This window comes from Uloborus diversus, chromosome 1, assembly GCF_026930045.1.
Source record: "Uloborus diversus isolate 005 chromosome 1, Udiv.v.3.1, whole genome shotgun sequence".
Lineage (NCBI taxonomy): Eukaryota > Metazoa > Arthropoda > Arachnida > Araneae > Uloboridae > Uloborus > Uloborus diversus.
This window is the reverse complement of record NC_072731.1, coordinates 175,796,921-175,941,099: the sequence shown is the minus strand read 5'-3', so window position 1 is coordinate 175,941,099 and position 144,179 is coordinate 175,796,921. Positions and strand designations below refer to the sequence as shown.

The following is a 144,179-nucleotide window of genomic DNA, read 5'->3' as shown; positions in this document are numbered from 1 at the left end:
AGATGATTTTCACGCTATCATATTCTCCCCAAAAGCACAGCTAAATTATAAAAAGGAAAATTCTATAAAAATTAGAGCACATGCGGTAGTGTTCAATCATTACAATTTCACCTTTAGTTTAAATAATAATTTTTTTAAGCATATGAATTATGCCCTTGTTAAGGGTAATGGAAGGACAAGAAGTTCAAAACAATTAAACTTGGTAAATTTTAACTTAAAAAGTTTTATTCAGCTAATACAGAAGTCTGAAACAATGATGTCTAACGACTGAGCCAACTGTAACAATTCTGAATTCTTTAAATACTCAATAATTTTATCATCTTCCATGGAACATTTATCTTCTTTCTCAGCAAATACGAAGATCATTCCCAAATTATTACGTACTCTCAAACAATATACTTCTATTCCTTCATTTTCGATATGAAGTACCTGTGCAACTCTTTGTTAACTTCTTTCCCTTACATCTAACTAGCAAAACTTGTCCAAACGTTAATGAATCCTTAGGCATATTATTATGATTTGGTGTTTTTGATTCAGCAGTATCTTGTCATCATTTTTAACATTATTTATTGACTTTCAAAGTCAATCTGTTGACTTTGAAGTGAAATCTCCTTCAATTTGTTGATGTGCTTACAATATTCAATAACATAACTTGTTACAGGATTCAAATAGCGCATATTTTGTGTGTCAGGATGAGAATGGATATTTTTGGGTCCTTTTTTCTAAATCTTTTTGAAAGTTGATCTATGAATTTACTGATCTCTTTCGCCGTACGTTTAATGGTTAAATCAATGCTCTCAACACTCCTTTCCCGTGACTTGTGGTAACAAATCTGAAAGTAGCTTCGATATTGTATTGTTCCAATATAAATTTTAAGTTTTTAAGCAAACGTTTCTGCTTGAATTGGCTTGTCGTATCACAAACATGTCATATCAAAATGATTTCCACATGCTTAGGAATTTTTAAGTGTAGTTTTCATGACAGAGAGAGAGATTTTCATTACATACAATAAAGAAATAAAATCACGAAACAGTTTTAAAAAATTTAAATAAAGTTAAATTTTTAAAAGAAACCACACAAAATTTTTGTACAAATATTACTTATATATGTTTTAAATGTGACTACTAACTTTAAATTATAGTTTGTTTTGTACTAGCATTTTAAAATTTTACTCTGTACCAGCTTATAGTTAAATGTCTTTCCGTTACCGTATTTTTTTTGTCCTTCCGTTACCGTATTTTTTGTCCTTCCGTTACCATTAAAAATCATATAAATTAAATCTGTATTGAAATTCTACTAACGCCTCCTTGACAAGGGAGATAATTCTGCTTTGCATAAGAAAACATTAGTTTCTATACACAATAGTTTCTTTGTGAACTAACTGAGATGTAGTATTTTGGTAACGGAAGGACATCAAATAGTCACCTTATTAGTAGACCTATTTCATGGTTGAAAAAAAAAAAGAATTTTAAATTACTTACCAAAACGTTTAACTAGATATTCAAAAGATAAAAGTTAACCTAAATTTTATATGCTGATAACAAGTTTATTAAAGTGGCAGTATGTAGCAAAAAAGAGATTTTTTGCTCTGTAAAAACACAAAGAGAAAACTTGATTTTGCACTTCATTTTCTAAAAGTCATCAAACTATTTGGACAAAACAAGTTAAGATTCAAGAAACTCATGTATTTCTGAAGAGAATGGTACGAGGGGGGACCCAAAAATAACCGGATTTTTGTTGTAAAATATTTATATATCAGTTTATTCACAAAATTTCTTTTGTCTCCTTTAAATTGTTCACCCTTAGATGCAATACACTTGTTAATTCTTTTTTTCCACTGTTAGAAGCTTTCCTGGAACTCTCTAACTTTGACCATGTCCAGTGCCCGTTGCGAAGTAGTTTTTACAGCCTCTACATCATCAAAACGCTTCATTTTCAGATTTTTTTTCATCGTCGGGAACAGAAAAAGATCACAAGGGGCTAGGTCTGGCTAATACGAGGGTCGAAGAACGACTGGCCACCACTGAGAGGCCAATTATCGGTTAACAGTAAAGGTTGTGTGTACGGGAGCCTTATCATTGCGAAGGAACCCATCCTTCTGATCGCTCTAGCGAGCTCCAACTCACTCTTGTTTCTTCTAAATTTTCGTCAATCGTAAAGCGACCACTCTTGTTGATTTTTTGGCAGATTTTTTCAACGTTTTCATCATTTCGAGACGTTGAAGGGCGCTGAGAGTATGAGCATGATCTTCAACATTCATACTACCGCATTTAAGCACCCAAACCACTCGAAAACTTAAGTACGGCTCATTAGCATCGGTCTTGAAAGCTTGTTGAAACATTTGGTAAGCTAATACTTTGCCGACTTTTCAAGCAGGAGAAGCAAAGGTTTAGTTTGTTCTTTTAAATCTACCATGTAACGAGTTTGCAGGCGGAAAGAAGCAGCGCCTGAGAAAACCAACCCTACGATCAGACAGTATCAATTAAACTGACGCCACTTGCACAGCTGGTTTGTGAAGGTCTCTACTTGAGCCATCTAGCTGGAGAACACTCTACTACATCTAGGATTGGCATCGCACCATTAGTCCGGTTTCTTTTGGGTCTCCCCTCGTATATGGCAAAAGTGACAAAATATTAATTTTTAAAATTCAAGTGTCATGTCCGCTTTTTCTTGGAATTCACCAGTTCTATTACATTTAACAAATCTTACAAAATTGTTTTTAAATGGATGCTTAAAATGCAATATTGGTGAAATTTTATTACAATACGGAGAACAGTCATCTTTTCTTTAGTTTCGGTTGTTGAATTTAGATTAGAGCAAATGGTCTTAAATTTCCACCCACTTCAAAAACTAAGTGGTGCGTTCCATGCACTTAAGAACACCTCCTTTACTTCTCTCACACCAACAGCTATTCCTGGAAAACTGAGCCCATTCCATTCTTACATGAACAATTCTATTAATTTCCTACAAATTTCCCAAAATTTCTTAGAAGGAGATGCAACTGGGTCGATTTCTTCGGGACCACCAACAACTTCCAGTTTCTCTTCATTTTCCACAGTAAAAGCCATGACAGTGTGAGTGACTTGATGAATTGAGGCTATAAATCACTCTTTATCCGTTGAAGATAGTTCCCAATTTTTTCTTGTGTTTTCACGTTTTTATAAGTCTTGGCCAACGTAGGCCGTAATTCTGAGGGTAGAAGAGATGTATGAGAAGTAATGGTAGGAGTAATGAAACTTTTTAAAATAAAAACCTTATAGAAATGAGAAGTACAACTGTATTACTGCATAAGGTATCAAATGACGTTTATAAATGGTATATAAGAAACTCTTAGCAGATGTAGAACTGTTTCTACATGTAAGCGTTTAAGGGGTTATTAAGATACTTGTTAGTACAAAGTGAGCAAAACCACTAATTATGCTCCCTGAGGCTGATTATAGAGCTATTCAACAGCTTGGTACAGTGCGACGCAAAAGTTTAGACAATGAGCAAATTCACACAGATTTCGAAATCTATTTATTCAGTTTTCCTAAGACTACTTTAGTCTATGGTGCTATGCGTACTATATAATATTTATAGCAATGAAATGTTGACTTGTGCATTTTACAAGTTTTTACATTGTAACAAAAAATTAACATTGTCTCAAAAGTTTAGACACAAACGAAATAAAAATTAAATAAAACAGTTTTAAAACCTGCTTGTGCATCTATTCTTCTTTATTAGTTCATAAATACGAGTTTCCATCGAAGAAATTAAACCTTGCATGGTTTGGGGCTCAATTTCGTACCATACTTCCTCAATAGATCTCTTAAGTTCCGATACAGAAGTGTATTGTCTACCATTGCTGTAAACTTTGCGACACATGATGCCCCAAAGATTCTCTATAGGATTGAGGCCTGGGCTACACGCTGGTCAATTGAGAACTTTTATATTATTTGAATTTAACCAAGATTTTGTGTTTCCTGCAGTATGAATCGAAGCATTGTCTTGCTGAAATTCCCACTGAGGGCCCCCTATAAGCTCAGCAAATGGTAGGAGATTATCCTCTAGTGTCTTAGTGTAATGCTCTGATGTTTGGCGACCACTGGTAAAGGTCAAAGACACTTGTCCATTGTAGTAAAACGCTGCCCAAACCATCACAGAGCCACCACTTTGTCGGAGACTAAAAAAAATCTGGGTTCCTTCCGTAAGTCATGCCAGTACGATGTCCAGCCATCTGGACCATCCAGATTCCACTTTTTTTCGTCGCTAAATGTTACTGGTATCCATTTCGATCCATATGACATGTGATTTCGAGCCCACAACATTCGTTGTGATTTATGATGTGGCTTTAGATCTGGTTTCTTTTTTATTTTGCAGTGAACCATTGTCCCTTGTTTCCAAAATTCGTCTACGAATCGTATCCTTTGATACCGAAAGCCCCAAGGAGCTTTGAACTTCACGAACAGTCATTTTTTGGGTACTTGCGAGTCTTTGGATCTGACGATCATCCCGTTTATTCGTCACACACGGCCTCCCAGATCTGTGTTTTGCTTTATAATTGCAGTGACTTGATAAAACTCGATAAATAGATTTCTTTGATCTATTAATAATAGCCGAAATTTCAGGAACAAGCTTACCTTCAGTTTTCAACTGCCAAATCTTAGTTATCTCATCCGCTTTAATCTGCTCAGTTCGCGGCATCTCGACTACCAAGTGTTACCGTTGGCAAACCTTAAGTACAAGAGGTCTGTGATGTCATCTCTTTTAAATTTGCATATACGAAAAAAAAAAAAAACACAGAAACTCGTAATAGTGTCTAAACTTTTGCAACAAGCAAATTTCTATTTTTATCCAAAATGGTATTGTTAAAGCATATCATACAATTGTATTTTGGTTATAATATTTCAAAAGAGTTTTGCAATATGTTTGCAGACTTTTGTATTTCTATTATCGCAATTCTAAATTCTACAGCTGAAGAACGTCATTGTCTAAACTTTTGCATCGCAGTGTATACATCACTGCGTGCTTGATGCTGTTGCTGTTCCCTATGGAAACTTAAAATAAAAATTTAAAATTTGCTTCCTGAAGTTTGTCACAGTACGTTGCATTTTTCTCGCATTTTAGGTCAAAGAAGGAGTCTAAGGTCAAAATAGCCCCTTAAAAGGAAAGATACAGAAAATAACATACTATATGAAAACTTACTTCTACATACTTTACTTTGAAACTCCTTTTCATTTCGTAACTGTAACTGAAAGCAAACGCAAAAGTATCTTTAAAAGCAAGTTTTGTTAACAACAAAATATTTTTTTAAAGTCTTATGCGATATGTAACTTTTTGAAGAATTTATTTTTGTGCAAGCTAGCATTTATCGCCAGAAATGAATATATTGCGCTAATTTTTCCAATACTGCGTTTTAAAATTCGGCTGACACATTTGCTGACACGTGGTATGTTGCTTAAAACAGTAAATTATGTTTGCTATTTTACCCCATTATCGTTTAAAACTGTATAAATATTGATGAAGAATCTTTTTTTTTTTTGTTTTGAGAAACACTCATGATAGCATCACATTAGTAATAAATGAGAATGTCTTAATAAATCAGTAAAACTTTATTTTGCAATCATCTGACGTTCAAATTACTTCGAAAAATTGTGGTTCGAATCATTTATGAGTTGGATTGTTGCGTGCAGGCATGTCACCTCTAAGTTTTTTGGGGAGAGGGGGAAGCAAAGGGCTCATACACTATTCATAATATAGGAAAAATAACAAAATACACGCAAAAAAAAGTATATTTGCATTATATTTCTAAAAGGTAGGAGAGGAGGAATTGATCCCCCTCCCACATCCAAATCCCCCGATTGCGTGCGCAGAAAGTATATGTACCATGAATATTAAAATTAGACTGCAGTTAAATCCATAAATTAATAGTGCATAAATTATAACAACGAAGAGAGTAGGCAGCAACATAAGGCGGAAAATTTTTATGGAGAGCAAATATTACTTTTTAACCCTATTTAACAAAATATCAGAAACTTTTTTTCAATAACAACTTTTTTTTCGTTAAATTATAGTAATCTTAATACGTCTCATGAAAATAAATTTTTTTCTGCAATACATTTTTAAATAGTTGAAGAAATATTATATGAAAAAAAACGTGCCAAGAGGATTTCGGAGACTTGAGTTGAGTTTTCGAAGCCAAAGAAGGTCTTTTCTTTTGAAGGGGGGGGGGGGGATTTTCAAGTTTCTCTGCCGATGGCTAGGAGCTAAATTCGGCCCTGTATTTTTATTTTACGAAATTTATTTATGTATGTATTTATTTTTTTGTTGAGAAGTATGCTTTAAAACAGCGGTTCCCTACCTTTTCCCCCTTGCGAACCCCTTCCAAACTCCGAAAGAAGTTGGCGAACCCTTTGGTTACTAGGTAATAAGTAACAAGCAAAAAAAAATAAAGGAAGAAAGAAACGCGCGCACACAACTACACATAGACAATAAAATTTGTGGGATTTCCTTTAGTTTGATGCTGTTGCAAAGTTTATAACAAGAATGAAAACATAATTGCAAATACAGAATTAGTCTGACAATCGTTTACATGGAAAGGTTAATATCCGGTTTATAGGCGGAAATGGACGCATCTATTACTTTATAGGGATGTTAGTTGGTTTGTTTCAGATGTGCACTTTTGCCTCTTTATTATTTAGCCTTAGTTTTGTGAAAATGACAATTTTCTCACAGCAACATTTTTTAAATCTAAAGTATATTCGATGTATATTCTCACAGCAAATATTAATTGATTTATCTATTCACAACAAAGTTTTGAGCTTACCATTTTGCTTTTACGTTTCTGAACGAAATGAAAACATTTTATTTTCTTTTTGTTGTTTCCATAGTAACTAGTTTTGTTTCCTCTTATTTTTTTTGAGAATGAAATAAATGAATAAGGCACTGGTGACATCATAAAACGCGTGCATCAAAATCCCATCGTTATTTTTCCTTCTCCCCTGCTAGATTCATTCACATGGAATCGTCTTTACTTGGCAGATTGCCGAATTACATACAATCCGTGGTCAAACAGTAAATATTGCTTCGAACTAAAATGATCGCTAAAAAATGAATGCAAAACAAATTCACCAAAATATAAACACAGTGATTATTCTGTGTTGAGCTTCAGTCAACTTTGAAAAAAATATGAAAATGGCTAAGAGTATCGAATGTGCGAGAGATAAATGAATATAAAAGGAGCAAAATTTGCTTAAAACTGCTTTGAGCATGAAACTTCATCAGAAACAGACATGTTAATTAAACTCCGCCATTGGAATATTTTTGTCGCGAACCCCCTTGCAAACCTCTCGCGAACCCTCACGAGTTCGCGAACCACTGGTAGGGGACAGCTGCCTTAAAAGAATGAATATTTCAGTAACAGATGCCAATTTATACTTCCGCAAATTAAAGTATTAGTCCTTGAATTACCTTTATATAATAAAATGACTACTCTGTCTTACATGCAATGCTTGAACTTTTATTATTTGAAGTAACAGTTTCATTCAATTTAAAAGCGAAATGAAGTAAAAGCTATTTTAGAGTTATTGTGAGAAGCAAAAGTAAAACAGCAGAAAACATAGATAAATTAACCGCAATGAGAATGACATTCGTCAATTTAATTTTTAAATAACTAGGGGGCTCCGCCCCCTGCTATCTGACGCTCACCAAGCTCCGAAGATTGCTTTGCTACCTTATTGGATTCGCAAAGATTTAAATAATCAATTAGAAAGAAACAGATTAAAAATGCATTATGAGTTCCCTTTGAACAAAAAGCACCCCTTCCCCGGGTTTCAAAATACATAACTTGTATCAACTTGCAGAGCCGTAAGGGCTAATGGGCTCCTGATCATTGCAAAACTGCAATTTTGTACGTTTCAAAAGTCGTTTTCATATTCATCGTCCCTAATAATATATTTTGCTCTTAAGCTCGTGGCTTGAATTGAGTTGAGCCTAAGATTTTCTGTTAAAATTGAAACCCTTAAAATTTTTGAATAAGAAAGAAGAAACAAACAATGTAAAAGACGTAACTATATCAACGGCAAATGAAACATCAATAATTTGAATGGAGATGAGATTTTTCGAACTTGATTAAAATGGCTTGTAACTTTTTTTCCTTTGGGGATAGAAGCTTTTTTTTTTTCGACCATATGTCGAGTTAGATCTGGAGTAAAAAAAGCCTCTCTTTCCAGTGGTGCAAAAAAAAAAAAAAAAGTGTGGTACAATTCCTTCACTTTTTACTGATAGATTTAATGAAGAAAGTAATGCCTAAATTTCACCTAGGCCAAAAAAAAAAAAAAAAAAAAACGAGCTAAAAACGCAAATAGCTCCCGCTGAAATTTAGTTAGAGCATTGAAACAAATTGCGTAGAGCGCGGAAAATTCTACCCTTTCTAACGATATATAATATTAATATGTGAAAGTAATTTTCACCCCTTTAATAGGCATTTTACACTAACTAATTTGAAAATTAAAAAATAAAACCCCAGGTGCAAACCACTAGGGCTCGAAGTAATTTTGTACAAAATTTCAAGACTGTAGATGCTATATGGTCTCCTGTACGCAGGCCAGCCACAGACTTCCTTTCAGAATTTCTTTGACCTTACTTTTTTTTAATATAAAGAGATAATTCAGTAAGTTACCGCCCTATAGCCAGGGCTAAGGCAGAGATACGTGAAATACACCGCCAGCTCAGTCAATTTCCAGCCGAGGACTGCAGTTTCGTGCTTATTAGCACTCATCAGCCCGGCATAACTGCAGTCCTCGGCTGGAAATGACTGAGCTGGCGGTGTTTTTCACGTATCTCTGCCTCAGCCCTGGCTATAGGGCGGTAACTTACAGAATATACCTGCCTTGCCTTAAAAATTCGAGTTGAACCGAACCTTTGCTTCGGTCACTCGTCTGGTCTGTGCTAATTCTGTATTAGCTACCAGTTTATTTGGCACTCTTGGCTTCTTTAGGTTTTCCATCTCCAGCTCAGTCACTTTCCTAGGCCGGGCTGTTGAGTGCTAATAAGCACGAAACTGCAGTCCTCGGCTGGAAATGACTGAGCTGGCGGTGTATTTCACGTATAAAGAGATAATGTTTCTTTTTTTTTTTTCTTAATTTTCTTTTGCTGCAAAATGTCACTTATTTATAATTACGAATAGTTTCTTCTTTTATTTATTTCTCTTTTCTTTAAGCGTCAAGTTTTTATAATAGAAATTCTTATAAAAATTACAGTTCAAAATACTATTTCTACTAAGAAAATGTATGTATACATCAAGTTTTTAATACAGAGGAAAGCAAACTTTCCTTTTCTTCTGTTTACAAAGGAGTAAAAGAAAGTCAGATTAGAGAAAAAAATTTGTTTTAAAATTCGACGGACTTTAAACTATTTTTAGTCAATTCTTATTTTTGTTTTCCTCGCCAGACAGGTAGAAATTTTTTATCCAAAACACATTTTCATAATTCTGAAAGCAATACCAATGTTGATCAAAATTAGAAAAAAAAAAAAAAAATTAAAGTTTAGGAGGATTTAATAGCGCCCATTCATTAATGGCTTATGTTGGAATGTATTGAATGGTTTTTATGCTCAAATTCTATTGACAGTACCAATGCCTGGAGGGGGTTCGAGTCCCTCCTCTTCCCTTACAGGCACCTATGACATTAGTCACTCTTCCTTGTTTTGGGCTTTTTCCCTCGAAAATAGTTCGAGGAATGTGAGCCCTGACGTAGAAAGGATGGGAAGGTCTATTCCCTCATTTGCAAGGATGTCCACTAGTTTATTGCGGTAAACATCTACATGAGGTACGGCTGAGGGCGTGATGGTTTGGCGCTGGCCTTCTACGCCTGCGGACCCAGGTTCTGACCTGGCTGGCCAGTCGGTGGATTTTCGAGATGCAGAAAATCTTCAGCGCACATGTCGTATGATTATGCGGCATGTAAAAGATTCCTTGGGTATTCGTTTGGCTTAGAATATACCCTCGGCTAAATTATTTTCCTAGTGCAATTTCGCATCAAATGAGAGCCCAGGTGACTCCATCTGGTGGAAACTGGGCGTCAAAAACACTACTGTGTCATGCGTCAGCGCCTTAATGGTGACACACGAAAGACTGATGCATTGCTGGGGAGCGCACTAGGTCTGGTTATGGCCCAGACGCCTCTTGAGGTGGGTCTCTTATACATCTTCAATGGACAGAAAAAACATCTACATGAGACGGGATCCATTGAAAATGTACCTCCCGTTGAAAGGAGATGAGCTTTTTGTAAGATAGATAAACTGTAAAATAAGATATAACTAAGTTTCATCGCACAAAATTACAGGTTTCTGCATGCAGATTACTACACACTGTGTATGCTGTAATCTGCATATTTGTGAGATATAACTGAGTTACATCTTATTTTACTTTTCAAGCACAAAGATATTTATTCAATTCTTATGGTTTTGTTCTCCATGCAGGTCTAGTTCTTGAGATGTAGGCATGATTTTGAAGCATGATTATGCAAGATTACGATGCTCAAAACGAATCCCAGAAAAAAAACCAATGAATTGTGGAGGATTGTCTCACCCCCTATACTGACTCAACATTGCATAACCCCACTTCCTTTTTCTCCGACCGTTATGTCATAAAAAGCGTGAAAATGCGGTTGATATCCGAAATCATAGCAGACATTTTGCTTCAAAATCAATTGATACTTATCGATCAGGGACTGAAAATGTGTATTGTACATGGATGATAGCAATAGAAATTACACCAGTGATTTAAAATTAAAAAAAAAAAGAAAAATTTGAATTTTGTCATTTTGAATTCAAATTATGTTTTTCGCAATCACGAGTGTGTGTGTGTGTGTGTGTGTGTGTGTGTATGTAGGCGTGAGTGTTTGTGTGTGGGGGGTATGTGTGTTTGTGTGTAGGGGTATGTGTATGTGTGTGTAGGCATATGTGCTTGTGTCTGTGTGCAGACATGAATGTGTGGGTAGTTGTGTGTATGTGTGTGTATGTGTTTGAGTGTGTAGGTGTATGTGTGGGTAGTTGTGTTTATGTGTTTGTGTGTGTGTGTGTGTAGTTGTGTACGTATGCGCGTGTGTGTAGGATATGGATGCAGCCTGGAGACAGTTTTCGCTATAGGCGCAACATGGTAAGGAGCCGGTCGACGGTGATGCTGCAGAGGGTGCTGGTGGGAAAATAAAATCTTATTAATTCAAAAACTGTCAAGTGAGAACAATAAGCAATCGTGAATGCTCAAAAAATGGTAAAATTTATTTGCTTGAAATAATTCTCGGTTTTTACTGCTCATATTTTCATATTTTTTATGATAAGGATTACAATCCTCGCGTATGGTAGATTATAGGATTCGACCGATGCATCGGCCTGGCCGATGCATCGGCGCCGATGGTTCAACAATTTAGCCATCGGCATCGGCATCGGCGGCCGATGCTAAATTGCAGGAAACATCGGCCCATCGGCCTTAAAATACATCGAAAAGCCGATGGAATTGGCCGATGTTTTTGAAAAAAAAAGGACTTTTGCTGTTTTACTTTTTAATACAAAGTAAAGAGAGTTATTGTTTTCATATAAAATTGTTTACTTCAATTTCAGTATGAATTTCTATTTTAGTCACCCCTGAAAGAGTTTTTAATACTGCATTCAGATTACCAAACAAGTTAATTATTGCGTTGTTTCTTGCAGCTGGATGTACGTATATATCTCTCATAAGTCATAACTCTAAGATGGTAAGCTGTAGAAGGTAAAGTTTTCGCATGTGGGGTGTGCGTACGTTCCAGTTGTGCACTTCCTTTTTTGTTTTCGATCGGGTGTTCTGAAAAGCCGGTTTACTTACTTTTAATAGCTATTAATTACTTATTTCAATGCAAAACTAATCTAGCGTCTCAGACTGACAATCATTTGGTGATATATTGCCGAATTGGAGATTATGGAAACAAATATGAGATGGTGAAACCGGTTTTTGTGTCATTTTGGTAGATTCCTGTTGAACCGACGATAAATATTTAATTTTTCAATACTTGTAATATGAATCACAGTAATGCATGTTTTCTGTATCGCTTCAGCAAAGTTACAAGTTTGGGGCCCGTCGAAATACGTTTTGGGGCCCTATTTCTCTATCACGGAAGTTGTAAAACATTTATCATAAGCATTTTTGTAACTCCTACGGTGCCCCTATACTTATGGGACCTCTCGTGCAATTGCAACATTTGCTACATTTTAAATCCGCCACTGCACGTCAAAACAAAATCGGGTGCAAGTTTTAAAAGTTTTTTTCTGCTCCATGTTTATGATTATTTTGAACTCTATTTTTTACGACTATTTTTTGAATTTCCGAGAACACTTGCGTGCCTCTCCTTCCACTCCCTCAATTTCTGAAATTAAACTCTAGTTATAATTCTGAGCTCTTTAAATTAACACCATTCATAAAATTAGAGATTTTTTTCAAACTTAATTTATTGTTTAGAAATAATCTGGAGCATTAATGTAAAAAATTGATTAAAGACGTTTTGAATGGTGACATAATTCGAAAATCAAAGGGATTTTTGAATTTTTCCTTCAGAAGTGCTGAAGTAGATTCAGAAACTCTTCCGAGGCGTTGGTGGTAGCGATTCTGTACTAAAAAAATGAAGCCGAAGTTGGGGCCGAAGTGTGAGTTACTCCAAAATCAGAGGGTGACCCCTCCCCCCTTAACCCTCCCTCGTCGTTTTGAGCATTTCTTAAATATTTATAGCGATTATTTGTTTTGGTCAAGAAATGTCATTTTGCGTATTTGTCATACTTGTTTCACCTATATTTCGTAATGCGCCATCTTTTTTGCATCATTAATAGTGATCGATTATTTTTTTCTGTTGTAAGTAAATATTTTTTTTTTTTTTTTTTTTTGTATTTATATAAAATCAATGAATAAGTTATTTTCGTTTTTATAGAAACGTTTCAAGGATTTTCTATTATGCAATTTTTAAATTTCAGAAAATTAATCTTAAATTTAAAAATTTAATTTGAACTTGTTTGTAAAGATTCATAGAAGATTAAACAATCGAATTGTTTAATATTATGTGTGCAAACATCAGATCAAGCAGTATATTTATTCAGTTATTAACTTGGTGTTAATATTGAGTTTGTTTATTATAGCTGCGTTTTAAGAACCTCGCTCTTTTTATGACTATTTCTTTTTTCAGCAAAATGTATGTCACTGTTATATTTTTTATGAAAAATGCAAACTTTTCTTTTCATAAATTTTAAATAGGTACAAAAATATTCCTATTATGATTTAATATTGTAATTTACCTGTTACCTTTTTTGGTTAATTTGATGACCAAAAAATGTCTACGTGCAATCTTTTCACTTTAATTGCGTAATTTGTTGACGGTTTCATAGCTTTATTCTTTTTTTTTTTTAATGATTAAACAACATAATTCAATGTTTTTTAACTATTTTTAGTGTACCTAATTCCATACATTATTACAATATTACTGAAATCTTAGTTATATGTTCAATTAAAAAAAAAGAAAAAGAAAAGAAAAAAACAAATCAGTTGGTTATTAAACAGTCTTTTTGTTTTTTTTCCTTTTTTTCTTTCTTTTTTTTTCGCTGTTGTTCTTGCTCTTTCATCATACAGCAGTCAAAAAAGGAGAAGCATAACTACACCCTATACATATTGTACGTAGTACGATCCAAAAGTTCGGGGAAAAGCTGTATAGAACCTTACCCAGAATAGTTCACATTACCGAAGCACATCCAACTTCAAAAGATCACCTTGAGGGACTATGTACTTCGTCCAGTGTTCATATAACTTTTGGAAACACACCTGGAAGTCATTTTTCGCTACCTTCTGTGACGCAGCTTTATCTTCTCCTGACGGAAGAAAACGGCGTCCATGCAAATGTTTTTTTGCTGGGAACAGGTAGAAGTCACACGGAGCTAAGTCGGACGAAACGTTGTGCTATTTGTTTGTCATATCAGAGTATTGACCAATCGAACCGTGCATAGTCAACATGAAAGTCGCTTCTTCCCCACGATGAAGTTAAAAGCAGCAGCGCAAGAGGCCTTACAGGAGGTTGCGTAAAATGTCTTCCAGGAGTGATTCGAAAAGCTATACGAACGTTGGCAGAAGTGCATAGTCGTCCAAGGTGACTATTTTGTAGATAGATGTGCTTCGGTAATGTGAACTATTCAGGGTAAGGCTGTATACAATTTGTCCTGAACTTTCAGATCATACTACGTACGTATGTGTTTTCAACTTACTATTTCATAACGTTTTTGAGTGACGCAAGTTTACGCGCATGAAGACATCACAAGAGAATTTGCGATAATTAACTGAGGAGGTGTTCAAAATGGATATATCTATATGTTCTCAAATACATATACATGTAAAAATGTGCCGGAAAAACTTGTGAACTTTAAACTGGGTGATCGTAAAATAGAAGTTTAGGTTGAAATCTGATTTTTTTTTTTGTTCGTAGAAAGAAAGTAAAATGAAATGAATCAGCGATCCTTTAAATCCCTGATAAACTTATCCATTTATTTCTGTTTGATTTTTTTTTTTTTTTTGCCATCGGCCGACGGCATCGGCCATCGGCAATCGGCCATTTGGAGGAAAATAATCGGCCATCGGCCATCGGCTGTCTTTGAACAATCGGCCAACAATCGGCATCGGCCCATCGGCCAAAAAATGCCATCGGTCGAGCCCTAGTAGATTATTTCCATATAATATAGAGCACACACCAACAATATAGAATAGGTTACAGCGCAAGTAAGACAATTCCATACGGATCGAATGCAGGAGTCATCTCAAGTATGCAATCAGCGAATCGCTCAGACCGCACAGTCACTGATGTCCCACGTTGCTCATTCGTGAAAAACATTTCTTTCGAAAATTTCGATGAATGTCTTCTTGAAGCAAGGATCCCAAGTCATGTGAAATATTTGAAAGTAAAGTATTGAAAGAAATCTACTTGTTTCATTTAAGACGTGTCCCCCATTCGTCAAAGTTGAACCATGTGACTTGAAATCTTTGCCTTGCCTCCGGATTTCCTACGCCAATGATTTGAACCCTTTCCCTCCAGTCACTAATTGCTGAAAGATCTCTTCACATCTCAAGTATATGTTTTGTTTACTTCCACTCGTCGCCAAGCACGAAATTGATCGCGCCAAACCGAATACAGAGATCTATCGTTAAAAAAATTTAATTTACACAATTTAAACATTTGCCTTGTCTTAAAGTGTTGTTTTTCAATAACGTTGTGATTGGAATCATCGATTTAACAGAAAAAATAACTATAAAAGACCCAAATAAAGTGTCAGGATGGAATTTTAGCACACCGGGGAACACATGTTCTTGATATAATTACGCGATAGTTAAAGAAATAGGAATGGACTCACTCAAGTAAAGCTACACACGTATAATTTGAACATTGTAGAACAGTAATATGAGCATTAAAATCCTGGACTCACCTTCAATTTTTCAGATTCTGGGTTTTTCCACAGCACTGTCATACGCTCCATGTTAATCCTACGGGACAAGAAGAAACATTGCCTCAAGCGGTCTTCGACCAATAGGAAGATGATACCGCGTTGTCGCAACTCTGAAAACTACGTTTTCCAATAGGGACTCGAGCGCAAAACAAGCTCCCTCTGCAACTAGAGCACTTAAGTTTGGTGACCTGAGTGGGGCGTTTCTTGTGCTCGGTATCGGAGCAGCAACAGCTACAATTACATTGTTGTTGGGAATAATGGTGTTCAGATCCTTCGGAAGAAAAAATAAAGTACAGACTAATAATCAATAAATGCAATTGTCAGAAATTGGAACTGAAAAGCAGTCATGTCTGTATCATAAATATTCACAAAACAAATAACACATTCTACGCTTTTATTTGCATAAAATAGAATAAAAACAGCTTATATGATTTCTATTTTAACAAACTGTGTCTATTTCATTTATTTCCAGTGTCACGTTTTTAGGAAAATATATATGTTGCCGTTAAAGTATGAAATCCGTTATTTTATAGAATACCTAGTTATTTCATGGAATAACTGATCGTGTCCGTTAAAACTCTCTTGTATTTCATGGTTTAACTACTTAGTTCATAGAATAACGATCCCGTTAAAGTGTAAAATAGTCTATATCATATATCTTGCACGACAAATACATTTACCTTCCACCCCCTACTGCATTTATGAATTATATGAGGCCATAGGGAGAGAACTTGTGAAGCTTGTTGGCACCAGTTCTTGTTTAGAAATACAGTGAAACACCGTTTATACGTTTTTCTTGTATACGTTTTTCTACAAATATACGTTTTTTTAAAGTGGACCCTTCAAAATCAAATTCACATTAACCTATATCTATTATACGTTTTTTCATTTGTACGCTTTTTTTCATACAGTCTCTTCAAAAACGTATAAACGGTGCTTCACTGTAATGCTCTTTGTAATTCCAAGTGTCATTTTAGTAATCCTTGTTGTAACAAATGATTTTATGATACGTTTCCATAAACACCATTTTTACGCTGCATAAATTAGATAAATTGCTTCTTTTTCATTTTAATTGTCCATCATTAGTTTATTTACAGAATACCTAGCTATTTCCTTTTAGATAAATTGTTTATTTTACACTTTAACTGTCTCTCATTAGTTAATTTATAGAATACCTTGTTATTTCATAGAATAACTATAGTTAAAGTGTTAAATTAATACTATATTCCACACTTTAACAGAAACGATCAGTTATTTCATGGAATAGCTAGGCATTCTATAAAATACATGCATTATATACTTATACGGTAACATATATACTGCTAGACCGGTTTCTGATACATTACAATGTCTTTTGGAACAAAAGTTTTTTGAAACTTTGCTTTGAATTGCTCGATTCAAAATATGTTGACCTTTTAAAATGCAAGTAAAACGAAAATGAACCACATCGAGTCTATTCGTTCAACAAACCTCATCGATGTTTCATTCCGTTTTTAGGTTGCAGAAAACTTTCAGGTATGAATGGAATTTTTAACAAATTACATCACACGACATTTATTGAACCTTGACGACTTTGAGTTTTGCTGTACCCAAGGCCGCATAGAGCTACGGTGGGCTCCTTGTCAGTTTGGTCACCTAGGCCCCCTCCATCCCTAAAACCTGCCAAACTCATACTAGTTTGATTCCGAGCCGAGCTCCCTCAAGGGACGAGCCCCTAGTTTCCAACTGGGCTGACATGGCCTCTCGTCGGCCCTGGCCGTACCCAAGAGAGGATTGGTTCTCAATCAGTTTCATACCTATTAACTATCAACTATCAAAGGGATTTCTGGATCTCAAACTATGAAGGACTGCGCGCCAGACGCCTTGCCTCAGAAGACAACACAATAAATGGTGGTGCCATCTATGGACAGATCATGAATTTAGAACCAGGCCAGAAGCCGAATAACTTTCTGGTCTTTCTTTCATACCTGCGGTCAAAAATCTACGAGAGGAGTCTGGAGCTTAGCCATTGTCTGTAAGGATCAGGCAGGTTGTGATTGTTGGGATTTTTAATTTTCTTTATTTTCACATATGTTGTTTCTTATCATGAATGTAATGTAAATCCGAAATTTGAGCCATGTCTGACTCACCGTTTTTGAGAAAACATTTTTTTTTTGTTTAGGGGGCGTGGCACATTTTTGCTGGTTTTTCAAATTTGCAGATTTTAATGTGCTTGTTGCTTGAAGCGCCCTTATAATGACATGGATTTTTTAATTCTATATTACTATATGGTCTTGTTAGATACTGTTACAGCTTTCAAATTGGTGACACTACGAGGGCGACGCCCACAAACTCCGTTTAAAAATGACCGAAAATGAATTTTTTTCTATAATCAAGGCCAATTTTCTCAAAGCACCTTCATGATGACACCAACATTTTTAGATCCTTTTCTAGCCACACTTACATACATCAAAAATATGTATCAAAATCGTTGTCATTGTAAGGGTGCCAGAAGATATTGGAACTTTTATTCGATAAATTTCACAAAAACACAAATATTTAAAATCTAACTACAACTGTCGCCCTCATAGCAGAGATCTGATACTAAATTTGGTTGATAACCAAGATGTTTGTCTAACATTTGCACAAAAAAAAATCGGTGTCACTCCTATTATTTTTGGAAATATAATCGTTCGAAGTTAGTAGGTTATGGCGTTTTTTTTATATTTATTTATTTAATCTCTTCACTCCTAGATTGTTTTTTGAACATATTTATTTTTAATTTAATACAAAAATGTGTATCTTTTAACATAAATAGCTTTGGGCAGTAAGAGCGTCTTTTTCTTCAATAGAAAATGCCCGTTTTGATATAGGTACAGGCGGATGTATTGTGCATAACATGTCTAGATTATCATACCAATACTCATCTTGTTTTTTTCGGCCAAACAAATCTATTTATTCCAATTGTTCTTGACATGCATTTGACCTCAACTTGCAAATGGATTTTATACGAAAGATGTATAGAGAGAAGCTCTTACAAGCATCTTATATAAATGCTTCAAATTTTCAACTAATATATACCCCTGCATTGCCAAAAGTTCAATTTAATGAAATTGGATGGGCCCTATCTTTACGAGTTCAGTTCAAGTTCACTTCAAAGCAGAAGGAGTATTTATAAGAACAATTTACGATTGGTGAAAATACTGGAAAATAACAACATCCCTGTTAAGTTGCACACTAGATGAGAAATGCAGTTCGTAACGGGGAAAAAACTGTTCGTTGCTTCAGAGTATTGTACTATGAAACAAATCCTATCCCTTTTTTTTCGACGGAAGAAACAAAAAAGCGAATTCATTCTCAATACATCAAATGAGAATATTGAAGAAAGCGAACATTCAGAATCTGAAACTGAATTTGAGGATAACGTAGACCAAAACGAAGAAAACATTAAGAATCAAATCAAACGAATTTCAGAAAGAAGGTCATCGCTTATTGAAAACTGCTAATTTTGTAGCACTAAAGTATGGGAAAACATGGTATCCCAGAAAAATAGTAGAAGTTGACCATTTGCAAGTTGAGGTCAAATGCATTTCAAGAACAATTGGAATAAATAAATTTGTTTGACCGGAAAAACAAGACGAGTATTGGTATAATAGTCTAGACATGTTATGCACAATAGATCCACCTGGTACCTATATCAAAATGGGCATTTTCTATTCAAGAAAAAGACCCTCTTGCTGCCCAAAGCTGTTTATGTTATAAGGTACACTTCTTTGCATTAAATCTATCTATCTCTATCTTCTATACATATAATAAAATAAGATGTTTGTGTGTGTGTGTGTGTGTGTGTGCGCATCCCGGGAAAACGGTAAGGCCTAGAAAGATGAAATTTGGTATACTGGTGCAGTTTTTGATGAAGATGTGCACCTCGGGCTTAGATTTTTGATATTTTAATTAGAAAAAAAGTTACTTAATGTTTTATGTTATTTTTAGCACTTTTTAGTACTTTTAACCTCAGAGATCCCGAACCAATCGCGCCAGACAGATATTTTTTGTACTATAGTGTAGGAAATTTAATTTTAAATATGATGAATGAAAACATTTTGAAGATAGAGCAATTTTTGTATTTTTTATGAATTTTTGAAAAACCTTTATTTTACATTTTTTCTGGGTTTAGTTTTTTTCGAAACCCATCCTGCGAAAAGTATTGAACCCTCAATTCTAAAATTTTAGTTGGTAATGGTTAAAACATTCCTCCCCCTTCAGAAGAAAAAAGTTTTTAAAAATACGAAATAGTTTTTTTTTTTTTACAATTTTTTAAATGCAGATCGCAACGCGAGCTCTTCGCTTGCCGGCTGAGTTCCGAACTTACCTCATCACGTGATTCAACTGAAATCGTTTTACTTTTTTTTTTTAGTTTTTTATCTTTTTCCAAGCGCTACTTTTTGCACACTACGGGGAACTAGAGCCTTTTCTTTTTGCGGGCTATTTTAATTAAAAAAATAAAGCCCGCGATTTTTTGCATGATCTTTGTTTCTGTTACGGATTGGCGGTTAGGTAAAGTAGATACAGAGATAGAGATTGAGTGGACAAAAAATGTTTTTGTTCGAATTAATACTTATAAAAAAATAAAAAAGATTGTTAATTACTGTTATAGGTAGATATGCATAGATCGTATATATATAGATAGATAGACAAACATTGAGGTCGATATAGTAGATGGATTGCAAGAAAGAGACATGCCCGTCATTTAAAAAACTTCAACGGGGTGTCAATGCCCCTCCCCCACACACCATGACATTGAAAAAACAATGCTTTCACATAAAAGTGGGAGTGCTTTTTGTTATTTTTCGACAAAATTTGCATTAAGAGTACGCCGTTTGTGTCTCCCCTCCCCTAGAAAATATTTTATTCAAACTACTAATGATATAGATAAATGTAGATTTATTGATACCGCTACGAAATTTATTTAAGCAGCCGCCGAAGGCTGCATCATTGGCGTAAAAAGGCGAATGATAATATTGATACATAAAGAAAAACATTGATTAAGACCGTCGCTAAATTGTCTAAGCAGCCGCCGAAGGCGGCAACCCTGGCACAAAAAGACGAATGGCGTAAAAAGGTGGACCAGCTGGTCGTTGAAGGCGGCTAGTTAAAAATAAATATGTTCAAAAAAAAATCTGGGTGTGAAAATATTAAATAAATAAATAAAAAAACGCCATAACGTACTAACTTGGAACGATTATATTTCCAAAAATAATAGGAGTGACACCGATTTTTTGTGCAAATGTTAGACAAACATGTTGGTTATCAACCTAATGTAGTATCAGATATCTGCTATGAGGGCGACAGTTGTAATTAGATTCTAAATATTTGTGTTTTTGTGAAATTTATGGAATAAAAGTTCAAATATCTTCCGGCGCCCTTATAGTGACACCGATTTTGATACATATTTTTGATATATGTAAGTGTGGCTAAAAAAGGATCTAAAAATGTTGGTGTCATCATGAAGGCGCTTTGAGAAAATTGGCCTCGAATATAGAAAAAAATTCATTTTCGGTCATTTTTAAACGGAGTTTGTGGACGTCGCCTTCGTAGTGTCAAAGATTTGACAGCTGTAACAGTATCTAACAAGACCATATAGTAATATAGAATTAAAAAATCCATGTCATTATAAGGGCGCTTCAAGCAACAAGCACATTAAAATCTGCAAATTTGAAAAACTGGCAAAAATGTGCCACGCCCCCTAAACAAAAAGAATTGTTTTCTCAAAAACGGTGAGCCAGACAAAGCTCAAATTTCGGATTTACATTACATTTATGATAAGGAACAACACATGTGAAAATAAAAAAAATTAAAAATGTCAACAATCACAAATGCTTTAAACTGCCTGATTCTTACAGACAATGGCTCTTAACTTGTGATTTGTATTATAAATGCTTTATGCTGCAGAAATTTTTAATTTAAATGAATGTGACTTAATATTAAAACCCATTTTAACTTATGTTTTAATGTTAAGGTTTTTATTTTTCCTGATCATTTCTTAGACAAAAATTGACTAATGTATCGTTTTTCATGTTCCTTCAAGCAATAAAAATACATGTTAAATCTTCACTTTATGCAACGTAAGTATTACAGTGTCAAATTTTTGTTTTTTGAAAGGAGATGCAGAGGAAATAAAATGCTTATAAATTATAGGACTTTCAGTGCTTGCTGGCAGTTTTTTTTAATAACATTTTGATTTATGGAAACGTTTTGTTATGATATTCTGCCAAATGCTTATTTGTTAAAATTTGTTAAAAAAATGTCTGTTCGATTATGAAATTAATGTGACCACATGAATTTGCCAAAGCGTTTGAGGTGGATATGAAGTACAACACTTGCTTGACACACAGTACAGTTTTTATCGATTTTTTTAGGTTGAGCGAGCCAATTTAAAATGTACTATTTTATTAAAAATTTAATGAATTGTAGGTAGTTTTGTTTATTTTGGTATTTTACTCTTTTCTATTCTACAAGCATGCCAGTCGCTGTGTTCCATCATAAACAGAAAACTGAGGTGTTCTAAGTTCGGTTCAAGTAGTGTGTTGGTACATTTTATTATGTTCTAATTAGGGTTTACTAATTTTTAGGTTGCCTTGTTATTTCCTTTACCTGCTATTTCTTTATCACCTGAAGAATCAAGTGCATGCTATCACCCCACTTCAGGTTCGTAAAAATTTCTATTTTTATTGAGAAAATGATTTTTAAATAATTATGCCATGATTGATACATAGTTAAGTTTTAACAAGTTTTGAATTACCTTTGAGGTAAGGACTGTTATCATGGGTTTTTGCGATTGTAAAAGTCCTCCCAGCCACAAAGCTCTTGTTTGTCAGAAATTAGGTACATTTAAAGTTTTGCGGGTTGAAATATCAATACTTTTACAATAAAATGCTAAATCAAAGATTTTTTAAGTGAAACTTTTTATGCAAGTGCTTTGAAGTTATATCCAACCTTTTTGTGTGATGAAAAGTGGTGGGGATAAGCAATGTCGGTTAGAAGGAAAATAGTGGCTTGCTTGCCTTCAGATATTGGAGGAAAGTGAGACCTTGCGCTCTTCTCGCTTTCTTTCTCATTTTGTATGGTTGCATGTACTACGTTTAGGCAGCGCGGAGATCAATATGTACATTTGTAATTACTTACTTTAGTTATCGTAAACAGATCATTTCTCTTCTTAAGAAGGAAGAAGATGATCATTATCAGTGAACACGTGTATATAATTTTATGTAAGAAGATGAATAAGAAATACAATCTATTCAAAAGTGTTTGATGAACAATTAACATGTTTCGCGTCTGTCGTGTGTCATTATGACACAACTCGTTTTTTGGAATCAAACCTTAGAAGAATTCTACTCTTCTAGATCAGCAGAAAAATAAAATACATAAAGCTCTCACCCCACATCAATTTCGTAAAAATTTCGATATTTGGTGGGAAAATAATTTTTAAATAATCCTATCTCGATTAATGTGGAGTTAAGTTTTAACTAGTGTGGCATTTTAAAATAAAGGCTGTCATAATGGGTTTTTGAGATTATCCGTAAAGATCAGGGTTCGAAAATATCCGATATTTTGATATATATTGGATATTTTGATATTTATCCGATGTTTTCAATCAATGCAAAATAAAGTTTTTAGTAACTGCTTCCTTAAATTAGAGTTATTTATTTCTCTTCTATTATTATAATGCATTCACTTTAAAAGTAATGTTTCTTTCATTATTTATATTCATTTATTACATGTTCGTGATTTAGCCTCACCCACTCAAAAGGTAATTCAATTGCATTTGAGTTCATTTCAACCACTCATAAAAATAAATGTATAAATAAATATTCAGTTTATCAGAGATTATCTTAATTTGTTGAAGGCTTTAGAAAATCAATACTTTTGTCAGGAAATAGAACATTGAAATAAAGAGGAATTCAAATGCTCTAAAACAGTGGTGCCCAACATAGGGCTTTCAAAACTGATTCATGTGGCCAGCTGAAACATCTGGTATAGATAAATGAATTTATTGAAAAATGTGGCTTTATTTTAAAGAATCTAAATTTAAGCATCAGTATATTGCATTCTTTATATTTTTACTTCACTTAAATTTATATGTTAAAGCCAAACAAGAACAGTTTATAATTAGTTTCTACAGTATGCACTCACATTTTTTCAATCACAAGCACAAGTAAGGACTTTGATAAGGTAGTAGCATTCACGTAAAAGTTTAAGACAGGAGTTTAATTTTTTTTTCTCCTCAATCTTGACTAAAACCATTAAAAAAAAATAATTTATAGTTTTCTGAAAATTACTCAGGACTACTGAAATAACACTTTCTGGAAAAAAATTTGTTCAATATAATTGTGCCATGTGATTTCGTTATAGGATTTGTAGGACCATAGGAGCTATTTGTTGATCAGGAAATAAAATAAAAAATATTAATATTATTAAAATAATTGGGACTGGAACAACATGCCCCACTGTCCAACATACCCCACCTACCCCTACAGTTTTGCTGTGGATATTCCTAAGTGAAATGCAGAAAAAACAAGCAAGTTTTCTCACGGTTCCTATAAAATTTGGAATCACGAACGTTCATTACTTATTTTAGTCATCATCTATACATATTGTAACGGATTCGGTGTGGCTTCCAACTTTCTTGAAAGGATGACACAGTTCTTGATTAAAAAAATACAGGAAATTTATTTACACTATGTACAGGAAAGAGCGTCAACAACTGCTAAATTATTCATCAGCAATTAAACAATTATCACACAACACCGTAAACTCAACGTTTACACACGTATTACTTCCAAATACGAAAACAACACAGCGAAATGCCTCGCTATAAACAGAGCTAATACACACTCTCAGTACAAATTCTCAATCGAAACTAAACTTTTTATCCATCGCTAACGGCTTATATACACACCGAAAAGAAATCTCTCAAATATTCCACACGCTTCTGGAAAATAGTAGACCGTTATCAAATTTTTATCAATGAACAAAAAGGAAATAGGGGGGTCGTATACTTTAGCCATATGAAAAGGGGTTGTATATTCATTACGGGAAACTATTTACAGGTTACGTTACTACAATAATTACTATTTACAGGATTTGTAACATTGCCCCCTTCCTAAGGACTGCACGTCCCGGGCAGTACAATCCCCAGAAAGGGTGCCAAACTTCTATCACAAGTTCACAATTACACACATTAAATAATAACCAATAGTGCAAAGGAAACACAATAATAGCAAGAAATATTACTAAACATTAAAAGCAAAAATTATCTACAACTTTTATGATATCAACTATGGTTGTTTACGTAATACTCATGAACTATGGCCATAGTATCGGGCTAACCGATCATAATGTACAACCCTAGGTTTTGCATTAGGCGATTTTTGGATCCTCACTACGACGTCATTCAGTCGGTTAAGGACTTTGCAGGGTCCATCCCAATGCGACTGCAATTTGGGTGACAGACCTTTCCGTCGGATGGGATTCCATAACCAAACCTTGTCGCCTTCGTTGAATTCATGTCCAGTAGACATTGTGTCGTATCGGGTCTTCATCTTCTCCGCCGCGATGTTGATTCGCTCTCGTGCGAAGTTATGAACGTCTTCCAACCGGGCCTGGAGATCTTGGATGTACTCCTCAGGCGATGCAGGCGCATCCGGAGGACGACCGAAGACAAGATCACAAGGTAGCCTTAGCTCTCGTCCGAAGAGCATCTGAGATGGGGCATATCCGGTAGTCTCGTGGACAGCACTGCGGTAGGCTAGCAGGAACAAAGGTAGCTTCTTGTCCCAATCCTGTTGATTTCTGGATACCATAAGCGAGAGATTATTCAGGATTGTGCGGTTAAATCTCTCCACCATGCCGTCCGATTGTGGGTGTAGTGGTGTTGTCCTAGTTTTCTCAATTCCGAAAATTTGACATAGGCCCTTAAACACAGCAGAGATGAAATTCCTCCCTTGATCGGAATGAATCTGCAAAGGTGTTCCATATCTCGAGATCCAGTGTTGGACTAGAGTCTCTGCTACGGTGGTAGCTTCTTGATCTGGAATGGGATACGCTTCGAGCCATTTGGTGAAGTAGTCGATGGAAACAAGAATGTATTTGTTCCCATCAGCAGTTCTTGGTAGAGGACCCAGGATGTCGATCCCAATTCGTTCGAAAGGAGCTCCGACGTTGTACAGATGTAGCTTCCCTCTGCTTCTCTTCTTCGGTCCTTTACGAGCAGCACAGGCGTCACAAGAATGGCACCACTTCTCCACGTCATCCTTCGCCTTGCTCCAGAAGAAGCGCTCCCGAACTTTATTGAGGGTTTTCAACACACCAAAATGTCCTCCAGTCGCACTACTATGTATTTCTTTCAGAACATCTGAAATCTTTGATCGAGGAAGTAGTAACTGCCACCTAGATGTTTTGCCGTCGTCAGATTCCCATTTTCAGTGTAGCACGCCGTTCCGTAAATGGAGCGAGTTCCATAAAGCCCAGTATCTTTTTGTTGCAGGACTGAAGATGGAAACGTCATGCGAGCTAGGTCGCCGACTGTCACTTTCCATGAACTCCAAAATTGGTTTTATGTCGGGGTCTTCAAGTTGATCTTTTCGAACTTGGTCGTGACTCCATGGATCAGGTTCTGATGATATTGGAGTCACTGTCACCTGATAGGCGGTAGGGCTAGTCGTTCCACACTGTTTCTCGATTCGGGAACAATAATTGCAGTTCTCAGGACAGGGTCTCCTTGATAAAGCGTCCGCATTACCGTGAGACAACCCTTTTCGGTGCTTGATCTCCTGTCATATTCCTGGAGCCGCTGTATCCACCTGGCTATCTGGCCTTCTGGATTCTTGAAGTTCAAAACCCAAGTTAACAAGGCATGATCTGTCCGAAGCAGAAATTTTGGGCCGTAAAGATAATGATGGAAGTGTTCTACAGCTTTCACTATGGCCAGTAACTCCTTTCTGGTGACGCAGTAATTTCGCTCCGACTTTGATAAGCATTTGCTCCAGTAAGCGATGACATGTTCATTGCCGTCAATTTCTTGGGATAAAACAGCTCCGATGCCTTCGCGGCTCGCATCAGTGTCAATGATGAAGGATTTTCCAGGCTGAGGATATGAGAGAATCGGCGTTGATGTTAAAGCCTCCTTCAGTCGTAGAAATGCATCTTCGCATTCTTTGGACCATTCAAACTTTTGCTTGCTTTCCGTCAGCTTATGCAAAGATCGTGCAATGTTGGAAAAACCCTTCACAAACTTCCTGTAGTACGTACAGAGCCCCAGGAAACTTCGCAGCTCATGGATGTTTTCGGGACGACTCCAACTCTTGACCGCAGATACCATTTCTGGATCGGTTTGTACACCCTCAGAAGAGATGATGTGACCAAGGTAGTTCACTTCCCGGCGGAACAAATAACATTTGGACGGGCTTAACTTCAGATTGGCATCCTTAAGCTTTTGCAGCACTTTCCTAAGATTAGCCAGATGTTCATCGAAGCTGCGTCCCACGATGATGATATCGTCTAAGTAGACCAGACAGGATTCGTAGGAAAGTCCTCTTAACACTGTCTCCATAAGACGCTCGAACGTAGCTGGTGCATTGCAGAGGCCGAAGGGCATCACTTTAAACTGCCATAAGCCTTGTCCAGTTGTAAACGCTGTCTTCTCTCGGTCATCAGGGTGTATCTCAACCTGCCAGTAGCCGCTCTTCAAGTCCAGGGTCGAAAACCACTTGTGTCCGGAAAGAGTGTCCAAGGTGTCGTCTATCCGTGGAAGAGGGTAACTGTCTTTCTTGGTGATTTCATTCAGCCGTCGGTAATCGACACAAAATCTGGTGGAGCCATCTTTCTTTTGGACCAAGACGATGGGAGAGGCCCAAGGACTGGACGAGGGTTCGATGACATCATTCTCCTGCATCTCTTTCCGGAGGGTCTCAACCTCTTCCTTCTTGGCGAACGGTAGTCGTCTTGGATGCTGTTTAATAGGGGAGTGTTCTCCAGTGTAAATCCTATGCTGCGTTAAATTCGTACGGCCAACATCCTCCGATGTAGATGAAAACAGATGCTTGAAGTCGTCCACCAATTGTTCCGCAGCAGTTCTTTGATCTTTCGATAATGGCGCACTCCCAATTAACTTCGATGTCAAGGACCTAGAAGACACAGTCTCGGGGAAATTGATTCTTCTAATGATGCAGTTTACTGGAGTACAAGTTGCCAACACTTCACCTTTTCGGATATTCCTTGGCCTTTCACTCACGTTGGCAACTCTCACAGGAATTACATACTTAGAAAGGTCCACAAGCGTCGATGCTACCAGCACTCCTTTTAGGTTATTGTTTAGGTTAGGGTATTCAATGAGGCCGAATCTAAAGCTGTTGTTTTCTTCAATGGAGCCAGGTATCAATGATTCTGACCTTGAGGGAATCGATAAATCTGCTTGAGCTATTATTTGATGAGCGGACTTTACATCACTTTCTGCGGGGAAAACGGCTATGTCTTCTCTCGTCGAGTACAGCTCATTAGTCTTGAAGTCGAGGTTGAAGTCATACTTCTTTAAAAAGTCCAATCCGAGAATGAAGGGTTCCGTGATATCAGCAACGAATGCCGTATGATGGTAAGTGGCATTTCCAAACACAATTTCTAAGTTTACTTTACCTTCAATCTCGATCTTGTCACCTGTCACAGTTTGGAGGGTAACACAGGGCGGCGTCCATAGAATGTTGAGTCCAAATTGACGAGCCACATCTGTTCTAATGATTGTAACATTGGCTCCAGTGTCAATAATCAGTTCGCAGGGAAACCCGTTTACATATGTGTAAACAAACAGTCCATTACTGCCGCCACTCGTCGATGAAATCTGGAAAACTTTAAGATGGGGCTCATTCCAATTTGGCGACCTCCGCCCCGCGAGATTGCCATGGCTTAGTTTTCCTGGACCTGAGAGGGAGAGGTGCTCCTCCCTCTGGTTTCTTGGCTAGCTTCACAGTTTCTTCGTAAGTGACCCTCGCCGCCGCATTTCCAGCACTTAAGTGGTTGTCGATTTTGGTCCTTGGGAGCCGAAATCCTTTTGAGGGTTCCTGCAATTTCTTTCATTTGCTTTTCTAGTTCATCAAAACGTGACGAAACCGGATCAAGCTCATCAGTTTTCACGCCGCGGATTGAATGGCGATCCTTGCGGGTTGCTTGCTGAGCGGCCTCCACCTTCATCGCATACACAACAGCAGAATTCAGGTCTTTGACATCCGCCATCCGTAGCGCTTTCTGGATTTCCGGATCTCGAACCCCGTCGATGTAGTAATTGAGTGCCAGGTTGTCTCGCACATCCGCAGGGCAGTCGCAAAAAGCAAGATGAGACAGTCTCTCGATGTCCGCCGCAAGCTCTTGCAGGGTTTCCCCGGTTTTCAGGAAACGGGACTTCAACTGGAGTCGGCCGAAATCTTTCTGGCACTTCTCACCGAAGCGAAGCTCCAACGCAGATGTGAGGGCGGCGAAATCCAGGCGCTGGCCGTCCGGAAGGGTCTGAAGAATGTCCGCTGCGTCACCTCTCAGGGATGCTGCAAGATGGCAGGCCTTGGTAGCAGAGTCCCATCCGTTCGCTTCCGCCACTATCATGAATTGAGTTTTGTAAACCTGCCACGAAGTTTTCCCATCATATGTGGCAAGTTTAATGGACGGTCGAGCAACCGATGTGGGAGCGCCAAACTGTACAGAGCAGCTTTCCGCGGTCGCCAATCTCCTTTCCAGGTCTTTAAAGATGTCTTCTTTAAGTTGATGAAATTTTCTATCTTCTTCTGCCAATTTATTTTCTACAGCATTGCATCGGCCTTCAACGGTACTCAATTTTTCTTCAAATTTCTCTTCGATTTTATTTTCCACTGCGATGAATCGGCCTTCAACTGCTTCAAACTTTCCTTCAATAGCATCAACTCGATGCTCTATCTCATTAAATTTATTTTCCATCACAGTCTTTACCGAAGTAAGGTCGTTTTTAATTTCCTCTTGGTTAGAAGCTAAATCATTTTTCAGCACCATTAAATCACTTTTCAATTGTTCTTGATTAGCCGCAATGTCATTTTTTAATTGTTCTTGATTAGCCGCCATATCATTTTTTAATTGCTCTTGATTTGCAGCAAAACTTGCAGTCAAATCACTTTTTAATTGTTCTTGATTAGCCACCATATAATTTTTTAATTGTTCTTGATTAGCCGCCATATCATTTTTTAGTCCAAATTCAAAAAGTTTTTATGAAAAAAATGTCCAAAGTCACACTTACTCCAAGAAAGTCCAGAAGAAGCCCCGCGTTGGGCGCCAAATTGTAACGGATTCGGTGCGGCTTCCAACTTTCTTGAAAGGATGACACAGTTCTTGATTAAAAAAATACAGGAAATTTATTTACACTATGTACAGGAAAGAGCGTCAGCAACTGCTAAATTAATCATCAGCAATTAAGCAATTATCACACAACACCGTAAACTCAACGTTTACACACGTATTTACTTCCAAATACGAAAACAATACAGCGTCGGGTACAGCTAGTAAACTGATGCTTTCTCTTCTTAAGAGCAAAGATGATGCACAGTAAAAAATATGTACATAATTTATATACATAAATGAATGAAAAACACAATCTATGCTAGTCAAAAAATATTGATGAATTAAAATATTCCCCTGTAATATGTGTTTTGCTTTTTCATGTGTTTTTAAAACACCCTGTTATTTGAAATTAAACTTTACAACACACTTAATGCAAAGTAGTTGACTACAGCTCCATTTCAATTAAAGTGTGTTTATTTATGTTCCATTTATAATTTTATGAACTACTTTAAAAAACATTCCTGCCAATTCAAAACATCAGCCGTATTGATGATTTAGCACATTTAAAGAGTTTTACTTCTGCTTTTAAATTTATTTGCCCTTAATGTTTTTTTAAGTTTCTTCCAGATATTCTGCAACTTGAAGAAAGCTCAACTACTTGTTGAATTGTAGCCCTGATACAGATGTTCTAGAAAACTCATGACAATATTGTACTGTTCGCTTAAAAAATTGTATAATAAAATGATCTCCAATATTAAGTTTACAAGGATGTCCAGAAATCATTTTCCAAGTTTTCTTAGCTTGACAGCTTTATCAAAACTAATTTTAATGAAGTTGTTTAAAAAAATAATAAATTTCCATATATAATATGCCATTCATGTTTGTTTTGTTGAAAACTTCAGGAAATTTGTTGCCGAAATTGTCTTTGGACTTTCAACAATGACACACAAACCAGCGAAAATTTTGTATTTAAATGCTAAATAGTGTAATTCAATGAAATTTTGATCTTCTTCATACAGACAATGCTGTATTTCTGATTTGTTATGCTTATTATCAAATTTATTATCATTCATTTGTATAATAATATTGAAATGTAAAGAGGCTAAACTAACAATACTTTTGCAACAGAAATTGAGAAATAGTAGCTGGAATTCTGTTTTGATTCTCTAAATTTATAGTTTTGAATTTGTTTTGTAAAACAAGTGCTTTCTTTTTATAAGTTATGCTTGTTTGTCATGTAAAAATATTGTTTTCAAGATTTATAATAATTTATTTGGTATTTAAGGCAAGGCTAAAAAAGGGTCATCAACAGCGGTTTGATACTGCTACATTATTAAAAGTTAGTAAGATTTTAGTTGTTCCTGATAAAGGGCACCTTTATTGTAGTTATTAGGCATTAATATAACCAGAATTTCAGTTACTGAAATTATTAGAAATTTTTATTTTACATGCATGCCATGGGCGATAAGGTCACTTTCAAAAAATCATAAAACATTTTATGGGAAAAAATACGGGATGCGGTGTCTACCCACTTGTTAAGCATTATATGGGGTTCAAATGAGCCAATTTTTAGATTTTTAAAAAATGGGTTTTTTGAGTAAAATCACTTCAAAAATCGCTAATTTTTGAAAATTTTCAAAATTTCAAATTTTATTTCCGAGGCTGTATGCATCTAAGGATTATAATAAAATATATTATGAAACTATCATATAAGGGCTTAAGACTGCCATCTCCGTTTAGTAAAAAAAACTTTTTTTTCATGGAGAAAAAAAATCATGAAATCGGTAAAAATGCAGTTTTTTCGGGACAAAAATGATTTTTTTCTTTATCAAAAAACCTAACTAAACTTTCAAAAACGATGTCTAGAGGATATATGGGTCCTTATTTATTTTTAGAAAAAAGAATTATTCAAATAGGTTAAATACTTTTGAAATAATGTCCATTTGAAATGGAGTGTTTTGCCGTTTTTTTTCCAAAATGGCGGATTTTGTGCCGAATTTTAATAGGCTGTAACTGAAGAAAAAAATTTTTTCTTGCAAAATCCTTTTGGGATATTTCATATGTCCCTTAGTTGTAACTACTGTATTTTTTTCAAAAAAATCGGTGATGGTCATATGACACTTTTCATACCTGCCTGCCTGATTTGAAATGGAATGACTCTCTAGTGTTACTCTTTCAAACTTTCCTTTACATATACATGGGTGCCACACCCCTAACAGCACCCCCCCCCCCCAGGTGGCCATCCCAGGCATATCCCTTCGGAATTTTTACGCTAATGCTAAACTTTGTTCCATTTAAATCGGAAAATTGTATTTTTTCCCTTTATAGAAAAAAAAAGTAATGCTTTTGATATCAATATAAGAAATATTTCTAAGTTCAAAAATATTTATAAAGCTTAATTTAATGTAGCAAAAACAAGCAGTTTTTTATGTTCGTTATTTGTTGCTAATTTATTTATTTTCATTTTCTTAATCAGTTTTTATACCTTTCATTTTAAATCAATTAAAACTAAAATAATTTTCATTGTCTCGGAATCTTTTGATTAAATTAAAATTAATAGTATTAAAGAGAATAAGGTTTAAGAAAAAATCTGCTTTTAATTCTGCTAACACAGGGCCATTTTGTCTTTTTTTAATGTTTGAATCTAAATCGAGCGTTTCATTTTTTGACAGCATGCATTTTCGAATAAGCGTGCTTATATCCTTCGGTACAGTGGCTAGAAGGGATAGTGTGCCGTTCGCCATTGTTCTGCGACGTTTTTTCTGTACCCGAAACCAAGCCTACCACTAGATGGCCCTCCATCCAACAGCGAGGTAAACTTCAATGGTTTTAACAGTGGCTAGAAGGGATAGTGTGCCGTTCGCTATTGTTCTTTTTTTTTTTTGGTACTCGAAACCAAGCCTATCTAGTTTTATGATATTATGATGTTAGCCTATTAGGTGATAGAAATGTCAAGGAATTATCGACAAAGGCAGTAACATATCAAGGGGTTGACATGGGTGGCTCTCGCCAGGGGCATAGCAGCCCGAAGGGGGGGGGGGGATTTCGACTAATATTTAAAAAAGAAAAAAAAAAGTTTTTTTTTTTTTCTGAAATTTTAAAAAATTGATTATACAAGTAGAAAAATACTTTTACAAAAAAAAAAAAAAAAAACCTTGCAAGAAAAGAGCTAGAGGGAAAAATGAAACAATCCTTAATACTAATAAAATAGTAATAATAATAAGAGAATTTTACCCCTGTCGTGAAATTCTATTCCAATTCATTATGCACACAATTTGTCTGGAAGCGGTGGTGGAGGGAGTTCTATGCTGAATGATTCCTTTTTTTTTTCGGGGAGGGGCGATATTTGGCGCTACTTTTATTTAGCCTGTATTTGAATGGTCGTGTTTTTTAGTCAATTTCAGAGTAGCCATGCTTTTTTTTTTTTTTTTTGCTTTAATAACTATAAAAGCATTTTTAAAATGCTTTGATTATTATTTTTTTAAATTAATGTTTTTTCTTTTCTTTAGTAAATGTGTAAATTATGTTTATTGTACATTCTCCTAGTGGTTTGAAGCAAACTCTATTAAAAGTTAAAGGTGTTTAGAAAATAATAATAGATACATTGCTGTAAACCGAACGAACAATGTTTATTCGCATTTGGCTCAAGAACGTACATTACTTATATTTATTAACGCGTTGAAAATGTTATTAGTTTTATTAAATTTATGTGAAATGATGTGGGGAGAACTAAAATTTTTTTCCGAATGCAATCCCAAGTATACCAAATGATAAAATTCGAGCATGCACACATATACATAACATCTACTGCGAATGAACATTGAGTATCATTAAAAACTATTTATAAAAAAGGAAATAAAAATATTATAGTTGCAATAGTGTCTCCTGATTTGTCGAAGTCCCCCCCCCCTCCCTCCCCCCTCCAAAAAAAAAAAAAACGTTTTTGGGTAAGACGTGACCTCCGGTGACTTTCCATCGGGGCTACCCTGGGGGGAAGGGCACAATTTCTTAAGTTCGTCAGGGGCTCCAGACTCCGTAGGTACGCTATTAGACAAAAGCACTGTTTTGTGCCAGCTTGTAATACAGGGTACAAAAAGAATGGAACTAAACTTTCATTTTTTCGTATTCCGTCTGATGAGAGCGAAAGAAAACTCTGGGAAAAGTTTATTCCCAGAGCAGACAAATCTCTCATGAAATGTGCGTAGTCTGTGAATTACACTTCTCTGATACTTTAATCGAACGGAATTTTCGGCATGTGATAAATGGAGAAAAAGTATTAAACGGGAAAGACCCATTTTAGTTCCCGGTACGGTCCCTTCAAAATTTCAAAACTTGGCGAAATATCTATCGTTCGAAGTAAAAAAGAGACCACCTCCTAAAAATCGCCCATTCTCGCATGTAAGGAAGAAAAAAAATTATCTGCAGATGAAAAATTTTGTCAGCCAACCTTTCTTAATCCTGACTGTTCTAACATCAAATTATCAGACTTTTGAACTGAAATAAAATTCAGGAATAATGATCACTGTAAGGTGCCGCCCTCAAACTCGCCCTCTGTTGAAATTAGAGAGATATTCAAAAATTGAGAGATTTTTTTAAAAACCCTTTTATTTAATTTAACAGGGGTGAAAAAATCGCGAGAAAATCCCGCATCGAAATATTTTTCGAGTGAGATTTCCTATAAAATTGCGCGATTCTTACGCGCTATCCAGGGCAAACTAAGCCCTGGCCTAAGGCCCACCAAATGGTTGAAGTTGTTTCAACCGATGGCCAAATTAGTAAGGTTTGCAAACATGAGGATTCCAAAAAAAAGCTGCGGCCTAGCCCCCTCCCCATAATCGGGCCTTGGCTCTATCGGGAACCCTGCATCTTAACGACAGCAATCTATTTATTGCTCCAAATTTTTCTATAGAAAAGATGATCGAATGATTAAAAAAAAATTAAATAAGAATATTTTCCGCATCTCCTTCTTTTAGTGCTGAAAAAATAAAAAAATGCGAAAAATAAGGGAGTAAATGAATCTTTACTTTCGCTCCGATATACTCACAGCTACCTCGCTATCGATATTAGCGCCACCTCTTGGATGGCTTAGTTTCGTATTCAGTTTTTTCGCGCCGAACGGCACACTAGGTATTCTAGTCACTGTACCTTCGGAACCCATTTCAGCCACTCTTCCCGCTCCCGCTTGTGACTATTTTTTAAAGGAAGCTCAAAAGCGAACAAGGAGCCAATCTTGCAGCTCGACGGCAACCCTATCTTTCCCATGAAACCGGCTGCGCTTTCCGAGCGTAGCTATTGTCGCAACTCTGAAAACTACGTTTTCATATAGGGACTCTATCTTGCGCAAACGTCGTAATCCGCAAGCGATTCCAATAGTTCACGCCTTTCTAAGCGACCTTCGTTGTACCAGAGTAGCCTGGAAAGATATTTTGCGTTAATGGTGATGCAAATGGTCGGAAGAGACCTGACGCATGCGCAAAATCGAGTAAGGTTTCACGTTAAAATATCGGACAGTATGTTATTTGTTTTGTGGATATTTATGATACAGATATGACTGCTTTTTAGTTCGAATTTCTGACAATTGCATTTATTGATTATTAGTATGTATTTTATTTTTTCTTCCGAAAGATCTGAACACCATTATTTCTAGCAACAATGTGATAGTAGCTGTTGCTGCTCCGACACCGAGCACAAGAAACGCCCCACTCAGGTCACCGAACTTAAGTGCTCTAGTTGCAGAGGGAGCTTGTCTTGCGCAAACGTCGTAATCCGCAAGCGATTCCAATAGTTCACGCCTTTCTAAGCGACCTTCGTTGTACCAAAGTAACCTGGAAAGATATTTTGCGTTAATGGTGATGCAAATGACAGAAATAGAATGGTACTTATAATAAAATTAATAATGTGTAATGGGGTTTGCTTAGTCAAAAGTACTACTTTTAGTCACAGAAATTGATAGAATATGCAGAAAAAATAACATGGACCCAGAAAATACTTTCATTTTCCCAACAGTTATTTTTGAATTAATTTTTTAAAATGTCCGATATTTCAAACAAGGCGTGGTCTTAATGACGTCACAAATGATGTCCTTTGGCGCATTTTTCCACTGCGCTTCCACGTTATGATAATCGAGCAGCGAATTAAAAATTGCCTCTACGCTTGCTATCAACCATATTGTTGCCAGTAAACGTGAGTAAAGATGCGAATTAAATATTGTGCTCTTCTGAATGGCAACAGTGAATGGCATTTCATCATTTGTGATGTCATCGGCAGAAGCGTTAAACAATGAAAGAGCAACGATTAAAATAATTTTTTTTAAATATTAAACTTAGTCAAATTATTTAAAAAATGGTCAGGTCCTGTGTTTTTAAGCATTCTCTTTCAGAAAAAAATACTTTTAAAATTTTGGAAACGACCCCATTATGGATAATTATTGAAATTAGTTTTCAAATTTATAACATTAGGAAGTATAACGTCAGATTGGTTTAATTATCACGTAAGAGTGGCTTTTAATTTCTTCTACACCCATTACATAAAAGAAAGTATTGGATTTGTGAAAATTTTCGAATTTTGACGGATTTACACAATTAGAGGTGTGCTGGGTCCATTTCATCATTTTTTGAATATGTCTGTTTGTCTGTATGTATGTGACCGCCGGTTTTTTTTTTTTTTTTTTTGATTCCGCTCTATAGCAAAACCTACTGCATGAAATCAAAAGAAATTAAATACGCTTACATACCCCAATGTGAATTGGTGCCCATTAGTTTTTGGCGCCAATTCTTCCAAGATGGTGGAAGAATCGAACGCTTTCTCCGTTATGCATGCTTGCTATATCTTAGGAAGGAACGGGTGAAATACAACGAAATTTGGTTCATATATTGACCCTAAAGAGCACAAGTGCTGATTAAATTTTTAGCTAATAGCTCAATAGGGGATTGAGCAATCGAATGTTGTTTTCTCGTTAATTGTTTAGTGCTGATAACAAAACTGGAATCCAAGGTTCTTGTTGGGCTTTCTGGTAATTTAGGAAGTTGGTACTTGAATGTGGGGAAAATTATTCGAAAACTCTGGGAGCGGAATTCTATGTTTTCTTATGTTATTTTCCTGACAATATAGTAGAGGTAATCAATAGGGAAGTTTTCGATATTTCAATTTTATTTTTATATGATAGAGTAACATGTATGAACATCATAGGTGAAAAAAATTTTGCGATACGATAAGAAGTTTTTTTTTTAAATTAATTTTTAAAGGTCAAGTACTTGTGACGTCAAATGGCATAGGAAGTGACGTCATGCGCTCTTCCGGTAGGGGAGAAGCCGAAGGTCACGCATGCGACTTCGAAGACGAAACGTAAAAGGCTTATCTCCTCGCATTTAACTCCTCGTGTTTCTGGAACATTAAACCTCTCATCCTCTCGGAAATATTCGAATATCATCATTGATGTTACATGAGGAAGATTATTTAGATTGTGCTTTAACGAATCCGGTCTCCATAGTGTGTTCAAAAGGATTATTGAATTTCTAAAAAATAAAAATATCAGCGCGCTCAAAATGTTCCTAGCGAAAACAAGGGATCTTCGGCCGAAGGCTGCCCATTCGCGCCCTGTGACGTAGGCTCGTGACGTTTCAGAAGCGCGCACTTTTGCTGGTGGATTTTGGAAAAATCATTAAAAATCAACCACGGTGTTTTAAAATTCGGCGATGGTGAATTTTTTAGTTTTGAGGGTCAATTAACAATATCCAATAGCCAAAATATGAACATTTAATAGGTTGCAACTTCCCTATTGTAGTAAAAAGGAAGGAAAAAATCTTTTTATTACGTAGGGGAATGTGGGCAAAGTGCAATGGTCAAACATTTACTTTCTTTTAAACACAATCTATCTGATAAAATTTTACTATGTAGTAACACATGTAATCTGTTCAGATTCCAGTCAGGAAAAAATTTATCTCTGAAGAACAACGCATCCTCATATATATATATAATAGCCAATGATCGAGTAACCCGCGTGTTTCAACAATGAAACTTGCGTCATGGCATGATAATTTGATAATATGTTTTGGTAATTTTTAACATGCAGGGAAATTATTGTGACAAGGCTGAACTCGATCCGGTCACTTAACTGTTTTACTGGTAAGACTGTGTCATTTCAGGGGATTGAAGAAACGAAAAAGTGGTCTACCAGGGAGTAAAAGGAAGAAGACGAATCTCCATGTTAGCAGTTTGGCAACAAAATTCCACTTCCGCCAGAGGCCGCTAGAGTATCATCTCTCGCACTACTTATATCTTTTCGCTCGTAGCGAAGCATTGTAAACAAGTGTGTTTTAAAAACTATCACCTGTATATTTGGAAGTATTAAACTACTTTCGCCATGAAAGCTGTTCAAAGAAGCATAGAATACTTTACTCCACCCTAGGTTTTTGGCATATTTTGCATTCGATGTGTTTAATTTGTATTTCTGCTACGACTTTAGCGAGCATTCATTCTTGTTATGTGTTGTGCAATTTTGTGTTCTATTTTGTATATTGTTTTTGATATGGCTGTTCTGCTCATTTGCCATGAAACTAAAAATGATTTTAGCTGGCTTTTGAAAACATTTTCTCCCAATAAAACCCGTAAATTACGATCCGGTTTTCATAATTTTTCTGAGTACTATGCATTTAATTTTAACAGTAAGCGAGAAGACTTGATTTTAAAGTTATTCATTTAAAAAAATAGAAAGAGAGTAGCAATGAACAACTAAAGTTTTGGAATTTAAATCACTAATTTTGTTTCCTTCTAGTTATATTTCCATGTCCTTTTTCTTCTTATTTATTAAATTTCACATATGCTTAACTTGAATAATAGAAACTCCACTGTAGTAGAAAAACTCAATAACGCACTCATGTAGAGAATTCAATTGAAATTAAGATTGAACTGTTTAACTTATAATTTTCATCAAAATATTTATGTTTTGCTTTTTTTTTCCTTCAAATTTCACTTAAATCCAGAGCAGAGCAACAATTTCAAACTAAACGTAATACATAAAGTTTTATGTAAGCTTATATCACACGAAATTTATGTATGGGAGGAGGAGAAAGAAAGTAACTATGGTAAGTGAAAACGAAACACAATGTGATAAATATAAGCTATAAACTAGATCAACGCTTGTAATAAATAGCACTTTCTTGTAACATTATTTGTAATTGTTCACTAATAACTAACGATAAACAATTTTTTTTTCTCAATATACAGAGTGTTAATATTTTTTCTAATCGTTTTTAAAGATAAATCCAACGAAATAAAAAGAAAAAAAATGTTATTTCAGCAAAAGTAATTAATTAAACAAAAACGAAACTAAATATTGGTGCACATAATACAGTGAACTATATTAAGTTATATGAGCTAATATCGCACGAAATTTGTGTGTGTGGGGGGTGGTGCAGGATAAAGAAACTCGGTGTAACAGAACCAAATATTGGAATAAAAGAACCAAGTAATTATGGTAAGTGAAAACGAAACTTAGCTTGATAAATATAAGCAATAAACTAGATTAACGCTTGAATTAAATAGCACTTTCTTGTAAGATTCTTTTTTAATTGTTCACAATTAACTAACGAAAAAGCAGTTTTTTTTCAATGTTCAAAGTATTAATTATTTTTTTTCTTATCGTTTTTAAAGATTAATCCACCAGAAAAAAAAGGGGGGGAAAAACGGCTTTTTCAGCAGAAGTAAACAAAAAAAAGAAACTAAATATTATTGCACATATTACTGTGAAATATTTAATTTTAAATGAGCTTATATCATGCAAAATTTATGGGGGAGGGGGGAGAGGGTTGATCGAAGTTGCTGCATAAATTAATTGGAGTAAAAGAACTAAGGAGAAAGAAGATCGAGGACACACAGAATTAATGTCTAAATTCTAGAACAAATATAAGAAAGAAAGTAATTTTAGGTCCATCGTGCTGACCGCGCGATATTATTGAGTTCCAACAAATTTTTCGTATCAATGGCCCCAAACTAGCTAACTGCCGGCATCCACCCAGTCGAATACTCGGGGTCGGTTAAATCAGGCGAGCGAACTGCGAGAGATGGACCACTAGCGCCACCATTGGCGATGGAATAATCCGGTCACTTTTTCGCCCCGCTGCCAAAGGAGATGAGGCTCCTTCTTTTAGCCTCCCTGTGGTCTACAATGAACGCTACCTACTGGAGTTTAGGGTTAAGCCACTGGAGTTAGGGTTAAAGTTTCAAACATCAAAATGTCACCAAACAGGCAATGGCTGCGTTTAAATTTAGAAGAGTAGAAGCAACTTTCACCCGTCAGACCTTGACGGGAGATTTTCTAGTACAGTGAAACTTGTGTAAGTTGACCACTTGCGGTGCAGTACTTTGGTGGTCAACTTATAAAGGGTAATACTGATGTTTTTTTTTTTTTTTTTTTTTTTTTTTGCATCATGTATTCATTTTTTGACAAATTCACACTTACTCTTTCTGTTCAACTCATTTTCATTGTTTAACATTACTTTGAAACAATAATTAAAAATGTTATTCAAATATTTTTGTTTTTACTAAATTAGACACTGTAGTTTTAAAAATTCCATATGAGTCAGCTAATTTTTTCTTGCTTTCCCACTTTTCAATTAATTTTAATATTTCATATTTTTTATCAACCTCAAGTTCAACTAACTTTCTTTTTGAAGCTATTTTATGTAAAACTTATAACACAAAGAGCAACAAGCTGGACTCTCCTAGTTCATTCACAGAGTAAAAAAGGCTATCTCAAATAGAACAAAAGAAAAACAGCTTTAAACACTATGTCATGCTTGAAAACGTTCGACCGGGAAATGAGGAGCAATATAACTTTTTTGTGGAGCTGCGGAATTAAGCTAATTTTGCGGAGCAGTTGGCAACCCTGCATCAAAGCATTAAAATTATTCATGGAAGGCTATAAAAAAATAAATAAAAATAAAATAAAATAATTTGCTTCATTAAATTTTAAAAAATGAACCAAGTGGTCAACTTACAAAGGGTTTTGCACAATTTTCCAAACCAAATTTGGTGTACATTAGTGGTCAAGATAGACAGGTGGTCAAGATAGAGAGGTGGTCAAGTTACAGAGGTTTTCCTTCATTATATAAGATAGAACTCATTCTGTTCCCGATAAAAGCGGTCAACATAGGCAGGTGGTCAACTTACAAAGGTGGTCAACTTTACAGGTTTTACTGTATAATAATAAAAGCATTTTTCAAAACTTGTTACTCATATTGTAATACTATTTTGTTGTAAGTCAAAAATTGTTTTTGTTTTTATGAAATAATTTAGTTCTTACTATTAACATTTAAAATATTAATGGAGACTTACAATATTCGGTGCAGATTTTTTTTTTTAAATTTAATGTTAAGCTTATTTTTTATTTTAAATAATTTGCACAATTAGTCAAGTGCATGCGGGGAAAATTGAAATTGTTCATTTCGTTTATTTATTTAATCATTTATTAAACAAAGCACTTACTCGTTTATCAATTTATGCATTTCCTCATTTAATAAATCACTTATTTATTGACTCATTCACTATTTTATTCATTCATTTATTTTTAAAATACATTAATTAATTTACTTACTTATTGTTTGATTATCCATATTCATTTATTCATTCATTCTTTTATTCATTCATTCGTTTGATCAAAGATGATTTTCAAAATCAAATAATATTTCATTAGAAAAATATTTTATTTTTCATTTTGCTGCACGAGAAAAAAGTTAAAAATTTTCACTTTAGAAGAAAAATTTTTTTTGCCAATAATATAAAACATTATTTGAATGCAAGGTTTTATTACAAAGTACACTGTTCTTTCTTTAGATAAACACTTAGAGCCTCATTTTGAAAAAGATAAGTAATCTGTACGATTTCACTTTGCCTCACATTCTTCCTTTTTTTTTTCTTCTGTATTTTATCTATCTTCAGGGTTACACCTTTTTCATTTTAAATATGTATCACTCACCAGAACAATATAGTCGCAAATCTCAGAAATTTGGTAAAGCAAATAATTTTTGACTCAAAATATGAATTTAATGCACTTCACTGCATTGCTTGCACAAAGTTAGCTCACAAAATTGTTGTGTGGTGACGCATAAACGATATAATCAAGGCTTACACATCATTAAAGTTTCGTACTTAAGAAGATATATTATAATTTTCGGTCTAGCTCATTTCAATCTAGACAGGAGAGTTACCTTCATAGTCTCGGGATCAAACACGTGTTAAAATTCAGAATAAAGAAAGCTAAAGGCACATTTTAGTACAAAAAATTTTTTGGATACAGTGTAAAAGCGTGAGGTGTTGTCTATTGACATTTTTGCTTGGACAACAAATGGAAGAAACTCAAGACAACTGATAAGAAGCCCCCCACGCTTTTTTGTATTACACTAAAATTAAGTGATTGGTCAACTACTATCATTCAAAGATTATTTTTCACTTTTTAGTTCATCTTGCTACGAAAGCGTGTTTTTTTTAAACTATTATTTTATTTTTCTGTTTTATAGTCTTATGTTGGAGAATTATCAGACGACAAAATTTTTTATAAAACGACTGCGAGGTAATATCTTAAAGTTAAGACAAGGGCACCCCGATGGGAAGCTACTGTGAATCATCGATGTATGTTTTCGGAAATCATATTTATATTACTTTGAAAATTTGAGATGCATTTGAATAAAAGATTTGTTCAACAATGGTCCAATCAGCAATGAATTTCCAATTGAAGGCTCACCTAAATTTTGGCGTGAAATTAGTTAAAAACAATTATATTTCATGTTCTAATTACCTTAGAACATTGGAACAAATTTTGTCTAATGCAGAAAAATTAAAGGTTTTTGTAGATATTTTTAAATAATTTTTGCAAGCATTTTTTAATGTATTTTTTAAAAATTTTCCTTTCTCACATTGTTGGATTTGTGCCAAAATATTGATTAAAATTGGAGGAAACTAACAATTAAAAGAGTTAATTAATTAATTTGATTACAGAATATTGCATTGTCATCGGGTCTGAGGTTGCGTGCCAAATTTCAAAAGAATCCGATCGCAGGAATTGGGCGAAATTTGAGCTGCAAGATTCCGTTACACGATACATACATACATGCATACATACACACACACATACATACATACATACATACATACATACATACATACATACATACATACATACATACATACATACAGGTGAAGCTAATAAAAGCGTGTTAAAAAGTTCTGCCCCGAGATGGAGCCTACCAAAGATGACGCCCTGCTCGCAATTTCTCACTTGGATTTTCGACAAAATGTTTAGACTGCTTCATAATTGGCATGGGACAAGATAGTTTACTGCTGTCTCCATTTTTTATAAGACTATATTTTTTTTAAACGATATTGTCCAAAGAAAATCCCCAGTTTCCTCTAAAGTCTAACAGGGCCCAGTTCGTGTTGGACCCTTTTTGAACGGTTTTTGTTAATTAAAGTGTAGATATCCATAAAAAATATGAAAAATCAACGTTTCAGGACACCGATGTCTTGTGGTAGACGATTTCAAAACTCCGCAAATGTGCGCCGTCGCTTTTGGGGAGATGGAGATTCGGAGCCGATAACTAACGCATTTTCTATCACAAATTAATCTCTCAAATTAATATTTTTTCAATTTCCGAATTGTAAGAAGGAGTTTTGACAACAGTCATAGTTTTGGTACATGCGATGTCAGCGATAAGAGCAGAAGGTTTCTCACCAAATGGACATTGGACATAACCACTCGTTATCAATTCCATGGGATAATTGGTTTGTAAACACAAAACACTGCATTGATAAATATTGCCCTATGTCAAACGTCTTACGGAATGAATGTCTGATAACGATACAACAATTTATTTTTGGATTATCAAAAAGAAAAAGAAAAAAAAAATCTGTTATTGACCTTTTCCCACTAACAATAACCTCATTTATCTCCAATCTTAGCCTTTTCCAGACTCAAATTTCAGAAATTGTTCGCTAAATTACAAAAGAAACACAATCTCGGGAACTTTTAATCGCCATTTCTTTTTTTCAAAGAAGCACAAAAATAATCCATTTAGGAGCTCACTCTTATCAATGACCCTGACGTAAGAAGAGACCTTATGAATAAACTTCTCAAAAGAACTAAGAAAGGCTTCTTTATGCCCTGTCGTATTTCTTAGGCCCAGTTCCTCGAAAACAGGAAGCAGTAACTAATATAACTGATTTTGTTGAATGTCAGTGACAAAGGCCATGAGAAAGATCAGCTCGAAGAGCAAGACAGACGAGAAGACAGGATGTTAATTTTTTTATGCAATTATCGTGGAGGCGGAAATAATATATTCTCTGTTCATTAAAGACGGAGAAAAAATTCCATTTGGTCCTTATAAGGTTATCATTGAAGCTGATAAGAGAATGTCGTTCTACTGGCGAATAGAAGGTTGATTAATTCTTGCCGGTATTTTCCAAGAACTTAGGCTGACACTGCAATTTTCGGTCTCAAATATCGCACTCAAAAGCCATCTTATATAACCGCAGAACAGTGCACATTATACGAGGTGGATCCAAATGCCATAAACAAAATATGCGATCTTTGTAAATATGTCTCTGAGACACTATATTTATTGTCTTGAATTTCTAGGTTAAAAATTTATTGCTTCTACGGAACTTTATTTAGTCCAAAGGACACAAATTAAAAACTCTCAATACTATTTAGATCCCTTTACAATTACTCACAATAATTTTCACTGAAAGATAGTACTATGCTGTCTGAATCAAATTTGCAACTACAGTAAACCCCCACTATGCTGCCTGAATCAAATTTGCAACTACAGTAAACCCCCACTATGCTGCCTGAATCAAATTTGCAACTACAGTAAACTACCACTATGCTGTCTAAATCAAATTTGCAGCTACAGTAAACTTCCACTATGCCGTCTGAATCAAATTTGCAACTACAGTAAACTCCCACTATGCTGTCTGAATCAAATTTGCAACTACAGTAAACACCCGACTATCCGCGGGGCGGATTATCCGCGATAACAATCAGAAGCATGTATTTTCGAAGCAAAAGCAAATGCCGATGGCTTTTTTTTTTTCTTTTTGTCGAAAAATTGCAAATTTATACTCAGTTGTTTTTGTTTTATTTATGCTTTTTTTTTGTGCTTTCTTCGTCGAACGTACACTTGTTCTATATCTATATTGATGTTAAGTAATTACATGCATACATAAAATACAAAACATTTTTACTGTACCGCAAATATTTTCAGTATTTGAAGAAAGTATTATATGTATCAATACAGCTAAGTTCTTGGGGAAGGAAAATGTTTACCTTATTTTTATCTCACTTTAGTTTCTTTGCGGTTTATCTGCAATGTTTATCATCCTCGGCACTCGTGCAACTCAACTTCGCTGATATTTGGGAGTTTACTGTAACTAATTTACTTCCTAAGCTGACAGAGCTCATCTAACTGAATAAGCAAGGATCTTGACAATTAACCATCTTCATGTTGATTGGACTATGCAAAATAAAATGTTGTCCTCGCCCTTCCCCCCCCCCCCTTGGGGAGAGGACAAGATCAAGAGGGGAAAATTACCCCCTCCCACCTGACTTGGAGAAATCATTGAATTTTTATTTGTGAGGGAGTGGTTTTTGATGTTCTTTTAAATATAATTTGCATTGAGTAAATACTAGGGTGGAGCGAAAAAAACTTTTTTTTTTTTTTGAGAGTTGCTATAGTGCGGAAAAGTTGCGATTGTTGAAGACTCAAAATACATAAAAAAAATTTTGATATTGGATAATATCTTTCGAATCGCGCAACGAGTCTGAAAATTTGCAAAAATGGAAAATTTTATGGACTTTTTAAAAATTTTGTGTCAATGTTTTTTTTTAATGTTCTAAAACGGAAAAGTTACGATTGGTGACGCCTTGAGAAATTAAAAAGAAATGATGAAATCGAATAATACCTTCTAATTCAGGAATAAACCTAAAAAATCGGGAAAATTGAGAATTTCAGTTTTTCTTTGAGATTTAAAAAAATGGTCTATTTTTTTTTTCTTTCTTCCTTCTAATTCAGGAATAAGCCTAAAAAATCCGGAAAATTGAGAATTTCAGGGTTTTTTTTATGAGATTAAAAAAAATGGTCTATTATTTTTCTTTTTTCCCCCCAGTAATATGGAGAAAACCCTTTTAAAAAGTACTATATTCCACAAAAACATTAATTTATTACTTGATTTTGAAGGCCTTCTATCCATGCTGAAGTCCTATTCTTTACAGTAATTTCCATTTTTAGATAATAGAAGATTATAAAATATTCAGCAAAATTTCTACTATCCAGTATACAAGTGTTATTTTTTAAGTGTTACTTGTTGAACCTAATTTATAATCAAATTTTTTTGGAAACATGAGTATAAATTCATCTGGATTTTTCACAACCTCTGAGACGTTCTCCTATTGGTCCAGAAAATGAACTTGAACCGTTTTGTTGAACCACCATTCAAATGCCGAAAAAGTTTCGAAAATACAATTTGATGAAATGGAATAAACAAATAGCCCATTGCAATGGTCGTCCCACATAAATTTCGAATTAAAGAATCGCGCCAATTTTCACCTAGTAGAAATTTTAGTACCATCATAACCTATGATGTGTAAGTAGTCTAGTGAAATTCGTGTTCATTTAGATATGAAGCACTGCAATTCGCTATGTCTTTGGAGAAGACACGTGGCTTCGCTTAAAGTTTGCAAATTAAAATCAAGAGATGGTTAACATAAGAGCAAGATTGAAATCCAGGTCAATTATGTCGAAGTTTTCCAAAAAAACGGATTAATTAGGTTCAACAAGTAACACTTAAAAAAAAAAGACTTGTATGCTGGATAGTAGAGATTTTGCTGAATATTTCATAATCTTCTATTATCTAAAAATGGCTAATTACTGTAAAGAATGGGTCTTCTGCATGGTTAGAAGTTACCTTCAAAATCAAGAAATAAATTAATTTTTTTGTGGAATATAGTACTTTTTAAAAGAGTTTTTTCTATATTACTGGGAAAAAAAACAAAAAGAAAAAAAAAGCACCATTTATTTAAATCTCAAAGAAAGGCTGAAATTCTCAATTTTCCCGATTTTTAAAACTTGTTCCTGAATTAGAAGGTATTATTCGATTTCAACATTTCTTTTTAATTTCTCAAGGTGTCACCAATCGCAACTTTTCCGTCTTAGAACATTCAAAAAAACATTAAAACAAAAATTTTTAAAAATTCGTAAAAAAAACATAAAATTTTCAATTTTTCCGAATTTTTAGGCTCCTTGCGCGATCCGAAATATATTATCTGATACCATTTTTTTTTGTTTTTGTTTTTTTAAGTCGTCTTCACCAATCGCAACTTTTTCGCATTATACCAACTCGCAAAAAAAAAAAAAAAAAAAAAAAAAAAAAAATCGTTTTTTTTTTTTCGCTCCCCCCTTTGCCTCCCCCTCCCCAGAAAAGTTTGAAATGACGGGCTGGCTGCTCTCGTTGAAGTAAATCTAAGAATAGTAGATTTAGCGAGTAAAGACGGGAAAAAAAAAGCATTTGTAAAATGATGTGAAAATAAGAATGGATATACAGGGTGGTTATAAAATAACGTGAAGTGTTCAGAGCCCTCTAACAAGTGAAGCATTGCCAAATTTCATGGACGTACATATCAGACCATGAGATTCCAATTTTTACAATAAAAAAAAAAAAATAGTACCAAAAGTCACCACCAGGAGGAACTTTGGCGCAGCAAAAGCGTATTACTTGCGAGTACTGAAGAATTAAATACCAAAAAATGTCAATTAAAAGCACACATCACTTCAATTTGTAACAAGGGAAGAATTTTACTAAAAGTCGCCAGGAAGAAATTTCGGTGCGGCAGAAAGGATTTCTTTCTGAATAATATTCATGTAAGATACATGACACTACCCCATGCACTATCCCATGTTGGGCTTCAGGTATAGTGCCTAGAAAGAGTAGTGTGTCGATCGACGAAGAAAAAGTGAGGTCAGATTTGAGGAAAATCCAGATGGCGCTGCGCTCGAGGAGTACGTTATGCTCCTCATGCCCTTCCTTATGCCCTTTCTAGGCACTATACTTTAGGTACCGAGTGTATGGCGGCAACATTTCTTTAACAGCAGTTTTAATAGTCATGCATTTCCTACGGTAAGGAGACCGTTGTCACCCAATCTTTAACCTTGTGATTTTTAACCATGGGGATTTCGTAACGGAGTTGTGTATCTGCGACACATTCCCGATACCTCAAATTTCAAAACTAGAAAAGTGTTACAGGTAGGCGGAATTAATCCCCCCTCCCCCGGAGGTGTGGAAAATATTGTGCATTGTATGCAGTACCTGAAAATCTCGATGTTGGTCATATTGAACCTCACTTGTTGGTAAAAATCATATTTTGTGAATAAAATTGATGCATATATTTTATCAGTTAGCATTTAATCCTTCAATAGTCACAGTAATACACCTTTTCAAAGCTACAGTTTCCAAAGGTGGCGATTTTTGGTACTAATTTTTTTTTTTTTTTTTAATCAGAAATCGAAATCCCATGGTCTACTGTGAATGCCCGTGAAATTTGACAATGTTTCGCCCACTATTCACTCGCTAGAGAGCTCTGAACACCTCACGGTATTTTATAACCACCCTGTATTTTAAATATTTTACACAATCATTAAAAGTGACCCGAAAACCATTTTCATGATGAACATTGACATAAGAGAGGGATAGATATTAGTTTGATCACGTTTTTTGTTTTTTGCTTCGTGTTATTTGTGCTTATTAATTGCATTTTCACCTTCAGACCGTTTTATATTACGAATCGTTTTACTTAATTTACTCATAGTGGATGGGAAAGGCATCCTTCAACTTTAATTGAAGCATTTTTTCCCTTGAGGGTGATGTTAAAATATCATGTCAAGAACCCTGGTTTTCAGTTAAATGGGTTCCATCAAAAAATTAGTTAGTCGCAAATTTGATTCACTGCTTTAAAAAATAAATAATGTGAATAATCTAGTCAAATGATGTGACACTATAGTAAGCTATAGTGTCAGTAATGTGATAGTATAGCTGCAAAATTATCTAGAATTAAACTTTCTAAACGATTTTGCTGCAAAAAATTTCTTTTGAACCTCGAATGTTATGTTTTGAAATCAATAATGCTGATCATCTTTGGTGGAACTTTCCAAATAATTTTGCAGCATAATTTCTCCTGAATACGAATGTAGGCTGTTTTATTAAAAAACGAATAATGCGAATCACCTTTGGTCAAAATTTTTAACTGATTTAGCAGCAAAATTTCTCCTGAATGCGAATGCTATGGTTTGAAATTACTAATGCTAGTCACCTTTGGTCGAACTTTCCAAATGATTTAGCTGCAAAATTTCACCTGAATGTGAATGATGTGTTTTCAAATTAATAATGCTGATCAACTTTGGTCGAACCTTCCAAATGATTTAGCAGTATAGTTTCTCCTGAATGCGAATGATAATCAACTTTGATCGAGCCTCCCGAATGATTTGGCTACATAATTTCACTTAAACTCGAATGTAAGCTCTTTTTTTTAGCTTACTCTCCCAGTAAAAGTCAGATAAAGAAGAAAAAAAGTATGAAAGAAGGCTTAGTGCATCTTAAGAATATCTCAAAAAACAAAAAAAACAAAAAAAGTCAAAAATAAATAAAATAATTAAATAAATATCCAAATATTAAAAAAATTGGAAAGTAGGGTATTGAGATGGGGATAATGTCTGTCTCTCTGTCTGTCTGCCCCCCTTCCCAGCCCCCTAATAACTTTTGAGTGAATAGTCCGCTTTGATCTTTTTTTCAAAGATCTCAGAGAGATCTTAGCGATCTCAGCTCATTGCCATATTTCACTTTTTGATTTGAACTATTTTTCGTTCAATTTTGAACAGTTCAAAAAACTTAACATTAGCGCCTACGGAGAAATTCAAGGCAATCCCGAACTTAGAGGCGAATTTGCTTCAAAGAAACTTTGTAGGAAAAAGGTTTTGAAGAAGAACATGTATAGAAAATATCTTTTTGATTTGAACGATTTTCCGTTCAATTTTGAGCAATTCAAATCCTTTCACATTAGTGCCTACGGCGAAACTAAAAGTCAATGTAGATCCCGAACTCAAAGGCGGATTTACTTCAAAAAACTTTTGTTGGAAATAGCTCTTGAAGATTAATAACTCCCGACTCCGACACCTAGAATTTTAGGGCAGTCGACTCCGAATCCGACTCCTTTACGGTTAGTTATGTTCAAAATAATTCAATTTAAGCTCATCTTGAGAATATTGATCAAATATTAGAAAGTCGATATTGGTATACGGGAAAGTAGGCTCGTTTAGTTTTAGACGGAACTTCTTCTTTTTAAATTATATTGTGAATCACCTTTGATCAAACTTTCTAAGTGATAACAGCAAAATTTCTCCTGATTACGAATTCGATGTTTTGTCTTTACTAATAATAAAGCTGAAAGTCTCTCTGTCCGGAGGATGTCTGTAGGATGTCTGAATGTCTGGGTCTCTGTGACGAGCATAGCGCCTAGACCGTTCGGCCGATTTTCATGAAATTTGGCACAAAGTTAGTTTGTAGCATGGGGGTGTGCACCTCGAAGCGGTTTTTCGGAAATTCGATGTGGTTATTTTTCTATTCCAATTTTAAGAACAAAATTATCATAAGATGGATTATTAATTGGAAATTACGGAATTACGAAATTACGAAATGGAAATTGCGAAATTATCATAACGTTGAACCGTAACATGGGCACAAGTCAGTTGGCGAGATACGATATTATCATAACGTAGAATCGTAACACGGGTACAAGCCAATTGGCGAGAAAATTCGCCTTACATTATTTGTAAATATACAGGCGAACCAAAAGACCTTTTAATTTTTCTATTACGGGCAAAGCCTTGTGGGTACCACTAGTAATTAATAATGCTTATCACCTCTGGTCAAACTTTCTAAAAGTCTCAGCAGCAAAATTCCTCCTGAATGCGAACGCTATGTAGGCCGTGCAGAAATCCGTCGGCGTGACCCGAAGAGCGCATTTCCCGGTCTCTTTGAACCTCTGTCCCACGATGGACTTCATGAAGAGCGTTTCTGCCACGAAGACGCATTTCCCATCCTCCACTTCATCCAGCCAGGGGGGATAGGTTTCGGTCGGCGGTGGCTTCAGATTTTTTTTTGCTCGGTGCCACAGCGACTCGTATTCGGTACCAATCAGTTTCTGAAGAGGAAGAAATATTTGTAAAGCTTCAGTGGAAAATGAATTCCCTGCGTGAATGAATGCAATCGAAAATTCACTCATAATAAATTGACATTTTGAGGGAAATAAGAAAACCAGCAATAACAAAAATTAAATATTTGGCGGCACCTTCTGGCTATCGATTCTGAAACTTGCATAAAAAAACATAAAATAAGCAATTTTAAGATGTGAAGCATTCTTGATGTTGAAACTGAATCTAAGGAAGTTTGCGGAGGAAAAGTAGTTGAGTAACCTGCAAGCGTGAAGTGTGGGCTACAGATCGCAAGTAGCCTACTACTCAAGTCTGGCTACAGATGACCTTGTTCAACGAGTCGACAAAGCGGTTAAGGAAAATTGAAGATTCACGATATGTGAATTATCGATGCAATTTCCAGAAGTTCCGAGATCGTCCCTATATTCTATATTTATAGAACGGTTGCGTTACAGAAAACTTCGTGCTCACTGGGTCCCAAAAACACCGTCAAAAATCACTTTCAATCATTGGTTCAGTCAAACGTTCTATGAGGAGATATAGAAAAGTTTGTGCACAGGTACGACAAATACCTAAATCGTCAAGGTGATTATGTGGAGAAATAAATATGCATTGTACCTTACTTTCGATAGTTTTTTTTTTTTTTTTTTGTATATTCACCCGTTTTTTTATAGCCAAACGGAGCTTGAAAAAAAAAAAAAAACCTTCGTATTTTGAAACAAACCTTTAAGCAGTCCGCTGGGTAGGACTTCCGCAAAGTGCATAATTCGACATCTGTGTCCTTGAAGAGCTGCATCATGTTGTCTATTCGGGGCTTCATTCTGTTCGATGCAAAAGTGGACGTGATGGCCCCTTGGTAAGTGTACATCAAAACGAGGACAGGTCCTAGCATCCAGACTGCGATCAGAAATCTGAAACTGGCGGCGGTTAACACATTTCGCAGAACCCATCCGTTCGTGCTTCCGATGTCTGAAGGATTTGGAAGACTTATTAGTTTATTCAATTTTTTTTCTGTGCATTGGATAAGCATTTTATAAATTACTCAAATGCTTAGAGCATGTTACACCTTTAAAAACAAAATTTTTTAAAAAAAATTACGGTTTTTTACATAATTAATCACAGAAAATGTTCCAATACATATATATAAAAAAAATGAATGTACAGATTTTTAGAGATGAATATTGTAATTGCTTAGCAAAAACCTTTTTTTAAATAAGCGCAAAAGCAAAAAAGCCTTAGAGATTTTAAAAAGTTGAAATTTCACCTTAATTTTTTGAATTTTTTTTTAAAAATGTGGGCAATATTTTAAGATTTTGAAAATAAATTATTGGTTGCAAAATGAGTGTGTATGTTATGGTTTCAAAGAAAAACACAATATTCATAAATTTAAAAAAAAAATGTTCAAAAGGTACTGTGACCCCTTAAATCATGAAAAAAATCGATTGAATATTTAGGTGATTATTTGAAACTACTAAAAAAATATTTACGCTTCAAGTGTCTGTACGGTGAAATGCGAAGGATGCGTTCCCAGACTCCTCGCGTAAGTCGAAAGTTAAAAGTGTAAAATACACTGTAAAAGAACTTATTTTCGGGAGACTTTAATTTTCGCGAGCGAAAATTTCAACTTCATAAAATATTTTTTCCCAACAGATTTTTCATGTTCATTTAAAATTCGCGACATTTTCAGCTCGCAAGATCAGCGAAATCTTAATTTTCGCAAAAATTACTGCTTGTGAAAATAAGTGCATTTGCAGTACACGACGTTTTAAAACGCTCACGCAATTTTTTAGACATTTATAAATGTCCCTCACAGAGCTTTAAGTCTTGTATTTATTAAACACTAGCGCTACACCTTTTAATATTCCACTGCGAGAACCACAGTAGAATATTAAAAGATCACTTGGTTCGATTGCAAACAATTTTATATACTTTTAGTAATACCCCCCCCCCCACCCCTCTCCCAATGAATTATTTTAGAATATTTTGTGGTCATCAAATGTGAGTCTAAAACACTGATTTTTAAATGTTAAGAAACGCCTAAAAGTATTTTTTTTCTGAAAGGGCATGCTTAAAAACATAGGATCTGACCATTTTTTAAATAGTTTGTTTAAGTTTAATATTTTTAAAAAATTACTTTAATCAGCGCGCTTCAATGTTTATGCTTCTGTCCTATGACATCACAAATGATGAAATGCCATTCTGTGTTGCCATTCACAGTGCAAAATATTTAATTTGCATCTTTACTCACGTGTATTGGCAACAATATTGTTGATAGCAAGCGTTTTGCGCAATTTTAATTCGCTTTTTGATTATCATAACGTGGAATCGCGGTAGAGTGCATCACGTTTGACGTCATCAAGACCACACCTTGTTTCAAAAATCGGACACATTAAAAAAATTAATTAAAAAAATGACTGTTGGGGAAAATGAAAGTATTTTCTGCGTCCATGATTTTTTTTTTTTTTTTTTTTTTTTTGCTTATTCTATCAATTTCAGTGACAAAAAGTACTACTTTTGACTGAAGGAAACAACCTCATTGAATATTCTGAATTGAAAGAAAATTTAAATTCACCGAATGAAGTTTGATTTTTTTTGCTGGAATAAAAAAAGTGAACAAAATTTAAAGTGAACGAAGAATTTAAATGTGTATTATTAACAAAACATTTTCACATGCATTTGATCAAATATTTTGGTTCGCTTACCTTTTCCAAGCAATGTACCATAAAACAGCCAAAAGAACTTAAAGAATGCTGCTACTCTCTTTGTTTTCTGTTTTGAATGCAACGCATAAATTGCGAAGGCTGTGCACGTAGCTATCATTATGGCAAAAATTGTCCACAACCAAACCTGAAAGTTAAAAGAAAATATTTTTAATGTTATAAAAAGCTGAAGCAATACATCACCACTGACTTCGCTACGGGGGGCAGAAGAGGTGGTTCGCCCCTGGTGTTATCCGTCTGGGGGGGGGGAGGTGACACCCAAAGTGGAATTGCAAGTTTTTGAAAAATGTAAAGCTAAAATGCATTTTTACGACAACAAATTTGAACATTCAGCCAGTGTGTGTGTGGGGGGGGGGGCACGGATCCCGTCTCCCCCACTCCATATCAAGGAGCGAATGTTATACTCAGGATTAGGTTCATATTGTCAATACTTAGACCTAATGACTTTCTCCTACACCAAAAAAACTGAAACCCAGTGTTTGAGATAAGTTTTTGAAATAACTAAAGGGTCATCACTTTTATACACCCCCTTATGGTTTTGACTTCGATTCGGCCCCGTACATATGCGTCTCGGGCAAGTTATATACAAAAGCGTTCATAATTTTTATGTGACTTTTGTACATTAAACCACATGAAATAATTTCGTTATACACAAATGTAGTTGTTTCTGAAAACTTTTAAAACATTTCTGAGAACATTAAAAACTTTTATTTAGTTTTTTATTTTATTTTATTTATTTATTATCTTTTTCTTGAATTCGTAGGAGGAGTTGGGGGGGGGGGGGGGGGTTGACACCACAAATTACCACCCCGGGTGTCACTCATGCTAGTTACACCACTAACATCACTTAAATATATTTATGAAATGGGGTCACATGATACTGCATCTAATATAAGTAATAACTAACTCGATTTGACTAGTGGTTCTCAATTTTTTTATCACTGACGACCAATTGGCACCCTTCCGAATCCTAATCGAACCACAAACGCCAAGAATAATATTTTCCTTTCAGTTATATTTGTTGAAATGTAGTCCGGTCAATTTAGACAATGGAAATAACAAAAATTCCGGGAAATCTACATTTTTGTAGAGACCTTGGGTTTAGCATTACAAATAAAGTGCCAAAAGTTCCCATCGATCCCATGTGCGCTAAAAAAGTTATTCGGGGTCAAAGGTCAAAATTTTAGGTTTTTTGGATTTTTCTCAAAAACGGTAAGTTTTATCGAAAAGTACCGCAGACCAAAATTGCAGATCTCAAAATTCTCTATAAAAATGGTCCTTGTGATTTTTTTTCCCAAGACCAAACCTTCCCAGATATTGCGTACTCTCAAAAGACAGCCAGTCATTTACAGAATCCCCTCTATTCGCGTGGCCTTGAATAACATCTGGCTATTCTAGTCCGTGTGGCATCGTTCACGTACCCAGAGGTGCCCAACCCACTAAGAGCAAAGGCGCACCCACCTCATTTTCGCAGAAATCCCCCCAAAAGCATGCCTCCCCCCCAAATGAAAAATACCCCTCAAAACAATCCCCCTAAAAATTTCGATGGCGCAGTCTGGACCATGACCCCTCCTGGGGCGGGGCACCCCTGACGTACCTGCTTCTTTTAGAGTTAAACGTGCAGTTCGAGTAAATAAACGTATTTATCACAAGCGTCTACTGTTTGTGCTGATCAATATTTAAGAAAAATGTCACAATTTCGCTTTATTTGCAATAAACTTTTGACTGAAGGTGAAACTGTTGTGCTGGGCAGTTGTGGAATGCCAACTTTAATCGATGCAAGTCTCGGGAGAAGTTATAAGAATGCTGATTATTTAAGAAGTCAAAAGTCCGTTACAATTCGCGTGGATTGCAGAAAATCATACACCCGGAAAAGTTCAATTTCTGCAGCAACGTGAGGATAAAGAGGCTATAGTACTTCAAAAGTAAGTCCTCCTCGTACTGTAGCGCGATTAAGTGAATTTGAATCCAGCTTTTGTTTTTAAAAACACTGCTTATTTTGTGGCTGTAAAGCGGATGAGGAGGCTGAGAAGAAGAAAACGCAGAATAATGAAAGAAAAATTCATAAAGCAGCGAATAAATCATACTCATAATTAAAACGTGCAAGAGCAGCTTTTGACACACCTCAGAACGATCTTTAGCTAATTTTAAAAGGGATTCTTTGAATGTAAGTGTGGAAACTTTATAAATTTTTCTGCGATAATTCTGCGTTTTGCTCTTCTCAGCCTCTTTACCCTCTTCCTCGCCACAAAATAAGCAGTGTTTTTTACAACAAAAGCTGGATTCAGATTCACTTAATGCAAGAGGATTTAGATCCGCTCTTGTTCGAGGTGGTTCATGCTCATTGGGGTGTATTGACTTCAAGTTTAAAAAAATCAAAATCTGATAAACGCTAAGTAATAGTCACCCGGAAAAGTTGCCTTTTGTAGAGATATTTGGTTCAACAAAAGGATTTCGACCGCAAAAAATATCTTGAGGTGTCGCTCGCGCCTCGAAGTTGACCATAACTGCATAAAAACTGGAAAAAGTTATAATTTCATCAAATATCAAAACTGGAGAAATTCGATGTTTAAGAGCATGCTTTTTGTGTAGATTACACATTGCATAAGATCATTTTAGTAATAAACTGTATTTTAAAGTTCCACACATGCGTTGAGTCTTGAATTTGACCAATATAGTCAGAATTGAATAACATCGTGTTGCTCCGTACTTATAGAAAAAAATATTAGAAGTTATGATTTGTAAAAGTTTGCTTTCATATTAATTAATTCTTACATAGATACGAAAAAAAATTAGTAATGAAAGCAGTTCTTATCTAGTAAAAAAATGTTTAATTCTCCACTTAGCAGATAACTTTGGCTCAAAATGTCAAATTTACCTATGATAGAGAACAAAGGTTAAGTATAAAAATTTTAAAATAATGTGGCTTGCAACAGCCCACATCAGTCACCCTTTGAAACAAAAGACGTTGCTAAAGAAATTTTAATGGGTTTTGAGCCCTCAAACTGTAACCACATTGATTACAATAAAACATAAGTTTGGCATGCGAGTTGAACTATTTTACTTCTCATAATTTTCAGTCTTGATTGAAATTGTGGCTTGATGGTATTGTGGCTTAATATTTCTAGATTCTAATCTGACTCGAATAAAATCATCCCTTTTGGTTTGGCAGCAAACTGTATCTGACATTTATTTTTCTTATTTTACCTATCGTCTCACTGCATTAGTATGACATGTGAGGTTTTGAGTACCTGACACTTCTTTTTCTTATTTTACCTATCGTCTCGCTGCTTTAGTATGACAAGAAGTTTTGAAAACCATACTACTCAGTAGGTACGCCACCAAGCAATTTCTTTCGAAGTTTTATCGGAAGTCCCCTTTTTGAAAGCGGGAGCTGCCGAGTTTTACCAGTTCTGCTTATCGATGAGCTCATAGCAGTCTCTCTGCTTCAAAATTGAAATCTGGAATTATACATGTTCATTGTCCATCTTCGAACTGATCGTCGTAATTCGTCTTGAAACAAGTTCTCTGATGGTCATCCGCAATGCCTAGTGTTATATTTTTTAGATTCTCAAAGTAACCAGTTTGCATAACAAGAGCTGATGATCCAAACATAGTACGATGGCAAGTTCAAAAAATTCGATTGTATAGCAAAAATTTACAATTTCAGATTTCAACTTGAGTTCTTTAATAAGCAGAAGTGGGAAAACTCGGATCATCTCCTTAAAAAAAGGAATATCAGATAAAACTTTAAAAGAAATGGTGCTTGAGGGCGTAACTACTGAATTATATGATTTCCCATACCCCACGTTATACTAAAGCAGTGAGACGATGCGTAAAATTAGACAAAGAAGCGTCAAACACAGTTTGTTGTCTAACCAAGAGAGATGGAATACTTAGAGTCAGATTAGAATCCAGAAATCTTACTCACAATGTATCACTAAGGCCAAACATTTTCAGGAGTCAAGATAATAATGCGACTCGCCTATCCAAACTTTGTTTTATTGTATGAAGTTTGAGAGCTCAAAAAACATTTAAAAGGGGTTGTTTTAAGGAGTATTTTTCTCAGTTTTTGGAGGGGGACTCTTGCTTCTTAGGGGGGGGGCTCCGCGATATTGAGGGGTGCGCCCATGCCCTTAGTAGGTCCGGCCCCTTTGGGTACGTGAACGATGTCACACGGACTAGAATAGCCAGATGTTATTCAAGGCCATGCAAGTAGAGGGGATTCTGTAAATGACTGGCTGTCTTTTTTTTTTTTTTTTTTTTGGGGGGGGGGGGGGGGGTTCTGGGAAGGTTTGGTCTTGGAGAAAAAAATCATAAGGACAATTTTTATGGAGAATTTTAAGATCTATAACTTTGGTCTGTGGTACTTTTCGATAAAACTTACCGTTTTTGAGAAAAATCCAAAAAACCTAAAATTTTGACCTTTGACCCCGAATAACTTTTTTAGCGCACATGGGATCGATGGGGACTTTTGGCACCTTATTTGTAATAGTAAGCCCAAGGTCCCTACAAAAATTTAGCTTTCCCGGAATTTTTTGTTATTTGATCACTATTTTTATGTCTAAATTGACCGGGCTAAAAATATATTTTGTTTTTTGAGGGACTGTAGATTTAGTAAAGGAAGGAGTTCCAAAACCTAAATCCTGATTAAAACCAGACCCATGTTTTTAGAAGTGCAAAGAATCTTTCCTCAACCACACAGAATAAAAGGAAGTGATACATTAATCTTTAAGCTTGTGCTAAAATAAATGCATTAAAGAGTAAAGAATAAATATAATTTTATCAAATTATCCAGTTATCGAAGTATGAGGTCTTAAAGCCTACTAAATTTTTTAAAAAAAGTCGCCAAATTTAGCGAGTTTCGATGAGTAATGGAAGACATCTTTCAAACGTTTCTCAGATGGATGTCCTGCCATATGTGGAAGGTGAACTCTCATGGTACCTTCCATTTTTCGACAAGTCTTTAAATTTGCTACTTTTTTAAAAAATTTTGGCAGAATTTCAGACGATAACCGGTGTACATAAGAGCCCATATGGGTGGTGGGGGAGGGGGGCCCAAGCCCCACATAGAAACTAGAACTTCCTTGCTTTTAGTACTTTTTTCTTTGCAAAAATGCAAACATATTTATTCTCTAGTCATTAATGAATAAGTTATTAAAAATGTCAAATTTTAAAAACTGTAATCTGTACTGAAATCGGTTTCTATGCAGAAAATATCCTGCTAAACCATGGGGAAAATATCTGAGGCCCCCTTCTCCATAAAATTTTGCATATGGGCCTCCATGCGGGTGGACAGGGCAAATATTTTTTTACACGGAAGAAAAATGTAACAACCACGTGTTACATATGCAAAAATACATGATTATTATTTCATGTATAAAATATATGCAAAATGCATATACATGAAGCATCAAATAGGTTGATGTTTCACCGAACAGTTTACTATTTCGTAGACCAATCTCTATTATAAACTAAAATTGATCAAAATCTGACATCAATTGTAATTGTTCAAAAGAGCAGAAATAATGTTCAACATTGTAAACATCGCGTTGAATTGATGTCAAATTGTGCAAGAACGAACCTGCAAAGAATATATTTTGAATATAACCAAAGGATCTTTGGAGGCGGGTACGAGACCCGACACTATGCCCTGCTCTGAGAATAAAAAAGCCTGGCTGAAGTCAACAACCGATGCCCTCTGAGTGGTGATGAAATAGGGTCCGGATATATCCGTTTCCTGCAAAAGAAAGAAAAAAGTTCTGAAATAGAGAAAAAAAAATAGCAACAAAAGTAATTTTTAAGAATTTAACTATCGACGGGACCTCTGGCCCTCAAACTATTTTTCGATTTCGATTCCGAGTCACAACTGACTACAACTGTATTTGTGTCGAAGACTGCATACTAAGTGCCTTGCCTCCATTATTTTTTATACCGATAGATGGCAGTACCATCACCGGATCGAACAGTTAATGAGAATTTAGAACTAGACCAGGCGCTAATAGCTACCTGGTGCTAACACTCCCAGAGGTATCTTGTCACTTGGAGGACATTGAGACTACGAGCATATTTAGCGTCGCCCAGTCCCCTTTAATGACGACGGTGGGTCTTCGACCATCGAGGTTCGAACTCAGGACCCTCCGACACTCTACCGATCGGGCTACCACGGCCCTCCCTCAAACTATGAAAGACTGCTGGCCAGGCTCCTTGCCTTCAGAAAACAACACAATAGATGGTGGTGCCATCTATGAACGGTTCGAGAATTTAAAACCAGGCCAGGAGCCGAATAACTTTCTGGTCTGGCACCCGCAGAGGTATCGTTTCACTTGGAGGACATTGTGACACGAGCATATTTAACGTCGCACAGTCACCATTAATGACGACGGTGGATCTTCGACTAGCGAGGATCGCAACCCGAGACCCTCCGGCCCCAAGTCCAATGCCTTACCGATCAGGCCACCACGGCCCTTTAAGAATTTCTAGTCATGTAGAATAGTGGTGCCCAACTCTCGTGGCCCGCGAAGATGATACATGTGGCCCGTTGTTATGTTCAATGAAAACTATGTTCTGGAGAATGTTCAGTGAAAACTATGTTCTGGAGACTTCCAAAACAACAGGTCATCTAAATTTGGTTTTGAGAATTATTGTTACGAATTTGGAGCCAAATGGTCAGAAAGTAGTGTCTGAAAGACATAATGAGAACTTCGTACTGATCAAATTAGTGTTTTGTATAGATAATAACAATTCTTTGTATGTAATTTCCCGTTTTTTCACACGTTTTCGCGAAGGGAATAAAAATGAAATATTTAATTTCAACATGTGTGCTGGCCATCGAAATTCCTCTTAAAATGAGGTGCAGCCCGCGGATTAAAAAAAAAAGTTAAGTAATACTGATGTAGATTTTAAAAGTATAGTCATTTAAAGAGTCAAAACAAAAGGGGAAAAAAATTTCACCTTCAGAAATAGTCTGCAGACTTCTTCAAGAATCTGCGACGGGCGTCATGAACAGTTATCCTCAGAAACACGAGCTCATTTCTTACCACAGTAACAAAATTCCGTAAATTTTCCAACAAATTCAACATCTAACAAAATCTGTAAGAAGTAGATGCAACTGGGTCAGCGTTTTCTAAACCTCCACCAACTTTTTTAATTCCTCTTCATCTTCTTCTTTACTAATAATAAAGCTGAAAGTCTCTCTGTCCAGAGGATGTCTGGATGTCTGTAGGATGTCTGTGACGCGCATAGCGCCTAGACCGTTCGGCCGATTTTCATGAAATTTGGCACAAAGTTAGTATGTAGCGTGGGGTGTGCACCTCGAAGCGATTTTTCGAAAATTCGATGTGGTTCTTTTTCTATTCCAATTTTAAGAAAAAAAATATCATACGATGGACGAGTAAATTACGAAATTATCATAACGTGGAACCGTAACATGGGCACAAGCATATTGGCGAGATACGAAATTATCATAACATGGAACCGTAAGATGGGTACAAGTCAACTGGAGAGAAAACTCACCATACATTATTTGTAAATATACAGGCGAACCAAAAGACCTTTTGATTTTTCAACTACGGGCAAAGCCGTGCGGGTATCACTAGTTACTAATAATTGAGCTGAAAGTCTCTCTGTCCGGAGGATGTCTGTAGGATGTCTGTGACGCGCATAGCGTCTAGACCGTTCGGCCGATTTTCATGAAATTTGGTACAAAGTTAGTTGTAGCATGGGGGTGCACACCTCGAAGCGATTTTTTGAAAATTCGATTTTGTTCTTTTTCTATTTTAATTTTAAGAACATTTTCCTGAGCAAAATTATCATCTGATAGACGAGTAAATTACGAAATTATCACGACGTGGAATGGGAAAGCGAATGAACATAGCCAATTGGCGAGAAATTCGTCATCTATTATTTGTAAATATATAGGTGAACGAATGACCTTTTAATTTTCAACTGCGGGCGAAGCCGTGCGGGTACCACTAATTACTAATAATAAAGCTGAAAGTCTGGATCTCTGTCCGTCAGGATCTCTGTGACGCGCATAGCGCCTAGACCGTTCGGCCGATTTTCATGAAATTTGGCACAAAATTTGTTTGTAGCACGGGGGTGTGCACCTCGAAGCGATTTTTCGAAAATTCGATTTTGTTCTTTTACTATTCCAATTTTAAGAACATTTTCTTGAGTAAAATTATCATAAGATAGCTGAGTAAACTACCAAGTTATCATAACGTGGAACCGTAACATGGGAAAGTCAATTGGCGAGAAAATTCACCATACATTATTTGTAAATATACAGGCGAACCAAAAGACCTTTTAATTTTCTACTACCAGCAAAGCCGTGCGGGTAACACAAGTTTATAATAAAAGCTATGTAACTGAGCCCTGAGGAATTGAGTCTATAATCGTTCTCTTAACCCGTTGCTGAGAATTCCTGGTTTTTTTCGTGTGATTTTCCTGTTTGGAGTTTTACTTTCAGCTTTTCTTCTTTTTTTCAAATCTCTTTGACGGATATTTCAAGTTTTTATACTGGGCCAAAGTAGGTCGCAATTTTTAGGCTTGGAGATATGTTTTTATTGTAAAACTTTTAAATAAAAAAACTTAAGATAAATGAGAAGTACAACTATATGCTATTACATAAAATATCGAACAGTGTTCATAAATAGGTACTTAACAAATTCTTAGCTGTTATGGAACTGCTTCTACAGGTAAAATTCTGAGAGGTTATAAAGACACGTGTTAGCACAAGGAACACAAAATCAGTAGTGTTGCTCCTTGTGGAGAACTATCAAACTGCTTGGTATACATTACTGAGTCCTTGAGGCTGCTCTCTAATCGGATTTGTCGAAATAAGATTCAAAATTGCTTTCAGAATGTTTACATTGTATCTTTTTTTGAACAATCACGATTGCTTATTGTTCTCATTTGACTGTTTTTGAGGTCCGGTTCCTTTTTCAGCTTGGACCAGGGGCCTCTGCAGCACCACCGCCCATCGTCCTCTGCAGGCGCGGCTCCGAGCACTGCCTCCTGGAATCCGTTTCTCCTGGTCGGTGGCATCCATGTCATACACACACGCACGCTCATACACACACGCACGCTCATACACACACGCACGCTCATACACACACGCACGCTCATACACACACGCACGCTCATACACACACGCACGTTCATACATACACGCACGCTCATACATACACGCACGTTCATACACACACGCACGTTCATACACACACGACGCTCATACACACACACACACTCATACACAAGTCTTTACGCACGTCTACAAGCATACACACAGGTCTACGCACACACGCAAGCTTACACGTGCACGCACGCGCGACTACACACAGACACACACACACAACTATACACATGTTACCACCCAGGAGGAGGTGCAGGTTTGGGGGGACAGGAACCGTTTCTAGGAACAATAGGGGGGAACAATAGGTTGAACAGGGTCCTGTCGCAACTCGTGATTGCGAAAAACATAATTTGAATTCAGATTTTCAGAGTTCAAGTTTTTTTTTTTTTTTTTTTTCAACTTGGACCAAAGAAGGACCCTAGAGCCAAAGTAGCTCGCGTTTACGGTACCCGAGTGTAATGGACTTTGCATTTTAAAATAATGTTTTAGGCATCAAAGTGTATAAAAACAAAATTGGATTTTATTGTTCCTTTTACTAAGCAATAATTTATTTGCTTCAAGGGTTCGTTATAAGCGATAAATTACTTTAGCAAGCATTGATCCAATCATTCCCGACCACGTTTCGTTTGGTCCTACTGAGCCAAATACCAGATCAGGTTGCATCTTCAATTCGTACCTATAAAAACATTAATCAAGTGTAAAACTAAAAAAAAAAATCATAATCATGAGAAATAGTTATGAATCATGTGTAACAGACAAATGTATGAATGAAACACATTCATGCCTGGATTTACGTACAAGCTATGCAAGCAATAGCTTAGGGCCCCCGCTTTGTTAGGGGCCCGCAACTCTCGGAAATTAGCATGACTCGTTCCAAAACACAGAAAAGTACTTGAAAAATTAAATTTCATTTTCTTGTGCTTGAAAACCTTGAAAAATTGGAAAAGTGTGGCAATAAACCATAAATGGGAGGGGGTAAGGAGAAGGAATGCCAATGCATGCCAAATTCAGCTCCTTGCTACATCCTGCACCAAAAATGTAAAAACCATGGTTCTCTCGTTTCTGAAACATATTACAAATTATTGCGACTCATATGTTTCGTATCTTGCTATTTATATAATTTCGAAAGTAGTATTTTTGAAATTCTTTTGTTATTGCTTGCTTTTAGCTTACTTCTTCTGCATATTGTCAATCTCTTTAGCACGGGGGAAAAAAAAACACTGACGCTATTCCTTTTTGTTTTCTACCCCACTTGTAATTGAAGCAAAGTTATTGTCATGAGAAATCTAAAGTTTATTTTTTTTTAAATTTAAAATAGCTTTTCATACAAAGTTAGAATTGGACTGTAAAAATTTACAATCAAGTACTAAAATATCAGAGACTGGAAAGTACAAATGATGTGCTTTAAATAATTTTAATTGTTCTAGAGTCCTTGAAAATAATTTGATAAGTCTTTGAAAATCCTAGGCAAAGTGGGCTCCAATATTATTTCTCATCAAGTGCATGCCATTATGAATTGTTCAAATGGGCATTATGTTACTCTTTTGTTACATATTTTCTAAAACTGTACACCATTTTTTAAAGCATTTTTTAATATCGATCATTTTATATTCAATTCATTGTTGTATTTGTCAATGGTCTTGAGGGGTGATTAAAAACTAATTGTACCGAAAGCCAATGTGAGCAAGTAACGATGCATTCTCTTTTCTCTTCCAGCGCTCTTTCTCTCTGTCAACTGCTGTGATTGATTTGTCGAATCAAAAACAATTTTTACTATGAGTTATCTAAATTTTCGATAAAACTTTAAAAAAGTTTTGTTTGGCTATTTCTGTCCTGATATTTTTGTAGTTCCAACTACATCTTTTACGACTTCAAAATGCAGAATTTTATATCTTTTTCTCAATTTTCGGGCCCCCGACAATTGGGAATAGTCTATACTCCATTTAAAGGGAAGTCCTGGATCACTCTCTTGATACCATTTCCTCTCTAATGGTCAATCGAAACAAGACATCGGGGAAAACATATTAAAACACGATCAACAAAGTAAAAATATTGCTGTATGTATCAGAGGAAAGAGATAAACCTAGTAAAGGGGAAAAAAATGCCTCTTAAACTACCGAGGGAAACGTTGTTCAAACTACAAAAGGGGCCCCATACCTGAAATAGCTTAGGGCCCCGTTAAGTCTAAATCCGGCCCGTGAATACATTACACATTTGAATAAGAAATGAAACATAATGTCTGAAGCATTCACGAGCTCCATATAATATTTTGTAAATGAGTGGGGGGAGGGGGGCTTTTTAATTGTATTTTGATATGCATCGCCAAACTGACACTGGATTCAGTTTCGCACTTTAGATGCAATTTTAAAAGACAGATTTTTTAAAGAAGCACTTTCTGGCAATTTTTGGTAGTAACATTCTGGAAAGAGTTGGTGTTTGCTTCCCTCCCCACCCCGAAAAAAAGTGGAAGTCCTAAAAACGCATTTGGGGTTATCCCGTGAATTTTTTTTTTATAATTAAGTTTTCAAAACGCATTTTTTCCATACCAGCGTAGATCCTCTTAACTACGAGTACTAACAAAACAAAATACAAAACTAAAACTATATCAACTCATAAAACAAAATGCAAAGATAAAACTTTATGGATCACTAATACAATGCCTCTGCGAATTCTGCAATAATACACTTACTTAAAATTCATCGATCGTTCCATTGTCTCATAAACATCTCTCGCTATGCCGTCCAGGTAGGTTACGTTGTTTTGGTCTTTACGCAGGATGGAGTACGGATTCCACTGGAAAAATAATGAATAAAATGTAAAAAGAAATGTAAGAAAATGTTTCCTGTAAACAAATGGTACGTAATTGAAACTTAATTTAAATGGTAGCATGACAATAACTAATAATTTAAGGAATATCCTATATGTTGAATTATTTTCTCCTAAATAAGTGTTAACTGGACAGTTTCTATCCATGGTGCTCCTCGAAATGAAAATGGTAAAGAAGTTGCTGGACAACAAGCAAATTTAGAATCCCCAGAAAAGAATAGAAAGAAATCTGCAACCGCTTTCAAACAGAACTTAAAATCTGTCAAAAAAAAAAAAAAAAAAAAAAAAAAAAACACTAATTTACCCACTGATTTTAAACTTTCACCCCAATGCTGGAAATCCACTCCATGCTAAGCATATACACAGAGAGCTCTGACATACTTTTCTATTGGTTTATTGTATTTTTTCGTTGTTATTATTTGAACACATTTTAGAGTTTATTTAAAAGCTTAAAGTTTATACTCTGGCAACACTTTACTTTAAAAAAAAATATTTTAAATGTGATAGACGTCAGTGTCAGTGTCCGTTAAAATTTCAAATCACTAGCATCTTCTTGTGAGCGTTATATTCTAAAAAAGTAACGATTTTATATAATACTAGAGGACCTGACAGACGTTGTTCTGTTCAAACTTTGTAAATTGAAAAGTTAAAAAATTTCAATAAACTATCAAGAGTTTGAACCGTTTTGTTGAAAAAAAAAAATAAGTAAAAGGAAAATGTTTTATCTGCTTGGTGTCAGAATGCGTATATTTATAACAACTTGATTTATCTCAGTGCCCACTGAGCAGTTTATAACCTATTTTTTCTCCTTTACTTGATGGTTTGTTTCTTCAGTCATACTCAAAGGCTAAAAAGCGTCCTCAGCTATTAAGTGTAAAAAACTAACTAGGGTAACGACCCCAGTAATTGGCACTTTAAGGGTTCGTCCTTAAACTTACCTCTATTTTCATTACTTGGAAAAATAAAATTCACTAGCAAATAGTTTTGTATCAAAGAATGCACATCTCTGCATCAATTTAGTTCACCGAAAGCAAAAATATTTGAATAGATAGTTTTATAAAAATATATGTATAAAAAGTTACCAAAATCACCAGTAATTGGCACCTGATACCCCAATGTATGACACCTTTTGATCCAGTAATTGGCACATGTTAATAGAACTGGGAAATCACTTCGTTTTTCACTTTTAGATTACATTCAAAGTTCATCATCATAAGAAACATAATTAATGTTAATTTAAAGTAGGTAATTTCATATAAATTAATGTTCAATCACACATCTTGACGTTAAAAACGTATTTCAGATAAATAAAAATTTGGAACATTACATGGAAAAATATCGAGATTATTGCTGTTTCATCAGATGGCATGCAGTTTTGGTTTTACGAATTTAGCTGTTTTCACATAAAAAGTAACATTAACATTAACCCAATGATTAAAAGGGACCATAAAAAATGGAACTGTTCTCTACAGTCGCAATATCTGACTGTGATGGCCAAACATATTTATTTTTTATTGTTTCTTTTAAAAATTTAACGGTATATTCTGGAGGATTCCAATCAATGGTAGAACCCATATAATATTGTTGCTGCAAAAGTATCAGAAATCAAACTAGTGACACATTTCAGAACACATTAGGAACTATAAGCACATATGCCAATTACTGGGGACTAGCAAAACTGATGCACCACTAAATGGCATACATCATTTCTTCAAAAACCCAAAAAGAGACAAAAATTTACTTCTACCCACTCAAAGTTACATCTTTCAACTAAACAAAACTTTTGCCAACCAAAATTTAAAATATATTTTAAGTCAGATTTTAATGGATTTATGTGCATGCTTCCCTTAAGCTAAAGAAGAAGCTTTTGCAACAAAAATGACTGATTTGACACAAGCCACAATTGTTTCTTTTTCCTATGCACTGCTAGCATTTAGTAACATGAATTGAAGTTATAATCTGAAACAGTCTCTAGTCAGAATGCGCATATTTATTACAACTTGATTTATCTAATGCCCACTGAGCAGTTGTTTTGTTAACTATTTTTTCTCCCGTACTTGATGCTTTGTCCTTCAGCCATGCTCAAAGGATAAAAAGCATCCTCAGATGTTAAGTGTAAATATCTAACTACCCATCTAGAACAAACAGGAAATCCCGCTGCAACATCCCCCACATGAAAAAGAATAAAGCAATCGAAAGGATATCGTTTAGAAAAATGATAAAGGTAAAAACAGTTGTCTGAATAAGCGAAAATCACTCACCCCCCCCCCTCCTGATGTAAAATAAACACATTCTTTAACTAAAATGACTAAAATCTCTTTAAAAACGAAAAACAATTCTTTGCAATTTGAAATATTTCGCCAATCAAACAAAAATTACAATAAATTACATTAACAGTAGCTTTAAAATGTAAACAAATGATCACGCAACACTTCTTGTTCATAGCCAAAGTCGCCAAGCCACCACGTTACTGTAATCCAGCCGATCAGTGAGCGAAGCCAACTCCGACGGATTAGCGGTCCGATTTTTTGAACGAAAACTTTTAAAATTTCATATATTGCCTAATTTGTTCTTTCCACCAAAGATATAGATCTTCCACTGCACTGATCTTTTATTTACCCTGTTGTAATTTATCTCGACGAAAATGAAATTTACTTCGTCTTTAAATTCCATCATCTTTTCCTTTAATAATGTACTGATTAGTTTGATAATCATTAAAGTATTCTTGACATTGGTGCCAAAACTCAGGATGGATTTGAGCCGATAAACAAATGTTGCTAGGTACGGTACTTTCTGATCATTTGATTTGGAATAGTCGGTCACATAGTTTAACTACAGCGACAGAACACACGTTTTGCGTGAACCTTCCAGTACGTTACTTTAAAACGTATCACGGGACCTAAAATCGTACTCGACGTTAAATCCCGGTTATCACAAATTTGTCTTTTCAACTGCGCTTGCGCGCGGACTTAGCTGATTTCAAAACTCTTGCTAAATTAATTAAACATTTTAAATTTGCTAATAAATATGAGATGGCAAAAGATAAAAATTAGAAATCACAAAGTTTTTTCTGATTTTGTTTTTAGGCCTCGGTAAAGATTGAATTTTGAGTCTTAATTATTAATGGATTCGGTGTCTGAATCGTCTGTCCTTTTTCAGGACCAAATTTTTAACCTCAGAAGAGCGTACTAGAATTTCAGCATCACTTCTAATACAAAACCGAACCCTCAACCTAAATAAAAATGTATAATACTAAGTTGTTTACGCCTAACGTAAAATATCCGCAAAAGACGGATTTCTATACTAAGATTCCAATCATTTTTGAAGTACACAACGTGTTTTACATTTATGTTAAATAAATATTTCCAAACTAATAAATATTGAAGTGTCATTTTTCTCTTAAGATTATCAGTCATTCATATCCGTAGTTTCATATAATATATCACGAAGTCGCTGTGAAAATATTATAATCGCATTCATTAATTTGGTGGGACTCTCGCTCAGCTTAAATATAAACAAGCGACACGAAATCTTAAAACAGAAAGTCCGCGCGCAAGCGCAGTTGAAATGGCAAATTTGTGATAACCGGGATTTAACGTCAAGTTAAAATCGTTGCTTTCAAGATAGAAACGAAGGCTTCACTCTCTCTTTCTACGTTTTATCTACAGTGCTGGTAAAAAAATTGCATCACCCTCGCGTTTTCACAACAATGGGATTATGTGAGAAGTTTTGGTCTATCGATTAACGATGAATGTATGTGAAACTCTGCAAGACTTATGAAATAAACATTTAACAGCAGGAATCCGATAATTGTTTACGTAGATCGGGGCTGTTTCCGGGCCAAGGCAAACTGCCGACCCCATGCTCATTTTTCCATTTTTGAAACTTTAGAGAGAAAAAAAATTGCTTAACCCCATGGTCAATTTAAGTCCAATGGCAGGATAAAGGTTTTTAAATTGTTACTTACCGGTTTTGCCCTATGGTACGGAGCAGAATCATCCTGGAAAATGACGTTTGGAACTGAAGTAAAGTGATCCCGGATAGTAGGAAGCAATTTCTCCTCCAAAATGCCAATATACAACTGAGCGTTTACTGTTCCGTGCACAAAGTGAAGCCCACCAACTCCTTGATCAGAAATACATCCCCAAATCGTCTGGGATACGGGATGCTTGACTGTGTGTTGAATGCAGTCGAGATGAAATTCCTCTCCTTTGCGGCGCGGGTGATGCAATTTTTTTTTACCACTACTATATTCTCAATTGAAGCATCACAGTAGAGAATTTCATTACAAAAAGCAGAGCTGGCTTTCATATTGTCCTTTGGCAGCGGGTTAGATATTTATTTCAGTTCTCGCTCAATAATCTTATATAATTAAAAACTGAGCGTATGTATCTATGTATGTACCTATGTATTTATGTAGTCATTTATGTATCTATGTCCGAGTTACTTCTCCCGAAAGCCAGTGAACTGACCTTCGAACCAGGTATCGATGGATTCGTAATCTTCCCGTCTTCATGTTTGGCTGTTTAACGTAATCCTTAGATAATAATTAGCAGAGATATAAATTAAAAACTATTAATTATGACACTTAGATTTCGACGTAAAATCCCTATTTTTCGAAGGCTTTCCTCCATTCAAATTATTATTCAGCGCTTCATCTCAACTTTCCGCAACAAATGCTTTTATTAAAATTTATAGTGGGTGAAGAAAATCATTGACATGAAAGATCTGTTGCCATGTTTTTTTTTTTTTTTCGAATATGAACAAGTGATGTTCTTGCTTTTGTTTTAAAGGCTTTTCCTGTAATCGGGGGATTTAAAATGTTTACTTTTTGGTTATTTCTCCGTAATCTGCTGCAAAATTTTACTGATTTTTTTTTCTTTTTTGATTCAAGCCTGAGTGTTGAACTTGCGTCACTTGACGTAACTTTTATTTTCGAGGTGGACCGTGCAAAGCCGGGCGACGCAGCTAGTAGGTTAAAATAAATATTAATAATTTGGGAGACATAACCGTCTAATGTTTAAATTAATTAATTTAAAAAAAACGTTTCCAATTCGATCCATCGCGATCGCATTTTATATAAACCATGCTTGGATCAACTTAATTACACAGAAAAAATTTGATCGAAATCGGTCCAGCCGTTTAAAAGCTTTATAACTACAAGCATCCGCACAGAAGAAATATATATATTAAGACTAGTGATGTTCCGGATATCCGTATCCGTATCCGCGGATATCCGAGGAAAAATAAAGATCTGTATCCGTATCCGTTACTTTTTTTACGGATCTTAAACGGATCTTTTCTTTTCTAAAAATTTTTAAATATTTGAATAAAAGATTATTAAATTCCGTTTCAATCAGTTTTATTCCCTATTTGAATTATAAGGTATCATTTCCGAGGTCAATTTATACCCCCGTCGTAAAAAGGAAGGGATGATAAGTTTTAAAAATGTGTATGTGTGTGTCTATTTGTGGCATCGTAGCTCCTAAACAGATAAAACGATTTTGATAGTTCTTTTTTTTCGTTCAAAAGCTGACTTGGTCAAAAGTGTGCTTAGATTAGCCTCGTTTTTGTAGAACTTTAATTACCGGAGAGCCGGATATATTAATGAAATGCCGACTTAACGTTTTTCACAATTATTTTAGTAAAAACTTACTCGAACGTTAAAAATATTGGAGCTAATTGAAAGAGCAAAGTTTTCTGCGTTTTATATTTATTTGGAATTTCCAAGTTATATTCAGTAGGAGCTACAATATTTGTTAAATAAATTCTAAATGCAATTCTAAGCCTTTATACGCTCAATGATTTAAAATTTCTATCTGCTGTCAGTTCATATTTGTTAACAATGTGTGTTCTGACCCGCGAAATTCATCTTCATATGAGGTCGGCCCTCGGGGACATGTTTTTTTTTTTTTTTAAATTTAATATTGGTTTTGTTATGTATTTGGGGGTTTGTGATATTCTTCATTTTGGTCTTTCTCGGCATTCTTCAAAAAAAAAAAAAAAGTGATACTCAATTCTCTATTTACTGATTGTAAAGGTGTTCCCGGCTCTGTTATTTCGTCGGTGGGGCTAAGTTGGTTGGAATGGGTCAGCGCTGCATTTATGCTGAAATAAAATGCGAAAAAATATTTCTTCTTTGTATCCTACATCTAACGAGCAAACTAAAAATAAGTTTTCACATTCTATCTAAGCATTATAGCTAAGCTGTGACCCATTCCTTCCAACTCTCCCTGAATTTTAAAGGAGATTTCTTTAAAGAGTAAATCAAAGTCTTGATTATATTTTCGCCGTAGATGACATTTTTTGAAGAAACAGTGCCATTATCCTGACGTAAGGCCCCTATAACGAGGGAGCCGACGCATCCACCATTTTGGATCAAAGTGACCGTCTGTTCTTGAGTCATTGCCATAGGGTGAGTTATTAAAAGACGCAAGAAAGAATGTTAAGATCATAAAAATAAGTGAAAGTGCCTCAGTGTGCTGTGATAATAGTTCAAAGAAAGGATTTTGTTTCTTTAAATTTCAAAATTAATAGATAAAAAATCAATTTTATTGACGATTTGCTGGAAATCCGAAGCTAAAACTCGGCAGTGCGAAAGCAGTAAACATTGTTATGTAAATTCTCGGTACTATTTTTTTTTGCTATGGAGTAATTTAGTTTGAAGAAATATGCTTTTTTTTTTATACAACTGTTACATTTTTAAACCAGTTGATAAATTAATTGCTAAGATCCAAAAATGTAATGCTGTCAAAAATAGGTCTAATTCACTTTATCGGAACTTCAAATATATAGTATTAGCACATAAAAATAAATAGTTATATTAATACTACTAAGAGCATTAATAGTGTAAAGTAATACTAGTTTCATAATTAATTAGCAAGTTAATTAATCATGCAAATAACCGAATAATAATAATATATGTAATATTTCACCAATTGAAATGTTTTCGATTTCTTAATGTTTTGTTGGTTTGTTTATTTTTTCAAAATATGACACTCATTGTTCTAATGTCAATTTGGGACAAAAACAAATGCATTACGCTAACATAAAATGAAGCTGAAAGGAAGCGAAAGCACATCTAGTGTGGTAATATTTCTCCGACTTTTGATCCAAAATGGCGGACAGTTCGGCCTGGTATATGTAGGGGCTCTTCCCTGACGGGAATACCTTCCCGAGCAAACTTTACACTTAGGTAGTTGACGTGGGTAAAAAAAAAAAAAAAAAAAAGAGGTCCGTATCCGTATCCGCGGATCTAATTTTTAAACGATCCGGCACATCACTAATTAAGACTAGGTAACTCAAGTAGCTATATCATGCATTGAAGACATGTAACCGCCGCACCCAAGCCGTGATAGCAGCAATAAGTCGAGTTACTAAGGATTAAATAATATTTTTTTTGAGCCTATTTATAGATTTTTTGCCTATTTATTTTTTCATATAACATGAAGGTACTTTATGTTTAATGTGTTGAATTCATATTTTTAATAAACTTTAAAATGTTTTTAAATAATAAAACTATGTAAGAATGAAAAACAAAGAAGCAACAGAAAAGTTCGTTTGAGTATAATGATTTGACCACCCTCTGTAGCTAATTGGATGTAAACGTTTTACTGTATTTTGAAAAGAATTGAAATGAATTTGTATTTATGCAGAACGTGTAATATATTGGACTTACCGGCCCATATCTTATTCGAAACACCGTCATTATGGGAAGGTTAAGAACTCGAATAAATCCGCAATAAGATGTTACGAAGCACAACTCAGCAGCATCATCTTCTGTTTTGAAAAATGTTTGTTTGAAAACAATTTTACGATATTTACCTCTCATTTTACTATGAGTTCGAAAATTTAATTCAAGTTCCATGTACGACATAATGTCATTCCAAGAATCTTTATTTGTTTAGAGCAGACAAATATTGATAAAACCGTTTAAAGTAATCTATGGAGGATGTTCCATGTCTACTGTTTATTCAAGGATGTCAAGTCACGCAAGTACAATTGATAATCCAGCCCCATTTTTGACTGTTGGAAATCTTTTTAGCTTGTGCAGTGCTGGTATTTATTCCATTAGAACACGTGTATTTGCTTAGAACTGGAAGTCAGCAACATAATCTTTTATTTGTCTTGTTGGCTTTGCTGTATACTGCAATTTCAAAAAAGAAAAATAATAATGTTATACTACTTTAAATTCGAATTCTTGTTGTAGCTTTCTGTATTTCCATAGTTTTATATGTAAATAAAATCGATTAGATTTATCCAAACAATGTGTGTGTGTTTTTTCTTTCTTTTTTGTATGGATTCTCTGAGAAAAATGCTCTTGACAAACGCGCTAGAAAAAATACAAAAATACTTTGTTCAGTTTTGCTTGAACTCAAAGTTTCTGCGGAAAATTTGTTTTTTGGAGATTTGCTCTTCCAGGGAAACTATATGGTAGTGTAATAATGAAAAATAATTAAATGTTGCAATCAAAAGAGCTTAGCGAAATATGTGTTTCTAGTAGACGCATAAATTGTTTGCTCCTGTGTCCCTATTATTGAAATCTTAGGTCTTTAATACTGCCGAAATTTTGGGAATAGTCGCCAAATTTAGCATGTTTGGTGAGTAATGGAAGACATCTTTTACACGCTTTGAAGGAGGATGTTCTGCCACATGCAGATGGCAAAATTGTGAGGCACTTTCACTCTCTCGCCAAGTCTTGTAATTCTGCCAATTTTCTCAAAACTTTGGCAGACTTTGAGACTTTGGGGAGTGAAGACCAGGTGAAGACCAATCTATCACGTGACCTCAGGTCACGTGATAGATTTTAATACCAAGCATTGGAAGAAATAAGGTTCCTTTCGCTAGTCTCACGCAAAAACGTGTCAACCATTCGTCGTTGTTATGTCACGTGACTTGGAGTTTTTGGCCTCAGCTTTAGCTAAGCCTATTATTAGACTTGCTCCCTCCATTTAATAATTCCTGCTCTAACTTTATATCTGGATAAAAAGGGCAAAAAAAAAGTTACGCCCAAAAATGTTTCGGTACGCTCTTAAGATGGCTACCTACTTCAATTTCTTTTTTCTCATTTTTACACGTAATTGTATTCACGTGGTTCCCTGGTTAAGAGCTGATTAGAAGCAATTCAACAATAGATTTTTAGTGCAGGTGTCATTAGGAGTGAACAACAACATTTTATGAGCTGAAAGAATGAACTCAATCTTATATACAGCCTGAGTAAAAACTTTAAGGCCAGTATAATTTTCTTTGAAAAAAGGAAAATGAAATTAAAGGGATTTTAATATTATTGTATTATTAATTATTAATATTCATTGGTAAGAAATAACGCAACAGACAGCATTTGTAAAGCATGAAATAACCAGAATAGCAGTGGTTTATTCAAAGTTAGCATTTCAGCTTGAGTAAAAACTTTAAGGCCACTAGTATTTTTAAAAAACTGCAAGTACTTATACTGTAATATATAAATGTCACCTCAGTTAACAATATTGTGGAAACCCTTCAACTTGCAGTTTTGTGATTAATTTCTTCAAAGTTGTTGTCCTACTTGTGACGATATCGTAAGGTAAACAGTTAACTGTTCAAGAAAGAGGGCAGATTGAAGCTTTTTCTTCAACAAGGAATATGTAGGCGTACTATTGCGAAAAAATAGGAAGAACGAAGACTGAAGTCAACATTTTTGTTTGATTTAAACACAATTAGGGTAAAAAGAAAACCCGGGAAAACTTAAAGCTTTGTCCTCTTCGCGTCACGGAAGAAGAGTTTGGAAATTATTACACTACCTGAAAAGTACTCAACCAGTAAACGTATTGATACGATAGGTTTAAATGTTCGTCAAAAACGATATATAACACAATTAGAAGGTGTGGAAATTTTATTAATGCTGCAAAATTGCTTAAACCTCATTTATTGAAGATGCACAATGAAGAGCGTTTCAACTTTAGCTTGGAAATCATGACCTGGGATAACCAATGAATACAAATATTTTTTTCTAACGAAAAGAAGTGGAGTTTGGATGGAACATACGGACGGAAGTACTATTGGCATGATTTACGAAAAGAAAAAGAAATATTCTACAAGTGCCAATTAATGGAGGCTCTGTCAGAACTTGAGAGTGCTTTGCTTACAATGGTGTGTGCTCAGTTGCGTTTGTTTCAGGTAAAATGAACTCACAAGCATATCAAAATGTCCTCCCAAGTCATCTTTTACCAAATGCTGAATTTGTTGCTGGAAAAAATTGAAAATATCAGTAAAACAATTCATCTATTCATCCGAGTAACAGTGCAAAAAATAGGCTCCAAGTAAACAATGTTGAAACTTTGAAATGACCAAATAAGTCTCCAGATATTAACCCAATAGAGAACTTATTGGGTGACTTAGCAAGAAGAGTTTATGCAAAGGAGAGACATTTTACCTCATCAATAGAGCTGAAATCTACCATCGAAGATGAATAGCAAAAAATAAATCCCGAATTTTAACAAAATCTAGTTTTATTCATGAAAACAAGAATATTTGAAGTAATTTGAAGGAATAGCTCATACACAAGCTTATAAATATTTGAAATTTTGTCCTCATATGCTTTTTTCTGTGTTGGCCTTAAAGATTTTAATCAGGTTCAAATATTGATCTGTAATATTTTCTGATAATGAAACACTTACAATTAATTTTTTTTTTTGCCTTTTTACTTGTATTTTAGGTTAATAATTATCACTCATGTGACTTTTTGATCCTAAGATTAAGGTGTGTCCAATTTCTCAAAAAAGTGTTCTGGACTTTAAGTTTTTACTTAGACTGTAATTAAAAACAGCGTATGTATCTATGCATGTAGCTATGTATCTATGTATATACCTATGTATCTATGTATGTAGCTATGTATCTATTTATATACCTATGTATCTATGTATGTAGCTATGTATCTATGTATATACCTATGTATCTATGTATGTAGCTATGTATCTATGTATATACCTATGTATCTATGTATATACCTATGTATCTATGTATGTACCTATGTATCTATGTATATACCTATGTATCTATGTATGTACCTATGTATCTATGTATGTAACTATGTATCTATGTAATCATTTATGTATCTATGTCCAAGTTTCTTCTGCCGAACGACAGTTAAATGACCATCGAACCAGGTATCGATGGATTCGTAATCTTCCCGTCTTTATGTTTGGCCATTTAACATAATCCTCCGATAATAACTAGTTGAGATATCAATTAAAAACTATTAATTATGACACTTAGATTTCGACATAAAATCCCTATTTTTCGAAGGCATTCCATCATTCAAATTATTATTCAGTGCTTCATCTCAACTTTCCGCAACAATGCTTTTATTAAAATTTATAGCGTGAAGAAAATCGTTGAGACGAGAGATCTGTTGCCATTTGTTGTCTCGAATACGAGCAAATAAAATTATAGGTTTTGTTTTAAAGGCTTCTCCTATAATCGGGGGATTTAAAATGTTTACTTTTTGGTTATTTTCCCGAAATCTGCCGCAAAATTTTACTGATTTTTTTTTCTTTTCATGCCTGATTGTTGAACACGCGTCACTTGACATAACTTTTATTTTCGAGATGGACCGTGCAAAACCGGGCGAGGTTTAGCATAAGAAAGTGCAATATTCTTTTTACTCTGTGCTTGCTTAAATTATCTTCTATATAAACATCTATTGCAGATTATATTCAGAAACAAAAAAGAAACTGCGATTGTAAGAACGAAAATAATGTTCATGAAAAGTTTGAAAATTTGTAAGTTTTAGACTGAAAGCTATTATTTTTAAAACTTCCCCTTTAATCTTATTTTGCTTTGGAACATGTGAATACACAAAAATGAATTTATCGAGCTATCCTTTAAATCTATAGCAAACAACTTTCCCCAGTTATGATAAAATTCTTCCGCGTACACGCACTTGGTAAAACTTATCTTAATTAGAGTTCATTTCAAAGTGTTGAAATTGTGTTTTGGAGAAAGAGCCTTGAAATTCTTTTCTTACGTATTAGAGCTAAAAAATGTTTGATTTGAACTAAAAATATAACTAAATATTTACATATGAGGTAGTGAGAAGCAAAGGGATGCAAGTGGCAAAATTAAAATTTGGAGATAACCAGTACAAACGGTAGGTGAACCCCTCCTCTGTCTTGGAGCAAGAGATAGTACTAGTAGCCCTGGTAGGTGCTGCTGTACAGCATGAAAAACGAGCTGATGTGTGCCTCACATGACTTCCTTTTACTCCAATTTAATGTCATTTTCCTTTTATTGGTAATTTTAATGTGATTCAATAGTTCACTCCCTAAATACCACCAACAGTGGCCAAATTGAAACCAGATTTTTAAAAAAAAAAATCGCCAAATTTGTCGCCAAGTTGGTGACAAAACTTGTCGACCAAAAGACTGGCGATACATCGCCAAGTGTCCGCCATATTATAACAGCACTTGAGTTTACATCGAAATTAACAATGATTCCCCCCCCCCCAAAAAGGGGCAAAAGACCTCTTTAGAAACACCCGAATACAACCAAAAGGGGAGGTGCACAACTAGACTCCACTAGGAGTCTACGTACCAAATTTTAACTTTCTAAGACGTACCGTTCTTGAGTTACGCGACATACTTACGCACATACGCACATACATACATACGTACATACAGACGTCACGAGAAAACTCGTTGTAACTAACTCGGGAATCGTCAAAATGGATATTTCGCGTGTATATACGTTCTTAGGCACTTATTCACGTGTGATCGAGTCGAAAAAAACTCGACATTCATTCGGGAGTGAGCAAAATGGAAATTAAGATCGATTTTTGAGTGAAATTTTTTTCGCGAGTACAATACCTCCTTTTTTGTAAAAGGAAGTAAAAAATTCAATAAAAACCTACCTAGGACGCTTTTACTCAAAACTTGAAAATGTCCACTTGCACCCCTTTGCTTCTCAGTGCTACATATGAGTTAAGTGGAGTGAATTCAAAACATACTGCTAATTTTGCATTAATTAGTAATGTTTTAACAGTTACTGTGAATTATAATTTCTGAGACGTATTCGCAAATTAAATTCATTTTATGGAATAAAAGCAACACATAACTTTTAGTGGACTTAATTACTGCACGCAAGAGCATATAATATTAAGCTGCCTTATTTTAAAGTAATTTAGACTTTTATTAAGATGTTTTTCATTTGTTGAACTTATTTTGGTTATATATTATTCATGGTGTTCCGTTTTAACATGCAAAAAACCTCTATTTTCGCAACTGTTAGTCCAAGATGCATCTTCTAATTCCAAAAATGTTCAAAATCAGATGCAGGGTTAAGATATTGAAAGTTTGAATATCTGTATATAAAAATGGATGTATGTTTGTGGGTGTGTGGAATGTGGATATGTGTGTATGTTCCTTATACAAATCCACAGTTTTCGTCGGATTTCTTCCAAATTTGGCACAAAGGTAAATTGTTGCTCAGGAATTCATATAGGCGGGTTTTTGGAATTTTAAAAACACTCAAAGTTATGAAATGTATGTCAACAATAAAGTTATGTCAACTGTATAGTTATGAATTACGTCTACATGAAAAGCCCGTAAAAAATTGCCCTAGATGAAGTTTCTTCAAAGTTTAACTGTAATCGTTATATTTGTAAACCTTGGTTCAAAGCAATTTGCTTGCGCATTTTGCTAATAAGTTTTCAAGTAATAATACCGTAATAATAAACGAAATTTTGATCTGTATTTTCTGCATAACCAGCACAGAAAATACCAAAATGAGATAGGTATTAAAAATGCATTCAATTATCGAAGTACAATCTTCAACAGTTTTCGCATTAGAATACTAAACTTATATTAAAACGACATCCTTGCACCGGAAATTTAATTTAATATTGTATTATCCTTAAACAAATCAATATATATATATATATATATATATATATATATAATTTATACTATTCCATGATTTACCTAATTCGGTTCATCTAAATTTCACCGAAATCGCTCCAGGTTATCAAAGAAAAAGGGGTGAAAGTACTAATAGGGCTAATGGATTGCAAAATAATCATTTTTGTGCATAGTAGTGAAGATTGAATTTATCTTTCAATGGGGAGGGGGATAGTCATGGGGTTCATTACATGTACATAAACTACCATACTAGGATTGCTAATGTGCGGTGAAATGAAAGACTGTGAACCTTTAGACCCGAAACCACACGGAAATGTAATACGGCGGAATTAAAAGTTTTGGAAGGGTAACAGTTTAATATTTGAAAAAAATGCAAAGCAATATTAATTTAAATTTAAACTTTTAAAATACATAAACTGTCTCCATTTTTATGTAAACAAATTTCTTAATCGTTTAAAATTTTATGTTACTTTAACGCTCGAAGCAATAGTACACCTGATGGAGCATCTTCGCTGACTAGCAATAATTTTAAACCAGTTAGCGGGTATGATGCAACTTTTGACACTAAGAGATTGCTGCTGAAATGAGCATGATGAAATACTACACCACATTATAAAGTTTTTTCTTTTTAGTCTTCATCGTGAAATTAGTTGAGCAAAGCTCCATTTCCAATTCCAAGACTCTCAGTTCGATAACTTTTATTGTTAACAATCGAAAAATATTAGTGTTTGTAACTACTACTAAGTAATTCAACCGTCATTGAAAAAATGGTGTAAGATAAAAATGGATACGTATCAGTGTTATAGAAGCAACTCTGTTCACAGTGGAGGGATAAGGTGAAACGATTTGTATCTCACGTATAACCACTAATCGCAATACATCAATCTTTAAACTTCAAGAAATTAAAATCTCCAGTAAGACTTAAGTTCTGTATCACGATCAATAAGTCAGAAGGGCAGGCGATCAAATACTTAAAATACATGTGAAAATTACCTATTTCCCATATAGATAGCTTTATGTTGCATGCTTAAGGTTGGGTTCACTCAAAAAAGTATTTCATTTTGCTGCTGGAACGGGGACTAAGAATTGTATTTAGGAGCAAGATTTGAGTTAAATTTAAATTAAAATTTTTTGAACAATTTAACTTTATAGTGTTTGGATTACGTTTCTAAACGTGGAAATACATTTCCTTCGTTTTGAAGATGCGGATATGGGGAACAGAATGGGCAACAAGCTTTTGTAAAATATAAACAAAAAATTGTCTAATATATAGTTGTAAGTAGAAACAAGACGGTTTTTTTCTTTCTTTTAATTTCATGACCTGCAAATAATTTTTAAAAAAATACGCAGATAGTGACCAACATGTGTACGCTATTTCTTTATAGGGCAGTTCAATTGACGGGTTTTATATAGTTCGTTTCATAAGTTCGTGTTTACGTACTCCATTTTTAATGCTTAATGTAACTTAAAATAATAACTGTAACTATATCTATGGCAACTATTATTCAGTGGAACCATTCCTACCCCTCATTACGACTGTGCCTATGTAAATTAAAATTTCGATATTCTCAAAGGAATACTTTAGAGCAGCAAACTTAAATAAGTGCTCTTACTACCTGCATCAGTTTGAGTTATCATGTTCATGTACAACATTTACGGCAAGAGTGTGAGGTTTTAAAAATTGGAAATAAAATTTTAATCAAGACAAATTTTGAATCGTTGCAAGACACCAATATTAATGTCTAACTCTCATTTTCGCCTACGAAAATAGAAATTTGACATAAATATAAGAAAATAAAATGTAGTTGACGTACGTCTTTTTATGCAACTTACACTTATCCAATTTTACTACATGGCATGCTACTAAATCTACACGGAAAGGGCAAACAGACACATTTTGTGAAATTATTTATACTAAGTGACAGTTTTCTACGGAATGTGCTTGCATACCTGAACACTTACAAAAACTTATAAAATGAGTCTACCTAACACGTGAAACCGTGAAGGTAAAAACACCACCAGAAAATCCGTGAAACGGAACGTTAACCAATATTAATAACAATGACCGGATTCCTTATTTTCTGTACAGTGGACTATCTGTTTATCTTTTGGGCTATTGAGGATGATTTTTATATCTGAAAATATTGTAACGGTGTCATATTTTGCATATATTTATAACTGATAAAAGCCATTGAATTTTACTCACGACTCTTTCTATTAAGACATTCCATGATTTTTTTTCACCAGAATAAAATGTATGTGAAGAGTACTACAACATGCTTTAATGTCTTGAAGTATACAAAACCTTCAAACACAGCACAACGGTTTTCGTATTCGAAGCACCACGTAAAAGGTTGTCCCACAAGATATGCAAGACAATCATTTGTCTCTGCATTAAGACAATGGATGTACCGCCCGTCTGTTTCAACCGCAGACAACGTGGCAGTGGACACGACAGAACCAAAGAACATTGTTGATATAACCCTGATAACATGCCTCATGATTTTTCGTTTTTACTTGATGCCGTTTTTTCTGCAAAGGCTCAACATTCTGTGCTATTTACTGTCTTGAAAATTTGAGCCTAGAGTGGTGTGAATGCAGGTTTTTACTGTCATTTAGATAGAATTCCTCCATTTAATTATCTAAAAGATATGTTGCACTGAGAAGCACCCGGACAGCGCCGGGTATTAAGCTAGTCAAAAATAAAAATGAGTCACAAATAACAAAATTCAACTTTTCATACGGGCACTAGGTCCCCTAACTTATGTTAAAGGATATAATCTCCATTGAAAAATAATTCCAACACAAAAAGTTTGACATAAGTACGACTAATATCCACCGAGATATGAAACGCAGAGCTTTGTGACTTACACCATTTTACACAGCCCGTCAATAACACCTTTTGGGGGGGAAATACAGCAGTTAACAAGGGTTTAAAGTTATCTGTGTGCATCGAGTGTGGTTTTTCAAATTGATTGAGATTTTGTAGCGTGTTTTTGCTCATCGTGGCATATTGTTAGCATTTATTTCTGAATAGCAATGAAAAATATAAATGCTTTAGTTTTTACTTCGACAACCAGTCATTCTTCTGAAAGGGCTATAAGTTCCAATCTCATCTTCTATATAGTCCCTTTAATTTTTAAACTCAAATATCTCCTAGAGCACAAATGTTAAATTTTTTGTGTTAGTAATATCTTTCGATGGAGATTCTTTCCCTAAATATGAGTTAGGGGACCTAGAGCCCGTATAAAAAGCTAAATTTTGCATTTTTGACTCATTTTTATTTCCGCTTTAAACTTTCAAAATCTTAACTCTGAATCAGATTTTGAACATTTTTGCAATTGGAAGTATGCATGTAGGACTAACGCTTGCGAAAATAGAGGTTTTGCAGGTTAAAGCGGAACACCCTGTATACATAAATGGCTACTTTATATGGATGTCCGGGGTAAGCTTCAAAACTAAGTCTCATTTAAAACTGAGTGCTACATGTTTTAAATAAGTAATTTATTATTCTGACGCTTAAAAAAACGAGCTGATGTGTGCATCACATGACTTCCTTTTACTCCAATTTAATATCATTTTCTCATTATTGGCAGTTTTAATGTGATTCAATAGTTTACTCTCTAAATATCACCAACAGTGGCTAAATTAAAACCCGATTTAAAAATTTAAAACAAAATCGCCAAATTTGTCGCCTAGTTGGCGAAAACACTTGGCGACTAAAAGACTGGCGCCAAGTGTCGCCAAATTGTAACACCACTAGAGTTTACATCGAAATTAACAATGATTTCCCCCCGAAAAAGGGGCAAAAGATCCTCTTTGGAGCATCCGAATGCAACCAAAAAGGGAGGTGCACAACTAACCCCACTAGTAGTCTTAGTACCGAATTTCAACTTTCTAGGACATACCGGTTTTGAGTTATGCGAGATACATACACACATACACACATACGCACATACATACGTACATACGGACGTCAGGAGAAAATTCGTTGAAATTAACTCGGGGGTCGTCAAAATGTATGTTTCGGGTGTCTGTACGTTTCTAGGCATATATTCACGTGTGATCAAAAACTCAACATTCATTCGGGGGTGAGAAAAATGGAAATTAAGGCCGATTTTTGAGTGAAATTTTTTTCGCGAATACAATACTTCCTTTTTTGTAAAAGGAAGTAATAACACATTTCACAATTTTTTTTTTAACAATCTATTCATTCAGGGGTCTACTGGAGAGTTACATTTCAAGCATATTCAAGCATCAAATTTGTTGCAGCATCTTAGGTTTGCAAACAATTCTAGAACGAATATTACAACAGAAGACACAATCCCAGTTATTAGAACGACGAATGCAGCGAACAAATCGTTCAGTTCTAGGGCTTTAGTGGCGGAGACGGAGGTCTGCGTGCAGATGTCGTAGTAGAGAGTGGACGAGAGAAACCGACGATGTGTGAGGGACCCTTCGTTGTACCATCGTAATCTACAAAACAAAGCAGAAAAGAAATACTTATGAACAAGTAGCTCAAATTGATGATAAGTCAATAAACAACTTAATTTTTACATGCAGTAGGGTAACGGCACCAGTACTGTTTGACCACGGATTGTATGTAATTCGGCAATCTTCCAAGTAAAGACTATTCCATCTGAATGAATCTGGCAGGGAAGATGGGAAAATAGCGATGGGATATTGATACACGCGTTTTATAATGTCACTAGTGCCTTATTCATTTATTGCATTCTCAAAAATAAAATGAGGGGAAACAAAAATAGTTTCCATGGAAACAGCAAAAAGAAAATTAAACATTTTCATTTCGTTCAGGAACGTAAAAGCAAAATGGTAAGCTCAAAACTTTGTTGTGAATAAATAAATCAATTAATTTTTGTCGTGAGAATATCGATCGAATATACTGTAGATTTAAAAAAAGCTGCTGTGAGTAAATTTTTATTTTTACTAAACTAAGGCTAAATAATAGAGAGGCAAAAGTGCACATCTGAAACAAACCAACTAACATCCCTATAAACTAATAGATACGTCCATTTCCGCCTATAAACCGGATATTAGCCTTTCCATGTATAGACCGGGATCTGAAGGGGGTTGAGCATGCATGGAAAGGCTGACGCAATATTATTTCTGATTATTGTTACAGGCACGATGGTGATTATGAAACCACATGTCGTCGCCCCCCTGGGTGGTCGACAACCCCGGGGGAGGGGGGAAAGCAGTGGGGGGAGTCGTTTGCTAAAACACTCATAACTCGCGAACTATTTGAGATAAAACACTGAAAAAAGTGGCAATCGACGCAACAAAACAAGGGCTTCATAAAAGCTAAATATGATTATGGACCTATCTTTGTTGGTTTCTGAGTAAAATTCCATTTTTCGCAAACAAGCAAAATTTTTGAATAAAATGCGCAAAACAAACTTTTTTGACCAAAATAAATTCCAAATCGAAATTGTTTGATTATTTTTTCAAATGAAGTCCAAAATATCATTATTCAGTTTGTTAAAATCATTTAAGTACCGTTAACGCGTTGAAAAACAAAGTGACAGTAGCAAGCTCGAACACGATTTGCATTATAGTTCAGGATCTGAAGGGGTATTTTGAGCATGCATGGAAGACCTGACGAAAAATTATTTCTGATTAATGTCACAGGCACTATAGTGATTATGAAACCACGTGTCTTCGCCCCTCCGGATGGTCGACAACCCCGGGGGAGGGGGGAAGGCAGTGGGGGAGCCGTTTGCTAAAACACTCCTAACTCGAGAACTATTTGAAACAAAACACTGAAAAAAGTGGCAATCGACGCAACAAAACAAGGGCTTCATAAAAGCTAAATATGACTATGATCATATCTTTGTTAATTTCTGAGTAAAATTCTATTTTTCGCAAACAAGCAAAAAATTTGAAAAAAATACGCATTTTTTTTTTTAATTATCAAAATTATTTTACTGTTTAAGGAACCAATAAAATCTGAAATATCATTATCTAGTTTGTTTAAAATTACTTAAATATTATCAAAGCGTTGAAAAGTGAAATAAAAGCAAGCTCAAAAAGCATTTGAGGTAATTCACAAAAGGAAAAAAAAAAAACAAGTTTGGGGAATGTACCTTGAAGACTCGACATAAACCAAAGTAAATTTTGTGGCTCTCCTGTTTTGGCGGTTTTATTTCGTAACATTAACAAAACAATGTCCCAGTTAAGTAATTACTTAATTACTTAACCTTTAACGCATTATAACTGCTTAGTATGGGTCACAATGGGACTTTTTTAAAAATTAAAACATGCAAGTTTGCAAGTACGAAGTAATTACGGAAAGGATAAATGATCAGGATAACCCTTTAGCAGATTTTACACCTGAGTTATGAAACATAGTGAGCGAGGCTATTGCCACATAGGCAGCATCAAAATTTCAGTGGAACGTTAAAGAAAATGTGAATAATCTCTTGTCCAGAGAAGTCCTGCAATGGCAATGTCTTCAACAGCGACTGCAAAACAGCAAAAGAAAACCAAAAAAACATTTAACCTGGGCAACGTTAGCTCAAAAGTGATGTTAGTACATCTAAAAATCATTCCCATACAATAAGCCCAATGCTAGGTTAGATTCATCAGAATGGTTCACTGAAGCAAAGCGCGAGGTCCGATTTCGTGAATGTAATTGAAAATGATACTTCTTGCAGCAAAACTTTGGAAGAAGCACCCTATTTTAAGAACAAAGTTCAAGTTATCGATGGAATGAATGACTCTGGTTCATAATGTCCCAAATACTACTTTCAAATGTAGCAAAGATTTTGCAGGTCTCCAAATAAAAAAACTAGTATGTTGTGGCCATCACGAAACTTTCTTCTATATTTTTCCTTTTTCTGATCCCTCCCCATGCTTGACGAGGAAGCAATATTCCCAACAAAAACAAAATTACACATGCAAAAATTTGACGACCGTCCCAATTCGCAACTCCAACGAACTGTAGGGGGCACTGAAGTCACTGTCTAATGGCGGAATTGAAAACTAAAACAAACGCACATGGTAACGAAGAAAATGCTAAAAGTGTTGTGATTTTTGTTCGCACGTATGACTTTTTCGCTTTATTCTTTTTAAATTAATTTTCAAAGTCTTGTGGATATTCTGGCCCACGTAGAAAGAAATGAGAATTCAAGAAGCATTACTAAACGTCAAAGATTAATGCAAACTACGTAGTTCGTAGTTCTAAGCAGCTATTTCCATGATGTTGAATTCGATATTTATCAATATCGATATTTATCAATATTGTGGCCTGACAAGAACAACAATTAATGCTAGAAAATTCAATATGACATTACAAATTATTATCGAAAGAAGATGATACTTCTTTGCCTTGCTTGGCTAGCGCTTATTTTTTTTTCCATTTGTAGCTGAGTTATTTCTCTCGAATTCCCGAATCGGTTCATTTAAAAATTTTCTGTTTCGATTTTTCTAATTTCTGAGTTACGATTTAATTGTGTCATGTTATGCAAATCATCAACAAAATTCTCACGGATATATGGTGGTAGTTTTCTTTTCAGTTGATTGACCATTATTTCTTTTCAGTTGATTGACCATTATTTCTTTTCACTTATCGAATTCTGTAATCTTACTAGCATTTTATTCCACTCATGATAAAAATTAAAAATGGTTTAACTAAAAACGCGAAATCTCGCCAAGGCTACTTTGCTCGCACAATACCAAAATTATAACCCTAAACAAATTTGGCGAAACCTTTCAGCTGAGAATAAAAGGAATAAAGTAAATTCTTTCTAGGTTAAACATTTTTCATTTTGTTCTACGATAATAAATCCAAGAAAATATTTTGCTTACTGTCCATTCCAACTAAATGCTGCTGTAAAATATGATTAGTTAAATTAATTTAAGATTAAAAAAAAACTCATATACTTACAAATTCATACAAAACAATAAAAAATTTTACCTGGTATAACGTTATCCAATTTTGTTAATCCAGAGTTTTCTTGTTTACGCGTCCACCATTTAATACTTTTTTGAAAGAAATAAGGAAAACTAACATTATTTTGAGAAGCTCGAGAATACTCTTAGGGGACGAATTAATTTCTGTAGCTGAAAGCAAACTAAGACACATCGATTGCGTTAATAAATACTCAGAACAAACTGCCTGTGTTTACGTCAACAGACACACATGGAACTAAAACGTGGCAATGTTTTAGTTCCATCGGCAGTTTTGTAAATCACCGCAAGGTAGCGTATTCGAGCGCTGGAGTTCCGAATGTCTGAATTATTGTAAAAACAAAACAAAGAGCGAAAATTGAAAGTTACTTTAAAAGCCTTACTTGAATTAATTACAAATATTTTATTTATTAACAAACATAAGATGGCAACAGTTAAAAATTTTAAATCATTGAGATAATATTTCCGATCATTTCCATACAATTAAAATCACGAGAAATACGCAGACGACAATCTATTACGATTTATCTTTCTTATTGTTGCATTAATAAAGCTATTTTTATTCAAAAAAAAATCAACACCTCTTGGAGCGATTGGCGTCAAAATTGAACCAAAGCCTGTTTACGTATGGATTCACATATATTCCAAATTTCAACCAGAACGTAGCATTACTTCTTGAGATAGGGTACTCACAATGGAAAAAAATAACGGGCGATTGTGCTACCCCCTTTTTAGCTGTTGACACCAAAATAAAATCAGCTCTTATACCCACTAAGGGCTACTTGCCGATAAATTTTTCTTTCATTCCGTTCATTATTTCTTGAGATACAGCAGTCACAATTGACGACAAAAAAAACGTTCTATAGCTCAACTCCCGTTTGAGTTATTGACACCAAAATTGAATCAGCACCTGTTCCTGTTAATGGCAACATATGGACCAAATTTTGTTTGATTCCGCCAGTTACTTCCTGAGGAATAGCAAGCACGCGTAACTCAAAAAACGTCCCATTGCTCCACCCCCCTTGGAGGAATTCGCGCCAAAAACCAATGGGCACAAGTTCACATACGGGCACATATGTGTACCAAATTTCGTTCGATTTCATGCGGTAGTTTTTGCTGTAGAGCGGCCACAAAAAACTGGTCACACACAGACGTGACACACATACATACACACACACACACATACATACATACACACACACAGACAGACAGACATTTTCCAAAAATAGTCGAAATGAACTCAGCACACCTCAAAACGTTCGAATCCGTCAAAATTCGAAATTCGAAAATTTGCACGAATCCAATACTTTCTTCTATATATTAGATATAGAAGAAAGTAATAATAAAATTTTCTCTCCAATTGTCAAACTACACGAGTGGACCTTAAACACGATCGGTACATCTCACTGTCGTTTTCATAACTTGAAAACCAGAAGTTCCGGAAAGTACATTACAATAATTTCTTGTCATTTCCATCATAAATAAATATAATATCAGCTCTTTACCATGCTCCTGCAATTCTTTCCAACATGTACTAAGAAGTATTGTTCAATACTGTACTATTGAATCAATTCCAATGTACCTTAGCAGTGCCTTTATATGTAACCAAGTTTGGATTTCACTTGAATGAAAATAAATCAATAAAGCCCCACACCTTATGATGCAACCAGTGTTACCAAATAGTTTAATTCCACCCTGCGCAGGCAAAAGCTATAAATAATCTTGTAATTGTTTTATTAATAATTCATCTTGCTGTAAATACTGTGCTTTTAAGACTAAAGCAAAAACCCATAAACTACAAAATACTCTTAAGAGAACGATTCAATAGAACAATTACAAGTCAACAAAAAATAGTATGATCCAGCTTTAAGAATTTCTGATATATTAATGCTTTATGTATGCATATTGATATTCTACAATTATTTTTTAATACGCATTATTTTACTAATTTTATTTAATTAGTTTTTTTAGAAATTAAGTGTATAATTTTATATTTATATTCGTTTTCATAAAAGCTCAAGCTTCTCATTTTTTATATTTATTTAGTACATATTATTTTTGTATCATTGTTCTTTGTTGAGTAAATTATAAAAAGCAATATCCTCAAAACAATACCCGCAATATTCTTTTGTGCAAATTGAAAACACAAATTAATAGAAATAAATTAAAATTATATTTGAATTGAAACTACTCTGGGCCTGGTTCCCTAGTTCCTCTCAAATTTAAAGCAGTATATAACAAAATTAAAGCCATAGTTAAATACTTTGCAATTAGAATAAATTTGTAAATTGAAGAATGAATAGTTCGTCATAAGGATAATAAGGCTATTTTTTTCTCCTTAGCATACTGCCGTTTTATTCAATGCGCTAACTTAGGCAAGTGCTTGCATTTTCTATTTCGATTTTAACGCTCACGCTGGTAATAATTAAGCAGTTTTAAACAAAGTGAATAATGAAATTTCAGGTTTTATTGATTCCCGAAACGGTTAAATAATTTTAAAAAAGAACTTATCTTTGAAAAAAAAGCTTTTTGTATTTTAGTCAAAATTTTTGTATGGCTGCTAAAAAAGGAATTTTAATTAAAAACCAACAAAGATAAGACCATAAACATATTTAGGTTTTTCAAGCCCTTGTTCTGTTGCATCTTTTGCCACTTTTTAGCCTACTTTCCCAGTAAAAGTCAGAAAAAGAAGAAAAAAGCATGAAAGAAGGCTTAATGCATCTTAAAAATATCGTGAAAAACAAAAAAAAGTCAAAAATAAATAAAATAATTAAATGAATATTGAAAAATTAAAAATTGGAAAGTAGGGTATTGAGATGAGGAAAAATGTCTGTCGGTCTGTCTGTCTGTCTGTCTGTCGGTCTGTCTGTCTGTCGGTCTGTCTGTCGGTCTGTCTGTCGGTCTGTCTGTCTGTCCCCCCCTAATAACTTTTGAATGAATAGTCCGATTCGAACAGACTTTTTTTTGTTCGAAAGATCTCGGCGAGGACACCTCATTCCCATATTTCACTTTTTGATTTGAACTATTTTTTGTTCAATTTTGAACAGTTCAAAAAAACTTAACATTAGCGCCTACGGGGAAATTCAAAGCAATTCCGAACTGTGAGGCGAATTTGCTTCAAACAAACTTTGTAGGAAAAAGCTTTTGATAAAAAACTTGTATATAAGATATCTTTTTGATTTGAACAATTTTCCGTTCAATTTTGAACAGTTCAAATCCCTTAACATTAGCGCCTACGGGGAAACTGAAAGTCAATGTGGATTCCGTACTTGAAGGCGGATTTACTTCAAACAAACTTTGTTGGAAATAGCTCTTGACGACCAACTCCCGACTCCGACTCCGAGAATTTAGGGGGACCTGACACTGACTCTGACTCCTGTTCCCGACAATTAATCGGACTCCGACTCCCCGACTTCGACTCTGACTTCGTAGCTTTGGCAAACATTTATACACGGAGGACAAATGACTGACTCCGATTCTTGGATATTTGACTCCGACTCTTTTATCCCAAAATGAGATTGACTCCGACTCCGACTCCGCTGCTGTGGTTTTAACTGTGAAATAATTATTGTTGATATGATTTGTTTTTATTTTCACGCTAAAGTTTTAATTTAGGTATTTAGTTTTCGGTGAATAAACTCGTAAAATATGCGCAGACGATTTTTTTTTTTTTTGACAATGAAAATTATTTCTTTAAGTTGACATTTTATTGTTTTTTTTTTTTTATTTTGGTAAGTGCATTAATTCGTTTAAAAAATTATTTTCGGCAACAGGGGAAAAAGAAACGATTTTTTTTATATGATGTATTTATTTTAATGAACTTATTATTATTTTTTTCGTTTTGAAAGCTGTTAAAAAAATTTTTTTAATGGAAAGAAGTGTATTAGCTGCTTTGTTTAAAAGGTGCTGCTATTTTATTTGTTCGTTTTTTTGAAGAAAAGTAAGGAATATTTTATTCCTAGAAATCAGCTTAAAATATTAAAAAATATATGTTTGAAAAAATTTGCGATTTTAGCTATTTTTGAGAATATTGATCAGGTACTAGAAAGTAGTATGGGTATACGGGAAAGTAGGCTCGTCTAGTTCTAGACGGAACTTCTTGTTTCAATGTTTTATTTCAAATAGTTCGCGAGTTATGAGTGTTTTAGCAAACGGCTCCCCCCACTGCTTCCCCCTCACCCGGGGTTGTCGACCATCCAGGGGGGCGAAGACATGTGGTTTCATATTCACTATACTGCCTGTGACATTAATCAGAAATAATTTTGCGTCAAGTCTTCCATGCATGCTCAAAATACCCCTTTAGATCCTGAACTATAATGCAAATCGTGTTCGAGCTTGCTACTGTCATTTTGTTTCTCAACGCGTTAACAGTACTTAAGTGATTTTAACAAACTGAATAATAATATTTTGGACATTATTTGAAAAAAAAACGTCAAACAATTTTGATTTGGAATTTATTTTGATCAAAAAAAGTTTGTTTTGCGCATTTTATTCAAAAATTTTGCTTGTTTGCGAAAAATGGAATTTTACTCAGGAAACCAACAAAGATAGGTCCATAATTATATTTAGCTTTTATGAAGCACTTGTTTTGTTGCGTCGATTGCCACTTTTTTCAGTGTTTTATCTCAAATAGTTCGCGAGTTATGAGTGTTTTAGAAAACGGTTCCCCCACTGCTTTCCCCCCTCCCCCGGGGTTGTCGACCACCCAGGGGGGCGACGACATGTGGTTTCATAATCACCATCGTGCCTGTAACAGTAATCAGAAATAATATTGCGTCAGCCTTTCCATGCATGCTCAACCCCCTTCAAATCCTGGACTAGTAATCGATGGTCAAACAGTAACAGACCCATGCTTAAGATATCGTTTTTAGGTTAACTCAATTTTCTAAGTTTTTTAATGTATTTTGACTTTTGCAACTACAGGGTGTCCAGAAAAGGACTCCCTGGTTTAAAAATTAAATATCTCGAAAACAAAGGACGATATTTGAATAAAATAAACGGTATATTTATTGTGTGAAACCCATAAAAATCATATACAGGAACTCGGAAATTAGTTTAAAAAATTGTCAACATGTGGCGCTGCACGCTGTTGTTGCAATATAAGTCTCCATAAATAGTGCTGCGAAGAGGTTGGACGATAACTTCTAATGTATATGAAGCATATCTGAGAGGCTAAGCCGCTGCTGAAACAACTAACCTTTTTCACAGCAGACTTCTATTATAAGGCACTATACTTCTATTGCAATTACAGCGTGAAGCGCCACCTGTTGACAAATTTTTTAAACTAACTTACAAGTTCCTGTATATGATTTTTATGGCTTTCACAATAAACATACCGTTTATTTTATTCCAATATCGTCCATTGTTTTCGAGATATTTAATTTTGAAACCAGGGAGTCCTTTGCTGGACACCCTGTATTTTACTCTCATGCAACTACATCTCATCTAACGTTCGGCTGCTTCTGGACCCTCTGAACGAGTTAATTCCATTTTTATTGCTCAATTTTTAAAAAAGAACCGACCCCCAGTAACAGATACCGAAAACTCTGATGATACCCAGTAACAGATAGGATGAGTAAAGGATGAGTAATGGACAGAATTCCGCTTTTCTCTTCAAAATGCGCAGTAGTTCTTTATTTTTGGATCTAAAAACTTATTAAATTTAAATGAACATGAAACCCCGGCAGACCTCATGGTGGCTGTTCATAATTTTCCACCACTGCCTTGTAAACACCAACTGACTCATAAAGTTCATTTTGATGAACACTAGATGGTTGTACCGTATTCATGGGCAACAACAGCATCAGTTTTACCCGTCTAAAATTCTTATTATTTGAATCCAAACTTACGATTGCCTGTTACTGGACAATTTTCTGTTACTGGTGCCGTTACCCGAGAACCTAGGGGGCCAAGCTCGGATTCCCCCCCCCAATTCTTGGGTTTTCAATGGAGACTTAGGGCTCTTAGGATTTTGTTCGAAATTCTCGGGTTTTGGGTTCATGAATGGGGCCCGATCAAGCCCAACTGATGCCCGGGTCCTAATAAAACCTGGGACCCCTCCCATGAAAAAATTTGCACATTTTCAAAGTAATTGTTTCAAAAAAAAGGGGAGGGTAGAAAGAAATTTACTCTATTTTGATGCCCCCCAAAAAATGGGTGCCCAGGTCCACGGACCTGCAGGACCGTGCGTAATTCAGGTCCTGTTTATGAAAAAGATTTATTATGTTATATCGATAAAACATTAATTAAACCAGGACTGCCGGAGCTTGGGTGTTTCTTCCAAGATCTTGGGTTTTCAATAGAGTCCTTGGGCTCTGGGGATTTGTTTGAAATTTCTTGGCTTGTGAATTTATTCATGAAAAAGGTACATTATGTTATAGTGGTAAAACATTTCTTAAATATTTTACAGATACAACAAATTATTTTCACTAAAATATAGTTTTTTTGCTTAGTCATTCGAATGCTCATGCTTATAAATTTTGAAAAAAGAGCTTGACCTGTTAAAGCTTGACCACGAAGAGGTGGCGGGTGACTAGACAGCTGAAACGGAATACTTCATAGGTTAGTAGGTATGATATGCGAGATTTTTTTTTTCTAGCGGACAAATTAATAATACCCCTCTAAATAATCGTCTGATTTTAGGCTACCATGACTGGAACATTAAGCTGAACCTTCTTGCATAAAAATATGACACGCTCGAGTGTTTCAATGCGACCTTTTTTTTTTTTTTTTTTGCATTTTCAAACATTTGCTGCGAGCCTGCGTCATTTCCAAAACGTCAGTATTTTGAGTGGCGGCATTTTTAAGGTTTAAATAACATCCCCTCTAAATATCTGACGCGCTCGAAAAAAAAATTTTACTTTCTCTTTTTTTTTTCCAATTTTTTATCCCTCCAGATAGTTACCCCCACCGCGCAAATCAATAGATTAACATACTTTCGGTTCAAAGGCAAGTAGAAGCATCAAAACTATCAATATCTGCCCCACTCGGGTATGTCCACGTTCCAATGATTTTATTTTTCCCCCCGCCTCCCTCTGCAACACCACAGTCGATCGGCGCCTCACGATGCTACTCCTCTAGTGAAAACCGTCTCCAAGTTGCGTCTATATCCCACACACACGCGCATACATACACACCGACACAGACACAAACACACACACATGCATACATACACATCGACACAGACACAAACACGCACACACGCATACATACACACCGACACAGACACAAGCATACATACATCTACACATACATACACACCGACACACACTCATGCCTGCACACAGACACAAACACACACACACACGTACATACGTACCTATACACACATACACACCTATGCACACATGTGTATACATACCCACACACTCATGCCTGCACACAGACGCAAACACAAACGCCTATACACATACACACGCACACTCGTGATTGCGAAAAACATAATTTGAATTCCAAATGTCAAAATTAAAATTAATTTTTATTTTTTATTTATTTATTAATTTTTATTTTTTTTTTACATTTATGAATATCATTAGAGACTTTCCCCACCACTAAAGAGGAACATTATGTAACATTTTTTTCTACTTATGACCTATACTACAAAATCTAATGGGTCTTCATGACGTTCGAGTAAATTTAGCATTATGGGCTCCCCTACCATAAAGACTTAGCGATAATTTAAAAGTACCACATGGTTTCACCATCAACATGCAGTAGGATATCCTTCTACAAAGCAGTTGAAAGAAGTCTTCCCACACTCATCGAAACTTCCTAAATTTGGTGACATTTCTTAAAATTTCGAAAGACCTTAAGACCTCATATTTTGATAACGAGGACGTGAGGACAAATAATTTATGTATCCAGAAACATGTTTTACGATAATCTTTTCATTGCTACTAATTTAAAAAAAAAATAATTTGAATGTTGACCTCTTGAATTCAAATTATGTTTTTCGCAATCACGAGTCTGTGTGTGTGTATGTAGGCATGTGTGTTTATGTGTGTGGGGGGTATGTGTGTTTGTGTGTAAGGGGGTATGTGTATATGTGTGTAGGCATGTGTGTTTGTGTCTGTGTGCAGGTATGAGTGTGTGGGTAGTTGTGTGTATGAGTGTTTGTGTGTGGTGGGGAATGTGTATGTGTGTGTAGGAATATGTGTTTGTGTCTGTGTGCAGGCATGAGTGTGATGAGTGTGTGGGTAGTTGTGTGTGTATGTGTAGGTGTCTGTGTGTATGCGCGTGTGCGTATGTATGTGTTTGAGTGTGTGTATGTGTTTGTGTGTGCATGTGTAGGTGTATGTATTTGTGTGTGTAGCATATGGATGCAACCTGGAGACGGTTTTCGCTAGAGGAGCAGCAGTCGACGGTGATGCTGCAGAGGGAAGCGGAGGGAAATTAAAATCGTAGGAATTCAAAACAGTCAAATGAGAACAATAATGCTGGTGGGAAAATAAAATGATAGCACACCAAAACAGTCAAGTGAGAACAATAACCAATCGTGATTGCTCAAAAAAAAATTTTTTTTTATTGCTTTCTTACTGCATAGTTTCCTAGTTAGATACAAAAGCTAGCAAAAAAAAAAAAAGAAGAAGAAAATCAAGTGTCATATTCTTGTTCTTCAACCCCAAACTGGTTGAAATAGACTATTTTTGTTCATGATAGAGACAACTTTACTGTCCCCCTCTGGCAAATTGAGTTCCGCTGCCCAACCGAGTAAACGATTCCATTTGTTGAAATAGGGGTGATGAAAAACGGCTTAATGACTTGCGGATTTAGTTGGCAGTGTTATTACCCATTTGGCGAACAATATAATTCAGGAAAGAAGTAGCAAGCTGTACAGGATTTTCTCGCCAATAAAAGGGTTACAATGGTCGTCCAACTTTGCGCCTAACAATTCCTCTTCTTACTGATTGCTCTCCCTTGAAAGAAATGGACTTGCTCAAAGCTATTTCTCAACTTCCCAGAGATGGACAGCAGTTTCGTTGTAGACCAGTGCGACAGATAAATAACAATCTTTACAGAACAGAAAATGGAAACCCATACCTCTTGTTAAATGCTTTCAGCATTTTCTCTGGAAATTGTTTATTGAACCCAAAGGCAATGTAAGCGGGACAGAAATCAATAGGAACGACACGAACATTACATTTTCCGGTATTTTTGAAACGTTGTCCGACAAGGAACTTCATGAAGAAAGGTTCGGCGATCCATATTCCGTTTTCCTCGGCAGTTTCCTCCAACCAAGGAAGCACTTTGTCGTTGGTGGGAATTTGTAAGTTTTGTTCCACTCTTCGCCACAGTGCGTCGTACTCGGTTCCACTCAAATGCTGAAAGTAGATATTAGAGTTACTGATTTTTTTATTAAGCACTTTTATTATACTTGGTCTGATTGTGAGGGGAAAATCTGAGGCCTGTCTTTGCTTATACCTCAGCGACTAGACCACTTAGAGACTTCGGGATTTCACTAAATGATTTGCTTAATCTCAAGGTACAAACTTAACGCTGAAAAATTCAATTCTAAAGTAAAATTATTATGTCGGTTAGGATAGAAAACAGCAGATTTCATGTAATTTCCCCATTAAATGTTTAAACATAAAACCCATTGTTACAAGTTTTGTACTTCTACATGCAATACTTTTCTATAAACACAACTCACTAAGACAATCACAACTTTATTGAACTCCTTGTTGCATCATCATTAATCATATATTTTTATCCAGATGTTGCCATATACAATAATCCTGATAGTTAAAGATACAGTTAAGACACTACCTAACAGCCTTACAACAGCAATATTAATAGTAATCATAATAAAAATTTTGAGTCAAGGCTTCTCTGGAGCAAGCATGAAACTTACCGACTATCATTGCTTTCTTAGGATTTTAATCCTCATCTATGCCAATAATCAAAAACGGCGATAAGTAAAGACACATATTAGGATCTTTATCACGAGAATTATTATTTCTGAAATACATCTACCCTAAAAAGAATAAAATAACAGATTTTTTTAAAAAATAACTAAGCACTTTTTATAATGCACTCTAAAGGACAAAAAAACTTTTGTGGGTGAGAAAGGACATTATTTAAGTATTCCTGTAGTTTTCAGTTATTCCAAGAAAGTGACTCCATAAACGAAGAAAAGTGCGGCTCAAGTCATTTCAAACCAAATTTTCCTAGAAAAATAAGCATGTTTCAACACTCAATTTTATGACAGATAGTTAGATAATGATAAAAAATTCTCTACCTGACTTGAACCGCACTTTCCTGAAAAGTGCTTAGTTATTTTTTAAAAAAAAGTCTGTTATTTTCCTTTTAAGTAAGATTTCGGGCACCAATGTACCATAAAGTAGACACTACAGTTACAGTAAATACAGTTACAGTTATAAAGTTAAAACATAAAGTTAAAATACGAGCTAAATCTTAACAAATGCGCACATACACAGTGTGATCTGAAAATAACCGAACTTTTTAGCGATGTAATATATTTCAAAGCTAATATTGTGATGGAGGACTATCCGTAGGATTGCGTTGTGTAGATGTTAGCTCTTGCCATCACAGGTAAATTATCAGTTACGCTAAAGCTAAATCTGGCGAATAATCAATTTATTTTGTCACTAAATACAGTACACAGATTCTGGGAGGAGAGGGAGTGTGGACTTACCCAAAACTCAACGGAGGAATAACATCGACATCATTCTGCTGGAACTCCATGCTATGAGAGCAGCCGGTCACCAACGCACAAGACGCACTACTGCGAGACCTCCTGGCTCACACCCTCGACTCTCTCTCTAGGGGTCTGCGTAGGGGGCAAACCCCTAATCAGTTTGGTGTGCTTCCTTAGCTGCTGGCGCCATCTATCGAGGTTCTCCTAAAACTTACTTCAATTACGGATTTCTCCGCCACACTCCTCCCCCCTTTCAAAAATAACCACTCAACATGAAACTGGTTACACATAATACAAAATAGTTCAAAATGCTGTAAGTACATTTCAAGCGAAGTTTCTGGAATATATCATGCAATAATATGTTAACAAATAATTATTAAAATACAAATGACTAAAGTTCAAAATCTGTGGATGAGAAAGTCATTTTTTTTCTTTCATAAAATGTCATCATCATGTGTTTTGAGGGAACATCAGCACTATTATAGTAAGGAAACCCACATAATGCCTATCTTATGTGAAAGTTCAACGTGGACACAGTAGCACAGAGTGAATTTGTCTGAAGTCCGCTCAAAGATCTCAGTATTTTCACTCGTTTTGAAGAACCAAGGAAATGTAACCTTTGTACCAGTCTTTTCATAGAATCCAGAATTGCAACTAGAGTCCGTCGGATGTAATAAGGCACAAGAGGTTTTGCAGATACTTCTGCAATGATGTTGGTGTCACTTTCTACGGCAGCACTCGCTATAATGAACTATATTTAGGTCGAAATAGCTTCTGTATCAGAGAGCTGGGCAGATGGAAGTCACAAAAAAAAATTCTTTTCGACGAGATTCATAGTTCAAAATTTGCAGTGGTGGGAAGTTTGCTTCTAAATCCAAGAGACTCACAACTCAACTTTGAAGACGTAGGTGACCTTCTCACTATTTTCTGCAAGTGAGAATTTCCTTTTTTTTTTTTTTTTTTTTGAATCTCTGACTTTTGCCACGGTAAGTCCACTACTCTCCAGTACATTTTTTTTTTCTAAAAATATCTAACATTGTAGCAAAAAAAAAAGCTAACATTGTAAACCATATGCAATTGGATGCTATTGTGAGAGTATTCGATTTTTTTTTTTTTTAGGAAAACTACTAATTTTGCGATTAATAAAAAAAAACAATGAAAAACATCTGTTGACTTTTTTTTTTTTTTGAAGGAAGATTTAATTAAACAAGTTAAGGAAAACCTGCCACGCGGAGGCGAAAACTGAACCCTTGGTCCTGGTGATCAATTCCTACCTACGATGAACAGATTATTGACAAAAATTGACCAAGACAACACCAAGTGGCCAGCTCGATGAAATCAAAATCCCTATCTGTCAATCCCTCACATGTTTACAATTCTGCCATACTTAAAATCAATGAGCATGTACATGTGCGAGGAAAAAAAACGTAATAATTAAAAAAAAAAAAATGGATGAATGAATGAATGATAAACGTATCAACGAAAGGGCAAAATTTCTACCTCGGTCTTAGGTTATACCTTTGCGAATGATTTTCTAATACGTTTCTATCATGGGAATCACTTAACAAATTACTTGGCTGAACATCGCATGGTTTCTCTACCTGTGTGCCCTGAATAATGTTTTCATCTCCTGTCAAGTGTAAATAGCTAAACCTCTGAGTGTAAGGAATTAATCTATTGACATGGACCCTTAACACTTTTCTTGTATTCTCAACATGTCTAACCTTATAGTTAACATTTGTGTATCTCTCAATAACTCTGTATGGTCCCTCATATTTGGGTCTCAACTTAGCAGAAATATTTTTCTTTAAATTAGGGTTCTTTACAAAACAAAGCGACCCTACCTGATAATTGTAACATTCCTCTTTTCGACCTAGTCTGCTTCTATCAATATTTTTCTTCTCTTGCTCGTTCAAATTATGTAATACTTTTGGAAAAATTTTATCCAATGACTCAATTAGGTGTGTTATATACTCTGACTGTGTGTCAAATTTTGGTGCGTTCCCCAGTGTATATGGGAGCCGAACATCCCTGCCATGTTCAAGAAAGAAGGGCGAGACCTGAGTGACATGAACCGCGGAATTCATAGCTAACATAGTCTGAGGTAACTGAGTGTCCCATTCTTCACTGTCAGAAGACAAGGCTGCAAGGATATTTGCAAGGCTCTGGTTTGTCCTCTCGATTTTTCCAGTGACGTGAGCGGAATACGCAGAGATGTGTCTTTTCTCAATACCCTGAGTCTTACAAAAATCTGAGAATTCAGAACAATAAAAATATTTTGCGTTATCGGCTATAAGAACACGCGGGCAACCTCTATGAACTATGTAGTTTTCGAAAAATGTTTGCGAGATTGTGTGCGCTCTCAAATTTGATAGGGGAGCAAGGTGTATGTATTTAGAGAATGCGTCAATCATAGAAAGCACATACATATTACCTGCCCGAGTGGTCTTTAATGGACCGAAAACATCGATGTGACATTTCTCTCCGGGTGACTCACTCTGATCTACCTGTTGTAACGGGGCAGAAGGTATTTTAAACGCGTTTCTCCTAGACAAACATGTAGTGCATGATCTTACGAAATTTTTTGTATCTCTGTACATGAAGGGCCAAAAGAAATTCTCAGTTAACCTGTTGTAAGTCTTAAAAAATTTCAAATGACCTCCCACTTGAGAATGAACAGACTCGAGAACTTTGGCTTTGAGCGAGTGAGGTACACAGATTTGGTGTTTTGGATCCTTCCTTGGTGATCTATTGTTGCGTGGTGAGACGTGAATTAGTACATTGTCCTCATTAAATATATAATTGGGATATCTATCACTCTCATTCTTTTCTGGTGCATGGATAATTTTGATTAATTTTGGATCTTCCTTTTGCATTTGTATTAGCTCGGTGTTATTTGGGAAAACGATGGTTACTGCGTTCACACATCTTGATAGGTGATCCGCGACCGCGTTAAATTTGGCTTTCACGTATTCTATGGAATAATTAAACTCCTCTAATGCTAATTTCCACCTGAGAATTTTAGAGGAAGGATTTTTGTTTGAGAGAAATCCTTCCAGTGGCTTATGATCGGAAAACACTTTGAACCTCCTGCCAATTAGAAATGCCCGAAAGAAAGACAAAGCACAATAAATAGCAAAAAACTCTAAAACAGTTGCACTATACTTCGATTGTGATGGGTTTAACTTTTTGGAGTAGAAATATAATGGTTTTACTTCCCCATTTTGATACTTTTGTTCAAGAACTGCCCCAGTACCCAAAGCAGAAGCGTCTGTGGTGATTTGCAACTGTGCATTTGGGTCTGGCAAAGCTAGCACGGGAGGGCTTAATATTGCTTGCTTAATATCCTCAAAAGCATCTTGAGCCGCTTTATCCCAAACAAAGGGAGTATCTTTTCTAAGTAAATTAGTAAGAGGTAAAGCCCTTTTTGCGAAATTCTTAATATATCTACGGTAAAAATTACAACATCCCAAAAATGACTTTACTGACCTCTGATCCTTAGGTGGTAAAAACTCATTTATAGTAACAGTTTTGTCTTTATCTATGTGCAAACCCTCGGGAGTTACAATAAATCCCAAAAATTTACAAGATTTAGTGAAAAACTGACATTTTGCTGGATTAAATTTTAGTCTAATTTTCTCAAATCGATGAAGAACTTCCTCAAGGAGTTTTAAGTGATCTTCCTGAGTTTTTGAATACAAGAGAATATCATCTATGTAGACTAGTGCTCCTTTGTGTAGTAAATCTCCTAATATATTTGTGGCAATTTGTTGGAACGCTTTCGGAGCATTTCGGAGGCCAAAACAAACGCGATTAAACTCATACTTACTTCCGTCAGGAGTAGAAAAAGCTGTTTTGTGCCTATCTCTCCGGTCAATTGGAATTTGATTGAATGCAGTTTTTAAATCAAGAGAACTAAAATAATTAGATCCTGAAATTTCGTGCAAAATGTCGTCTAAAGTAGGAATTTCGAAGTCATGCGTTTCAGTAATTTCATTTAACTTTCTGAAATCAAGAACCATTCTCCATTTATTTGTTTGCCTAACAAAAAGAGCTGGGGCGTTATACGAAGATTTTGATTTTGAAATTATGCCAGCTGATTCCAAATCTTGAATTTGTCTCCTAAATTCTTCCCTTAAATTGAATGGAATTTTGTAAATGGGACATTTGATGGGGGTGATTATGATGTAGCTGAATCTTATAAAGTTCTGTTCGTGCTTCCTCTAACTCCATTGTCGTCCTAGCAAAAGCAGATTCATGATCTTTTAAAATACTGAAAATTTTTGATTTTAAATTTGCACTCAGTCCGCTCATGTTGAAATCTTTTTCCGTCAATGGTTCAGGTAAATCCCTTGAAACTGGGATGTCTGAGGGGAGCTCCTCAAAATTGCTTACATAGCAAATGTTAGTGTGTTTATTTAGAAAAATGCCTGAATCAGTGGTGTTATTAACTCTGATTGCCGCTTGTTTATTACTATGGTCAATCTTAATTTTATCACTGTCAAACGAGACACCTTTTAACTTGGAATTCTTCTTAATACTAGCACTAACGCAATTGTCTGTACAGATGGGCACTTCAACGTAAATAACTGAGCTCGAATGTGGCGGAATTAAAATTTTCTTATTAAGTTTTAATTTAATTTCCTCTCCCAAATCAATTATATTAACAACTGTGCTTCTTGATGTAATTGGTATCTTTGTGTTCATGATTTGCAAAGTGTTATCGCATAAGTTTAAATTTGCCGTTCTATATTGTAAAAAATCAAACCCTAGGATTCCTTGATAATTTTGATTAAAGTCATGCTTAGTTATGTAAAAAATTTGCTCTAAAGGTAAATTTTGAACTTTCAAAACAATTTTAAAACAACCCTGGATTTCTAAATTCCCCCCATTAACAGTTTTGGCTGAAATATTATATTTGATCTCTTGCAAATCTTTTTTCTCTAATTTTTCAAAAATACTGGGTCCGAGTAAAGAAATTGAGGCACCCGTGTCCAAAAGACAATTGCATTTTACACCGTTAATTTCGACATCAATCGTCGGCAAACTGTAATTAGGGTATGGGTTTGAGGAGGGAGAAGGGCAGACCCTGTAACTGCTAAAATTAATTAATGCCTTCTCCCCCTGAAGTTTAAATTTTGATTATTTCTCCCGCGATAATTATTACGATCTCGTGAATTGGATCTGTTCCTTGTTTGCCTTTGTTGTCTCATATCTCTATCTTTGACATAACACTCAGATAGCTTGTGATTTGCGCCTCCACAATAGTGACATCTGAAGTTAAACTGGCCTCGTCCCCTATTGTGGGTAAACGAACCCCTACCTGTATGTGCGTTGGTTCTATAGGAATTCCCCCTAAATGAATTACTATTCCCTTGCTCCTGCACATTAACCGCGTTCGTTTGAGCTCTTAGTGTTTGCACTTCGGTGCTTAATTTTGCTAATTGACTGGTCAATTCACTGACAATTTCGTTTTGTACTCTGTGTACATCACTAATTTCTGTTTGTTTTACTGAGGCCTCGTGAATTTTATTGTTTTCCTCCTCTTGTGAAGCGATTGATATTGCTTCATCTAACGTTTGCGGGTTCTTACTCAACACAAATCGCTGAATGTCTGCTTTCAATCCCGCTAGAAACCTTGCTAAAAGCAAATTCTGGCTTACTTCTGGCATTAGTACCATATTCCCTGCACTATAAACCTGGGCTCCAACTTTCCTAATTCTTAGACCGAAATCAAATGCGCTTTCTGTTGGCTTTTGGGAGCATGTTGCCAAATCATGTAATGCGCCTGTAATTGAAATTTCCCTTTCAAACCGTTCTATTAGCAAATTCGCAACCGTGTTGAAATCATTTTCTCCCGCGACTGTCGAAATAAACAATTCAGCTGCCCCGGTGAGTTTAAGTTTCAGAATGGACAATTTCTCTTCGTCCGACCAATCGCTTAACTGTCCTACTTCATTTATTTTGCTCAAAAATTTCTTTACGTTAATAGTGTCGTCCCCGGAAAACTTTGGAACTAAATCTATTAATGCCATATTGGCTGTATTGTTTTGAACAATTATGTTCTGTGCTGCTCTGCCCCTACGATACATTATGACATTTAACCTAACACACAATTAATTATTAGTAAGCTTCAGTAAAATTGAGAAATTAAATAAAAATTCACACATCACTTAGCAAAGATTTTTCGTTACCCCAAAATGCACTTTATATGAAACATTTTGCGATTGCTTTACACAATATAAATGCATTATAAAAATAATAAATAAGTGAAAACAACCAAAAGCATGATCAATTGATAGGAAAAAAAACACTTAAATAAATAACTGCAGCGCAGAGTCAATTCAATGATCATTCAAAAACAATGCATGAAGCGAAAATTTTCAAACTCTTCTGAATCGTAATTTTATTTAAATATCTCAAAAATAATTGCATATTAAAGTAAGCGTTCACAAAATTATTACAAATCTAAATTCAAATAAAGCATATTTTGAAAACTCTCACAGATGCATCCAGATCGCGTTAGGCTTAGAACCGGCATGGTCAACGTTCGATACCAGCATAGAATCTTCTAAACTAACTATTTTTTTTTTTTTTTTTTCAAAAAAACGTAGCGAACAACCACGGCGATTACTTTTCAAAATATTTTAGATTAAACGCCAGGAAAAAATGGTCACTGCACCAATGTGATGGAGGACTATCCGTAGGATTGCGTTGTGTAGATGTTAGCTCCTGCCATCACAGGTAAATTATCAGTTACGCTAAAGCTAAATCCGGCGAATAATCAATTTATTTTGTCACTAAATACAGTACACAGATTCTGGGAGGAGAGGGAGTGTGGACTTACCCAAAACTCAACGGAGGAATAACATCGACATCATTCTGCTGGAACTCCATGCTATGAGAGCAGCCGGTCACCAACGCGCAAGACGCACTACTGCGAGACCTCCTGGCTCACACCCTCGACTCTCTCTCTAGGGGTCTGCGTAGGGGGCAAACCCCTAATCAGTTTGGTGTGCTTCCTTAGCTGCTGGCGCCATCTATCGAGGTTCTCCTAAAACTTACTTCAATTACGGATTTCTCCGCCACAATATTTGTGCAAAATATGATCCCTTTGAGTCACTGCAATGTGCAATGTTTTGAACGGTCAACCAGATTTATCCATGAACTTTTTAAATTCCGTATTTGGAAATGTTCTTTTAACATCTGTGTCACGGCTGCTTGAATGGCTAGACCTAAAGCCCTGAATCGTAGAATAAGTAACGACACGTCTACCATCTTGGGGCCAAACGATGTTTTCTCCTCTTGTCTTCTATGGTGAAGTAGCGTGCTTTGCTTCTTGACTGTGGTTTCGTATTAACTCCATATTGGGTCGTGGTAGCCCGATCGGTAGAGTGTCGGATTCGGGGGCGGAGGGTCCTGAGTTCGAACCTCGATGGTCGAAGATCCACCGTCGTCATTAAAGGGGACTGGGCGACGTTAAATATGCTCGTGGTCTCAATGTCCTCCAAGTAAAACGATACCTCTGGGGGTGCTAGCACCAGGTAGCTATTAGCTCCTGGACTAGTTCCAAATTCTCATTAACTGTTCGATCCGGTGATGGTGCTGCCATCTATCGGTATAAAAAATAATGGAGGCAAGGCACTTAGTATGCAGTCTTCGACATAAATACAGTTGTAGTCAGTTGTGACTCGGAATCGAAGTAAATCGAAACTCCATTTTATTCCACAACCAAGTAGCACCACAATCAAAAAGCAAAACACGTTACTTCATTGTAGCGGACAGAGGAAGAGCGCGGCATTTTGCCCCAAGATGGCGGACGTGTCGCTACATAAGCTACGATTTAGAGCTTTAGCCGAACCGGCTCATCATCGTTAAAAACTCCTTTCATTGCAGTTTTCAGTTTCATGAAGGAAAAAAAAACCGTGATAGATTAGGCAAATACGGAATGTGAGAACACAAATTTATTTTCTGTTCACGAAACTGAAAACTGTTCTTACGTTGATTTTCCAGCCATTCAAGCAACTCGCTTTTTTTTTTTTTTAACTTGGCAGATTTTATGACTTTATATCTCGACTAGCATTCCCGTACCCGGCATTGCTCGGGTAATGGAATTAGTAGGGGATAACAGTGCTTGGTGCACCTAGTTACGAAAATCCCCTATATTAATTACTTATTACCTATAATTTTTTCTTTGTGGGAGGGTCCCGGGGCTCCTGGACTCCTTATATATATATGCCCTTGTCCTTAACCGATTCTTTAACTGTCATTAACGATCCTTTTAAAGTATTGATTTTCTTTGCAAACGCAGGCCATCCACATTTTATTGTTATACCTATGTTTAAGCAAGAACTTCTTTGTTTACAACATTTTTTTTTCGGGTGCTAAAATTATTAAGCTGCTTGATGAACTCACTCTGAAGCAAGCTACTTTAAATTGTCCGTGTGAAAAACAGTCTTCTCTTAAATAGATCCCTGCTTATTAACGGTTATTGTAAAGCAAACTTTTACAGGAAACTGCACTCTCCTAAATTCAAAACATTAGTCTGTCTGTGATGATGTTCTTAAAAACTTCGTTTCTAATGTTGAAAAAATGAAAGCAAAAGACAGCAACATTATTATTTGACTTGAGAGAAGCCTCGAAGAATCACGTGAGAAATAAAAACAATATCAAATTTGAAATTTGCTATCAACAAAAAGTTGAGATGAAGTACTGAATAATGATTTGAATGGAGGAAAGTCTTCGAAAATAAGGGATTTAAATTTCAATTTCAGGTTTTAATTTCACAGAAATTAAGGGGTTTTAATTAGTTTCTCCCGAACTAATTGATATTTCGAAAAATCCTTTCTTAGTGGATACTTTCGTAATCATGTGGACATGCTTGCGAAATTTCAAGTCTGAGGTTTCAGCGGTATTGGCTGTGCGTTGATACATATATGTTATTTCAGGACATTGATTTTTTAACCGACTTCAAAAAGGAGGCGGTTATCAGTTCATACCGTATGTATGTTTTTTTTTTTTTTTTGTTTGTCCACTCATAGCGTCTCACCTAGTGAACCGATTTTGATGATTCTTTTTTTAATGGATAGAGGATGGCTCAACTTAGGTCCCATTACTTTGTTTGACCATATTTGTTCTTTAGATAAAAAGTTATGGGCAAAAAACAGTAAATTTCCCTATTAAATGATTAAAATCATATTGTAGCGAAGTTCGCTCTTTTCATCCGAGGATAACGGTGGCTCAGTGATAGAATTCTCGTCTCCCACACGAGCAACCCGGGTTCAAATCCCGACTAGGACAAAGTGAATGTTACTAAAATTTCGTTTCTACTGTTTCCCGTATTTTCTCGAATGTTCTATTAATTTCTGTATCTTTTAAAGTCTGGAAAGTTCCAGCACTTTTTCAAGTTGTATATAAGGAGATGTAACGTTCATTCGTGGTTCTGAATAAAGATCTCGAGTTGAGACTAACGAGTATTCGCTTCATTTGGCTTTCACGTTGTCTTCGCTATTTTCATCTACGCGACAATATGAAACTCATTGTTGTAAAAGTTTGGTGCCATATAACTGTAACATTAATAGTAATTGTAATGATAATTTTGAATAAAGGCTTTTCTAAAGCAATACAGTGATATAGAGCCGCACTTCTTACTAGGTAACTTCTTACTTTTACTGAAATATCTACATTTACACTAAAAAGAATGAAATAAAAAAATTTTGAAAAAAAAAATAGAACCGACTTCAAAATTGCTCTAAAAAGTGAAAAATAATTTTATTCTTTAAACACCATCGATAATACTTTTAAACATAATTTTTGAAGTTGGCGCAAAAACGATAGATAAAATCATTCACAGCCATAACTCAACTACAAGTATAAATTAACCAGGTCCAGTTTCTTCACTACCACGTGCATTACGCATTGATGACAGCATATTTGAGTAACGATATAAATGTTTCGTTCCTAACTTTGGATGATTTTTGATAAATATATAAACGAAGCATGGTTACAATGGATTTTACTTTGTGTTTTGCGCCAACTTCAAAAATTATGTTTAAAAGTATTATCGATGGTGTTTAAAGAATAAAATTATTTTTCACTTTTTAGAGCAATTTTGAAGACGGTTCTATTTTTTTTTTCAAAATTTTTTTATATATATTAAGATAACGGGAGCCCCAGGGCTAATATTTTTCGTCTAAACTAGGCCTCAGTATGCTCTTCCGAGTGAAGTTCTTTCTTTCAGTCAAAAGTACTACTTTTAGCCACTGAAATTGATAGAATAAGCAAAACAAATAACATGGTGCGAGAAAAAACTTTTGTTTTCCCAATGCTAAATTTTTGATTAATTTTTTAAAATGTCCGACTCTGAAAATAAGGCGTGGTCGTCACAAATGATGTCCTTTGGCGCATCCGTCTACCGCGTTTCCACGTTATGGTAATCAAGAAGCGAATTAAATATTGCGCTCTACGACTGCTATCAACCATATCGTTGCCAGTACACGCGAGTAAAAATGCGAATTTATTATTGCGCTCTGGGAATGGCATCCGTGAATGGCATTTCATCATTTGTCATGTCATCGGCAGAAGTGTTAAACAATGAAAGCGCACCGATTAAAATATTTTTTTAAATATTAAACTTAGTCAAATTATTTTAAAAATGGTCACATCCTATGTTTTTAAGCATGCTCTTTCATAAAAAAATACTTTTAAAATTTTGGAAACGACCCCATTGCTGTCAATTTAAACTTTTTTTGGCCCTATATTATTCTTGTGGTTGTAATTCCGCGGTTAGTGCACAAAAAGGCTTTCCTTTTAATGTTGGTTAGTGATCCTATTAATGAAACATCAATGACAAATCGCGATATTCTCTATCCTTGAATTCAATCCACCTTTGATTCGTTAATTTTTTACCATGGCTACTTATTTCAGGACTACTCTTAACACTACTGCAGAGCTGCATTCATGGTCTCAACGGTGCAAAGTGACATTCCTTGTCTCAAGAGGGCAAAGTGATATTTACTGTCTCAAGAAATTGAAGTTGTGTTTATTTTTGCAAGCCCGGCTCCAGAATTTTCTTTCTGATATTAGATTAATCGCAAAATCGATATTGATTCTGAGAAATACTTATAAATAAGATACTCAACTTAAATATTACAAGTACATGCTACCTATTCGGAACTCCAGCGCTCGAATACGCTACCTTGCGGTGATTTACAAAACTGCAAATGAAACTAAAACATTGCCACGTTGCGTTCCACGTGTGTCTGTTGACGTAAACACAGGCAGTTTGTTCTGAGTATTTATTAACGCAATCGATGTGTTTTAGTTTGCTTTCAGCTACAGAAATTAATTCGTCCCTTAGTAGTATTCTCGAACTTCTCAAAATAATGTTAGTTTTCATTATTTCCTTAATAATTGGTGAAAGCGAAAATTTTGGATTAACAAACTTGGATAACGTTATACAAGGTAAAAAATTTTATTATTTTGTATGAATTTGTAAGAATATGGGGTTTTTTAATCTTAAATTAATTAAACTTACCATATTTTACAGCAGCATTTAGTTGGAATGGACAGTATGCAAAATATTTTCTTGAATATATTATCGTAGAACAAAATGAATAACCGAGAAAGAATTTACTTTATTCCTTTTATTCTCAGCTGAAAGGTTTCGCCAAATTTGTGTAGGGTTATAGTTTTAGTATTGTGCGAGCAAAGTAGCCTTGGCGAGATTTCGCGTTTTTAGTTAAACCATTTTTAATTTTTATCATGAGTGGAATAAAATGGTAGTAAGATTACAGAATTCGATAAGTGAAAAGAAATAATGGTCAATCAACTGAAAAGAAAACTACCACCATATATCCGTGAGAATTTTGTTGATGATTTGCATAACATGACACAATTAAATCGTAACTCAGAAATTAGAAAAATCGAAACAGAAAATTTTTAAACTAACCGATTCGGGAATTCGAGAGAAATAACTCAGCTACAAATGGAAAACAATAAGCGCTAGCCAAGCAACGCAAAAAAGTATCATCTTCTTTCGATAACAATTTGTAATGTCATATTGAATTTTCTAGCATTAATTGTTATTCTTGTCAGGCCACAATTATTATTTAGTTTTATCAAGAATTGATAAATATCGAATTCAACATCGTGGAAATAGCTGCTTAGAACTACGAACTACGTAGTTTGCATTAACCTTTAACGTTTAGTAATGCTTCTTGAATTCTCATTTCTTTCTACGTGGGCCAGAATATCCACAAGACTTTGAAAATTAATTTAAAAAGAATAAAGCGAAAAAATCATACGTACGAACAAAAATCACAACCTTTTAGCATTTTCTTCGTTACCATGTGCGTTTGTTTTACTTTTTAAGTCCGCCATTAGACAGTGACTTCAGTGCCTCCTATAGTTCGTTGGAGTTGCGAATGGAATATATCTCAGAAACTGCGGTACAAATCTTTGTTCACTGAAATTCAAGATTTTTTTTCTTTAAAAAGTTTTATTTTTTCACTCTCCTAACATTCTTTGTGTTCGCATAGAGCAACTGGTCGACCGCGGTTAACCGGTGACTAACCAGGTGCGTTCTAATAGAGTTACAGGTCAATGAAAACTAACGAAAACATCCTACGGACACTTGCCGCCACGTCATCAAAACAACCGCTGACCATAGGCTAATAATAAGAATAGACCGAGCTATGGCAACCCTTTGCTGCTCATAAACCAAATCATGTGACTGGTGGATATCCCATAAACTAATAATAAGAATAGACCGAGCTATGGCAACCCTTTGCTGCTGATGAACCAAACCATGTGACTGGTGGATATCCTAGCAATAGTGGGCGTTGATCGTAGTAGACGATCAACGCCTGCGAGAAATGAAATAAATAGAATTGATGGAACGCGGAATATTTATGGAGTCCGATTTGTAAATCTGTTATTTTAAGCTGTAAATATTTTGTTAATATAGTGAGTTTTTCGTTTAGATAGTATTGTGCATTTTCTTTAGTCAATTTCAATAACTCTCTAAGCAATTAAAGATGCAAGCACCCAAATAGAATCGGCAAACGGTAAGATTTTTACCTACAATTTCAATTTAAGATTCCGATTAGTACATTTTTGCGTTAACGCAAAACGTTTACTTCATTACGTTCACGCCAACGCTGACGTAGCAGTTCCAAATGAAATAAAAATTACTCAGTTACTGAAAACTGTGATCAAAAACTAATTACTAATGTCAAAATAATTCATAACTAAAAGAAAAACAGTTCAATCTCTGCACGTGGATAAAAATTATAATGAAAACACATTACTTAAAATACATGTCGAGTGCCAAACTATAGATAATGTTGCCATCTAGCAACCATGCTGCCAAAGTTTTCGCCAAGCATTCCACTAGTCACATGATGTATCCATGAACCAATTTTTTCATCAGCAAGTCTGGGAAAGCTCGGTCTACTCTTATTATTAGTCTATGGGATATCCTAGCAACAGCGGGCAGACGATCAACACATGCGAGAAATAAAATAAATAGAACTGATGGAACACGAAAGAATGATATTTTATGGAGTCCGATTTGTAAATTTGTTATTCTAAGTTTTAAATATTTTGTTAATATAGTGAGTTTTTTGTTTAGATAGTACTGTGCATTTTCTTTAGTCAGTTTCAATAACTCTCTAAGCAATTAAAGATGCAAGCGCCCAAAAAGAATCGGCTAACGGTAAGATTTTTACCTACAATTTCAAATTAAGGTACCGATTAGTATATTTTTGCGTTAACGCAAAACGTTCACGCCAACGCTGACGTAGCAGTTCCGAATGAAATAAAATTTACTAAAAACTGTGATCAAAAACTAATTCCTATTGTCAAAATAATGCATAACTAAAAGAAAAACAGTTCAATCTCTGCACTTGGAAAAAAATTATAATGAAAACACATTACGTCTTAAAATACATGTCGAGTGCCAAACTATAGATAATGTTGTCATCTAGCAATCATGCTGCCAGAGTTTTCGCCAAGCCTCCCACCAGTCACATGATGTATCCTCGAACCAATTTTTTCAGCAAGTATGGGAAAGCTCGGTCTACTTAGGGCCCCTATATATACGAGCAGACGCATCAGCTTAAGATCAGCCTTTTTGGATCGGAGCGCGTGTTTGAGTGGTTGTCTTTTCTGGCGAGTTATCGCGTTTGGTGATTGTTCACTGTTAAGCAATTATTAGCGGCACGTGAATTGTTTATAAAATAAAGTATTATGTTCTGCAAATTTGGCGAAATCCGAAACTTTGCTGTGGTAACCCAAGCAGTGCAACAATGAAAAATCCGATCCAAAATGGCTCAACTTAAGCTGATGCGTCGGCCTCGACCAGCTGCTCTATGCGAACGTCTGCAGGCTTTCTCGAGAATCTGCGACGCACGTCACAGCGTCGCGCTGTTTCTGCTACCGAGTTCACAAGAGGGCAAAAACGTTGTAGAAACTTCAGTCATTAATTCTCTTACCCGTAAACAAGCTGACGGAAAAGAATTCAGAAAGGTTCCAGGTTTAACGCTTGTGTCTCTCTGAAGCTGATCAAGTGTCTCAATCCGGGGTTTCATTTTGTCAGCGGCAAATGCAGAGGTGATGGCCCCTTGGTAGGTATACATCAGAATGAGAGCTGGTCCCATGAGCCAAAAGCACATGAAAGTTCGGAAACTTACTGATGACCAAACAGAACGGAGGAACCATCTCTGCTTCCGACCAATTTCTGCAAAATATTGGAAATTAGAGAACCTGAATGAAAATGTAATGGAAGTGATTATCAGGAGACTGCAGTTTCGACCTAGTTATGAACTAATCAGTCTGCAATAGCGTAGAATAGAGCTGGTGGCAGATGTCAAATGAGGAGTTTACTTTCGAAACGGATTATATCCACTTTTGAAAAAAAAAAGTTTTTTTTTTTTTTTTTTAGTTTTCAGTATCTCTAGTATAAGCTCTATCGACCCATAAATTTCTTTCTTCTCGAAGTGGTTTATATCTACTGTTAAAAAACACGTAAACACTGGTTTTACCGCCTAAACGGTGTATATCCATCCCCTTATTTCACGCCAGGTCTTTTACAGCAAAGTGGAACTTATACCTTATTTGCCGGTATCCTCTCATTCACTTTCATATCAAAAGGGCACATATCTAAATTTGAATTTGCCACTTCTAATTCAAAAGTAATTCACAAAAAAAAAAAAAATAGCCGAGCGAGCAGGGACTGGCCGAGCATTTCCAATCAAGCATGATACCCGTCTGTATAAGAAAGAGATCGCAGCAGCTTGCGCCTTGTGCAAGTCTGTTATCAGTTAGGCAAGCGCGACCTCAAATTGTGATTACTAAATTAATATTAAATAATTGATATTACTATTAAATTGTGAGTAATTAATGATTAAATTGTGACTAATTAAAAAATTGTGATAAAAATTGTGCTATATTAATACCCATACAGCATTATTATTTGAATCGGCTTGGGTGGTTTCATTTTTTTTTTTTAAATATTCAATGAAAAGAATAAAGTAGAGTAAAAAACTATATATATATATATATATATATATATATATATATATATATATATATATTGTTACAAATCCTGTAAATAGTAATTATTGTAGGAACGTAACCTGTAAATAGTTTCCCGTAATGAATATACAACCCCTTTTCATATGGCTAAAGTATACGACCCCTATTTCCTTTTTGTTCATTGATAAAATTTGATAACGGTCTACTACTTTACAGAAGCGTGTGGAATATTTGAGAAATTTCTTTTCGGTGTCTATATAAGCCGTTAGCGATGGATAAACAGTGGAGTTTCGATTCAGATTTGGAACTGAGAGTGTGTATTAGCTCTGTTTATAGCGAGGCATTTCGCTGTGTTGTTTTCGTATTTGGAAGTAAATACGTGTGTAAACGTTGAGTTTACGGTGTTGTGTGATAATTGCTTAATTGCTGATGAATAATTTAGCAGTTGTTGACGATCTTTCCTGTACATAGTGTAAATAAATTTCCTGTGTTTTTATCAAGAACTGTGCTTTCATTTCAAGAAAGTGGAAGTCGCACCGAATCCGTTACAATTTGGCGCCCAACGTGGGGCATCGGAGCTGTTTTATCCCAAGAAATTGACGGAAATGAACATGTCATCGCTTACTGGAGCAAATGCTTATCAAAGTCGGAGCGAAATTACTGCGTCACCAGAAAGGAGTTACTGGCCATAGTGAAAGCTGTAGAACACTTCCATCATTACCTCTACGGCCGAAAATTTCTGCTTCGGACAGATCATGCCTCATTAACTTGGCTTTTTAGCCTACTTTCCCAGTAAAAGTCAGAAAAAGAAGAAAAAAGCATGAAAGAAGGCTTAATGCATCTTAAAAATATCGTGAAAAACAAAAAAAAGTCAAAAATAAATAAAATAATTAAATAAATATTGAAAAATTAAAAATTGGAAAGTAGGGTATTGAGATGGGGAAAAATGTCTGTCGGTCTGTCTGTCGATCTGTCTGTCTGTCGGTCTGTCTGTCTGTCCCCCCCTAATAACTTTTGAATGAATAGGCCGATTCGAACAAACTTTTTTTTGTTCGAAAGATCTCGGCGAGGACACCTCATTCCGATGTTTCACTTTTTGATTTGAACTATTTTTTGTTCAATTTTGAACAGTTCAAAAAAACTTAACATTAGCGCCTACGGGGAAATTCAAAGCAATTCCGAACTGTGAGGCGAATTTGCTTCAAACAAACTTTGTAGGAAAAAGCTTTTGATAAAAAACTTGTATATAAGATATCTTTTTGATTTGAACAATTTTCCGTTCAATTTTGAACAGTTCAAATCCCTTAACATTAGCGCCTACGGGGAAACTGAAAGTCAATGTAGATTCCGTACTTGAAGGCGGATTTACTTCAAACAAACTTTGTTGGAAATAGCTCTTGACGACCTACTCCCGACTCCGACTCCGAGAATTTAGGGGGACCTGACACCGACTCTGACTCCTGTTCCCGACAATTAATCGGACTCCGACTCCCCGACTTCGACTCTGACTTCGTAGCTTTGGCAAACATGGACAAAACACGGAGGACAAATGACCGACTCCGATTCTTGGATATTCGACTCCGACTCTTTTATCCCAAAATGAGATTGACTCCGACTCCGCTGCTGTGGTTTTAACTGTGAAATAATTATTGTTGATATGATTTGTTTTTATTTTCACGCTAAAGTTTTAATTTAGGTATTTAGTTTTCGGTGAATAAACTCGAAAAATATGCGCAGACGATTTTTTTTTTTTTTTGACAATGAAAATTATTTCTTTAAGTTGACATTTTATTGTTTTTTTTTATTTTGGTAAGTGCATTAATTTGTTTAAAAAATTATTTTCGGCAACAGGGGAAAAAGAAACGATTTTTTTTTATATGATGTATTTATTTTAATGAACTTATTATTATTTTTTCGTTTTGAAAGCTGTTAAAAAATTTTTTTAATGGAAAGAAGTGTATTAGCTGCTTTGTTTAAAAGGTGCTGCTATTATTTTATTTGTTCGTTTTTTTGAAGAAAAGTAAGGAATATTTTATTCCTAGAAATCAGCTTAAAATATTTAAAAAAATATGTTTGAAAAAATTTGCGATTTTAGCTATTTTTGAGAATATTGATCAGGTACTAGAAAGTAGTATGGGTATACGGGAACGTAGGCTCGTCTAGTTCTAGACGGAACTTCTTGTGAACTTCAAAAATCCGGAAGGTCAGATAGCCAGATGGATACAGCGGCTCCAGGAATATGACGTGGAGATCAAGCATCGAAAAGGGTTATCTCACGGTAATGCTGACGCTTTATCAAGGAGACCCTGTCCTGAGAACTGCCACTATTGCTCCCGAATCGAGAAACAGTATGGAACGACTAGCCTTACCGCCTATCAGGTGACAGTGACTCCAATATCATCAGAACCTGATCCATGGAGTGACGACCAAGTTCGAAAAGATCAACTTGAAGACCCCGACATAAAACCAATTTTGGAGTTCATGGAAAGTGACAGTCGGCGACCTAGCTGGCAGGACGTTTCCATCTTCAGTCCTGCAACAAAAAGATACTGGGCTTTATGGAACTCGCTCCATTTACGGAACGGCGTGCTACACCGAAAATAGGAATCTGACGACGGCAAAACATCTAGGTGGCAGTTACTACTTCCCCGATCAAGGATTTCAGATGTTCTGAAAGAAATACACAGTAGTGCGACTGGAGGACATTTTGGTGTCTTGAAAACCCTCAATAAAGTTCGGGAGCGCTTCTTCTGGAGCAAGGCGAAGGATGACGTGGAGAAGTGGTGCCATTCTTGTGACGCCTGTGCTGCTCGTAAAGGACCGAAGAAGAGAAGCAGAGGGAAGCTACATCTGTACAACGTTGGAGCTCCTTTCGAACGAATTGGGATCGACATCCTGGGTCCTCTACCAAGAACTGCTGATGGGAACAAATACATTCTTGTTTCCATCGACTACTTCACCAAATGGGCGGAAGCATATCCCATTCCAGATCAAGAGGCTACCACCGTAGCAGAGACTCTAGTTCAACATTGGATCTCGAGATATGGAACACCTTTGCAGATTCATTCCGATCAAGGGAGGAATTTCATCTCTGCTGTGTTTAAGGGCCTATGTCAAATTTTCGGAATTGAGAAAACTAGGACAACACCACTACACCCACAATCGGACGGCATGGTGGAGAGTTTTAACCGCACAATCCTGAATAATCTCTCACTTATGGTCTCCAGAAATCAACAGGATTGGGACAAGAAGCTACCTTTGTTCCTGCTGGCCTACCGCAGTGCTGTCCACGAGACTACCGGATATGCCCCATCTCAAATGCTCTTCGGACGAGAGCTTCGGCTACCTTGTGATCTCGTCTTCGGTCGTCCTCCGGATGCGCCTGCATCGCCTGAGGAGTACATCCAGGATCTCCAGGCCCGGTTGGAAGACGTTCATAACTTCGCACGAGAGCGAATCAACATCGCGGCGGAGAAGATGAAGACCCGATACGACACAAGGTCTACTGGATATGAATTCAACGAAGGCGACAAGGTTTGGTTATGGAATCCCATCCGACGGAAAGGTCTGTCACCCAAATTGCAGTCGCATTGGGATGGACCCTACAAAGTCCTTAACCGACTGAATGACGTCGTAGTGAGGATCCAAAAATCACCTAATGCAAAACCTAGGGTTGTACATTATGATCGGTTAGCCCCATACTATGGCCATAGTTCATGAGTATTACGTAAACAACAATGGTTGATAACATAAAGGTTGTAGATAATTTTTGCTTTTAATGTTTAGTAATATTTCTTGTTATTATTGTGTTTTCTGTATCTGTTAGTTATTAATTAATGTGTATATTTGTAAACTTGTGATAGAAGTTTGGCACACTTTCTGGGGATTGTACTGCCCGGGACGTGCAGTCCTTAGGAAGGGGGCAAAATTACAAATCCTGTAAATAGTAATTATTGTAGGAACGTAACCTGTAAATAGTTTCCCGTAATGAATATACAACCCCTTTTCATATGGCTAAAGTATACGACCCCTATTTCCTTTTTGTTCATTGATAAAATTTGATAACGGTCTACTACTTTACAGAAGCGTGTGGAATATTTGAGAAATTTCTTTTCGGTGTCTATATAAGCCGTTAGCGATGGATAAAGAGTGGAGTTTCGATTCAGATTTGGAACTGAGAGTGTGTATTAGCTCTGTTTATAGCGAGGCATTTCGCTGTGTTGTTTTCGTATTTGGAAATAAATACGTGTGTAAACGTTGAGTTTACGGTGTTGTGTGATAATTGCTTAGTTGCTGATGAATAATTTAGCAGTTGTTGACGATCTTTCCTGTACATAGTGTAAATAAATTTCCTGTGCTTTTATCAAGAACTGTGCTTTCTTTTCAAGAAAATGGAAGTCGCACCGAATCCGTTACAATATATATATATATATATATATATATATATATATATATATATATATAGATATTAAATTTTTTTGAATATTTCAGTTTTAAAGGTTATTTCTGAAGACAATGCGTGCTTTTTTTTTCTTTCAAAAGTGATGACATCCATCGTTTTACGCCAAAAAGGAATATATCCAAAATAAAATTGACAATTAAGGATTGATAAAATTGATTAAAAATTTCTAGACTTATGTCAATAATCATTTGTTATTCTACCAAAATATTGTAAAAAATTCGAAATTCTAACAGTTAGTGTTTGTGCGTAGAACTTTTTTTTTTTTCGTTTTATCAAAAATAAATAAATAAATAAATAAAACTGGATATAATCCGTTTTGGGAGTCAACTCCTCAAATCATTGAAGCTGAAAGCGCCGACAAGCTGGCAAATGAAGTAAATTTATCTCACCGGCGAGAGCTCGCAACCATGGTGCGGTTCAACTCGTAAATTGAAGGCAAATTGAGTCCATAACAAGGATGAAACTGCAGTATTCAAAGTATACGCTATTTTGTTCGTAAAGCTGTTTTTCAGTTGAAATTATATAAGTACACTATTGGCCGTAACCATTAATGTTATGGTTTTTATGAGAAAGTTGCACACTTTATTCTTTTTACTTCCTTTTACAAAAAAGGAAATATTGTGGAAGTATTGTATTCGCGAAAAAATTTTCTCTCAAAAATCGGCCTTAATTTCCATTTTGCTCACCCCCGAAGGAATGTTGAGTTTATTTTTCAACCCGACCACACCTATGCCTATATATGCCTAGGAACGTACAGACACCCGAAATATCCATTTGGACGATCCCCGAGTTAATTACAACGAGTTTTCTCGTGACGTCTGTATGTACGTATGTGTGTATGCGTGTATGTATGTCGCATAACTCAAGAACGGAATGTCTTAGAAAGTTGAAATTTGGTACTTAGACTCCTAGTGCGATCCAGTTGTGCACCTCCCTTTTTGGTTGCATTCGAATGCTCCAAAGGGGGTCTTTTGCCGCTTTTTGGGGGAAAATCATTGTTAATTTCGATGTAAGCTCAAGTGGTGTTTTAATTTGGTGGACACTTGGGCCATATATTGCCAGTCTTTTGGTCGCCAAGTTTTTTCGCGAACTTGGCGACAAATTTGGCGATATTTTTTAAAAAATCTGGTTTTAATTTGGCCACTGTTGGCGATATTTAGATAGTAAACTATTGAATCACATTAAAACTGCCAATAATGAGATAATGACATTAAATTGGAGTAAAAGGAAGTCATGTGATGCACACATCAGCTCGTTTTTCATAATTTTAAGTCGCTAAATTTAACGAGTTTCGATGTGCAATGGACGACATCTTTCACACGCTTTGCAGATGGACGCCCTAATCGGGATGGCCGTATATTGCACCTAGTTGAATTTTAGTCCTGGTTTATAGGCGGTAACGTGCTGCTTAATTCATGGTGCAAATCAAATCAGCACTGGTATTACAAATAATTGTTCTGACTCATTAAATAATGATGATGCCGATGAGGAGGATGATTATGCAAGCATTGAAGCTACAAGAAGTTAAAAAAAAGAACGATTTAAACGCTACTGATGCTACAAACAATCATAGCCTTTTTTAACAAACTAGAACCGGTGCTGCAATTCATTCTCGAGTTCTTAAAAGCCATCAATACATCTTAGAGATTCTCACCATAGGCTGACATTCTTAATGGATCATGTTAATGGTATTTAGTTTTAACATATAAGGTAAGCACATCAGTAGTGGCTAGTGCTTCAGTTGTTCCCATTTCAAGGTTAATATTTGAAAAAATAGGATTCCAGGTTTCACAATGGTTTCAAACGTGCAGAAGGTAATACCTCCTTGCATGCTTAATGCACTTTTAAATCCATTAGCATACCTGGATTTTTTTTTTTTTTTTTTTTTTGAGCAATCACATTTGTTTATTGCTTTCGTTTGACTGTTTTGATGTCCTATGATTTTATTTTCTCACCGCCACCCTCTGCAGCATCACCGTCGACCGGCTCCTCACGATGCTGCTCCTATAGCGAAAGCCGTCTCCAGGTTGCGTTCATATCCTACACACACGCGCATACATACACAACTACACACACGCACACACACACACATACACACACGCACACACACACACATACACACACGCACACACACATACACACAAACACATACACACACATTCACATACACACACAAACACATACAGACACCTACACATACACACACACAAACACATACAGACAACTAACCACACATTCATGCCTGCACACTGACACAAACACATATGCCCACATACGCATACACATACGCCGCCCCCATGCACACAAACACTCATACACACAACTACCCACACACTCATGTCTGCACACAGACACAAATACACATGCCTACACACACATACTCATACCCCCTACACACAAACACACATACCTCCACACATAAACACACACACACTTGTGATTGCGAAAAACATAATTTTAATTCAAGATAACAAAATTCAAATTATTATTATTATTTTTTTTTTTTTCAAATATAAACCTTGAAGTGACCATCTTAAGCACTGGCCACTACTGGTGTTTTACCTTAGCACGTAACAAAAAGATCTTCCCTTTGCGTTTAACCAAAATTAATTACTTCTTTTATACTGGCAGCAAAATAAAGTCAGAAATACGTAGAATTTTACTACCATTTTACAAATAATAAGACCAGTATATTTTATTTACAGAAAATATGAAAGAAATGAAACATTTTAAATTTTAACCTTTTCCGAGAAGCGAGCCGTAGAACATCCAAGCATACTGGAACATTATTTCGCCTTTTCGTTTTACTTCTGATGACGGAAAATATATGTAGATTAAATAAGTTGTGCAAGTTGCAAAAAATGTAGCTAGTACAGTATATAGCCAAACCTAGAAAAAGAAAAAAAATATATTAATTTGAATTTTGACATCTTGAATTCAAATTATGTTTTTCGCAATCACGTATTTTTTGCGTGTGTGCAGGCATGTGTGTGTGTATGTGGGTATGCGTGTATGTAGGCGTGTGTGTTTGTGTCTGTGTGCCGGCATGTGTATGGTATGTGTGTGTATATATGTGTATGTGTGTGTGAGTATGAGTGTGTAGGTCTGTGTGCAGGTGTGTATGTGTGTGTAGGCGTGTGTTTGTGTCTGTGTGCAGGCATGAGTATGTCGGTATGTGTGTGTCTATATGTGTGTATGTGGTGTGTGTGGGTATGTGTGTGTGTGTGTATGCATGCGTGTGTGTGTAGGATATGGACGCAACCTGTAGACTGTTTTCGCTAGAGGAGCAGCATCGTGAGGCCGGTCGACGGCGGTGCTGGCAGAGGGAGGCGGTGGGAAAATAAAATTAGTGTAACGCCAAAAACAGTCAAGTGAGAACAATAAGCAATCGTGGTTGCTCAAAAAATACTGTGACAAAGTTGCCTTTTTCCGAAAAATTGTTTGATTTGTACAACTGTGGTTCGAATTTGTCATTAAACTCTTAAGATTTCCCTTGGCTCCTTAAACCTTGTGCTTAATGAATGTCAAAATTTTTCAATTATTCGAAGTCGATTTCTTTATTTCAGAGTGTTTTTACTTGCTAAAAGTTCGCTTAAATGCTGTCCGCTAAAAGTTTAATCTTCCTTGTTTATTGTGAGGCAGATGAAGGATTTAGCAAGATTTTTCTACAAAGCCATAGATTGCAAAATAATACCAGGAAACAGTTTAAATCACAGTTTTCGTTGAGTTTGGGTTTTTGAGCTGTTATAAAAGTTAAACTGGCATGCTAATTTCAAACTTGTAATCAGTTTTATTCGATTATGTCAGGATTTTTTTTTCTGCACCTTATGTAAATGTGATCTCAGCAAAAACAACCCTGTTGTAAAAATTTTCCCGCCAAGAAAACCTTTAATACCCCCCCCCCCCCCACACACACACAAAAAGAAAGCCTTCATCCTAAACCAAAAAACCCTCAGCCTTAAAAAGACATGATATCTAGTTTGCCCGCCAAGTATCTGCCAAGCTATCATCCTCCCTATTCTTCTTTTTCATCACACCTACTTCCGTTAGAACCTCCTACCACCTTCAACTCCTCAGAAATATGGATAGATCCTTCAAATTGTTTATCTTGTTTGGCGAGAAGCTTTTTGCTCACCAAGCAACCACCTCAATTAAAAAAACTTCCCGCCAAACAAATAAACAATTTGAAGGATATATCCATATTTCTGATGAGTTGAAGGTGGGAGGAGGTTCTAACGGAAGTAGGTGTGATGAAAGAGGAGAATAGGGAGGATGATAGTCTATGCACCGCTACAAATTTTAATAAAAGCATTGTTACGGAAAGTTGAGATGAGGCACTGAATAACAATTTGAATGGAGGAAAGCCTTCGAAAAATAGGGATTTTATGTCGAAATCTAAGCGTCATAATTAATAGTTTTTAATTGATATCTCCGTTAATTGTTATCGGAGGATTATGTTAAATAGCCAAACATAAAGACGGGAAAATATGGAATCCATCGATACCTGGTTCAATGGTCATTGGCGTTTGGGAGAAGTAACTTGGACATACATACATAGGTACATACGCTCAGTTTTTAATTATATAAGATATTATCAAATTATCATGCCGTGGTTCTAGTTTCATTGTTGGTGACGTCACTTATCGTTGCTCGATTAGTAAATTTTTAATTATATATATGAGGATATACACTTAATTACAGTTTTTTCCTTACCTGCAGAGAGAAAATCTCGAAAATCAGCCAGGGATCTTTGTTTGCTGGTATCATTCCAGATACAATAGCAAGCTGAGAAAAACCAATTGGAACTCCGAAATCCACTGCATGGGTACGTTGTTCGTTGATGAAGTATGGCCCAGAAACATCGCATTTCTGCGATAAACAAGAACTATTGTTGAATTGTAAAATTAAAACAAAAACCCGACCCTCATATTAAGATGAACTTCGCGGTTTATAAAATTATATGACGTACGTATATGAAATTTAAATGCATTTAAAAATGTTCTAGTCCTCACGGGTACACGGAAAAATAATGATAATTATAACTATAGTTGGGGCCCATTTAGGTTATCCATTTGGCAACTCCATTTTGACTTATTTTTAAGTTTATTCATTGTTTATTAATAATCTTGTTAAAAACAGTAAGATTACCTTCATGAAATCTCCCGTTTCTCTCAATTTCAATTCACCCACATTACTCATCTTATACTCCAGTTCGTTTCTAACAAAGCCCTTTTGTTTCTAATGATAAACCCAGTTTTAGTTGTGATTGAAAACCCCTTTTTGAGCTTTTTAATCGGATTTTTACTTGCTTTGTTTTGAGATGATTTTTTTCTCTCCAAAACTACAATTTTAGTTCTATGTTCTGTATGTTTAAGTTTCGTTCTAATGAACATGGACTAGTCAGGTGTCAATCATATAGGTCATAAATTCGCGCTTTATGTATTATGAACTCAATCACTCTTTTATTCAGTCTTTATGTTAGCATAAACAGTAAAGGGGGAAACTTTTTGGGCCAATGGTAGTAAAATGGATTCAAAATGTTTTGGAAGTTTTCAAAATTTTTCCAAAAAAAAACCTGTTTACACCAGATTTTTACATTTTCACTTTCGCAGTGTGTGTTCTAGTTTCAATAAGTGATGTAGAAGGTTATGATAAAAAATATTGTACGTGATGCATATTCCAGTTGGTTGCATTTTGGAAAATAATATAAATATAAACGTTACGAAGACATCAAGAATTCAGAATTCTTTCATATTTACAGGAATAATTAATTTTGCATGTAAGGGAATGTGGGGCAAAGTGAAATAGCGGGGCAAGGTGAAATGGTGAAATATTTGCTCTGCTTTTAGCGCCACCCATCTAGTAATATTTGAGCTACATATGTAGTAACACATGTAGTCTATTCCAGCCAAGAAAAAATTACCCCTGAAAATAAAAGAATTTGATAATACATATTTCATTAAAAAAATATTTTATTTTTCACTTAGCCTCATGAAAAAAAGAAGTGAAAATTTTCCACCTTTTTTGGAGGTTCACATTTACTGCCAAAAATAAAAAATAATGTAAGTCAAGTGTTATTATAAAATTTATTGTTCGTTCTTTATGTATCGCAATTTTCAGAGCAAATTTCCAATTTCTTCACTTTGAAAAAATGTAAGTTATCTTAACTTTTTCACTTTGCTCCACATTCCCTTACAACGCTTTTAAGTTCCGCATTAAAGTTTGTCTAAATTCATACACTTATGTCCAACAATGAAAATACTAAGGGGTGTAGAGTAGCAGGCCTCCACGTGGTGCACCCTGGGTCACGCTAAATCTGCTACAACCTTCGCCATTTCGTTACAGTCCCCACTATGTGAAGGGACTAAGCAAATGATAGGGGAGTATCTTTTTGAATGCCCCGTTCTTCTCGACGTGCTGAAGGATGTCGTCTTCAGAGAGCTTTCCCGCTCTGCTACTGCATCTCTGCTCTATTGGGCTGCAAGGCGCCTTATGTCCGAGAGGACGTTGGTGGGCGTAAATTAAAAAAAAAAAAACATACAGTGAAAATGAAACTGCCAACTAGTAGACTCACAAGAATGAAATCTTGTTTTCTGACATTTTAAAATCTGTTCACAACTCACAGGCTTTCATCAGTACTTACATTGTACGCAGTCGACCCTAGCATTCCGGACCATTTCCCATCTGCTGTTTTCAGGCCGAAGATGAGATCCTCCTGAACTTCGGCATCATATCTAGCGAAATAGGAAAAAGTTTCAGAGTTTGTGGTTTTAAAGTCCTTATAGCAAACAAATATCACTGCATAAAAAAGTTAAAACTTCTGACATTAGACACTTTTTGAAGCTTAACTAATACATATGTTACACAAAATGTATGAAATCTGGCATTTTATTGAATTAATGGTTCGAGTGCAATGGTATAAAGTGTCTTGCTTATAGCAAGGACGGATACAAGGGAGGGGCAATGGGGGCTGTCACCCCTCCCTTGAGGGACCCTGCACCGGTAATTTTTCCGAATTGAAGTCTTAAAATGCAAATGTATGCCCTTTTTAATGCCGTTAAGAATGGAAATCGGGTTTGAATCAACCTTAAGCAAAGTTTTGGGAATAAAAGTTTCAAAAAGACAATTTTAAACGATATTTGGCGATATTGGAAAAAGAAGTTTGGAAGCTTTCCAAGGGTATTTTGCAAAATGTAACTCTTAAAGCGCATTTTAGACGATTTTTGACGATGTTAGGGGGAGGTAGGTTCGAAACTTTCCCCAGAAATTATTACGAAATTGAAGTTCTAAAACCCAGTTTTGGAGTACCTCTTTCAATAGTAAAGGAAAGGAAAGGAATAATTTCGAGACTTCTTTGGCTAGATCTTTATATTTTAGTTGTTTTAGATAACTGTGCCCCCCCCCTCTCCTCGAAAAATGTATAAATCAGATACGTAGTAAGAGGTCAGTTAAAAAATCAACCGCCCCCTCCTTGAAAACTTTCTGGATCCGCCCTTGGCTTATAGCCTGCCGGATTTCATACGTTGGAGATGTCATAGACACAACTCTTCGAAATATCCATGGACGGATCATCTGGTAAGCGGATTATTTGTGCAGATTTCAAATCACCTAGTTATCGGGTTTCGTTTGCTTTTCGTTCATAAAAGAAACTTTAAAAGCCATTTATCTAAATGTAACTAAAACAGAGTGTCTATTGATAAAATATCGAGATGCACGGTAAGACGATTCATGAACAACCCCAGTATTTTTTTCACTAAGTGCCACCCAAAACAAGGTGTGTGACCAGGCCCGCGCCAAGCCTGATCGGCGCCGTCGGGCAAATGTCTTTTGAGCGCCTTTATACAGTAACGTTCGAGCAAAACATAGTTAACACCTGAGGTGAGGTTTTGTAAACAAATGTTATGTGGAAAAAAGTAAGTTAAGCATTTAATTAACAATCTGTAAATTTTTAACGTGCACAGTGTACGTTTTACATCATTCCTCGATGATGTTTCCAGTAAGGGAAGGGCAATCGAAATTAATTTTTGGAAATCTGACTTTTTCTCTTGAAAACCTTGCATTGAGCTGCTGCTGCTGCTTTAAAAAAAAAATTGAATTTTGACATCTTGAATTCAAATTATGTTTTTCGCAATCACGAGTGTGTGTATGTAGGCGTGTGTGTTTGTGTGTGGGGGTATGTGTGTTTGTGTGTAGGGGGAATGTGTATGAGTGTGTAGGCATGTGTGTTTGTGTTTGTGTGCAGGCATGAATGTGTGGGTAGTTGTGTGTATATGTGTGTGTATGTTTTTGTGTGTGTGTATGTGTAGGTGTCTAAATATATGCGTGTGTGTGTAGGTGGGTGTATGTATGCGTGTGTGTGTGTAGGTGGGTGTATGTATGCGTGTGTGTGTAGGACATGAATGCAACCTGGAGACGGCTTTCGCTATGGGAGCAGCATCGTGAGGAGCCGCTCGACGGTGATGGTGCAGAGGGTGGCGGTGGGAAAATAAAATCAAAGGAACGCCAAAAACAGTCAAGTGAAAGCAATAAGCAATCGTGATTGCTCAAAAAAATTGGAATTTGATTGAAATAATAATTTTTACTCTAATAAGTACTTTTAAAAAAAATAGGAAACGGCTAATATGCAGCTTAAATTTCTAATATTTGGTGTTCTGTCCAGAAAGCAAAGATGTCTATTTCAGCAGTTCGTATTGATCAATATTTAGTTTTGTTTCTGAAGAAAAATACAAAATATAGAAAATTGTGAAACCCCAACTTTACCGAAATAGTGGGTTGTTTCAAGTGTGCCTGCCCGAAAAAAAACCGGGCGGAGTTTTTCGGGCTGGGCCCGGTTTGACGAACCCCGCCTTTCAATTCAATTCAATTCAATTCAATTCATTTTATTTCAATCAGGGAAATATATATATATATACACACACACATATACACACATATATATACACATATACATACATACACATACATATATTTTACAAATATGCATTTCACATATAAAATAAAAAGAAATTACCAACAGAAATATATTTCTCTCTGTCGAATTGAGAATCCCTGATTGAGTAGATGGAAGTAAAGGCTATACAATAGCCTGACTAGCTCCCACCACTCAGAGAAGAGCTTAAATTAGAGCCAGTTTAAAACATAATATAAAATTAACAAAAAATAAATGCATAATCATACAAAGAACACATAAACACAACACAAGTAATGCAATTAAAGTACGTCTAATTTTATAACAGAACCGAGGCTTACTATTACGAATATGCTACTTTATCCTAAATTGGCTGCAGTAGAATTGAGTATAAAATTTTTTAGCCTATTCTTAAACAAATTTCGATTATTAATGGTTTTTAAACAATTGGGTAAGGTGTTCCACAATCTTGGTCCGTAGGAGTTAATGCCATTAAACAAATGCCTTTGATATGCTACTGCGTTTTTGGAAAAAGAAAATATTTTCAATATCAAAGTTAACGACGCTCTAAATATCTCTCTAATCTCTAATTGATAATTAATTGTTCAATGTTTTGTGCTTGTTAAAACACGACAACAGAGTGCTGAATAGATTTCTCAATTGAAGTAGAGGATATTCTCCTTTAAAATCTGAAACTGAAATCATTTCCGGTAAAATAAATTCTAAAAGACGAACCATTACAAAAGGCGAGAATTTAACATCTTTAACTAATTCATAGCCTCTCCAAAACTTCGTTTTTTGTTTTAAATTTAATGCGCAAATAGTCAAAAAAATGAAGGGGGGGGGGGGCGGATCGAATAATTATGTTCAAGTCGTTGCTTTTCGAAACTAAAAAGTTAACCGAAATTATTGTCTACAATACATAAATATTACTCACATTTAAATAATATGCAAATGGCATTTTTTAATGTATGATAACACGAAGCAGTGGGATTACCACGAATTAAAAATCACTAAATGACTATAATTATACAAGTTATAATACAAGATATTCACTGCAAGAACCAAAATGGGGAATAGCAAATTTCTTGCGCCTGGTATGCTCAACCTTGTGTACTGTAAACAATCCGAAAGAGCATTCGCGGCTCCACATTAAGAAAAAAAATGCTAATGTATGCATTAATTAAAGTCACTTGTTTTCAGTGTAAATTATTGGGCTTTTGCATAGCATGTTTAGACACAACAAGTCAATAATTTTACCCTTTACATTCTCAGCGAGACGGATTAATTCCTTTAATGAGCAGTATAATTTCACCGCTGCCATTACATATGATGAAGAATTATTTTTTTCTTTCATTTGGAGCATTTTTAATCGGTAGAGCTCGGCGCCTTTTTGGCTCTGGCGTCGTCGTGCTCCGCACGACCTTGTAAATAGGAACAGCGCGGCCCTGTGTGTGACAGATTTTCAACAATCAACATCGACATGGGATCTAACATCTCCGTATGCACTTAAATAAGAAAAAAGCTATAAAACGCACCTATGAAGAATTGGAAAAAAATAATTACTAACTCAAAATGAATCAGTTTTCGCATATCTTCATAAAAGTCCGCAGCGATTCCATCAATAATTGATACATTGCCTTTTGTTTTGATTAAGTTCCACGGACTCCACTGAAAGTAAAAATGTTTATAGTTAATGAAAATAATTATAAACATTTTATAAAATGAAAAGTAAATGAAAATAAAAATGTTTAATATTTTGTATTGAAAAACAAAAAAAAAAAAAAAAAACAAGGATTTAAGAACAAAACATGTTCGTTAAAGGGTACGGAATTTTTATATACTTGAGGTATAAACAAAAAAATCAAAAAACTGAAACCCGACTTCGGTATAAACGAGCTGATGTGTGCTCACATGACTTCCTTTGACTCCAATTTATTGCCATTTTCATATTATTGGCAATTTTAAAGTGATTTAATTGTTTACTCTCTTAAGTATCATCAACAGTGGTCAAATTGAAACCAAATTTTAAAAAAAAGAAAAAAATATCGCAAAATTTGTCGCCAAGTTGGCGACAAAACTTGGCGACCAAAACACTGGCGATATATCGCCAAGTGTACGACAAATTATAACACAACTTATGTTTACATCGAAATTAACAATGATTTTCCCCCAAAAAGGGGCAAAAGACTCCCTTAAGAACATCTGAATGTAACCAAAAGGAAAGGTGCACAACTAGATTCCACTAGGAGTCTACGTACCAAATTTCAACTTTCTAGGACATACCGTTTTTGAGTTATGCGAGATACATACACACATACGCACATACGCACATACGGACGTCATGAGGAAATTCGTTGTAATTAACTCGGGGGTCGTCAAAATGGATATTTCGGGTGTCTGTACGTTCCTAGGCATATATCCACGTGTGATTGGGTCGAAGAAAAAAACTCAACGTTCATTCGGGGGTGAGAAAAATGGAAACTAAGGCCGATTTTGAGTGAAATTTTTTTCGTGAATACAATACTTTGTTTTTTGTAAAAGGAAGTAAAAACAGTAAAAGGTAGGAAGCAAGGTTGCTGCTGTGTGATGTCATCGTCTTATTGAGTAAAACAAGTCATTTAGCATGTTGACTTGCTTTAGTACTTGAAATTGAGATACTAAGTGATGAAATTGACGTCACACACACAACAAATATTATTTTTAAATGTTTCTCCCCCCCCCCCCTTTTCCCAAGTAAAAAAAAAACGAGCATTCATCAATTCTTCTCTAGATTTATGACTCATCTCATCAGTCATCATTAACTTTCGCACACACAGTGCCACAGACAGTCTGTGGCACCTAAACGGATGGACCGATTTTGAAAAAAAAAAAATTGTTCGAAAGGAGAGTTGATCGAGAGTATTCTTAGTTAGGTTGCTTCTTTGGATGACATTAATTAACGAAGATATTAATTAAACACCTCTAAAAGGTTTTTCGAGATTTTTGCAGTGAAAATATACTTAAAAAAATTAAAATTTAGTACCAGAATATAGAAAAAATTTTCCGCGTCTGATAGAATGTGTTTGGAACTTCCATGTTTCATAGAATTTGAATTATAGCGTTTTTTTAAGCAGATTTTGATAACTGCTAAGCCTTTATTCACGCGACTGATAACCGAATGGGCTGGTTTCCTTCAGTCAAAGGTGCTACTTTTAGTCATTGAAGTGGATAGAATGAGCAAAAAAAAATTACATGGACCCAGAAAATACTTTCATTTTCCCAACAGTTTTTTTTTAATTAATTTTTTAAAATGTCCGATTTTTAAAACAAGGTGTGGTCTTTATGACGTCACAAATGGTGCAATTTTGCGCATTTTTCTACTACGTCTCCACGTTATGATAATCATGCAGCGAATTAAAATTGCACTCTACGCTTGCTACCAACCATGTCGTTACCAATACACGTGAGTAAAGATGCGAATTAAATATTTTGTTCTGTGAATGGCAACATTGAACGGCATTTCATTTGTGATGTCACACGACAAAAGTGTAAACAATGAAAGCGCACCGATTTAAGTATTTTTGAGCAATCACGATTGCTTATTGTTCTCACTTGACCGTTTTTGGCGTCCGTGCCTTTTTCAGCTTGGACCAGGCCTGCAGCACCACCGTCCACCGGCGTCGGCGCGGCTGGTCCTGAGCACTGTCCCCCGAAATCCACTTTTGCTGGGCGGTGGCGTCCATGTCCCACACACACAGTGGCGGATACACCCGGTCATGTTTCGGGCCGATCAGTTGCCCTGTCTACCAACAGTAAAATGTAAAGACCGCTAGGTAAAATCTCTAGCTTCAATTCCTCTTTACGCATGGGCTCAAGCCCACGGATGGAGGATGAAAGGCCGTCGCTAAGGGGGCCGTAGGGGTGCTACACCAGCCCAGTTTTTCAGAAATGGGGCCGCCAATTTCATTTTAGTAATGCAATAAAAAACAGAAAAACAAAGGCAGTATTTAAAAGTTAAAATACTTTTGTCCATTCTTCAATTTCATCTATGAATTGCAATTCACATTTACCTTACTTATGAATGGCAATTCACAATTGCTATGAATTGTAGTTCATAACAATTGCGATAAAAGTGACAAAAAGTATTTTTTCAATAAGGCTTTAACAGAAAATGCAATCTTAAAATACAATTTGGAGCATCCAAAATTCTGTATTATAAAGATTACTTAAGTAAAGACCTCCTAAAAGTGCGTTTCTAACATTTTTTTTTTTTTTTCGAAAAATAAAATACTCAGTTTTTCTCACTCAATATCCCTCGAAGGGTTCAAAACCCACTGTTAAAGACCCTTCAGTTTAAAAATGATTATATAAAAAATATGATTCTCAGGGGCCGCCGACACACCTACCTTTTCTACCATTTACCTTTCCTATTTTTTCAAAATGAAAAATATCATCCTGAAAATCAGAGTTATGTATATAGAAAAGTACACAGGCCCCAGGAATATTGTTTAACTAGGAGAAAAATTAAAGTATAGCGAGAGAGATTGAAAATATTGAAATCAATAGTCACACTAGTAGTTCTAAATGTTTGAATGTAAAAATCATGCATGAATCGAAAATTGAAACAAAACTTTATCAAGAGGTGAAGAAGGAATGATATTTAAAATAAAAAAGAGTAAAAAAAAAGGTCTTGATGAAAAAATTATCATTAAGATTATTTAAGGTCACCAAAGCACCAGATCAGTTTAAGAAAAGTTTTTTTACTTGGGGCCGCAGATAGCTTGCATTTCAAGCAAATGAAAATACTATGCTGTAAATTGAAAATTTTATTATGGAAAATGTAAATGGTTTTTAGAGAGAACACTGTTGGAGGGTGTTTCATATTTTGTATCAATAAAATAAATAAATGAAAATTGAGACGTAACCAAAAGGGGGGAAGAGAGAGATCCAAAAGAGCTTATATCTTCCTTTTTAGTCACCAAAGCTTGCCTAAAGTGCGTTTTTGAAACTTAACATTTTAAGGAACTCCTGGGAAAAACTCCCAAACCCCATTCCTTAGTTTAACATCATTAACGATGGCCTAAAAGAGCGTATTTGGGATTTCAGCTTCGAAAAATTTTGAGGAGAGTATTTCCGCCACAATTGACCTAGAAACGTTCCCACCCCCATCATTAAAGAGCGTCAGAAATCAGTGTCGAAAAAATTTCGGAGGCCCCTTAAGCATCTCCTTCCCATAATATCATCGAAGATCGTCTAAAATTACCTTTTTGGGGCTTCAATCACAAAAAAAAAGAGGAAAACTCCCAAATACCCACTTTTCCCCTATCATCATGACAGAAGATTTTTTGACCTATACCCTAAAATTAAATTAAAACGTTAAATTTAAATCTAAACACCACACACCAAGCCCTTTTTGTAACTGGCCATAGTACTTTCCCCATCGATCTACTTCTTTTTTCACTTTCAGATTCTGGATCATGTAAAAGTCCATGTCATGGTGTCATGGACTCACAGGTACACCGGACCTTTATATCTCTCATTGTCCACTCTAATTTCTCGTTCTAAGATCGTTTATAACTCCGTTTTCGAATATACAGAATCGAAAAATTTCAAAGTCCCTCTCCCCTTCGTCATCATCAGTAACGCACGTCAGAAATCTCGTTTTTAATGCTTCAATTTCGAAAAAATTTCAAGTAGAGCGTTGCCGTAACTCCTCAGTAAAAGTTTCATTTTTGGAAATTTTAAATAACAGTCGATGTCCTAGTTTTCATTTAAAAAAAAGCTTACAATTGCCTTTTTAAGATTTCAATTTCAAGAAATTTCTTGGTGGATGTCGCTCAAATCTCTCCTTTCCCTAGCATCACCCAAAATCTTTTAAAACTGCGTTTTCAGAGCTAATATTTTGAAATTTTCTCGGACCTCATCTTCCTAACATAACTGAAGATAATATATAAATCCAAGTTAGGAGTTTCACTTCCAAAAAATTGCCGGAAGAGGACCCTCGAACCTCCGATCTCCCTAACATCACCAGAGATCATCTAAAATTACGTTTTTAGGACTACAATTTGAAAAAATTTTCAGGGGAAAGAGCCCAGGACCCCATATTTCTGACTCAATGTTAAATTTAAAATTAGATTTCTAATACTAATATTTAATAACTCCCATATGCAAGAAAATCAATCTACTCCCTATCTCTCTCTGTATTGATACATGCGTTTGAAAAAATTAAGGGGTCGAACACACCCCTCGCCTCCCTAATAACCTCCCTATTCTAACTGAAGTAATGTTAGAAGATATCATTACGGAAATAATCAGTACAGCACCCGGCACTTAAAAATACTTAAATAGATTATTACAATCACCTTTTTTTTTATTCAAACAAATGTTTAGCTTATCTTGTATCAATTGTTCACCGTTAAAATACAGAAAAGAAATCCCATCTGTTAAATTTCGTTTAAAAGAAAGTATTTATTATTATTATTTTTTATTTATTTATTCATTTATTTTTTGAATATTTTCCTCATATTTAAGTGATATCGTTTCTCAATCATTTTTGTAAAAATTAGTATCTATAGAAGCTATGGGGGCCGCGACATCTTTTTATGCCAGGGCCGATTTCTTTAACCAATCCGCCACTGCACACACACGAACGCCTACACACACACGAACGCCTACACACACACACACACGAACGCCTACACACACACACACACACACACACACACACACACACACCACACGAACACCTACACGCACGTACACAACACTCACTCACACACATGCATACATACACTTACGCACCCACCCACCCACACACATGCGCCTACACAAACACACACGCTCGTGATTGCGAAAAACATAATTTGAATTCAAAATGCCAAAAATTCAAATTAATTTTTATTTATTTTTTAAATATTAAACTTAAATAAATTATTTAAAAAATGGTCAGACCCTATGTTTTTAAGCATGCTCTTTCAGAAAAAAAAAAAACTTTTAAAATTTTGGAAACGATCCTATTCATTGTTGTCCGACAAGGAAATAAAACGCAATGATTTAAAATTTTTACCTGTTGCCAGTTTCTATTTAATCTTCACTAATAATAAAGCAGAAAGTCTCTCTGTCCGGAGGATGTCTAGATGTCTGTGACGCGCATAGCGCTTAAACCGTTCGGCCGATTTTCATGAAATTTGGCACAAAGTAAGTATGTAGCATGGGGGTGTGCACCTCGAAGCGATTTTTCAAAAATTCGATGTGGTTCTTTTTTTATTCCAATTTTAAGAAAAAAAAATATCATGAATTACGAAATTATCATAACGTGGAACCGTAACTTGGGCACAAGCCAATTGGCGAGATACGAAATTATCATAACGTGGAACTGTAACGTCGGTACAAGCCAATTGGCGAGAAAATTCACCATACATTATTTGTAAATATACAAGCGAACCAAAAGACCTTTAATTTTTCTATTACGGGCGAAGCCGTGCGGGTGCCACTAGTAGCAAATAAAATACCTGACATTGATTTTTAATAATATAAGGCTTTTAAAAACATTTTCAGTTTTCCCTCTTGATTCTACAGTAGCGACTCAGTCGGAAGTTTTTTAAATGTTTAATTTTATCGTTGCTTGTTTTTCATCTGCATTTGTTTAAATTTGAGTATCAGTATCCTCGGAATTCATAACATAAGTGTTAATATATAGTTAACTGTAGTCAATGAAGATTCTCAAATGCTTCTCTACAGGATTTATGACTCTTCACTAACTTTAGGTAGAATTCAGAATGATAAAGGAACTTTTCCAAAAATAGAAAAGCTAAGCTGGAAGTCACTTGAAATTTTATGAATTACAAAAATATTGCTCGTTTTAATCAGGGTTTGCTCGTTAAAAGCAAATTATGCTCCCATAGATGTAACATTATACCAACCAAATGTTTCTGATTTCCTCGCCAAATCCGGGTTCTCGTTAAATCAGGGCTCGTCCTAAGCGAGTTCAACAGCACTATGCTTATTTCAGACTTCTCACAATATTTTTATTATTAAAAGAGTATAGTTTGCCAATGTTATGAATTCAATAAAAGGTACTTAGACACCCTTCATTAAATAATTATTGATGAATTTCTTTAACTTTACAAGAAATATTTTACTTTATAACAATCAAACCTCTATTACTAATATTTCAAATGAAAACTAATCTATTTTAATTTCTTACCGAAGCAAATTTTACCCGAAATCTTCTCATATTCACAACGCACACTTTTTAGTTGTAAATGGAATATGTGAAGTTGAGGAGTTCTTATAAGGCATTACCATCGATTAAATGTTATATCAAATGTGAGCACTGTCGCAAAATTAATGAATGAAATTTTCCTCATTTCTTTGCCCTTTATGACAGTTGTCTTTCATCGGTTTTCACTTGGGTAATATGCTCTAATAATCCTCACAAATAATTAGCGTAAAATGGCTGTGCCTTCTAACGAACGAGTGCACTTCATGTGTGTATTTAGCATTCTATTTGTTTTATTTCCATTACCGTAGTTCTGACAACTGAAGCCTTGTTTGACTTGAAGCTCATACAATTAGAATAAATGCTGAGCTTGAAATGCTTTTTAAATAGAAGGGCTTGGGGTAAGAATGTGATATGCCACATGCGTTTTTTTTTCCAGTAGGCCAATTTCCAACTTTTGAAAAGTTCTACACATATTTTTTATAAATATTATACATTCTATATTCTGCAATACTAAAACCAGATACGTTTTTCTGACAATCACATAATACATTGTCATGTTTACTTCTATGGGGTTGTTTCCTTCAGTCAAAAGTTGTACTTTTAGTCACTGAAATTGATAGAATAAGCAAAAAAAAAAATTAATTATATAAATTTGAATTTTTGGCATCTTGAATTCAAATTATGTTTTTCGCAATCACGAGCGTATGTGTGTATGAAAATACTGACACTTTCAGCTCCTGTTATCATAAACTATGATACAAAAGCAAAGCAAATATTAAATTAATTTTAGTTAAAAATAATCAGCAGCCGACATGCATTCTTGCATAAACAGAGGCAGATGTTTGAATTTGGAAAAAAAGGAAAACGACTGAAAATGCAGAACTAAAAAAAAAAAAAATGTGTTCTTAAATATGGGGCATAAAATTTATAATAAAATAATTAAACTAAATAAATAACGAAAAAAGTCAACTAAAGGGTTTGTACTACTTTATGTATTTTCAGCATTCAACATACATTTTTGTTTCAGGCACATCATTTAAGGGGGTCAATTTCTCTCCTCCCTGGCTTTGGTAAAATTAATGCATAGCTATACAAGTTTGTGACGGTTTTTGTTGTTTTCCAGATAAAATTTGCATTCAATATGCCATCCTTCGCTAGCCACCTCCGGGGGGGGGGGGGGGAATCAAAGTGACGGGCCAGTTCTAATCTTTAATCAAGCAATAAAAACGAATATTGGTTTAAAGGTTTGATGATTTTTTACCTCCTTGTTCCAACATTTTTGTCACGAAGAAAAAAGGGAAACATCCATGCATAGTAAAAATAAAATTTTTATCAAAGAAAAAAATCAGTTACTAATGTTTCTCTGTGCATAAAAGAAAAGGCATGTAGTTTATCTCAATCCTCACCATACAACAAAAATATTCATTCAGAAATTGTTCACGAAATTTAGAGTGAGGGGGAAGCACCTGGCATCAAATGCCAACATATATCTCTTCCCCTCCCCTCCCTTTGATCAAGCACACTAAGTACAATAACTTACAGTAGATACACCGCATCGGTATAATTGCCGCACCCCGAAAAGTGTAAGAGTCTGTTAAAAAAAATTTAAATTCTCAGAAATGTCGCATCGCCATACACACAGCACATAAAAATGATGAGCAACTCCTCGATATTGATGATATATCAGAGCAAAAAATACCCATTAAAAAGAAAAAAAAACATATTAGTTTGTGGCTCTATCCTCCAACTTTTAAAAATGTTAAGAAATAAAAACAAAATATCGCATTTAAATTGATTTCCGAATTTTCTCCAAAAATCGGGAACGTTTTGCCCATCTAGGTTTTGCGCTTTTATTTTTGCAAATACACTCTTTGCAAGGAAAGAAAATGAAATTTTATAAATTTTGTAATCATGTTTACGATTTTGAATGAACAATAATCATATTTATGTACGAAAAAAGTTAGTTTCCGCGATTATTTTTGAAGTGGTCTGTTTTTGCGAATTTCTGTTATCTGTTGCTTTTATTTTGTACTAACATCAATAAAATATGTACAATGTACAGGTTTTTCATTTTTTGCTTAATTATGTTCCTTTTCAGGTTTTACATTGCCTTTCTGTTTAAATAGAGCTCCATTTCACTCGTAATCAAACAAAAAAATTGGCGAATAGGAAATTCGGTTTTTCTCGCATTTTTTGAACAGTCGACCGTTTACTTTAATTAAAGCTTTTAATTGAAGGGTAAATAATATATAATTGCATCAGAATGTGCCAGTATCTATTTTTTTTTTGTTCCGTTATTACAGTAGGACTGAAGTTGGAGCGATAAAAAGAAAAGTCGATCATAAACAGTGCAACGGCAAAAAGTCACTTACGAAAATTTAACTTTCAAACACGCTAACGCCGCCGCGGCATTCCTTTCAGAAATTAATATAGTAAGTCAATGAAAAGCTCAGGATCTGCTTCCTTCTTTGCTTTTCAAAATTGAAACATGTAGAAAATAATCGGTGCGGCATTGTAAAAATAAGAATCAATGCACAATTAGAAGCGTTATACTAAAGGAAGAAAAAATAGGGAAAAAAAAGGAAAAAGTAGGAAAATAAGGAGAGAGCTCTAAAAAGTAGGAAAAAGTAGGAAAAATAGGAACTCTTCGGGTTCCGTATGTTATATATTTACGTATGTTATGTATTCAATGTAACGAGATAGAAAAAACTTACGCTTCGGTGTCTCTGGCCTGGCTGGTTCAAGGTCAGGTGGCACCTAAAAAGAGAACAAAATATTAATTAATAACTACATTTTTAATGAATTTTTTCGACATTTTAAAATGTCTTTCAATAACGTTTTCAACATTTTTTCAAAACTAAAAAAAAATGAAAACAAGGTTTACATTAAAAATAGGCACAAAAAATCAAAATCTTTTACCTACTAAGTTTTTATATAGTTAGTAAAAGAATTTATTTCATAAAATGCTGAATTTATTTTCACAATTTTAGAATGAAAAAGTGAACAAAAAATGATGCAGTAATATAAATACAAAATAACTTACATAGGGTACGGTATAAGCTGTCGATAAATAAAAAAAATCAATTGATTGAAAAAAATTAAAAAAAAAATAAAATAAGAACCCTGTAAACTACTCTCTCTTTTTAGTTTAAAATATATAAATATAATTGTCTGTGTAAGAGAATGTTTTGACAACTTTTGACTTTTACAATATTCAATTTAAAATAAAGTAAACATATTAAAAGTTGGAGTTTTTTAGAATGCATGGGAGGAAAGTTAAAATATAATGAAAAGAATGACTAAATATATTGGAGATTAACGTGAAATGTACAAAACAACAACAAAAACCGTAAAAAGAGATCGTGTGTGTATTCAATTTTGTTTAAAATTGAAAAGATCCGTGTAGTGAAGAAAAAGAAATTATGATCCCCGAGACTTAATTTAAAACAACCAAACTCTTACATGCCTATAAAGAAATGTTTTGATAATTTTAGAAAAGGAAAAAAAAGTAAGAAGAAAAAGTTGAGATACACACAAAATGATTACAAGTTGTATTTATAAAGACAAATCTTTCAGAAGAACAAGAAAATACAGTTAAGGTATAGTTGCGTTGAAATTGTTTGTCACTGAAAGAATCCTTTTGACAAAGTGATTAAATATACTCGTCAATTTAACTTAAAAGTGAAAAAAGCAATGTTTCACACAAGAACAATGTTTTTAATAATTTTGGAACGGAAATGGAAGAAATGGATTTGTACAAAACGACTTAAGTTATGGGAGGGGAACATTAAATCCACAGGATAAATAAAGAAATAGTGGAGTTAACAACTGCAAGACTCAATCAACATTTTTATGGATTAATACAACTTTACATACGGTTCCAATAAGTAATCCAGTTTTCAGGAAAAGCATTTTAAAAAACGAGATTTAAAAGTAATGGAAAAATAAGAAAAGAATGCAAGAGAAAAAAAAAAAGAATCTTTCTCAATTTAAAATTAATGAAATTCCATCCGAAGTCGAAGCGACTTACTGAAGAAAATGAGATTATTATTATGGCTCGCGGCGGAACTTCTTTGAAGGAAGGGGAAATTCGAAAGAAATAGATGAGACTTTTTTTACTCACATCAGTTGAGCGTTTAATAAATATTTGCATAAGAAGAAAATGCCCTGAAGAACAGAGGGTAGGATGGGATAAAAAGTAGCAAATGTCTAAAGGGGAAAAAAAGGTAGTTCGCAGTATAATATTTTTTATTGCTTAGATCGTCTGCTTGTTATGGAAAGAAAAAAAACGTAAAAAACAAAAATCAAATTTTAAAAAAATGGATGAAAAAATATTCAGGATGAAAAGCGAGGTAAGCGTAAACTTTTTGCCTAAGGCTTGAAAAAATAACTGAGCAGGAAAAAAACAAACATACACGTAATTCAGGAATAAAAAACAAACATTTATGTTTTAACAAATAATATAAGAATAAAACGGAAATACCAAGTATAAATAAAGAAAACGAACATAAATATCTTATGGTGAAGTTAAAAAAATAGCCCGGGAAGCTTCACCAAAATCTCATTATGTTTCAGCTTGATTGTTTAGCCTTTTGGGTTTTAAAATTTGTTTGTAAGCAGTCACAATAAAAAACGTTGTTAATCAGCAACGTTGAAATGATGTCTATGTATTTTTTGGTTACAGTATTATGTAAGGATATGGTTTACTGTTGAAACATGTCGTAGAACGTTGTGTTGATATTTGTTGAATGTCCAAACTTACTTAATTGGAGCCCCGTAGAATAAACGGCCTATCGAGAACTTTCAATAGTCGAGATCTCGGGAATCGAGCACTTCTAATAATCGAGTGATTGATAATTGAGATCTTTTCAAAACGAGAACTCGAGCGCTTGATAAGAGACCTTTTGAAATCGAGAACTCGAGCGATTGATGAGAGATCTTTTGAAATTGAGAATTGGAGCTATTGATAATCGAGATCTATTGATATCGAGAACTGGATCTGTCATAGTCGAGAACTCGAGATGTGATAATCGAGAACTGGATCTGTCATAGTCGAGAACTCGAGATGTGATAATTGAGAACTGGATCTGTCATAGTCGAGAACTCGAGATGTGATAATCGAGAACTCGACATCTGATAATCGAAAACTAGTGACAGCCGAGTTCTCGAGTGATCTTGAATAATCGACTGATTCGATTATGAGAACTCGATTATGTCCATCACTAGTACATTGAGTCAAATAAACGGAAGCCTTTGTATTACAAATTAAATATTCTGAAGACATTATGTATAATAATAATGCATATTGCAAGAAAATATAATTGTACCTTTTGAGAAGGGAAAAAAAAAGTATTTTCCAAGAAGACAGTTTTTGCACATTGATCAATCTACAGTAGTGTGTCAAAAATCCAAATTAATTTGGATCATAAGCAGTTCGGATTTGCATATTGTTCGGATTTTCGACAGTAACCAAAAAACCAAGAATACCGTTTAGGAAAAGATTATGTCATTTAATCAAACAAAGTGGTTATACAATTTCACTTCGAACTGCAACTCTGTACAAAATGCTACAGTATGTAATTACATTTCAAAACAAAATTTAACGAAAATTCTTTCATTTTTACTCGATATAAAAACACACGTACATATTAAATATTCTCCTGCAAAACTGATGTAGGACCACTCGCGAGATAATCGGCGATTTGATTAACAGAAACAAGTTACTACACACAAAGTCATCAGCAATTCTTCAACGCCCACCATAATATTCAAATTCTATTAAGTAATTTATTTTTAAGCACTACTATTATTTTTAAAAAATTTACTCTGATTTAAAAGTTGATTACAGAAAAGATAGAACCATTCGCGAGATGGTCGATGATTTGATTAATAGAAAAAAGTTACTATTATCACAAGACTTCATCAACAGTTCTTCAACGCACACAATAATATTTGAATTCTTTAGAATAAGTTACTTGCATTACTAAATTTTACAAAAAAAAAAAAATCTAATTGCAATGCAAAATTGTAGTTGAAAAATGATTGAAAGGCGTTAAAGAAAGCTGATTACAAGAAAAGATAGGACCATTCGCGAGATAGCAGACGATTTGATTAATAGAAAAAAGTTACTACTACACACGACTCCATCAGTAGTTCTTCAACGCACACCATAATATTTAAATTCTTTAGAATAATTTACTTTTAAGCATTACTATATTTTACAAAACAAATTCCGATTGCGATGCAAAATTGTTGTTGAAAAATGATTGAAAGGCGTCACATAAAGCTGATTATAAAGGGGGGGGGGGAAGGCTGCTTAACGCATTATTGCTGGCAATTAAAATAAATACTGATTAAATAAGTAAGGACTATACATTATTGATTTAATCTTCGAACAACTTATACAGCCATGAGAAAACAATAACTCATGAATGAATGACTAAAATCTAGTAACAAATGGGTTTTCAAGCGTGTAATTAAAACAAGGCAAGATCATTTCGACGTTTATTAATCACAACAAGAAAATGATTATTTTTGGCGCAGGTAGCAATTACGCAGATCTCGGTAAGTAGTTGCATTTTATTCTGCTTAATAACAAATCAGTCCCATTCATTATGTTAATCTGAAAAATACCATTAAGACATAAAAGTAATTAGGCATTTATCAAAGAAGAATTAGAAACTAATGTTTGTAATTTCCCATTTTTATGGGAGATCGTAGAGCAGGGACAGGTTTTCACAGCAATCTACAGAGGAAAAAAACAAACATATATTTAGGTAATTTTACGAGTTTTTTCATTCCTAAAAATTATACTTGGAGGCCACGCGATAAGAGTTTATGAATTGGATTTAATTTTCATAAAATAAAAATCTGATGTAGACATCAACTTTATTTATTTGTATACCCATTACATAACACGTTTGTTCGACAAGTAAAAATTATCTTCGTTGAACATTGAAAACGTAGAATTTGAGGCTTCTTTGATTGCATACAATAAAAGGACCATCAACAAATGATGTGACGCTTCGATCATTCCTCCTCTTCAAGGAAGAGGAAGAATTGCAAAATTGTGAGTTTGTGACAAGGGGGAAGAGAAGGGGTAACAAGTGTGATATCACGCATTTTTAAAACATCATGCTTATGAAAAACAGCGTGACATACGTCAAGGGGGGGAGGGTAAGACAAGAGTGTCACACTTTGTGACACAGGGAAGAGGGAGTCTATAAAAGTATGACTTCATTTACATACAGCCTCTAATAATGTAATGAGAAATATGTCGCCAACATTTGCCATATAACGCGAAACATTCATTTAACTAGAGAGATGAATGAATTGGAGAATATATCTTTATTCGAAATATGCCTTGAAATTACCATTGATTTGCCACAAAAAGAACAAGCCCATTTAGAATCTCCAATTGCAACCAAGAAAGGCGGTGCACGGCTAGAAGTCCTACAGGCTCTACATAAAAAATTCCAACCTTTTACGTCTAACCGTTTTTCAGTCATGCGAGATAAGTACAAACACAAACAGACACTCATTCTGACATCAAGACAATATTCAAAAGTGATTAAAGATAGTTTAAATGGATTTTTTGTAGCTTATACGTTTGTATGGTGAATTGGTGTCAGAACGCCGTAACGATACTGCTTTTCTGGAAAAATAAATTAATCCTTCACATGCATCTGTAGTAGGAACTTAGTAAACAAGTATATATTTATCAAGATAAAAAGCCAAACTTGGCAACCATTCTTTTTTTTTCTTGCAGGAAGTCACGTTAGAGTCTGATTCCATTTTGCAGCGAAGCACTAAATCAGTTCTCTCTCTCGGTATTCCTATGCTCAAACCCATAAAGATGAACTGCGCACAAAATGGGTGAATTTTAAAATCACATCTAAACTCTCCTCTACAATTGAAATAAAATCACCAGTCTCGCAGAAACAATATTCGAGATAATACTTCCCAGGAACAGAAAGCAGTAAAGGTACAAAAAAAGAGAAGAGAGAGAAGACGTGAAGCCATTACACGTCACGAAGAAGCAATAATAACGTCCGATATAAAATAGCAGCCGGAGTAAAAAGAGTTATTTAAAAAAAAAAACTGTCCGCGGTTATAAAAACCCTGATAAACATCAATTGTGACTTCCCCGCCAGCCCGTGCCTGTCATAAAAGCGTGCCCACTCCGGTAATAGCTGTATTTTTATGAGGCAGTTAAATGCCTCGGAGCTGAGAAACCGGCCTCGTAAATGTACCATAATTCCTCCAGTTGTTATCCTCGGAGTTATCCTCAAAGAGCGGAGTCTTAGATCTGGGGCTTAGCATCTAGGGCGTTACAACACGAGTAAGAGGCCGATAAGGCAACTTGTAGAGTTGTTGGACGAGGATTGGCTTTTCACCTCTCCGAGTGTGGGAGGAAGAGAAAGAGTCGTCTAATCGTTTTGACAATCAAGGGAAAGCAATTAGTTTGGGCAGCCGTGATGGATGGCTTCATCGATTTCTGTTCGCGCATCGACAGTTCTTAATGCTGGTAATAATAGCAATGTATCGGACATTTTTTAGGGGACGCGGTGTTTCATAGGTTGAGGTATTTATCGATGTCAAAATCAGCGATTCTCAACCGCTGGTCTGGCAGCGGAAAAAACTGGTCCACAGCAGCAGGACTTGGTGGAGGTGGAGGGGGAGGATCACCATTCTCCGAAATATTTCTTTTTTTTTTTTTTGTAAGAATAATGCAAATTCAATGTGTCTTTGAACGATTTATTTTGAAAAACAAAATAATGTACGCTTTTTACTTCCTTTTACAAAAAAGGAAATATTGTATTCGCGAAAGAATTTTCACTTAAAAAT

At 35.2% G+C, this 144,179-nt stretch overlaps 2 protein-coding genes across 2 annotated transcripts in view; both read right to left on the bottom strand.

Moving 5' to 3' along the window:
- LOC129217279 (autism susceptibility gene 2 protein-like) overlaps nucleotides 1–3,068 on the bottom strand; it is a 138,440-nt gene extending 135,372 nt beyond the window's left edge. Inside the window, exon 1 of the mRNA XM_054851553.1 lies at nucleotides 2,944–3,068. Coding sequence (XP_054707528.1) covers nucleotides 2,944–3,068 — 125 coding nt within the window. The remainder of the gene's footprint in view (nucleotides 1–2,943) is intronic.
- Nucleotides 3,069–35,392: 32,324 nt separating this feature from the next.
- LOC129217269 (probable glutamate receptor) lies at nucleotides 35,393–98,266 on the bottom strand. Its single transcript, XM_054851541.1, has 9 exons — nucleotides 98,217–98,266; nucleotides 83,944–84,109; nucleotides 65,605–65,708; nucleotides 63,501–63,591; nucleotides 59,391–59,519; nucleotides 53,762–53,906; nucleotides 51,784–52,028; nucleotides 50,769–51,049; nucleotides 35,393–35,633 (listed from the first exon to the last, which is right to left on the bottom strand). The coding sequence occupies exons 1-9, from the start codon at nucleotides 98,264–98,266 to the stop codon at nucleotides 35,393–35,395; spliced, it is 1,452 nt and encodes a 483-aa protein (XP_054707516.1).
- Between the last annotated feature and the right edge of the window lie 45,913 nt (nucleotides 98,267–144,179).

Bases quoted from the DNA above. Each gene is read 5' to 3' on its own strand.
- LOC129217269 (XM_054851541.1), bottom strand. From the start codon at position 98,266: ATGGAGTTCCAGCAGAATGATGTCGATGTTATTCCTCCGTTGAGTTTT. The intron at 84,110-98,216 runs GTAAGTCCACAC...TTTGTTTTGTAG, and splicing joins ATTCCTCCGTTGAGTTTTGG to ATTACGATGGTACAACGAAG. The intron at 53,907-59,390 runs GTTATATTCAAA...TTTAACTTTCAG, and splicing joins CCGCCTCCAAAGATCCTTTG to GTTTGGTTGTGGACAATTTT.